This window comes from Anastrepha obliqua, chromosome 1, assembly GCF_027943255.1.
Source record: "Anastrepha obliqua isolate idAnaObli1 chromosome 1, idAnaObli1_1.0, whole genome shotgun sequence".
NCBI lineage: Eukaryota > Metazoa > Arthropoda > Insecta > Diptera > Tephritidae > Anastrepha > Anastrepha obliqua.
In genome coordinates, this window is record NC_072892.1 from 172,890,527 (window position 1) to 173,034,705 (window position 144,179).

A 144,179-nucleotide genomic window follows, 5' to 3' on the forward strand; every position below is an offset into this window, starting at 1 on the left:
TACGACTCCTATGAAAATGACGAAGACTCAGAATTTGGGAGAATACTCGTGTTCGCGACGCCTGAAAATTTAAGGCAATTATTCAGGAGCATATTGTGGTTTGCCGACGGAACATTTAAAACTGCGCCAAGTATATTTTTCCAAGTTTTCGCAATTCTCGGAGCAGTTACACAACCGGATTCAAGAGGAAAACCACAAACTATTGGTTTACCTTTTGTCTACGCATTATTAGAAAACAAAGAGCAGAAAGTATACGAAAAAGTATTCTCGGTTGTTTTGCAAGAGGCAGAACGTCTAGGTATCGATATTTCTCTTCCGATTAAAGTGATGACAGATTTTGAGTTGGCTATCATCAATGCTGTAAAAATCGTAATGGGCGAAGACAAGGCACGCTGCTGTTTTTTCCACCTCTGTCAAAACATGTACCGCCATATCCAAAGTGAAGGACTTCAGAAAATGTATTGCGATCCTGAAAATCGATCGGTCAAAGTAGCCACTCATATGATATGTGCCCTTGCTTTCGTCCCACATCAAAACATCGCCCGAGAATTCGAAACCTTAAAAAATGAAATACCGGAGGAAATGCGACCAATTTCAAAATACGTTGACGCTACGTACGTCCGAGGAAAACCTGAAAAAGGCCGACGTAAACAGGTGCATCCTCGCTATGCTCCAGATTTGTGGTGTCAATATGATGCAGTCATTCAACAAACTGCGAGAACGAATAATATATCCGAAGGATGGCACAACAGGCTTCAAGTTGTTATAGGGAAAGATCACCCCAGCTTCTACATTTTTCTTTCCGAGTTGCAGAAAGAGCAATCGGACACAGAAATAATGATGCGACAATTGCAATCAGGACAGCAAGTTAAGAAAAATAAAGATTCCAAGAGGTTGAAACATGAACAGAGAATATTTAACATTGTTTCGAAATATCACGAATATGTTGATAACAATGATATTGTCACATACTTGAAAACTCTAGGATACTATATTCGCATGTGATTGTATACATACAAATTCAGAAATAAACTGAAATCTTGTTTCAAATAATAAAAAATGTACTCGCCCATTCATTGCAAATGAATATGCGATATTTTACAGACGAACGATATTTTGGGAAAAATATTTTATGGGAAAATTTATTGGGAAATTTTTAGTTTGGGAAAAATGGCATTGGGAAAATTATTTTTTGGGAAAAAAAAATTTGGGAAAAAATATTTTATGGGAAAATTTATTGGGAAATTTTTAGTTTGGGAAAAATGGCATTGGGAAAATTATTTTTTGGGAAAAAAAAATTTGGGAAAAAATTTTTTTGGGAAAGTGATTTTGGGAAAATTGTACCCCAATCGTAGGTGGGCCATAACGTTCTGCTAATTTTGCATTTCGTCTGGACTTTCCACCTACAATCCGCGATTCGGAGGTATTTTTGGGATATTGCACTCTTGACTGCACCTAATGGTGTGAATACCGATTCTGCAAGAACGTTATTCATGGCAGATCCCCCTCCTGCCAGTTCATTTGCTTTTTCCTTACCTTCAATGTTCTGATGTCCCGGGACCCAGATTAAGGTAACTTTATGGTTTTCACTCAAGATGGTGAGGCTATTCCTGCTTTGTTCCACCACTTTAGAGGTTGTAGTAGCCGAACCCAGTGCATGGATTGCAGCTTGGCTATCCGAGAGAATAGCGATATTGCCCTTAAAAGAGAAATCTCTGATTAGTAGCCTACAGGCTTCCCCAATTGCCAGTACTTCCGCCTGGAAGACACTGCTGGTATTAGGGAGACGCACAGATTTCTCAATTTCAGCTCCAACACCGCAGCCCATTTTACTTCCATCCGTATAGACTGGAGTGTCGAAGTTGTTTAGAGAGAATCCCTTATTCCATTCTTCCTTAGATGGAAAGAGAGTGGCAAATTCCTATTGAATGTTACCGTCGGGACGATGTAGTCTGTCCTCACCGAGGTTAACTGAGTTTGTCGCAATAATAGACTAGCATGACCATAAGCTTTTTCTCTCCAGCGACGCACTTCATTTAACCTTTAATTTCATAATATGTAAGTCTATTGGAATAACGTGTGTCAGTACATTGAGAGCCTCTCTAGGACATGATCTGATTGCACCGACCGTTATTGCACAGACTGATCTTTGTATTCTGCCGAGTAATTTGGTATTGTACTCTCTCCCTAGAGCTTCCCACCAAACTACCGAGCCATACAATAAAATAGGTCGTAAAACCGTCTTATACAGCAATAATGTATGCTTAGGTTGACGACCCCATCTTCTTCCAAGCATACGTTTACAGGCATATAAAGCAATTTCTGCCTTCCTTACCCGTTCTTCAAAATTTAATTTCCAGCTTAGTTTGGAGTCCAGAATTACCCCTAAGTACTTTGCGCTTGGTGATAGTGAGAGAGTTTGTCCGTTAATATTTGGTAGGGTAAAAGTTGGTACCTTATATCTGGTGGTGAAAAGCATAAGCACAGCCTGTGCCCAAGAGTTAAGCTCGCCTAACGCCCCACTGATCGTATTAGGACACAGTCCTGACGCCATTAACACCACATCATCAGCGTACGCTACCGCTTTTACCCCACCTTTATTAAGTTTTGTTAAGACTTTGCTAACAACGCATAACCAGAGAAGTGGAGACAATACTCCCCCCTGTGGGGTGCCCCTGTGGACCTTCTTGGTTATGCTGATATTACCCATATTAGCTTTGATGATCCTGGTTTCTAGCGTAGAGATGACCCAATTACTGATGCAATCGTCCACCTCTAAGTCTATCAACGCCCGTTGGATGGCATCTGTACTAACATTGTTAAAGGTGCCTTCTATTTATATCCCAGAATGCCGCCATGGTATAATGTTTGTTCTCTAGAGAGCCCTCTATTGTTCGGATTACCTCGTGAAGCGCTGTCTCCGTAGATTTGCCTTTAGGTACGCATGTTGTGCAGTTGATATAACAGAGCTCTCCAAAAAGCTTCTGAGATATATAGCCAAAAGTCTTTCGTTGATTCATGTCCCCTCCTGCCTATTTTTGGAATGAAGACGACCTTGACTAGTTTTAACTATCTGGAATATGACCTAGGTTTAAACACGCTTTAAAAATTTTCTCTAGCCATGGTAGGATACAGTCCAAGGTTTCCTGTAACATCTTTGGAATGATCCCATCTGGACACGGAGATTTAAAACTTTCTTTTTTGTAATTATTTCTTTTGCAAGATGCTGTGGATTATATTGGCTCCGCCTGATACTTCCCCTCCCACTTTTGTGGACGCTGCACCCCGGGAAATGCGTGTTTAGCAGAAGTTCTAGCGATTCTTCTGTCGTAGCAGTCAAAGTACCATCTGGCTTCTTGACCCAAGAAGCCATTGAATGATCTTTGGACAGAACAAGGCTAAGCCTAGCAGAATCCCTGGGGGATTCGATTGACGAACAAAATTCGCTCCAGCTCCCTTTCTTGGCGGCCCTAATTGCCGCCTTCGTGTACTGTCTCCGACTCTCTTTGTACAATTACCAATTTTCTGTCGAGTAGCTGAGGTTAATGGTTTAGAAATCCCAAAAGTATTAATAAAATTCATAAAAAATAGTTTAAAACCACTTCAGTGTCGATTTATAACTATAAAAATGGAAAATTTGCAGTAAAAATTAATAAAATTTGGCGATCTTCTCAAGGTAACAAAACGTGACTATTTTAAGCAAGCCACCACAATTTTTTCCAACATCAGCATTATTACCTATGTTTTTAATTTTCATATGCAAGCAAAGGAGCAAAAAAAAAAACTTTCTTGCGTAAGGCACATTGAAGGGGCTAAAATAGCAAAAGCAATATGCAGGGTGCCCGGTGGAAGAATTCGGTTTTAAATTTAAAGTTTCTCAAGTACTAGGAAACAATTTCAGTGATCATCTGAGCACAAAATGAAAATATCGTTCGCCAGATTAATGACATCCCAACATTACTTCTCCGGCGAGCACTACGGAGTACGAAGGTCAGATTCCAAAACAAAATCCACTCTTGTCTTCTGCGTAATAGTTTTTGAAATAAACTTTTATCATTAGTAGTTCTTTTTTAATTTTGTTTTTAGTTGCTAATTCAGCCGTCGGACACCATGCATTTTAATAAAATTTCTACTTTAAGCCTACTGTTCATTTTGCAGGAGTAAAGCGCTGTAGCAGCATTCTTTACTTTATCCCGAACGTTCAGCTTCCAAGAAAGTTTCTTATCTAAGATTAAGTCAAGGTATCTAGCACAATCTTCGTTTGACAAAACCGTACCGTTTAATGTCGGCAGTCGGAAGGTAGGAATTTTATAGTTTCTTGCAAACAGTACTATGTTAGTTCTGTTTTGGTCGCGTTAAGACTTAAACCACTTGTTTTAGCCCAAGTAGCTACGCCTTTTACAGTACCCTAAATTAGACTATAGAGATTATCTGGAATTTTCCCTCTTAGTACTATAACAACATTCTCCTCTTCTCTAGATCTAACGACAACTCGTTGATCGTCAGATTCCACTGCAGAGGTCTCTTTAGATACCAAATAAATAGAAAAGAAATCAAATCAATAAAAAATCCGATTGTTTTACTACCACAACCTATTCAATGTGTGGTGGTCTTACCTTCAGAAAGTTAATTTTTATAATATTTCTATACTTCAGAATAATAAATATATAGCATAATAATTCGGAATTTTTTTTAATTTTAATCAAAGTTGCATATACAAGTATACAAAATCAAATATTTTCACTTTGAAACTCATTAACTCAAGGTTTTCAGGTATGGCGCAGACTAGTATGACAATGAGACTGTCACATAACAAAGACGTTTCAAGTGATCCACTCAATGTGACATTACTTTATACGTATATACATATACATATATGATTGACGCTTATACCCTTTTTGGGAGTTTAGCTGAGATCCTTCTCCAATTGGAAATGTGCGTATTGATGTTTTACTACAAATGGAGAGATCTACGGTTTTATGCCGCCTCTAAATGGCAGATGGTTTTTTATGAGAAGCTTTCTCATGGCAGACATACACTCGGAAGTTTGCCATTGTCTGCCGAGGACGACTTTGGACGTGACTGCACTCTATATAAAAAAGCAAAAACCCTGGAAAGCAATTGATTCAATAGTATGAATTTAGCATTTGTCACTGATGAGGTGCTTTTAAGAGGCATTGTAAGGTAGTAAAATGTGTGTTATCATTAAGACCTATAAAGCAATTGTAAACAGCACATTAATTTGACTTTTATTACTTTGAAAATTTTCTCCTTTCCTACTTGCATTGCGTTGTTAAAATCTCTTATGTAAATAGGGATTAGGAATATCTTAGTTTGCCACTTATACGTACAGTAAAACTTCCCACAACCGAACACTCACGGATTTGAAGAACAAAACTGAAAGAGAAATGAATAAGTAAAAAACTATTCCTTTGTGACGTATTTTCTACTGCTCTCTATTTTTATTCGATATAAACATTTTACAACACATACGACGACATAGACATAGCGCAACGAATAAAGATCCAGCGGCTTCATTGGCTGGATCATATCGTCCGAATGGATACAAACGCTTCGGTTCTGTAAGTATTTGATGCGGAAGCATCTGGGGGTAGCAGAGGAATAGGAAAAAAATCGATGCTATCGATAGTATTGTTCAAAATTTTTATTTAAAAAAATCAAAAACAAAAAGATTCAGTGAAAGGCTAAACATAAGAATTTATTCTATTGTGAGAGCCAAGGCACATTCATTAAAGGTGGTGATACTTTTACGTTTGATTATGAAAGAAAAGTATTAGAAATGTAGAAAATAAAGAATGAATTCGGCTGCCTTCAGTCTGGGCTGACAGCTACATGGACACGGCGAAAGAAAAAAACGAATCAGCTGATTTACCGATACCACCTTTAATAGATTCGCCTTGATGAGAGCCTACCAGACTGTTACTACAAAAGGTTTTTCTCACGCTTATTTGGATCAATCAAGAAATTCTCTATACTCAGAGCCGCCAACACCAATGAAAATCGAACCAAATGGGGATGTTCTTTGAAATTGTTTTGGCTTTAAATTCTATGAATTTTGTTTACCCATATAAATAGAACTTCTGCACCTCCAAATCTAATGTGAATGCCACCCATAGCAAGTGGATTTTCCACATTTCTGTGAGTACCACTTGGATACTATATTCCTCGTTGATTTGAATTCATTTTTTTATATCTATAGCTCGAAAAACGGGGAGTACATCCATAAGTTACAAGCCCAAGAAAGATCTCGGGAGCTCTACGGGTAAGATGATAAGAAGATACTCTATAACAGGAGGCCACTTCTAACCCGGAGAGCAAACGCCTTTTGCAGCCGCTCCCTGCGAGACAGACATTGCCAACTTCGGGAGGCCTTCAATTTTATATGTCAAATTAGTTCCCTCTCGTTAGCCCTGACCATGCCTCCAACGGGGACTGAGTACTTCTTTATTGTTGTTGTTGTAGGAGCATAGATTAGATTACATTAGATTTTCTATGAGGTTTGTACTTCGACCTCATGCTCTTGCGTGCCCTCTACTCATCACAGTACCTCATCCAGACCGAACATTAGATATCATAAAATCTCAGATTTCTAAAACCCTTTTACACCTGAAGCCCTATGTTCCATTCGGAATAAAAGGAATTTTTGATGATGATGATGTTGTTTACCCAAATTTTAGTTCCTAAGCAAAAGGCTTTCTACTATCGATAGTAGATAGAAACCATCCCAATTGAAGGCCTTTTTTGCGTGCGCTGCTAAACAATTATTTGTTAAATTAAAATCAAAGCAAAAAATCAAAAAATTGTCACTTACAATTCGTTCTAAAGATGCAACGTAGAATTTGGTTACTGCACTTTTGCCCGTTTTTGGAGGTGCATTCAAGTATAGGTTTCACTGTATTCCAAATATACACACATCCAACTATACATTCATACATTTAACTGACATTACTCATACGCCACCGATCTAATGAAATGATTCTGATGGCTCATAATTAAAAATAGTACATTTGTTTCATACCACCCACATGACACACAGAATTGTAAATATTTATTAAAAGCAAATGTCTCTAATCTTTTGTATTTTTACAAGTTGCATAAATTATGTGAAATGCACGGGAGGCTGAATTATCTCTCGAAGTGCATGCAAGCGAGCCAAGTTGAATGAGTTGATTTAAAATTCCGCAACTTCAATATTCATACATACATACATACATACGTACTTATTAAAAGTTACAAAGCTTGAAAATAATATATTTTTATGTTTCTCAAAATTGCTTAATGTGTAGCTAAGTAGGTTACTCGTATTGCTGGCAGATGCAGGTGCAATACTTGTCGCGCTAAACGCGAAGTGCATCCAACAAAACGCCGTACCTTCACATAAATGCCAACAATTGATATGCCATTGAATTTTTTTAGAATTCTCAAATTGTAGTTATTTGTTACAAAAATAAAATACAAAAAACGAAAAATTACTTACGAAACAGCTGAACGTTGCAACAGGGATAGGCCGTGTAGGAAAATTTGGTGATTTTATTTGCAATTCCTTTTTGATGTGCACTAAAAAGTCTTAGGAGAAAATTGTTTCTTCGTTTGCATATCTTCGATTCGATGGAGATCTATTCTCGAAACATTTCGGTATAGCCTTCAGAGCCGCCTTTGATTTTTCTATTATATCCTTTCGGCTGTTAAAACGCGTTCCCGTAGTGGTTTTTTGATTCGATCCAACAGAAAAAATACCTTTTTTGACTCATTGCTCCCCGTAAACGTGTCATAACGTCCAAATAAAATATGTTATTAACTGTCGGACCGTCAGGCAAAAATTCGTGGGGTACAAGACCGTTGTAATCTATTAAAAAACGTGAGCTTTGAGTTTTGACTCAAAACGACGTGGTTTTTTTGCACTTAGTTCGATCGGAGCTCACCACTAGGTTATATTAGGTTAAATCACTGCCCTTGCGAAGGGCCCTCTTGGACAAAAAATTAAACTTTGTCGGTTGTGATACCATACAGTGGGAAGGGAGGGGAACAAGAAAGAGGGAGGAACCAGACAGATCCAGGGCTTGGATTAGAAGATTTGAGGATGACGACCAACGAGTGGCGAATTATATATAAAGGTTGGTTAAATTTTAAAGGCCGCTCTTGAATGTGAACCATACCTAAACGTCAAGGTTTTTTCTGCATTTCATTTGACATTTTTCAATTTCAGACTAACTCAATTTGAACCATGGAAAGATACACAATCGAGCAACGCGTTAAAGTTATTCAGGCTTATTATGAAAACGGGCGTTAAAATCAACATGCTTATCGCGCACTTCATCTTCAGTGATGAGGCACATTTTCACCTCAGTGGATTCGTCAATAAGCAGAATTGCCGCATTTGGGCGAATGATAATCCAAGAGTGATTACCGAAAAGCCAATGCACCCACAAAAAGTGACTGTTTGGTGCGGTTTATGGGCCGGCGGCAACATTGGGCCGTATTTTTTCCAAAATGAGGCCGATCAGGCAGTTATTGTGAATAGTGTGGATGTGGACGATATGTGGTTTCAACAGGATGGTGCCACTTGTCACACAGCTAACGAAACAATGGCTCTTTTGTGCGAAAAATTTGATGGCCCAATAATCTCACGTCGCGGCGATATCAATTTGCCGCCAGGATAATGTGATTTGACACCGTTGGACTTCTTTTTTTGGGGTTATTTGAAAGAAAAGGTGTACGTCGATAAGCCAGCAACAATTCAAGAGCTAAAGGATGCGATAGTTCGGCACATTAACGGCATAGAACCTCAATTACGCCTCAGCGTCATCGAAAATTTGGACCATCGGATGGAGGTGTGCCGCCGAGGCCGCGGCGGCCATTTGCCCGAAGGGTAGCAATTTGATTCTTAATTGGCGCGATAACCGCTTACGCGATTTTGGCCGAGTTTAACAAAGCGCACCAGTTGTTTCTTTCTCGTGCTAACCGGCGCCAATTGGACACACCAAGTGAAGCCAAGTCCTTCGCCACCTGTTCTTTCTAACGCAGAGGAGGCCTTCCTCTTCCTCTGCTACCACCAGCTGGTACCGCATCGAATACTTTCAAAGCCGGAGCGTTTGTATCCATTCGGACGACATGACCCAGCCAACGTAGCCGCTGGATCTTTATTCGCTGCGCTATGTCTATGTCGTCGTAAAGCTCATACAACTCATCGTTCCATCGTCTGCGATATTCGCCGTTGCCAACGTACAAAGGTCCAAAAATCTTACGCAGAATCTTTCTCTCAAACACTGCAAGCGTCGCTGCATCGGATGTTGTCATCTTCCAAGCTTCTGCGCCATACGTTAGGACGGGCATAATGAGATTCTTGTAGAGTGTTAATTTTGTTCGCCGAGAGAGGACTTTTCTGCTCAGTTGCCTACGTAGTCCAAAGTAGCACTTGTTGGCAAGAGAGATTCTACGTTGGATTTCAAGGCTGACATTGTTATCGGTGTTAGTGCTGGTTCCTAAATAAACGAAGTCTTTTACTACCTTGAAATTATAACTGTCAACAGTGACGTGGGTGCCGATACGGGAGTGCGCCGACTGTTTGTTTGAAGACAGGAGGTACTTCGATTTGTCATCGTTCACCACTAGACCCAGTCGCTTTGCTTGGGGGATGGTTCCATGTGTAGAAGTCCACGCAAGTGGGGAAAGTTACTGATCGCCATTCACTTGGGAGTGGCCAGGACGATTCTTCTGATATGCTTCAATCAGCTCACAACGTCCGGGATTAGCCCACGTATCCTCTGGGCAGCTTCCGAACACCCGTTCGGGAGTGAGCTAACGTGAGAAGGCGAAGCATCCCAGCATAGCTGGTTGTGCGCTGGGTTTGGGACCCGCCACTTAAAAAGCCCCCCCAATGAAAACAGCAACAAATCCAGCTTATTGTATATGTAAAATGCCATAATTATTTCAATTAGTTGATTACAAAATGATTGAAAGATTGAAATTAATTCAGGAACGGTTTGAACAATTCGAAGACTTCACAGCTTAAGCACCCATAACTTAGACAACTTCATTAACTTTTCGAGGTACAGATATTTTGGCTGAACGATATTCGACCACCTCCGACGCACGATGCTTCAATTTCAATTTATGGTCTACCTATATCTTCCCTATTGTCTTAGCTTCTGCTACTTGACGCGTCTCTACTCTTTTGGCCACCTCTTTTGTACATCCGCGGGTTGCCAACTACACCTTGTTACATGCATGTATTTAAAATGATCGTAGGGTTGCCGCTACCAAACTGGATTGCATTTGCGCAATACTTCATTTTTCCTGCAGGGGATGTTTCTAGTAAATATATTAGTATGTTTTTTCATATATACACATGTTTGTGTGTGTGTGTGTGTTTGTAAAGAATTGTGTTGACGGGGAATTTCAAAGGAAACTGTTGCACATCAACCGACTTCACTTCAAATTGACAGCTTTGTATTTTTTGTTTGCTTCTTCATGATTTTATTTTATTTTGCCTTTGAAACGCATTGCAAATTAGAATTTTTGTTGCATTTAATTGTTAATTTAGACTTTCAAATTAGCGACGCTCGCCATTTGCCCTTGCTATGTTGCCAATGTTGCAAACGCGTGAAATTACAGAATGCACACACACCTCACGAACGCTTACAAGTCGTAAGGAGCGGCTTTTCCAACGCCACCCAGGTGTTTAGTTATCGACACCGCATGCGAAGTGCTGATTTATGGAATTTTCATTGGTAGCCTTAGTGGCTACAGTGAGGCTTGCCAGATGTTTCGGAAGCGGCGAACATTAATCCATACATGCATAATATATATAAAGGGCCTTTCAAAAGCCCGCCTGGATGTTGCTTTTAAATATTTACAAAATTTTACTCTTTCAAGTTTCACTATTTTTATTCAAAATTTTCTTTCGGGTTATGTAAAAAAAAAAACTTATAAGTATCGGTCCAGTTTAGGAATCGGAATAAATGATTGATCATTAAATGTTTTTGTGCAGCTTAAGCACATAAAATGATCCCATCCCTCATGGAACCATAATCCTACTATCTTTTTTTTCCTTGTTCACTCCTCTCGGGAGTATAGGGCCTCGTCAAGACTCTTCCATCGTACACGGTTCTGGGCTGTTGTTTTTGCACCGTCCCATGAGATGTCGGCATCTACTAGTTCGCGCAACATCGACCTTCTCCAAGCGTTTTCTGGTCAACCGCGACCTCTGCTGCCTTGCGGGTTCCAGTCCAGTGCCATTCTCGTAATGCTATATGGTAGTTTTCTCAATGTGTGACCTATCCATCGCTACTTTGCCTTTGGGTTTCTCGTTCGTTAATATCCACAGTGCATCGTTACTGATGGTGTTTGACCAGAATATTCTGCAGATGATGCGGATTCATTTGTTGAGGAAGGATTGTAGCCTCTGTGTGATGGTGTTAGAGACCAGCCAATATGACACTGTCTTTACACATGAGCCGAATATTCGTAGTTTAGTATGCCTGGAAATTTGCGAACTCCCCCATACTGTATGCATTCGCCCGAATGCCGCCCTTACTTCGTTTAGCCTGCAGTTGACATCTTCATCTGTTCCACCATCTGCCGTGATGATGCAGCCGAGGTAACAGAAGCTTTCGGCGAACTCCACCGGGCATCCGTCAACCAATATCTGCCTTGCGTTATTGTGGTAAATTCTTATAGCCTTGGTCTTGGCGATGTTGACCACCAGTCCGACAGTGCGTGCCAACGCGACTATTTTGTCCGCCTTCGCTTGCATGCCAGAGAGTTTGTGAGAGAGAAGGCAGATGTCATCTTCGGAATCCAGGTTCTCAAGATGTCTGGTGAAACGCCATACGATGCCTCCTTTGTGCAGGGTCAGTTGGCTCATGACATCATCAAGGGCGATGGTGAAGAGAAGGGGCGACAGGGGACAACCTTGCCTTAGACCTGCGTTGGTAGTGAATGGATCGCTGATATCGCCTTTGTGAAACACTGTCAACTCGTAGATCTCGTAGAGGGCTTTAATGAGCCGGATTATCTTGGCAGGAACTCTGTTTCTACTCAGTGCCAGCCATACTGCCTTTCGTTAAATAGTTTCGAATGCCTTCTTACAGTCTACGAACAGCATGTAGAGCGGGAAGCGCCACTCAACTGATTGTTAAACTATAATCGGAGGTGTGTTTGCTTGGTCAACACAGCTTCGGTGAGGGCGAAAACCAGCTTGCTGGTCTATTAAGGATCATGCTTTGCATGATCACAGCTACAATTTTGTAGATGGTCTTAAGTAGGGTTATTCCTCGCCAGTTGCCGCAGTCACGCAGATCGCCTTTCTTGGGCAGCTTCAAGATGATGCCTTTTGAGCAGGACGGAGGCAGCTTTTCATTGCTCCAGACGGCGGTGATGTGGGGATGAAGAATTTTCGCTGATGTTTGCGGATTTGTGTCATCCGTATGCCATCTTCGCTCGCAGCTTTGGTGAGCTTCAGCTTCTTATACTCTGTTATAATTTTTAAATTTCATGTAAATCACGCATTCAACTTTTCATTTAATTTTTCGCAAAGATTATCTGGGCCCTCCGCAAACGATTAAAGTGGCGATGAAGCTTTTGTATTTTCAATGGCATGTTCAAGCATTCACACATATACATATATATTTGTACACATACAAATACAAATACTTGTAAGCTACTACTGTTTTCGATTTCGCCACTTGGTGAATAAAATTCTTAGTTGCTTAAATCATTTCTGAAATAAGTAATTACGCTCCAAAGTGTTGATGCATTGTTTGCTCTATGATATGCCTCTACTTACTTTGATATTTAACTTTCGTCTTGAGTTTATTTGATTTAAATACTAGAACTTGAATGCAAATATTTTCGCAGCTGAGCGAAATAGAATAAACAGTTACTGCTTATCTGCATAATTTTTGGCGGCATGTGGTTTAAGGAATTATTTAATTATCATAATCAAGTATTTATCAAATTTTTACAAAATTTGAAGTGAATAATATAAATATTATATAAAAAATTGAATGGATTGGAAAAATGGTGTTTGAAACTCAGAATGATACACTGGTTGTACACAGCAGTAATTAGACCAATTCTCTACTATGGTATTGTAATATGGTGGAATGCCATTGAGAAGGACGTGAACATTAAAAGAGTTGACAAGGTCCAAATACTTGCATCTGTTCTTATCTGTTCTTATAAACTTCCTTCCGGTAGACCTGCAAGCAAGGTACATTGCGCGCAGTGCGGCAATAAGGCTGAGCACTTTAAGTAAGTGGTCAAACACAGACTATGGCCACTGTAAAATCTTGGGGCTTCCCGTTCAGGTGGACTATATATCCCGCTGATACTTGCCATTACAACGTTCACCATCCTCCTACCCTCGAGGGAAGAATTGGAACGGGACGTGATAAGACAGGGCGAGTCCATACATGAATACACAGATGGCTCAAAGCTCGAGGGCAGGGTGGGCAGAGGTGGCAATAATGAAAGCCGTGACACGGGTACAGTGTGATGCGATACCTGGAGATGATATCTACATTTTCACTGATAGCCAGGCGGCAATAAAATCCCTCACAAAACAATCGACAACCTCCAAGGTAGCCATGAAATGCCGCGCATCTCTTAACCAGCCTTCTGAGTCATTTCACCTAATGACAACATGGGCTGCTGGGCATTGTGACATTGAGGGGAACTACAAAGCCTATGAATTAGCGAAAATCGGTACCAAATTGACTGATGAGTACATAGACAGTGATAGGTATACCCTTACAAACATGTAAACTACGATACGACTGATAGATGGCGTAATGAAGCCACTTGCAAAATCGCCCGACAGCTGTGGCCTCGCAATGCTAAACGCACGGAACTTCTACTAAGAACTGATAAGCACAACCTTAACATACTGATTTTAGTTATAACGGGGCACTGCCTAATCGGTAGGCACGCCCAGAGAATGAGTGTGCAAACACATGACTTCTGCAGAAGTTGTCTAGACGAGGAAGAGAAGGAGACGATCTCACACCTTCCGCGTCAGTGTCCTGCTCTATCCAGACGTAGACTCGCCATTTTGGGTAGACAATCTTTTAATGAATCGGAAGATGTCGGATCTTATCAAATTTTTAAAAAGAACACACTGGTTTTAGGAAGGATAAGTGCAAGTTCCCCACACGACATCACAATGGGCCATGGGCCTGAGTGTGTTCCGCAGTGGACAACCGCTTCAACCTAACCTAACCTTAGTTGTAATACCATCATATAGCCTCTCCCTTGAGAGTTTGAGCGCACTCGATGATTTGCACCGTGTTGCTACAAATTTGCTTCCAAAGGACCTCATGCAAAAAAGGGACGGCGTTGATATCACCTAAAACATGATTTCCAAAGCTGAATCCGACCTAACATTCATGAAATGCATCATAACTGAAGACGAGACGTGGGTTTATGAGTAAAATACGCAATCCAGACATCAGAGGAGTGACAGGAATGCTCCAAATGAACCAAGACCAAAATAACCACGACGTTTCCAATGAAAAAATAAGGTTTTTATGGACTCCAACGGTGTTGTACACCACGAACTTTTTTTCTTTGTTCCCACGACAGTCGGACCAAGGACTGTCACTCCAGCAGGACTCCCCGTATATGTATGGGGAATGATTATGCTGCTACAACAACAACAACGAAACTTTTGCCATAATCTCAGACAGTTAAAAGACTATTCGGGCGTTTTGATACATTTATGTGAAGCAATTCGTCAAAAAGAAAAGATTTGTTGGAAAACAACTCGAGGATTTTGTTAACGCGTCCCGATAACGCACCGTCGCACAGTGCCATTATTATATATGAATTTTTGACCAACAACGAAACGAATATCATCCAACAGCCATAGAAGGTCTACTTGTCATTTTTTTCTGTTTGAACGAGTCAAAAAACCACAACGAAGATTGCGTCGCGTTTTAGCAGCCGAAAGGAAGCAATGAAAAAGCCGAAGAGGGCACTTTTTTGGCTCTACCGAAAATAGAGTTCCAGAAATATTTCGAGAGCTGGATCAAACGCTGGCATAGGTACGTTGCAGTGTATGGGGAGTACTTTGAAGGCGATAATATCACTTTTGAGAAATAAACTTGTAGAATTTTCTGAAAATATTCCGGGAACTTTTTGATCAAGAAGATATTCGAAATTTTTTTAATAACTTTTTGATAATACAATTTCTCTTTTAATTAACACTACTCATTCTCATTTTCTCGTTTGATTTAACCACCATTGTTGTCGCCCAGGTTGCGACTGGTTAACCAAAACAGCTGCTTTATCGTGTCTTATCGATTTTTTGTTATAAGCGGCTTACCGAATAGCAAAATCGTTAAAATTGTGGTTAACGAAAGATAGCAAAGCGAATATCGTTAAAATATGTTAATGTGAGTTCCACGACTCTCATCAAGCGATTACCACCTTTCCAAACACTTGTAAATTTTTCTGGGTAGTACAAAAGTGGAGGCGAAAACCTCTTCACAATGGCGCATATTTGATCTAAATTGGATAATACTAATCACTTTATACCACAGGTGCGTCGAGAACTACACTAACGGCAGCGCTTGAAAAAATACACAACCTTCCATCGACTGACATTGCGTCGGAATGTCTAGCAGCTAAATCTGCTGTAAGGTTCAGAGCAACGGGTGAATTTATCCGTAAAGCATTCGGTCATATCTCAATAGGCATGAGTTACAGGACCAAAACGGGCCATATAACACCGCAATGCAATTGGGTGAAGAAATTCCGAGCAACAATAGAAAAAGAGGGATGGAAAAGAGGAATGAACCCTAGCCCAAATATTATTAATATATTTACCAATGATTGACGGTTGGACGGAGGCAATGCTCTATTGCGCAGAGCTAGCCATCAGGCAGCCATTTAAGCTCCCCGACCACTGCAGTATCTTTCGAGCCGAAGTCTTTGCTGTAGGAAAGGCTGCGGATATAGCATTCGCGAAGACATCAAGCAACTCTAAAATAAATATATACGTTGACAGTGAAGCGACGATAAAAGGAATAAACTCATATGAAATTTCATCTAAAAATGTTCTAAAACGTAAGGACGCCATAGAGAGGCTAACCGCAGACAGACGGCTGCACATTTATTGGGTACCCGGACATAGGGCATTGTAGAAAACGAAATTGTAGATGAGATTGCCAAGAGCGCTGTATACAGGGCCCGACACTCGAAGTTTAACCAACTTCAGACCGCTCGCACAGCTGCACGTGCATCAGCTGTCTGTTAGGCGCATAATCTCACACCAAAGCAGTAACAAGTCAGACTTGAGAGAGCGAAGAAGTTGCTTCGCTTGACCGAAAGTGGTCAATTTCCGAACATTGTGTTTTTTGAGGAGAATATTTTTCAAATCGAGCAATTCGTAAACTTCCAAAACGATAGGATTTATTTGACCGACCGTTCATACGAGAATTTGAGTCATCGATTGGCCACCAGGCGGCAGCACCAGCCACAGGATGGCACAGATGGGGGCTCTCCAATCGTTTCCAGCGAGCCTGGCGTCAAGGTAAATGCGAAATATTATCGCGAAAGTATTCTGGAAGTTGCTTTGAAGCCGTGGGCCGGCATACATTTCGGTGGCAGACCATGGACGTTTCAACAGGACTCGGCACCGTCTCACAAAGCGCGAGTGAACCAGGGATGGTTAAAAAACCAATTGGTCCATATGATGGATTTCGGGCAGCCAAGTCAACCTAGTCTAGGTTAGGTTATAATTATAATTGTGTCAAAGTAAAGCGAAAACTGCTGCGAACTTTTCATTTGATCTATGTACGGGTGGGCCATATAGCGTTTGCTTTTTGAACCACCTATTTTTTTGAGAATGGTAACACAAATGACATGTCAAATGAGTTCGTAATATACTTAAAGGTTTGGCATTTACGAAATGGGACGCTATACGCTTGAACAAAATTGGGAAATATTGAAAACCTATTTCTTCTTCTTTTCTGATTTTCACATCGGTGGCTATGTCAATAAGCAAAATTGTTGGATTTGGGGCTCAGAAAATCCACACATTACTGTAGAGAAGCAAATGCTTCCACACCGACTCACTGTTTGGTGCGGTTTTTGGTCTGGTGGCATCATCGGGCCATTTTTTTCCGAAAATTAGCAAGGAGCCGGGGTTACAGTAAATTGTGAGCGTTGCCGTGACATGCTGAACGAGTTGTTTCCAAAAATTGAAAAGGATGACATGGACGACATTTGGTTTCAACTGGACGGTGTAGCTTATCACACTGCCAAAGTTACACTCGAACTTTTGGCTACCGTTTTTGAAAACCGAATAATCAGTCGAAATTCCGATATCAATTGGTCGCCTCGGAGCTGTGATTTAAGCCCGTTGGACTATTTTTTGTGCGGAGCCGTTAAGAACAAATGCTATGCGAACCATCCAGAGACGATTGATGCGAAGTTGCCATTCATGAAATTGGAGCCCAAACAATCGAAAATGTGCTTAAAAATTGGGTTGATCGAATGGCCTACTGTAAAGCCAGTCGTGGCAGTCATTTGAACGATATTAATTTTCATTCATAAGTGGCAATATTCAGTCTTCAAAATAAAAAAAAAAGTTTGAAAAAATATTGATTAGTTTTTTTTTTTTTATAGCCGATTCAAAAAGCAAATTTTACATGACCCACCCTACTTAAAAGCGCCTACCTCTGCCTTGTGGATAAAATGTTTACCTCAGTCATTTAAGGATGTTGCATACTTACATAAGAAATTATGAATTTCCACAAAGTTTGAATGAAATAAAATGCTATTATATTTTTTAATGAGTTCTTTTATTTCATTCGATTAGTACTAATTTATACCACTTCAATGAATTCTTCTTTGCAGTCTTAAAAATTTTTCTAAATATTAAAATTGTGTTTCTTTTTTTGGTTTTGTTTTTACACAAAGATAATAATGGTAAGTTTATGAAAATAAAACAACGAAATTAATATTAATTTAAAAATATTGACAAGCCATGTACACATTAATTAGTTCACTTACACAAATGCACACTAACCGTAATCTATAAGTGTACTCTATACTCATACTGTATACTCATAAGTACATACATACATATGTCATGTTGCTAACAATTATACATATTTTTAAATAGTCGCGTTTTTATAGCCATATATGCACATACATATGTACAGACTTTTGGAAAATAGGTCTATATGCGATTTTAAAATATAAATTTTATATAGCCTATTTAAAGGGAGGCATTTTGCAAGCGAAAAACTAGGGTATTTGACATTTTCTTTTGAAAAAAACAAAATTTAATGATTTCATCTAATTTAGTTTCTCACAATAATTCTTTATACAGCCCCTCGAAATTACTATGAGGGCGCCACAGTCTTGACTATTCACGTATTTGTTGCTTAGTTACAAATTGTATTTTATATAACCAAAACCATAATAATCCAAGTTTCAAACTTTGTACAAGATTTGTAAAAATTACAAAACTTTGTAATCAGTTTTTTAAAAAAAATTTGGGAACGCAGTTTTATAACCCATTAAATTTTAGTATATATAATGAAATGAAAGTTTGAAGTGGCTCACAATTTTCTCTGATTTTTGATCATTTTTTCTCCGAAGGTTCGCTCATTTACTCCATATAGTATAACGAACGCATGCCATTTTTTTACGGAGAAAATACGAAAGATCAGGGAAAAAAATTATCAAAAATCAACGAAAACTTTGAACGACTTGGAACTCAAACTTTGTTATACTAAAATTTAATCAGCTATAAAACTGCGTACCCAATTTATTTTTTTTAATTTTTTTTTTATTCTGTTTAAAAGTGTGTCGAATTTTTCTAAACCTTGTACAAAGTTTGGTACTTAGATTACTATGAATAATTTAGTAAATAAATAAAATAAAAAAATAGTTAAAACTTATCAATAAGTGGTGCATTTACAACAATTTTCGGGGGTGTAATATTTAGAATTAGAATGCATAGATAGAATAGATAACCAAATTAATGACTTGGCAAAAAAATGGGATCCCAAAACTAAAATACCTACTCTGAATTTTAGTGTGCTATGACAGTGGTTTTACTATTCAGTTTTTTAAACATAGTACTTTTCTTGAATGACAATCCATTGGATTGAAAATTTGTGTTTGAAAATTTCGATTTTATTAGTCGGTAGCTGGCATTTTCAGTGGCAAATACTGAAAGCGATTGTACTAAGTATATAACACATGAGCTGAAAAGTCCCGGACCTAACGCATAGATGGCACTACTTTTATTGCATTTACCTATTTTTCAGTTATTACTACTATTAAAAGGCCATTACGCGCTGCGACCAGAGCTGCTCTATTGTGAAAGGCCTATTTTTGTAACCCTAGAGTTTTAGGCTTTTTAAAAATTTTAGCACAATTTTAGGTTTGTTGTTAAAGATTGCATGGAGATACTACGATACCACCAAGGTGATCAAGTCTCTGTCTGCCCAACGCAGAACATTCACAAAGCACATGTTCTGAGCTTTCTATGTCCATTTCGCAAAAGCGGCAGACATTGGTCTCAGATAGACCAATATTATTTAGATGATACCTCAGGCTGCAGTGACTTGTAAGATATCCTGTTAAAAGACGCAGATCTACTCTGCTTAGTAGCTGTCAGCTATTCCTTTGTTGGGACTTAGAAATAGTTTGGCTTGACGCTGACCGGCACAGTTTAGCCAGTGTGCAGCAAATTTCCTTTCATCCCATTTCCTAAGGAATTCATTAATGTGGGTTTTTGTGAGTCCACAGAAAGGCTCAGGACCAGTAAGTTGCATATTTGCTCCTTGTTTTGCAAGGTCATCAGCCATTTCATTTCCCTCATGTCCTTCATGTCCCGGAATCCAGCCTAGTGTTACTATGTTGAGGTTTCCGAACGTGTTGAGAAGGTTTAGGCAATCATTTACCAATTTAGAGGTGATAGTTGTTGATAGAAGGGCTTTTAGAGCCGCTTGGCTATCTGAAAGTATGTAGATGTGAGTACCTCTCATTTTCCTGCAAAGGCATTCCCTCACACATATTTCAATGGCATGTATTTCTGCCTGAAATATGGTTAGGTAGAGTCCCATCGGAATCGATTTTTTGAATTTAGACCCATTGATTCCTGCCCCTGTTCTACCATTTTCCAATTTGGACCCATTAGTAAACCATAGCTGAGAGCCAGATTTGAAAATGATAGAATTAGTTCTCCAGTCTGTGCGTTCATTAATTATAACTCGGAAGTTCCTGAAGAGTTCAGTAAGTACTAACTTAAAAGGACAGCTGTTAAAATTCCATGATATTCTATTCAATAGTTCGTGGGTTATTGTGTTAAGAGTAACACTACTTTTGTTATTTTCAAAAAAATAGATCAAAGAGAATTTTGTGTTTTACTTTTACACTGCTTTTTGATGTAAAAAAATACCGCTCAAGCGAAGCAATGACTTGAAAAGTGTTATGGGGACTCCGCTCCATCAGAAACAATAATAAAACGATGGTTTGCTCACTTCAAACATGGTCGTTGAGACACCGATGATGCAGAACCCAGTGGACGTCCAATGAGTCGGTAAAACCAGGACACAAAAAAAATTCAGAAAATCGTTTTGAATGATCGAAAAGTGAAGTTGCGTGAGTTAGCTGACATCGTAAAGATATCAAAAGAACGAATTGGTTTCATATTGCATGAACATTTGTCTATGAGAAAGCTCTGTTCAAAATGGGTGCCGCGCTTGCTCACTGTGGACCAAAAACAAGAACGCATTAATGATTCTCAGTAGTGTAAAAACTACAAAAATTGAACTTCGATTTGCCCCCACATCCACCGTATTCGCCAAATTTTGCTCCCAGCGACTACTGCCTGTTCACAGATCCTATAAAAAATGCTCACCGGTAAGAAATTTCACTCGAATGAATAATGGCAAAAGATAAATCATTCCACAAAAGTGATATTGAAATTTGGATTGAAAAATGAATTGGACAAAAAACATGTTTTCTTTGTTAAGCTCGGGGCTTTTAAGCCCATGCGTTATATGTTCTATTAAAAGAAATTAATTAAAGAAAAAATGCATTTCAAATAATTAAAAAAAAAATGTATTAATACAATTTTGAAAATAAGCCTAAAAAGCTGTGAACCGGTCGATATGTATATCAGATCTGGGTTTTATTTCATTACTTTAACTCCTTTTTTTCTCAATGAGTTTTTAGGATCATCCTTTTGAAAGTTTTGGGGAAATTATTTAAATTGATTTTAAGTATTTTCAATTTATCAGGTTTTATTAACCTTCAGCGCAAGAAATCAGCAGCATTTAATAGAATCCCTCATACAAGGTGGCCCAAATTAATCACTCTAAAGGAAGATACATAATTTTTGAAAATGGCGTCGTACGTCAATCATATTGGACACTTGGACAAACAGACAAGCAATGGAGTGCATAAAGGTTAAAATGAAGATTTCCATCACTTATTATTTTTTATTTTTTAGTAAAGAAGTTATTCAACAACAAAATTGGATGATTAATTTTGCACCACCCTACGGCATTGTCAAATATCGTAAGAATCATTAACTCCTATAGATTAGTTATTTTTTTATAGCTGACGATCTTGTACATACATATTTTTCTCCGTGCAATGCTTGAATGCTTGAAGGGTAGAAAATACAGGCACCGTCAGCAAAAGAATTACTAAAAACAAATCGGACTTTTCAGCAAATTTAAACTTCTACTTATTACACTTGAATTAAATGAGTTATAAATTTGCATATCAGAAAAAAAAATTTCAAATATTGACTAAAAAGATCAAAATACTGATGAAAATTTCATAAATTTTTTTTAATTTTATACAAAGTTAAGAAGTTCAAATTTTGTGCCACATCCAAAGAACGAGTTATCAAAAGTTGTCATGGAACTACTCTCTTCTTTTATTTTTGTTTATTTCCATTGTTAAAACCCTTTAACTCATAACTGAAGGTTCTGCATAGCTGTCTACCTGGATATTGCAAAAGCTTTTGACAGGGTTTGGCATAAAGGACTACTACATAAGCTCAGCCAAATATTACCACGGAATCACTTCACCATTCTCAAAAGTTATCTGGAAAACCGACATTTTTTTATAAAGTTCGAAGACGAATGCTCAAGCATGATGCAAATGACAGCAGGTGTACCCCAAGGTAGTGTCCTAGGGCCTCTATTGTACCTGATATTTACAGCAGATATACCGATCCCAACCACAAAAAATTGCATGATAGCCACATTCGCGGATGACACGGTTTTAATGGCATCGGATAAAATAGAAAAAAAACGCGACTGACATTCTTCAACAAACAATAAATAACACCGTAACATGGTTCGATAATTGGGGAATAGAAGTCAACAAAGATAAAACGGTACAAGTAATATATACAAACAGAAAGCCTAAGAAACATAAATTAACAATAAAAAACAATGAAATAAAAATCCTTCCTAGTGCAAAGTACCTTGGCATAACTATAGATGAAAAACTAAATTGGAAACGACATATACAAAACAAACGAAATGAAATCAAAAACAAGTTCAGACAATTATATTGGCTGTTGGCTAAAAATTCAAAACTAAGCCTTAACAACAAAGTAGTGATATATAAATCTATAATCTCACCCATTTGGAAATATGGCATTGAAATCTGGGGCACAGCAAAAAAAACCTATATCAAAATAATTCAAAGGACGCATTCTAAAATACTTCGAACAATAACAAAAGTAGGCTGGTATATACAAAACGACGTGATCCACAGCGACCTCAATATCGACACAATAGATGACACAATTAGAAAATACAGCATCAAGCATATAAAACGACTAACAAATCATCAAAATGAACAAATGCGCAAACTACCACAATCGGAGAAAGCGGGAAAACGAAGATTAAAACGATTAACTCCAACAGAACTCACAATTTCACAAAGCAATAAAGAAAAACAAAAATAATAATAATAATAAATAATAATAATAATAATTAATAATAATAATAATTATAACACAGAAAATAATATAATGTATAATAGCATAATCTGAAGCAAAATTGAATGTTTATCTAGCATTGGTTAGAGAACAAAGAATTCCAATACTACTTTAAAAATAATTACTTATTGTTAAAATTTAACAGATTGTAATTTAAAAAGGGAAATAATAAAAAAAATAACTGAATAGAATAAACAAAAAACAGCAAACAAATTTTTTAGTGTGAAATGTCACTTTGACAACGAGTCTTAAAGTCTAAATTGTTTAATCGACATTTTACGAAATATCTACCAAGGCGAATCTATTAAAGGTGGTATCGGGAAATCAGCTGATTTATTTTTTTTTTCTTTCATCGTGTCAATGTGGCTGTCAGCCCAGAGTGAAACAAGGCGAATTCATTCTTTGTTTTCTACTTTGCCAATACTTTTCTTTGACAATCAAACGTACAACATATTGTTGTTTGTCTAGTGCCACCACCTTTAATGAATGCGCCTTGATATCTACCGATAAAATAAAGGATTTCTGTATTTCTAGATTGAATTTTTGAAGTATGTTTTTGTTTTTCCATTTTTATATTTGCCAAGCAATTCTATAAATAATATAGATAATTGTAATAGTTTTTCCCCCTTTTTCACTCCGCTCGGGAGCATAGGGCCTCGACGAGACATTTGTCTTGCGTTGGTTACGTTAAACTATTTGATTATTAGAGCTGTGAGAGTCATGCAGATGCATGTTGCATGCATATTTTGCATGTTTCGTCCATAAAAGTATATTTCGATTTAAAATGCATGTTTGCATATTTTTTGAGTCGTTTTAAGAAATTTAAATCATTTCTCTAACCAAAATATAAAGAAAAACAGTTCGCAGCTAAGCTTTCGTTTAAAGAACAGATCTATAACATTTTATGCACCCATCTGTTTCAAATTTTTTTATTTGCTTTCTCCAATGAGGCAACAAATTTGTTTATAAAAATGTGACTCGAAAATTTCCACGAAATCAGTTTGGCGCAATTATTGGTTACTATGATTTGTGAAGAGAATACAACGACAAGTGCTACGAGGGGTGCCTTTTATATGTCGGGATTAGAGAACAAAAGCAAATTTTAATCATCGAAAATCACTTTATTGTTTTTCAAAATATTCTCCATGAATATCTATACACTTTTGCATGCGTTTGAACCAATTGTCGAAGCACTTTTGCCACTCTGAATGAGGTACCTCCAAAATATGCATTCTGAATGCCGCAACCGCTTCTTCAGGTGTCGAAAAACGTTGACCTCTCAGTTTGTTTTTTACGTACGGGAATAAAAAGAAGTCATTCGGTGCCAAGTCAAGACTATACGGCGGATGACCTATTAATTCGATGTTTTGGGTGTTCAAAAATGCAGTTGTTTGAGCCGATGTGTGAGAGCTCGCATCGTCCTGGTGAAGAGTGGTCCGTCTTCGGCGAATGGTTTTCCTAATTTCTTGGAGACAACTGGCAAACAAATGGTTGGGTACCACTTAGAATGTACTGTTCTACGCTGTTCTAGTGGTACGGTTCCGACATGTCCAGTTTTTCCGAAAAAACAGGCGACCATTTGCTTGGAAGTGCTTCGTGCGCGGTCAGCTTTTGTTGGATTTTGCTCATCTTGAAACACCCATACAGTCGACTGCTGTTTACTTTCGGGCTCATACGCGTAAATCCATGATTCATCACCTGTCACGATGTCATAGACGTGTTTCGAAGCTCCGCTAATGCCTAAGATTGTCTCAATCTCACGATAAGTCACATGACGATCTTGCAATATCAGTTCGCGCACAGCATCAATGGTTTTCGGAACAACAACTGATTTTGGATGACCTTCACGAAATTCGTCTTGGAGTGAACTACGACCACGATTGAATTCACCATACCATCGATAAACACTGGTCCTTGATGGAGCTTTATCGCCAAAAAATGAATTAAGTTCATCCATGCAATGTCGCTGAGTTCATCCACGTCGAAAGTTGTAAAAAATAATCGCACGAAAATGTTCACGATTTAATTCCATTTTTGGACCGAGATGAATTTTTTAAGTTACTGTAAACAACACAAATAGCGCTGGTATTTCAAAACGTTCTGAGTACGTAAAAGCCAAAAAATGTCAAACTTTGCGATACAGCTGTCAGTTGCCAGATTGCAACACCAGGGTTGCCAAATCCCGACATATAAAAGGCACCCCTCGTATTCGTCACTTGTGTTAGTATGAAATGCATAGTAAACGCAGTAAGTTATTGCAGTAAGTTATTTCTTCTCAGTTATTGCATGGTATTTGAAGTAATCGGTTGATTGAAAATCGGGTTCAGATGACAAAATATAGAAAAGAAAGGCCGGGTGAATTTATTGTGCGTATGAAAAACCAATTTTCCAATGTTTTTCGGTCGGACAAATCAGTTTTATTTTGTTCACATTGCAATTGTTTGGTTTCTGCGAAAAACATATTTCAAGTCAAACAGCACATTGATTCAGTAAAGCACAAGGATGCTCAAGAAAGAAAAAAACAGAATTCTGAACGTGAAATGAGCCAATTGTTAATATCAAATTATCAACAAAAACATGGGCCAAATCTTTCGGAATTCAATATGGATTTATGTAAAACTTTAATCAAAGCCAACATTCCATTAAATAAAGTGTAGTACAATTCATAGAAAAATACACTTCACAATCAGTTCCAGATCAAAGTACACTTCGTCGTAATTATGTGCCACATTTGTATGAAAAATCGATTGAAAAATTGAGTTTAAAAGCTGATGGAAAACATATAAGGTTGTCCAAAAAGGCTTGAGGTATTTCCGCAAGCTTGTCTTTGCAAGCGCGTAGTTCTAGTTGTATTCGTCGCATCGGTTCACGCTAGAGCTTTTTGGAAAGCTCTTTTCACGTGCTAACACGTGTTTGATTAATTGTTGTTTGCTTTTAGTCGTTCGTGAGTTATAGCGTCGCAAACATGGAGCAAAATAAAGAGAAAATACGGCATATTTTACAGTACTACTACGATAAAGGCAAAAATGCATCTCATGCTGCCAATAAAATTTGTGCAGTTTATGGACCCGATACAGTTTCCATTTCCACCGCACAACGATGGTTTCAACGTTTTCGTTCTGGTGCAGGAAGATGCGCCACGGTCCGGAAGGCCTGTCGTCGAAAATTGCGATAAAATCGCTGAATTGATCGAAAGAGACCGGCATAGTAGCAGCCGTAGCATTGGCCAAGAGCTGGGCATGAGTCATCAAACCGTTATAAACCATTTGAAGAAGCTTGGATTCAAAAAGAAGCTCGGTGTATGGGTGCCACACGACTTGACGCAAGAAAACATTTTTGCCCGTATGGATGCATGCGAATCGCTTCTGAATTGCAACAAAATCGACCCGTTTTTGAAGCGGATGGTGACTGGCAATGAAAAGTGGGTCACTTACGACAACGTGAAGCGCAAAAGGTCGTGGTCGAAAAGAGGTGAAGCTGCCCAGACGGTGGCCAAGCCTGGATTGACGGTCAGGAAGGTTTTTCTGTGTGTTTGGTGGGATTGGCAGGGAATCATCCACTATGAGCTGCTCCCCTATGGCCAAGCGCTCAATTCGGACCTGTACTGCCAACAACTGGACCGCTTTGATCAACAGAGGCCGAATTGTCTTCCATCAGGACAACACCAGGCCACACACATCTTTGGTGACGCGCCAGAAGCTCCGGGAGCTCGGATGGGAGGTTCTTTTGCATCCACCGTATAGTCCGGATCTCGCACAAAGTGATTACCACCTATTTCTGTCCATGGCGAAGGAGCTTAGTAGTCGGAAGTTGTCCACAAGAGAGTCCTGTGAAAATTGGCTCTCCGAGTTTTTTGACAATAGGGAAGCGAGCTTCTATAAGAGGGGCATTATGAAGTTGGCATCTCGTTGGGACCTCGTCATTGAACAAAACGGCGCATATTTGACTTAAATCGCATTTTTATAACCAATTTTATGAACAATTGAAAATTCAATAAAAATACCGCAAGACTTTTTTGACAACCTTATATTTGGGTTACTCTGGATACTGAAAAAAGATCATTTGCGAATTTTGTTTTTGGCATATTGGATGATGAAAATGAGCGCGGAAAATCTTATTTGTTGAACGTTAAAGAATTAGACAAATGCAACGCTAACACGATCGCAACATTTTTTACTGAACCATTGTTTCTTTTATGGCCTAAAGGTAAGTCTTTACCGAAACACTCGAAAAACGACTCAATTTTGAATTTTTTTCTTTGCGTTTCTTTTGTATTGAAGGAATTCAATATGAAAATGTTATACTCGTTACTACCGATGCTGCTGCCTATATGATTTCGGCAATGAAGTCTCTTCAAGTTTTATACCCAAAACTGCTACACGTTACATGTTTTGCCCATGGATTGCATCGACTGGTAGAATTTATTCGTTCAGAGTTCCATGAAGTAAATTTGTTGATATCAAAAGTAAAGGCTACCTTCGTCAAAGTACGTTTTGCTATTTTTATCTATAGTTCAAATTCTTATATTGAAAAAACCATTAAATTCCTTCACAGTCAGCAGCTCGACGACAGCTGTTTGAGCAAGCAAATCCGAACATTCCACTGCCACTCGAAGCAATTGTCACTAGGTGAGAAACTGGCTACAAGCATGTGATTACTATGCTGACAAATTTGACGCTGTAAAATCGGTTGTTGATTATTTGAATGATGCAGATTCGGAATATATTCGAGATGCAAAAAAAACGTTTAGAGCTCCCAATATTCTACAAGATTTGGCATTCATAAAAGCTAGCTTCATGTTCATCGCAGACAAGATCAAAATATTAGAATCGAAAGGACTTGAATTGAAAAAGTGTATAGAGCTGTATGAAAAAGTCCATTCTATCTTAGGCACAACGACCGACGGCCGTTTTTTTTGAAGAAGTTCGAAGAAGTGTTATCTCGGAATGTTGGATATAGTTCTTTGCTTGAAATAGCAGTGGCACCATGTGAAATAACATTTTTTAAATTTGCTGTTGCTATATCGGTGGATGTAGAACGTTCCATCTCAACCTGCAAGTCAATTTTAACTGAAAAACGGCGGTGTTTCTCATTCGATAGTCTGAAACAACATCTTGTTTTGACTTGCAACAATGAATTACTGTAAGTATCTGGCTAACTAAAATAAAAATGTTCACTAGCCCAGGAGAAAAAACTACCTTTTTTGCATTTGCGGTATTTTTGAGAGATTTTCGAATATTATTTTGGGCTTTTTTTGCATGTTTTCATACATATTTTCGTGTATATTTTGTCTTTTTTTGCATTTTTTCGTGCATATTCCAGAGTTTTTCATGCATTTTTGCATGCATATTTTGGCCTTTTATTTTGCATGACTATCACAGCTCTATTGATTACTGACAGGGTAGGTAATTAGCCTGCCGCTACTACATAAAATTGTAATAATAAAAAATTTTAATAAAAATTTCTAAAACACAAATTCTTAGACTATAAAATTTTAGTTTGGGTTTGAGTTTAGGTTTAACAATAGAAAACTTCAAATACACTATTTTCTCATGTAAAAATACTTTTTCACCATGCTGTATATGAAAGGCAGAACTTATTTCTTCTTTGCCATTAAAACGATTAAATGAGCCAGAAAATGATTTAATAATTTACGCGAAAAAAAGAAAAATCATAGTTTTCAATATTCTGATTTTCAGGTTACTAAAAACAACTTTTTTTTTATATACGCATAACTCGCATAGAAGATAGATGAGATAAGATAAGAATAATATTTTAAATAATTTTGCAACATTTTTTACAAACAAAATTTATAAAAATTAACTTAAAGTTTTATATTCATAAATCATTTCAATTGCAGTGAAATTTCATATGCCTTTGCGGAGGCGTACTTTGCATCTCAAATGCTCATGTATGTACATATGTACATATGCACCAGATATACTTTTGTAGGTGTACATATGTATAAACAAAATTATTTTCAGAAGTTGCAATTCAACTTTATTTACCAGCCAACAGTATTAAATTCTCTATATAAAAATTCGTGGTATAGTCCGCGATTCCAATCGAATCGTGTTGCGATAACAAGAAAATAAGCCATGTCTTCTTTCCCCTTAAAGCAAAATGCGCCGATAAATATGCAATTGTTATAGTGATAAATTCTATTGGAAATCGTATGTTTGTTTGTATTGTTTTTATGCATCGGTACAGCGAGGATTTGCTTACAATGTCGAAATATTCTAAGTATGCAATTTAGTTTTCGAATAAAAAAGGAATCCTTTTCTATAATTGGACACGGAGATTTGATGAAATCGTTAACAATTACATACTTCTTCAATTTTAGATTTTTTTGCGTTGCTTATGATTTTTTTGTTTTGCTTTTTATTTTATTTATTTATTTATTATTTATTATTTATTTTTTATCTTTTTCCCTATTACTGAATAATGGAAAAATGTACACTGAAGAGATTGCTGACTGGAATTAACAATATACATATATCATCTTTAAAAAATGTATGTAAATGTGTATAGGTATATTGGAAAAATGTTCAAAAGTTTCTTGTTGGATTTTCAACTATATTTGCTCTGTTTTTGTTTTTTTCGTACTTTGAATTTGTTACTCCTTCATTCCATATCCGGTGCACTTATGTATGTAGTAAGTTTAAATTGTTAAAAAAAAACGCAATATTTTGAATTGAAGTTAATGCATAAGCAAATTATTCCGAAAATGGTGCGCTTTTCAAAAATCCAAACTTCTAGAACAAGCAATTCGAAGTTTAAATATTAACAATTTTATGAAATTTGATAGGACCACCTTAAATGGCAAGCCCACTTTATAAAAATGTATATAAGGTAGTGTTTTAATGAGTTGGTTTGTCTGTCATCTACATTTCTTAGTTCATATTTGACCAGCAACGCTTCTTTGGCTGAGCAATTTCATTTTTATATGGAGTTTCAACTATTGCACCTTTGAAGGTTTTCCATTTGTCTAGAAATGGCAAAATTTTTTTCTTTTATAAAAATACAGTTAAAATTCAAAATGGTTTCGAAAAAATACGTTTTGTTTTTGTTTTTGGTTCATTTAGTTTTAGTTTCTTGACCTACATGCATACATACATACATACTAATGTACATACATGTGTACGTGTATATGTGTGTGGGAGTGTGTGTGTGTGTGTGCTTATTTTGCGTGTATGTGTGTTTGCTGTTTAAAAGATTTATATTCGCTGAAAAATGTCTACTTATTACACGGGGTTTTTTTCGAGACTGGTCTGCATTGTATTTCTTTCTCTCCTCTATACAGTAAATACAAATTGTGAGTCCAAGAAGGCATTTTTTATTTATGGGTTACGATTATTCACAAAATCGTAATGACTTTTAGGAATTCACGCATACAAATGCATGTACATAAATTCAATTTTATTTTAATTAAAAAACAAAATTTTATTAATTGTGGATAACTCAAAATAACTGATTTTTATTTATGCAAGAACTTCAATGCAAATTGAGGTAATAAAAATAAATATTATAATAAAAATAAAAATAATAGCATTAATTTATCAATATAAATAATGGCAATTACTTTTAGTATTGTTGTTATTGCTATTATTGTGTGATTATTATATAAAAGCAACAACAAAATTATGAAATGAAGCATTTCACATTACTCGAGAACGACCGAACTTCATAAATATCCAGCAATAGATAGACAGTTCAAGAAGAAGGTAATTTTATAGAATAAAACATACTTTTTATAAAAAAAAATTTTAAGAAAAAAAAACAATTTTTTTTAAATTAATAAATATGACCATCAGCATTCAGCAACAGATATACAGTTCGAGAAGAAGGTAATTTTATAGAATAAAACATACTTTTTATAAAAAAAAATTTTAAGATAAAAAATATACATATATATTTTTTTAATTAATAAATATGAATGCCAGTTCGAGAAGAAGGTAATTTTGTAGGATAAAGCATACTTTTTATAAAAAAATGTTTAAGAAAAATAAATATATTTTTGAAATTACTAAAAGTATTTATTAAAAAAATATATTTTTCAATTAATAAATTTGAACATTAACATTCAGCAATGAATGGGCAGTTCGAGTAAAAGTAAAAGTTCGAGTAGTTTTATGAATAAAGCATAATTTTTATTAAAAAAAGAAAGAAAATAAATTCAAAAATATTAAAAAAAGATTAAAAAAAAAAATTTAAGAAAAAAAAATTAGGAAAAAACCTTTTTTTTAATATTTTTCAATTTTAAGAAACAAACAAAATTTATTTAATCTTTTAAAATTTTAACAAAATAATTTTTTTTAATTAATAATTATGACCACCAACATCTCGCAATGGATAGGCAGTTCGAGTAGAAGATAATATTATAGTATTATACAATAAAACATACTTTTGTAAAAAAAGTTTAGAAAAATTACTTGTTTTTAATTGTTAATAAATTTTAATTAAAAAAAAATTATATTTTCTTAATTAATAAATTTAACCACCAACATGCAGCAATGGGTAGCAATTCGAGGAGTTGATATGTATAAACAAAGCATACCTGTAATTAAAAACACAAAATTTAAGAAAAATTTTAAGATTATATATTATAAAAAAATATTAGAAATAAATTTTAAGAAAAAAAAATTTCAAAAAAAAAATTATATATTAAGAAAAAAATTAAAAAAAAAATTTTCTTAATATTTTTCAATTTTGAGAAAACAAATATTTTTTTTAATATTTTAAAATTTTAACAAAATAATTTTTTTTTTAATTAATATTTATGACCACAAATGGATAGGCAGTGCGAGTAGAAGATAATATTACAATATTATATTTAGAATAAAACATACTATTGTAAAAAAATTTTGAGAAAAAAAGAGGTTGTCTGTAAAGTCGGTTTATCGACGATAGTTTAACGTGACAACGTCATAAAAAAATATTGATGTAATGGTTGCCATTTTCAAAACAAAATTTTAATTTTATTTGTTTGATAGATATTTTGTATGGATATAGAGAAGGAGGTAAATGGAGTCGCTATGGAATAGATGAAGTTACATTTAGTCAAACGTGAAAAGTGACGAAACATTTATCAAATTCATGAAAGATATGTTCAATTTCTATTGTGCATCAGACGTTAATAAGTCCACTAAGAGGCCTTAGTGCCTTTTTCAAGACCCATTACACTCGAAACACCCTCTTTCATTTCTTACTTTTCCTATCATCGATCATCTCAAGACTCAAGTAGGAGAGAGCCAGATGTCGAACGTTGCCGAACGCGGGAGCCGATTGTGCTCTTTGTCGTTCGTTCCGCGCTTTCGCTTGCAGTTCAAGCAAGGTAACGGCGCATGAGCAAGATAACGACGAATGAGCAAGATAACGACGACTTTAACCTTTAACAAATTTTGATAAAAAAAATTAAAAAAAAACACTTTTTTAATTTAATAAATATGACCACCAACATGCAGCAATGGGTAGTAGTTCGAAGAGAAGATAGTTTCATGAAACAAAGCATAATTAAAAAAAAAATTGAAGAAAAAAAATTAAGAAAAAAAAATTTAAGAAATTTTTATTTTATTTTTTTTCTTATATTTTAAAATTTTAAGAAAAGGTATATTTCTTTAATCTCTTAAAATTTTAACAGAAGCACATTTTTCTTAGTTAGAAGTTAGGAAAAAAGTTAATTTTATGGAATAAAATGCAATTTTTATAAAAAAAATACTTTTTTTAATATTTTTGTGAAATATAATTAATAAAATTAATATTTTTGAGGAAAAAAATTTTTGTTATCACTTTTGAAAAACAGCTCTCCCAGACTTTTTTTATTTTTTTTTATCAATCTCTATTTTTTCAATTACTTCTTATTATACGTAAGCCTACAAATAACAAATTTTTAAAAGAATTGATGAAAATGTCCAAATGTCCAACAATTTCATGGAATCGCTTTACATCGAACCACTTTAGAGTGGATTGTCCTCACAAATTCGTGCAACAAGAACATAAGAAATGGGCAAGTAACTAAGTGCTACAGCGCTGCTCCTTTTTTCGGTTTCGATAAAACATCAGTTCCGTTTCGATTCCGCTTCAGCTAAAAATAAAAGGCCCCGGATTTTGACTTTAGATTTCTTAAAATTTTTTTCTTCAAAAATTCAAAAATCATTTCCTAGTGTGGTTCAAACCCAATTTCTTTTTTAAATACTTTGAACTTCGTCTTCGGCGAGAAAAGAGCCGAAATTTGACCTTACATTTTTTAATTTTTTTTGTTTCAAAAATTGTATCATTTCCTAATCTGGTATCAGCCCAACTTCTTTTTTAAATACTTTGAACTTCGCTTCTGCTTCGACAAAATTTCAAAGAATTTCAAAATTTATCGGTTTCGGTTCGGCTTCAACACAAAAGGAGTCGCACATTTCAATTAAGGGGTTACATACGTCCAGAATTTTCAACAAATCGATTTTTTTTACAGATTATTATTCTTTATAGTTTTAGGCGTATTTCTGTGGAAGTCCATTTTAAAAATTCCCCATAGATACAAAGTTATGTTAGAAAATGTAACTGGCCGACGAGTGTTTGATGCGCACCGTAGCGTTTGAGGCAGCGAAAATGCGCTTGAAAGTTTAAACTCGTTTTACTCAAAACTACTTTTTCCGGCACGCTCTGCATGATAACTCACACAGTTTTTAACATTTTTTGATGCGGTTTTTTTTTAATATTCGAAAGTATTTTCTCTATAGTCTGGCGAGCCGGATTTTTGATATTCTTATTAAAAAACTTTATAAACATAATTTAAGTTTTATGAAGTAAAACGCATACTTTTTTTAAAATGCCGTAATTTGCTAATTTATACATAACTACAACTTTATTTTATACGATTTTTTTTTTTACTTTTCGCAGATCCATCAACATTTCAAGGAAAAATGATGCAGACCGTGAAGCAACTTTTTTTCATTGTACTTGGGGTCACTTGATTTTTATATACTAATTTTTGTAAAGGAAAAGTAAATTAATTTTTTTATAAAGTTTGAGAACTAATAAAAAATGCTTACAATTTTTTATTTTTATTTCTATTGTTATACCTTCTAAAAACAGTTTTTTTAGCGCATTTTTGGCGCTGCGGACGTATGTAACCTCTTAATTTTTTTTCTTCAAAAATTTTATACATTTTTTAGTTCTTGTAAATTTCTTTACATACTAGTATCAGAATCCATATTTTTTTTAATTGCTTTGAAATATCATCTGCTCCGCCATCAAATGTGGCTAGTGAGCAATTATTCAGTGCTATAAGTCTGCCTATACTGATAGACAGTACCGCTAACAAGGTGCAGATGCTGATAAACAATTATTTTTATATCGGGTGTTTTGCAGCTGCATTAGAACGATCGATATAAGGTCTGTTCGTGAAGCAAATAATTTAAGACAATTGCTACAAATTATCAAGTTTAGGTGTTCATGCGTCCAAAACACTTGCAAAGTAGGGGAAAGTGAGAGAGCAGAATGGCATTTAATTTTGATAGGAAGTTGGAGATTTTTACTTGTAAGAATTTGCAAGTGAGAAAAGTAGCTGATCGCAAAGTAAAAATATAAGGTCTTTTCATACAAAAATTATCCAGTAACTTGCCAGTAACTTAATTTCCGAGAATTCTCTCTCAAAGAGAAAAATATCAAAAAAACAGTACATGAATGCAAGACAAGTAACAATTTGCAAGTTTTACCAGCAGCTGATTAAATTGTTGACAAGAAAAATCACAAAACTTAAAATTTGTTTCATTTGTAGCTCAAATCATATTAAATTTAAATAATAAAACAAATAAAATGCAAAATAACGATCTTCGGAATCACATGATTTCATTTTATCCACAATAATTTGTTCCATTTCATCATCGCTGTCAGATGACGATAATTCCATTAGCAATTGCAATTCGCAAATAGTAATTTGTGTATATTTTTACTTTGTAATCAGCTGCTTTTCTCACTTAACTTCTGCTCAAATATGAACGAGACGGTATCAGTAAAACGGTCTGCGGATGACATATGGCAAAAATTAATTTTTTGTTTTTTGGTAGGACTGTTATAAGCTTACATGGCAAATTTCAGCGTGATATGTCACATAGTTTGTTTTCTGTGCTACTGTAAACAAGTCAAGCTCGAGTGTCCAAAAAACAAAAAATTTATTTTTGCCATATGTCATCCGCGGACCGTTTTATTAATACCGTCTCGTTCATATTTGAGCAGAAGATACATGTAAAAATTTATCCAGTAAAAACTTGCATCTTCCACTCAAAATGAAATGTCATTTTGCTATCTCACTTTTCCCTACTCTGCAAGTGTTTTGGGTACATGAACACCGAAACATGACAATTTGTAAAGATTTTTACAAACTATTTGCTTCCTGAACAGACATATACACTAATTCGAATTTGCGAATTGAATCAAAGTTCTACAGTTAAAAAAAATTGTGATTAAAATGGAGAATGTAAGTAAATATATTTTAGGCAAAATTTATAAAAGGTTTTTGAAGTCATGTATTCAATAGGAAGCCGCAAATCATATAGAGGTAAGTACTTCTGAACCACAACCTCCAGTCACCGTTGCTGCAGTTATCGAAATAAAAAAATCGCAAGCACTCAAGGAAACTTTTGTGTTTTATGCTTTAACTCCTATTTTAAGCTCTTAACAGAAAACTCGATTTTACAATATAAAATTATTCAACTATAAGTATTAAAAAAATACTTTTTTGTGTTTGTTATTTTTTATAAGTTGTAACTACATAATGCGATTGGAACTTAAGCACCTTCTATAGTTTTTTCAGTATTTTTATTTAATTTTTTTTTTATTTAAATTATTTTATTTATTTGATTCTTTTTTTTTTAATTATTTGATTTATTTAAATTATTTTATTCATTTAAAATATTCGGTTCTGTATCGCTTCAGCTTCGGCTGAAATTGACCGAAGCTCCGTTCGGCCTCACAAATCGATGTTCGGTCGTTCTCGAACTAATTTTGCATTAAACCGTTTGAACCGGACTCAACACATATAACCTCTGATCGATTGCTTTGCCAACAATGATTCTTGAAATCGTTAATAAGAAAATATGTGTCTTAGAGCGCAAAATTATTTGAAATTGGGGGCACCGCAAAAAAGGCCTCACTTAAAAAATATGAACAGTGGCAAAATGGTTCCACGTTAAGAAGGTCGCATAGAACTATCGGATGGAAAAAAATAAACCAATATAAATAAAGAAACTGAAATGAACTCAAAAAATTCGTCAATGTATGAAAAGTTTCATGTGAAAATTAACTAAAACTCGAAGTCGTGCCTAAATAAAAAATAATAATAAAATAACATGTCAGTCACGAAGCAACAGTCGGGTATGAAGATTCAATGAGATTAAGAAGGAACTGCTGTTATAACAGACAAGAGTACATAAAGTACAAGCTACCGTAATAACGGACAGACAAGTAATGTGGGAAAAGTACAGTTGTTGTTAAAAAAATTAAGTGGAGTACCCTGGCATTTGAGGATTTTTATCCCGCTATTTAAATATTAGCACAAGAAAATAAAAGGAAAATGTTTGCCAAAATTAATTAATTTCCAAGCCGATGTCAAACAGAATAAAAACACTCGAAAAATCAGAGAAATTTCAATTAATAAATGAAAACGAAATACACTAAAAGAAATGTGTAACCAGCGATTTGAGATAAAAAGAATTTTACTCAATTCAAAATATAACACTAGAAATAAAAATAAGGAGCTGCCGTAGACAAGTACAAGTGTCGAAATACACTTTTAAGTCGGACTGTATAAACTCAAATAGTGATCACACAGACGGTAGAATACTCTGGCGTTTTCTGGATTTTCATCCCGCCATTTAAATAATAGTTCAAAAACAAAGCAAAATCACAAAAAAAGGAAGTGTGCAATCGCGTTATGCCAAAACCTAGAAAATTAAAAAATAAAAATTAATTTTAAATTCTACTATAAAATATAAAACCGAGGTGTTCAAACAAAATAAAAAACATTAAACAAAATTTTAATTCCTAATTTTAAACATAACATAGATAGACAGATAGATTTCCTACGAGGTTTGCACTTCGACCTCTTGGTTTTTTGTGCTCTCTGCTCATCACAGTATCTCATCCAGACCCAATTCCCTTTAAGATTACAAAATAAAAAATAAAAATATTCTAAAAGACAAAAAAAAGTATTCTAAAAAAAAATCTAAAAAACAAAAAAATATTCTAAAAAATTAAAAAAAAAAAAATATTCTAAAAAACAAAAACATAATATACTAAAAAAATATTCAAAAAAAAAGTGTTCTAAAACACAAAAAAAAATCGTAAAACAAAAAAAAAATAAAAAAAAATTTTCTACTCTACATATTTTCAAAAAAGATAAACGAGGAAGAGCATACCATTGCCATACGTCGTTTTTTGGGAGTGTTTTGCCTTTTATATTGATTTTAAGATAAAAAAATATTCTAAAAACAAAAAAAATATTCTAATAAACAACAAAAAAAAAAAAACAATATTCATAAAAAAACAAAAACAAAAAAAATATTTTGAAAATGATAAAAGATAAAATGAAAAACAATATTCATAAAAAAAAACAAAAAAAAAATATTTAAAAAAAGTATAAAAGATAAAATGAGTCGTTTTGTTTTTGGTTTTGTTTTGCCTTTTTTGTCTTTTGTTTCAATTTTAAGATTAAAAAAAAACAGTATTTAAAAATAAAACAAAATATTCTAAGAAATTAAAAAACAATTAAAAAAAATATTCTAAAAGACAAAAAACAAAAGCATTCTAAAAAACAAAAGTATTCTAAAAAAATATTCTAAGAACCAAAAAAAAAATGTTCTAAAAAACAAAAAAATATTCTAAAAAATGAGAAAAAAAATATTTTAAAAGCCAAGAACAAAAAAATTCTAAAAAACAAAAACATAATATACTAAAAAAATATTCTAAAACACAAAAAAAAATATTCTTAAAACAAAAAAAAATTTCTAAAACAAAATATTATTCTAAAAACCAAAACAAAAAAAAATATTCTAAAATAAAAACAAATATTCTTAAAACATAAAAAAAAAACAAAAAAATTTCTTTTCTATGCTCAGAGAAAGTAGGTAGGTAGGTAAGATGGCAAGAGTACCCCAGGTACACTACAAGTAGCACTTACGTGCCGTTTTGATACCATAAAGTGGACCACTACCTGTGAAAGGATTAAGGGAGGAGATAAAACCGTCTACAGCCATCCAGTGCTGTTGATGTAGCGGAGGAGAGAAAAGGGATCTAAGCTGAAGAATTTCATCAAGTCATCCCCAAAGGGGACGCTGAGGAATCTCAAGCGCCTAGCCGCCAAAGCCGGACATTTGCAGAGAAAGTGTTCCACAGTCTCTTTCTCTGCAGGATCCCCACAGCTTCTGCAATGGGGGTTGTACGGAATTCCAAGCTTCTCCGCATGAGTGCCGATCACCCAGTGGCCAGTGATCACCGCAATGAGTTTGGAAATTGAATGGCGGGGGATTCCCATCACCATAAGCGTTCTGTTAATATCGCATTGAGGCCATAGTGCTTTTGAAATGGCACACGATGAGACAGACCTCCATCTGTCTTGCGCTTTTCTTAGAAAGAAGTTGTGTAGTTTCCCTTTAACGACGGTCAAGGGGATACCGATGTCTGAGAAGAGGCAGCTGGATCCGGTTCTGCCGCCCCTTCCTGGCAAGCTCATCGGCAATTTCATTTCCCTCTATATTCCTGTGCCCAGGAACTCAGAGAAGAGAAACGAGAAAAAGGATATCATCGTCGTTGGTTTTTTTTTTGGGAGTTTTTTGTCTTTTGTATTAGTTTCAAGATTAAAAAAAATATTCTGAAAACAAAATATTCTTAAAAAAACATACGTACAATATATACTCGTATTCTAAAAACAACAAATATTTTAAATAGCAAAAAAAATATTCTACAAACAAGAAAAAAAAAAAAAAAAAATATTCTTAAAACAAAAAAATGTGTTGAAAGAAGTTAAATGAGGAAAAGCAGATCATCACTATTTGTCTTTTTTCTTTTGCTTCGGTTTTTTTAAAGTAAACTAAAAGTCATAGGCAACTAAATCAGATGAAAAAGTAACTAATATATTTTCCCCTTCACTATAAAAGTAATCCTACCTTTATTTCACTATAAAAGTAATCCTACCTTTATTTTTGAAGGATATGCATATAAACACTGCGAAAGTCGATAATTTATTTGGAAGTTATTTGGTAGGACAATTCATATTGAAATTAATATAGGTAATGCAGAATGCGTCTGTATTTACAAAAACGATGCCAACTCTGTTTTTTTATTTAACGGAGCCTCTAATATTCATATACGGCCGCAAAAGGAAGATCGCACAAAACGAAAGTAATCAACAAAAGATCGCTTAAACAAAAAAGTCGCATAAGCAAACAAATCTCATAAAAACCGCATGCAAAAAACCCACACAAAAACAGTTTCGGCTGTATGCATGATTCCCCTTTCACCGCGATCAGCTATTTTTCTTGCTGATTTTTTACTGTAAATATTCACACACTTTGCGCGCTCAGTTTCCACTCTTCTGATAAGTTGTTGCAGAGAACGTTAAATGTAACACATTAATGTTAATATCTCTCTTGTTGCATAGCAGACTTTATTAACATTAACGTTCTCTGTTGTTGTATAGCAGACTTTATTAACATTAACGTTCTCTGTTGTTGTATAGCAGACTTTATTAACATTAACATTCTCTGTTGTTGTTGTATAGGAGAATGCTAAGTGATGGGTTCTGTAACAGCTTATAAATTATAATTTATGATAATTATCAGTTCATACAAACACACGTGTGTGTGTACGAATTTACAACTTAGGTCCCACCACAAATGAACATAATATTGTATGTACAATTAATTATTTAGAAAATTCTATTAACTACAAGAAGATAAAGTAGTTCTTTTCCACAGCAATGGCTGCAATTAATAACGCATTGGTTATACGATAGCTCTGCTCTATTGTTGTGATGAAGTACTAATGTATTTTAATTTGAAATTCGTATCTAGCTACTTTTATTTTTATTTCGATTTGCAGTTATTAGTTGTCAAATATAGTAGTAAAAATATGTACTCACAGTTGAGGTTTGGTGCACGTAAAATTAAATAAAAGTGTTATATTATAAATACACAAAGATTAGTGTGTTGGTTCTTGTGTATGTGTGAGGCGTTTGTATGCATGTGTGTTGTTGTGTTATTAAGAGTTCGTATCGCGAGAAGCATTTTCAAGTTTCTATCTGATCTTAAATAATACGGCTACGTCTATATGTTTTACTTCTTGTATTACTTCTTTATGATAGTTTTTTTTATTATTTTTAGATTTTAAATCAAAAATACATATGAAATTTTTTTGTGTTTATATTTTACAGCATTTTTTCTGATTTTCTGATATTTAATATATAAAAAGAATCTGTCAATATCTTGGGCGTGCCTATAAAATTACAATTTAAACTTGCGCCTCGACAATTACATAATATTTGGTTTGACGCCTAGCACATACTTTTTGCCTTAAACATTCCGTCACGCTATGCCACACATAGTTTCAATGTACATTTGTATATTATACATACCTATGCATATGGCTGGTATGTCAATCGATAATACAATACATGGAAATAAGTATGGATATTATTAAACGTACATCCATTTAGTGAAAAAAAATGTATTCACATCTTAAAGCTTTTTAGCACCCAATTTCATTGGACCACTACTGCGTTGCGCACGTCGCGCCTCCAATTCACGTTGACGCTGCAACTTTTTCTCTTCTCGTTTTCGGCGTGCCTCATCCAGTTTGGGATTCCCTGAAAAATTCATTACACACCCACTTCAGCTAAAATTGTCTCTTCCTTTTTAAAATATCCCATTTTATTTACCCGTCAATGGTTCATCGACTGGCTCAAATTCGCCATCAGCCCAAGAATCGCTATTCCAATTGGCATTCGAATTCGTTGAGTTATTTATATGCGGCGGACTGACGTTGTTGCAATTCGTCAATACCGTTGTTGTTGTGGTCGTTTGAGTGATGGCTATATTTGTGAGCTCCTTTGGTCGTAAGTTAGGCGCTTGTTGATTATGACCTTTTGATGGCGAAGTCACCGTGTGGGTGTTTAGTTTCGACAGCGGCTCGATAAGTTCATTCAGTTGATGTTGCTGCAATTGCTGTTGGTGGGGACGCGTTGTTGGCGTGCCCAACGGCGCATGCGGCGAGTGCGGTGATTGTCTTGAGTGCGTTGGTTGTGATTGTTCCTCTTGTTCTTCTTCCTCTTCACCCTAGTATGCAAACAAAAAATTTTCTTGTACTATGATTTGTTGCGCAACCTTTAATTCGCCGCTGATAGCAACGCCGATTCTTGCGCACCTTGCTGTGCTACGCGTACTACTTACCGGCTCCTCTTCCAAACTGCCCCACTCCTCGTTATCCCAACCGTCGCGTACTTCATTGAGCGCATTCGCCGCATTCATTTGACCATTATTTGAGGTGCCAGCCATTGGACTACTGGGGTCCTGTGATGTCTAGCCGAAAGTAAGTTAATACATAATTAGTATCTATTCGCAAACAGTTTGCAGCTATGGTTGCTTACGTCCATTTCGCCCCAATTTTCGTTATCCCAATCGTTATTGCCGTAGTCCGAAGCAGACGCCGATGTATCGTTGCTCTCGTGCTCCAGCGATGTCATAGATGTAACGCTTGACGTCGTCGTCGACAAGCTACTACTCGAGGGTTGCTCTGGAAAATAGGATAACAATGTAGTGCAACGATGGTGCAAAAATAATCTGAACTACTTACCCAGAGATGCCGGTTTCGAAAGATTTCGCCCAGTTAGAGGTGGCCGCGGCCGTGAGGAATCGCTTTGGCTGCGATAAAATTTCGCAGTAACTGCTGTGACGGCCCAACCCGCCCACGTGGCAGCGGCGTTGCCGATCGACGGCGTAGCAGTGTGCACATCAGCTTCTGCAAATTTACAAACGAAGTGTAAATAAATCGTACAACTACGCATTTGAATAATGACTAACCCATTGTTTCTCGCAGACTTGGGTCTTCGGAGACTTTTTCTAATTTGCCCAGAAACCCACGTATCGTTTTGAAAGCAGGATCACGCACCGTCTTCTCGGGGTCAACGGAGAGCGAACACAAAGATGGGAGCACTCGATTTGCCACTTCACTAAGTAAAGCGAAACATTGATAACAGTTAAAAAAATGTATTCTCGTTGAAATATGCATGTGAAAGTACCTCAGCAGGAAGTATTGTTGTGTCGCAGCCAATGCAAGCACACCGGCCACCCGTGCTGGGGGAAAGGGATCACGCATCGCGCGTATAAAAGCGGAAACTAGCACGCGTTGCCGTACCTGTGGATGCAAGTGAGGCGCGATTTTGCCCAAGCACACTGTGGTGTTGGTGCGTATGCCACCCTGATCGTCGCGTGCTTGCAAACGCGCAAAATGCCGCAATACCTCGACGTTCAGGTTGTTGTAGTTAAGTTTCGGCGCTAAGTGGATAATGGACTAAAAATAAGGAAATTTGTGCTTAATTCTTGTTTTTGGGTATACAAAATCTCGCTCTCACCTTGACTGTTTGCTCACGTATAGTGGCGTTGGTATCCAAGAATCCATGCGCCACTTGCGGAAAGATTTGATCATTCACCACTTGCGGTTGCAGGTGCGCTATAAACAAATCTAATTGCTGTAGTAAGCGTGAACGCGTCACACGATCCGTGGAAGCGAATAGTTTCACCACACACGGCACAATACGTTTCTGGTATTCCGCTTCATCCAGTAATTTGCCAAGCTTAAACATGGGTGCCAGCACAGCCGAGCCTGCATCCCCATACTCGTATGCAGTTATTAGTTGCGGTAGTATTTTATGCCTATAGGGTTTTTCAAAACATATCCATGTCAGAACTTAGTTATTGCATTTGATTCGATTAAACACATACTTGCACACGTTGTCAGGAAAATTATCCAGATGTAAAGTTAAGCCGCTAAAAAATCGATTTTTCTCCGCCTTGTCTTTGATTTGTATCTCCTCGAGAAATAGCAGCGTATCCACAAGGTCGTTTTTGAAGAAACCACCCGGCTTGCGGCACCTGGTTATGATATCAGCTGGGTTGGGGCGATTCGAGGGCGATGCACCTACCAATTCGCAATATAGAGATTGCAAAGATTTTGGTATGTTATCAATGTCTTTCAAATTTGAGCGCGTTTTTAATGGCCCATTGAATGACTCCCACACTAAACAACCTAAACCCCACATGTCTACCGAGCTGAAAAGCAAGCGTAAGCATTTATAGAAAATTTCCGTTAATAATTCGCATACCATTTTGTAGCCGCTTTCAGTTTGCTCTGGTCGTTTTTCTCTGGCGGATCGTAGACTTCCAATGCCGGTGGCACTTTAAGTGGAGGCAAAGGATTTCCATCCGCAGGTGAGACGTATTCGAGACTGCCAAGTTTCCATTCGCCAGATGAATTCACAAATACGGACCACACGCACACATTGTTATGTCTAAGGTTACCGTCATTGTTCAGGAATGAAAGTGCACGCTGTATGCAAAGAAATTATATTTTATCTATATTTTTATATAAGTCATCATAATTTGTTAGCTTACTGTGATTTGAAAGACACCCCAAGCCAGATATAGATCCTTTTGCGGTCCATCAGATGCCAACTTATCGATGTGAGTGCCCAACGGTTCAACCGATTCGGTAGCCACATAAAGGGTTTTTTCAGTTTCTAACGAATCCAGGTACTGTAGAATACTCGGGTGCCTTAACGTTTTTAGCCGCTTCAACGCTGCCTTTGCCAACTCACATTTCGCATCCGAACCACTTCGTATATCATACACAAATACCGAGACTTCTTCTTGTGTGCCCTTACGTTTCGCTTTGTGCAATGTCCAAATGGAGCGTGACTCAAAGCCGGGCACCTGTTCACCAATGTCATAAGGAAAGTCTTTGCTTGAGTCGCGCGAGAAGAACGACCACATTTTCGATCGACGGCTGAATATTTTGTTGATGTTGTCGCGTACAGTGTGTCACACAAAAAAAAATGAAGAAGTTGGGAATAGCTCGCAGCTGCTGAGTAGCAAACGAAATATGTATTTAAACACAACTCCAAAGATATTTCATGCGAATTTTTAACGCTCAACGCGATTTTTTATGTGCCAGATGTCTGCTTGCAATGCCCGTTGAAAATTTTTTACTCGTTTCACCACCTTGCGAGCCTTAACAATAAACGGCAAAATTTGTTTCTTTACCAACACACACACACATACCACCCCACCGACACTTTTCCTGTGTCGTTTAATCAAATATGTCCAACAATTTTCCCTGCCACTTTTCACTGTTTGCCCACTTCTCGGAATGCCACTGCTCAGACTTATTTTTCTTTCACGTTCTGCTTTCGTTCTACACACAGCAACACGAATCTGCAGATCAGCAACAATTTTCCAACACACTTTCTAGCCAAGATCAGAAATTTTCGCAAATATTTCTAGTTTTACAATAACTCTAACTACTCCTTAATAATTTTTTCACAAATTTTATCTAGTCATTGGAAATTTTATGTGTATTTTAAGCACTTTAAACCAACTTTTAATTTTTCTCCTGACGTAGCGATATGATTTCAATTTCGTTTTAATATATTTTTACTGCAAAACTTATCTGTTGACGTTTCCTATTCGCAATTTACAGAGTTGCATTGTTTGAAGGTTCAATTGGAAAAATTCAGCGAGTAAATATTGCGCAATATATTTCACAGTCAACTTTTGTACCACGTAAACGCCAATTATTACTTTCTGTGTAATAATTATGCGGCAGTAACGAATGGAAAGTGCGGCAGTAACGAAATGAAAGATCACATGGCCAACTAACGTACTCTGGCCAACATAATCATTGATAAATTATTAAGGAAGGTTAATAATGGCTATCATCGGTACAACGCACCTATACGGGTACAAATGCTATGAACAAAGGCAGTTAGCACTGACACACAACAATAATTACGGTACATCATATGTAGCATATGTATGTGTGTAACTGATAAGAAACGTCAAAAGCAATGCATTTGACATTTACGCATCTGTTTTGATTAAATTTTCTCAATTGTTGTTCTTAACCAGCTGAGTTGTCGACTTTGAAAAAGTTTAATAGGATTCCATTCTATAAGAATGCAGAAATTTCAGGACTCTCGCGATCGCGGGGTCGAGGATGCAAGCACTATTTCGATGCGTATCTGCCAGGAGGGACACGCGAATGCGTTGGCATTAAATAAGGAATGTAACCAAATTGCTGTTGCGGGCAGAAGCCGTAAGTACAATCTGCTTGTTCCAATGCACAATATTTGTATTAAAATTACTTCTATTTTGTTAGTCTTAAAGGTCTTCGCGATTTATAGCGATGGCTTTACGGAAGTGTGTAACATGCGCGGTGGTAAAAATCAAAATCTTAGTTATTCGTCGAACGATGTGGCGTGGAGCTCATTGGACAGCAACATATTGGCCACAGCTGCAACGAACGGTGTAGTTTCGGTATGGGATCTTAGTCGCTTCGGTCAGAAGAAACAACTGCATGTTTATAATGAGCATGAGCGCACTGCACATACAGTTGCCTTCGACATTCACGATCCCCATATACTCGTGTCGGGTTCACAAGATGGTACCATCAAGCAATTCGATATACGCAACGAGAAATCATCATATACCTACTATAGTAATTCAGAGTCTGTGCGTGATGTTAAATTTAGTCCACATACGCAATATGTGATATCAGCGGTTTCAGAAAATGGTACCGTCCAATTGTGGGATTTGCGAAAGTACGAACAAAACTGTGCTATAATCATTTTGAGTTAATTGCTAATGCAATACATATTTTCAGAGGCGACAAAAGTATTTTGCAGTTTACAGCGCACAGTGGACCTATTTATACGTGTGACTGGCACCCGTCCAAAAACTGGCTGGCCACCGGCAGTCGCGATAAACAAATAAAAGTAAACATGCATTACGAATTTTTTCTACTGTTAACATACATTTAATACACTAAATTAAATCGTTGCAGGTTTGGAATATGGATGGAAAGGCCTCACTGGAGCACACTATACATACGATCGCAGTGGTGGGCAGAGTAAAATGGCGGCCAGATCGCACGTAAGAAATAACTATTTGTTAGCTGTAAATAATTGTATTTTAACTTATTTTATTTGCAAAATTCAGCTATCATATAGCCAGCTGCGCACTAGTAGTCGATTATAGCATCCATGTCTGGGATATACGTCGACCCTATATACCATTTGCTTCGTTCAATGATCACACAAATGTCACCACAGGTATCGCTTGGAAGGGTGACAATTCTCAGCTTTTACTTTCCACCAGCAAAGACTCGACTATTTATAGACACGCATTTAGGAATGCCGTGCGTCCAGCATTAAAAGCAAATGCGCAAGGTGCTAGTTTGGGATATCGCGGAGATATTTCTTTTGCGCGAAAAATCAAAGCTATTCATGCAGAGTCGGCTGCACAAAGCTCTAAAATGAATTCACTAACGTAAGTGGTATTTTTAGACGATATTCATACGTTTTATATATGTTTTTATTTAAAGAGTGGTTAAGTTTCAAGGGCCGGTGTTAATTTTGAATAAAAAAAAATTTTTTTAGGAAATTATTGTCATTTCTCTTTACTATGATAATATTGGTATGGCTCAATTACGTATGGAACAAAATATCGGCCAAGTGGCCGTCGCGACCTCGGCGGCACACCTCCATCCGATGGTCCAAATTTTCGATGACGCTGAGGCATAATTGAGGTGCTATGCCGTTAACGTGCCGAATTATCTCATCCTTTAGCTTTTGAATTGTTGCTGGCTTATCGACGTACACGCTTTCTTTCAAATAACCCCAAAGAAAGAAGTCCAACAGTGTCGACGTTTAGGTGTGGTTCACATTCAACATCAGTCCTTGAAATTTAACCACCCTTTATATCAGAAAACCATGTTTAAATGCTCGTAACTATTTTCCTTGCAGCAGTCGTCAACGTTCTACAAACACCGAAGAGCAATTTCATTTGGCACAGTCCGATGTGTGCCAGTTCTTTCTCAAACCATCGGTAAGTACAACAATAATAATAACTGTTATATGCACTTATTCCATCCGTTTCTTACTTCAGTACACCGGATATTCAGCTAAGGTGGAAGTTACGCATTTGAAAGAGCACGAATGCTTTATTGGCTGCGCGAAGGAGCTTATTTTAACTGGTAGGAAATTATCAGACATCTGTGAGCACAACGGTAGTGTAACAAAAAAATACGGCAAACACAATGCAAGTATTTCTTTATTTTTAACAATGATTATTTTTATTCACTTCACAAACAATTTCGCCACAGGCAACCACTTTATGGAATTTTATTAAGGTGCTGTATGGTACCAGCGAATTCAGTAAGCAAAAGTACGAGATACATCGCAACTCCTTTTCGAATCAGAAAAGTGTGCAATCCTCACGCCGCCCCACACAAATAACGAACGCGCACGAAGTGCTACAGTGGGATCGTAACGAACACAATGGCAATAGTAGCAACGATAACATAGTCGATGCGGACGTGCAACTGGATATCGACGCGTCTAGTGGTGTTGTTGGCGTCGGTGTGGGGAGCGGTAAACAAAATTATCCACCCTTCGGTTCTGTGATAATCTCCGAAACGCAAATACTTAATGAGATAACATTCGACAATTTTGATCTTTTACGTGAAGGTTTCATATACGTGGGACCACCAGACTTTTCCAAAGTGCATTCACATCAAGAAACACTATTACATCATGACGTGCAAGCGGCACGCCCTCAATTAGACTTAAAGGCTGAATGCAAAGAGATTTCACCGGTATGCGAATGTTAATTAAAAATGCATTTTTAAATAATCACATTTGAATTGCTTGTTTATTCACACACACAGCCACCCAATATGCCGAGTGTGCTAAAGGTGACAACGACGCCTGCCATTCCCATTTGGGAGCCACACCAATTCGTTGCCGAATCCATAATGCTGCAAGGCGATGTGGGCGATGTGCAAACTGCCATTTCAATACTCATCGCTATGGGTGAGGCGCGCAAACTACTACAAATCGATGACACACTAATTGTAAGTAAACTGCACGCAGCTTGTGGGCAAATAATACACGAAATGTTATTACACTTTAGGAGACGTGGTTCCAGGCATACATTGACCAGTTGCACCGCTACCAGCTCTGGAATGAGGCTTGCAAAGTGGTCAATCTTACGTGGCTGCGTTCAGTGCGCGAGCTGAATCAACAATCCACCTCAGTGCATACAAATTGCGGTGAATGTGGGCGTCCGTTGGGCGGCAGTGTGGGTTGGTACTGCCAAAAATGCAAATCGATGCAGTCGTCAAAATGTTGTGTTTGTGGTCTGATTGTGCGCGGTCTTTATGCCTGGTGCCAAGGCTGCTCGCACGGTGGTCACTTGGAACATATTATGGACTATTTCGCCAATCACTTTAAATGTCCGAAATGCGGGCACTTGTGTGAATATAATTAGATTGTTTCGTTTATAAAGTTTAGTTGCGTACGCTTAGGTTAAAAAAGTGTTGCTTGGAGTACTTACAAGTTCGTGAACATAAGCGAATCTCAAATTTATACAGTTTGTAAAATATATTTTTATATGCATCTACATAATAATATTTCAACAGCAGCAAAACTAAAAAAGGTTTAGCTATTTTCGATTTACAGTTAGCTATTTTATGAACGTACTTTTAAATGGTAATATGACTACTACCTTTTTGTGCCAGCCGCGTTTGCAAGTAAAAAATCAAAATCAAATCATACGGTTAAACTTAATATGCATTGTACGCATAAAGACGTATACTTAAAAAAGTATAAGTACAAGAAATACAAATAAAAATAAATTATTTTTTTATTGTATGCCTTAACTGATGTTATTGATAATTTTTTTTTTGTTTTAAATAAAAGCAATTGACATAAACATCAGTTGCAAGGCACCACCGCCTACCAGCACCGCCGCTCTACAAAGCGCTCCAGGTAATGATCATTAATGGAGTTAAGTATTTTTTTAATTTTTTTTACTATCGAACGCTTTGTCATTGAACCGAAATTTAAAATGTTTGCAACGAAAACAAGAACCTAGAACAAGAACCATAAAACGAATTTGTGTGAAAAACACTACCCCTTTAAACTACAACAGATTTGTTCCTCTTCTCATAAATTGACGTTGCATACATTTATAATTTCGATTTAGTGGCGCTACTGGTGGCTAATTGTCAGGAAGCAAAATCGAGGCTCACAGTTTGACTGGTGTTGTTGGCATCGCTACCAACTAGCGCTGTGTTATTGTGCCGCACTGCAGCTGGACCCTCATCATAGCGTATTGTCATTGAATTCGAATTTCCGGGAATGAGTACATAGCCTAGTGACTCGTAGAATTTAATCAGCTTATCCTTGCAGTCTAGTGACATTTTATAACAACCCAGTTGCTGAGCCAGCAGGCTGACAGTTACCACAATACTAAATGGCAAACAAGAAATAATGAAAGTAGAAGCCAAAAATTTAGAGCTAAGCGGATGAAATATTAGCTACTCACAGTTTACCCAACTGCTTGCCGCGGTAAGTATCATTGACAACCACATCTTCTAGTCGGCCACGCTGCAAATTGAGGAAGTAACAAAAAATTAGGAATTGTATGCCAGAATTGGTCTTTTAACTTACAATAGCACAATTGTGTATGAATTTTCGTTCGACAATAAGTGAAGCGGCCCCGATTATCTCATTTTTGCGCGTATCCTCGATCACAGTTACATAGTAATCGCCGCTGGCCTTCATCTGCGAGAAACGAGCTGAAGGAGAGAAGAAATTGAATGGTACTAAAACGCAGTAAAAATGTATGGAAAAACGTTTAAAGCGAATACAGTCGACTCTCGTTAATTCGAAATTCGAGGGACTCTTAAAATATTACGAATTATCGAGTGTTTGAAATATTAAATGGTTCGAACTTTTTGAAAAAAAAAAAAAAAAAAAAAAAAAAAAAAAAAAAAAAAACGCGTTATCAAGCGTTTTTTATTTAAAGGCTAATGTTTTACATATTTATAATGTGTATTAATTAATCTTTGAAAGAACTCATTTATACAGGGTTTGATTGAAAAGTAATGAGCCTTCCCGCGCGGAGCGTCTGCTAAGCGATCAACCGGTCCCAGTTCGCTGGCAACAGCGGTGCAGTCAACATCGCTTCGCGCGTGAAAGCTGTTTTAAAAGTATGTTAGGATTTTGCAGTGGCGAAAATGCAGCGATCGTTGGAGCAACGTTACTTGATCAAATTTTGCGTAAAGCTAAATAGTTTGTACCTCCAGGAAGCACTGTAAACGCGGCATTTTACATGGAAGTGCTCCTTCGGCTGAAAAACCGCGTCGCCCGGGTTCGGCCCGACCTCGTCAACAATTGGAACCTTCATCACGACAATGCGCCGGTGCACACCACCTTCCTCTGCACCTCTGCATTGGCCAAGATGGGGGTTCCGGTGCTTCCCCACCCTCCCTACAGCCCAGACCTGTCCCCTCCGGACTTCTTCTTGTTCCCGCGCCTGAAAAGAAAGCTGAAGGGGAGGCGTTTCGACTCCATCGAGGCGATCCAAAAAACTGTGATAGCCGAATTGAACGCAATTTCGGCGGATGAGTTTAAAAAATGGTATTATTGACGCTCAAGGGTCCTATGTATTTTGAAGAATATTAGTTGTATAAGCAAAAGGTTTAATAAAACTGCTTAAAAAAATAAGGCTCATTACTTTTCAACCAAACCCTGTATGGGTTTGCTTCGAAGCACATTACTAGTGCTCAGACTTTTCAATAACTTTTTTAAGAAGAAAAAGTGCCTGATATGTTGATTCAACAGTTTCGTTTTGTAGACAAAAGCTTTGTCAGTTATCGAATGAGGCTCTTGCTACCTTAACTGACACCTCTGCCAAAAGTTCTGATACATCATCTTCATCTTCATCGTTGCGCTTTTCATTCGTATCTAACGCAGATAAAATTTCGTCATCGGTTAGTGATCCTGAGACAGCAACATCTTCATCCACTTGAACATAGTCAGAAAAACTCATACTGTTGATGTCAACTACTGATATCATTGATGATTCTTCATCATCCATAATTATTTGCTTCTTCTTCTCAGCAATCGTCAAACATTTATACTTTTAGGACTCATATTTAATACAAATTTTTAACCTGCATACCAACGAAGCCGTGCGCCGAGTGCATAAAAATGTATGGACATAATTCGAAATATAAAGAGATTTTGTGGGGGGCTCGTGATAACTTTGAATTAATGAGAGGTTCGAAATATCGCAGGTTTGAATTAACGAGAGTCGACTATATTATGAAAACAAGCGTCGGCCAAGGACTGTCACTCCAGCAGCACTCCCCGCACATGTAATGGGAATGATTTTGCTGCTACAACAACAACAACAAAGCAAGTGTTGTACCCACGACAGTCGGTTCTACTTAACCGGAATGACCCGAATTTATACTCGTTTTCGGCCAAGGACTGTCACTTCAGCAGCACTCCCCGCACATGAATGAGGAATGTTTATGCTGCTACAACAACAAAACAAGTGCAATTTCATAAAACACGAATTTTTGATGGTTTTTGGTGCCAGTAAATAGATTATGTTAAATTTTCTATTTAAACAAAAATGGTTCGGCGCCTTCAATGCTGCTCAGTTTAGTGTTAGCTACTAAATGTTTATTTTAATATTTTATAATATTTTACATACTTAAAAATTGCGTGCGTGTCACATGTCCCACCTCGGTGAGTTGCGAGAGCAGTTTGAGGAAACCACGATCATAGTCACCGTCCTTTAGTGGACGCACCTTAAGCCAGTTTTCGCCAGGGTATGCAGCCGAAATGAATGGCTCGAATTTTGCCGGACTTTGATGGAAATTCAATTGCAGCAAAATGTTGGGATCGTAGAGGTAAGTTTCTTCCTGAAATGAAATCACTAAATTACTACCAAATTTTTAAAGTTTAAGGTTACATGTTTCAGAGAATATAAACAATTTTCATTTCATTTCAGCCTGACTGTACTACACCAGTAAATGTACTTAGGTATTTGTCTTATTTGTACTCTCAATCATCTTATCTGGTTGCTTTTTATCATAATGAATTCTCGACATTGCCACATGAAACATAATACACGCATTAATTTCCTAATAACTGTAGCCTGTAGAGTGTAGAGTGTCATACGTATGTATACTCCCATATGCATACATATGAGAGTATTATTTGCACATGTGTTTATTTTATTTTACTTAACTTTTTGAACAAACTAATTTGTTTATGTTTTATTAGTTTTAACTTAAGACAGTATTGTACCTTAATTTTCCGTTTTTTATATTTATTATTATGCTTTAAGCGAACTTTTACTCTGAGCATTCCATTGATATTTACTCCTACCTCACTCCAGCGCACCATTCTGTCGCAAACTCGTTTAAAACAGCTTCCGCAAAACTTTAAAAAATTATTTTTTCTTCGAAGTTAGCGAATTGCTTATTATTTTTTGTTTAATTTAGTTGAAGCTGCCAACGCAGCAAAGGGTGAAAGGCAAATGAAAGACTGTAGGTGACAAAATTGTTGTGGAATGTAAAAAATCATTTTATGTTGAGAATGAATATAACAGCGCCCAATAGTTTTCGCTGCTTGATTGGGATGAAAAGGTGAGTTGCGTTAAATCAGGTTTCATTTCCCGTTTTCGGTTTAATCGCACTACATTAAAGTTTTCCTGCTTGCACGCCTCTGTATGTGTGCGCTTTAGGTAAAAAAAAAACAGTATACTGTTAAATAGTTAAACCATATTGGTTGAACTTCTGAATGCCGACCGGCCATACTAGTATCAATTTCGCCTTAAGAAATGCAACCGGTTTTCACTCTTAAGCAGAGAACGAAGTCGAAAACAAAAAACACTTTGCTGTGGTATTCAAATATGACAATTAGTTGGCCCAACAGGTTGTCAACAGAAATGCAAGTGCTATGTGATGCTATCACTACAGCAACATTCTGTAATTTTATTGGAGTGTTGAATGCTGTTAGCACAACAGCAAGATGTTACATTAGGTGGCAATGTAAGGAAATTAGCAGCATTAACAAATAAAAGCAGTTGAGGTCAACCGTGATTAAACAATCAACAACAACCGTGTTTACAAACAGTCGGTTCTACGTTACCGAAACGACCCGGATTTATAACCGGCCAAAGACTGTCACTTCAGCAGCATTCCCCGTACATATGTACTATATGGGAAATGTTTATGCTGCTACAACAACATTGCTGCTACCGCGCTTACAAATTTATAGCACTTATTTGTTATAAAATAAGTTGTTTTTAACGAAAACTTTGTTCACACTCGCTTTGGGATGTACCCAAGCATAATAGAAAAATATCAACCTTGGTTGTTCTAAAATTCCAGCTTCATTTGAACTACACGGCAACGCACATCAACTGAATTTTGAAATCCACAATTTAAATGCGGCAACAAACCGTAAACAGCATTGTTGCAACAGAGTGTTCACCCCGGCTGCAGTTAAAATATCGATATTGCACTTTATTGATTTCGAAATCGCCTTCGTCTTTCCAAAGCTTTTAGCATCGTGCTTATAAATAATTTTCAAGGTTTGCGCAATTACTTTTACTTTCAAAGTCTTAAACTCGCTTTTGCCACTTGTTAAGGATACATTTTACAGAATTCGGTTTGCATACAAAGTGCATATGTGCGTCTGCATATATGTGATAACTTACCATGTTGACTCTTTTTGATTGTTCAGGATGCTGCTACGTCAAATATTCCACGTGGCCTTCACTTTATCACGACTAGAAAAAGTTACCACAAACAACCCACAATTGCCACGGAACAACTGAATGATTTATTTTTATATTGTTGAGCAAACATTTATCACACCTTTGCACAATTGAAAGCAATTCGAAAATTGAAAACAAGTCGCCGACAAATGAGAATTTTAATGTAATGCAAAAATTGAAAATGTAAACAAATAAACAGGGCTGCATTCAATGGCACGTAATATAACATATTACCGTTAAGTCGGGTTAATATTGTAACTTTTAGGGAATATTTATCACATAACGTTTATATCCGTCTTTGTATTTAAAATATCGATCTCTTTGCAAAATCATCGTATGTGCCAAAAACCAAATTTCTCTCGCCGCGTTTACTTTACTCTTTTGTGATTTAGCTTACAATATGAAATACACATTTTCCATAAGCTTGGATAATTAGCTAACAAAACTAAACGTTTTTCTTTGGAAAAATTTTAAATTTTTCGGGAAAATCCAATGTTTTGGTACATTGCATAATTTCGCTCACAACGTTTTTTAAATGGGCTAGCGGGAAATGGCGGTTGTTGTTGATGTTGTAGCAGTAACTTTGCCTTGTCAGTGTAGTGTAGTCAGCGGTCGTCTTTGTCTACCTCATCTAACGGTAGACCCAGGAAACTTGTTGTTTCGACAGGTTGGGTCCAGAGGGAGAGGGATGTTAGATGAGTGGGTTTCATGGGGCGTGAAAAGATGGTTAGTGTGGTGCCGGGTGCCTTCACATGCCGGACATATGTTTAGTATATCGGCGTCGAATCTGGATAGGTAGGAGTTTAACCTACTACAGTATCCAGAACGTAATTGTGCCAAGGCGGTCGTCGTAGCCGAATGCGTTGGTGTGTAGCTACCATTCTGAAGTGTATAGGTTCGAATCTCCGTGGGTGAAACGCCAAAATGATAGAAAAAGTTGTTTCTAATAGCGGTCGCACCTCGGCAGGCAATGGCAAATTTCCGAGTATATCTCTGCCATGAAAAAGCTGCTCATAAAAACCATCTGCCGTTCGCAGGCGTTATAAAAATATTGGTATATATAGGAATAACATCAAGGCGCAAACCACAAATAGGAGGGAGAGCACGGCCAAACGTTCAAAAAGGGTGTACGCGCTAATTAAATACAATATATACAGCGGTTAATAAGGAAATCGGCAATATGGACCACAAACGATACCTGACAATACCTAAACTTTGGTCCAAAGTCCTGAAAAGTTGAGAATTTAGAACAATTTCTAGTACTATCAACACACTGATCTCAAGAATAAAACACTTGATGACCGTCTATGGCTTAAGTACAACTGCCCTGAAGTACTTGAAACACCTCCACAATCTCCAGAAAGCAATGTAATTAAGCATATGTGGGCTCATTTGGAAGACCAACTGGAAAAGCATGTTATTAGGAACAAGACAGATCTAGAAGATGATAATAAAGAAGAGTGGGGGAAAATATACCCTTTAACATGCAAGAAGCTGGTCGAATACATGCCAAGATTACTGAATGCAGTGAGAAAAAATAAAGGTTGCCGACTAAATATTGATTATATTGTTTTTGAAGTGAAAACTTCTTTAGAATCGTTGGGAGTGATTTGAGACTCGATGAAACGAAAAAGCGACACTCTTGGCTACGAAGCGTTATATGTTGATATACGTATATGTGGCTGCGTACTGCTGAGCCACGCTAGTATAGTGAGTATTGTAGTATGTACACTACACTGCCTATTACTTGCTTTGGTGTTTAGTTCAAGCGTCATACGTATGTACGTTTGTATGTATGCTAGTACGTATGTGTGCGCGCCTGCGTATTACGGAGCCACGATGAGCGAGAAGGTATTATGTATACCTATACTACACTACCTAATACTTGCTTAGACCAAGCGTCCTACGAATGTTTGTGTGTATGTTAGTACGTCTGTGTAACATACGCGTTACGACGCTCATAATAGCAACCACGTGTGCTGTATTGCGTCCGTATTTTTATATTCGTAAATATTTTCATTTTTAAATATTTACCGCAATTATGCCGAAAAATAATGCAGAAAAGTGTCGTGAATATCGACAGAAAAAAAATCAATAAATAGCATCACGGAATTCATTCACGAAAATTTAATAAAGTATACACCAGAAGTATCGCGGATACTTAGAAAAGATTACGATAAAGTTCCAATGATTTTAAGTGGCGATTTTAACGTAAATTTTGCATTGGACACAGCGGTTCCTTCAATTGACTTTCTCAATACAACATTCAATTTAAAAATGTGTAACAATCGCACTGAATCGGAAACACGATCAAAAACAACCATTGACGCGGTATTTCAAAGATATGTTGACAACATCGAAACCAAAGCATTTGTATCATATTTTAGCTATCATAAGCCACTCGTATCATTTGTTGAAATTGAAAACATTGAGGATGAATAATAATAAAATGAAGAAAAAAAAATATGAACTTTATAGCAATATTATAATGAACCTATAATTATCTTGCTCCTAATGCTGCTTTCGTCTTATTCTCTCTCAGTTTGTTTTACGGAAGGTTTCACTTCTATCGCGTCTAACCGTTAGACTGGTGTTTTTTGTTTTTATTAATTCCCTTTAAATGCTGTGAATAAATATGAATAGGTACAAAAAAAAAGTCAAAGATAAATGAAGATTGCTATTGAATTAAATTTATTTTCAATGTCAAAATTCTTTTATTTTTTTGTCGAGACTAGTAACTACAGCACTCAGACAACATTAAGTCCATTGTACTGCACTCGGGTTTAAAACTCATACTTCTTCTCTTCTTAATTTGCGCGATAACCGCTTACGCGATTTAACAAAGCGTGTCAGTCGATTCTTTCTCATGCTAACCGGCGCCAGTTGGCCACACCAAGTGAAGCCAATTACTTCTCCACCTGATCTCTCCAACGCAGAGGAGGCCTTCCTACTCCTCTGCTACCATCAGCTGGTACCGCATCGAATACTTTCAGAGCCGGAGCGTTTCTAGCTCACACTGTGTGTACTAAATTCAAAAAAAAAAATTTTGTTTTTACTCCACTTTGGATAATTTCGACCACAAAAAAATTTGCACCGGTACATGTGATAAAATATAGATTAACACTTTGCCATAACTAAATATAGGGATTCCCGTTTAATTCATTGTACCAGGCAATGCGTTGTTGAATTTGAAATAAATTTGCTCCAAAAGTACAATTTCGAAAAAATGGCACATACGATAATTTTACGCAAAGAAGTCATTAATTGTATAACAAACAGAAACTTTATTGCAAATTTATCTAAATAAATTATGTAATAACATATAATTATTCCCTAGCATTGTATGTTGTTGTGTCCTTAGGTCGCTACAATGTATTTATCGGTTTTATACATTTCATAGGCAAATTCTTCCCGATGATCTGGGTCGTATTCCAATCCAACATAGTCGATTTCTAGTCTAAAAACACCATCCATATTGTTTTTCGCGGCCACTGAAAACCCGAAATGCGTAACATGATCTAAACGAATCGGGCCTTGTCGGTCTTGTATGCGTCCTTTCGATGATAGAAAGAACTTAGAAAAGGGGATCTGAAACGATGGACGAATGGACTTATGCAATTCTCAATAAATAAATATAAAGAGTACGCGCTTATTACCTTAACGAATTGCCAATGTGGCCCCCCACGCGTATATAGCACGTAATGATATACATCATTCCACATCAGATCGAAGTAGCCTTCGGTGTGAAGATTAATAAGATAACTACGTCCATCTCCACGTACTTTCATAACTAAGGTATTGTACTGTGTCCAGTCGTATGTTGACTCACGCTTGAAAGAGCGCTAAAGTGGAAAAATCTTAAGTTATATATGCATTTTTACAGTTATAATTACGTATTTTTATATAAAATATTTATTTAAAAACATTTCATTACCCGCACTCGTTTTGTGCGCATATTCGCATAGCCGGTTCGTTTCACAATACCATCCTTCACTTGCTCCGAGTTTACATTGCCATGGAAGAGTCCAGCACCAGCTGCGCTCAGTTCTAGCGACGCTGTACTTTTGCCCTCCCGATGATCAGCATCCGTCGTGACCACCCATTTGTCTAGCGCATTCTCCGCTTTGAAATTGAACACTACATCTATTTCGCCTGGCCGATATACTAATATCGGATCAGTCTCGAGCTTCTCTTTCATTTCTTCCTTCCATAATTTTATTTCTTCTTTTAGTTCACGAAGGCCTTCGACGATCAGTTCCTTCTTGGAAGGTAGTGGCAGTTGGGTTTTATAACCAGATTTCTTCTCTCGCTCCCAGAATGTTGCGCGGACTGCGCTTGTGTGTATGAAGTGGGGACTTTGAGCAAGATTTTGAAATTGAAGCGCCGATTGATATACGGAGCCGACTGCGCTACCAAGACAGCGGTGTGTACAGCGCAGTAGAACACTCATTTTCTCAGGTATCTGCTTTCCAAACAACACAACTTCGTCGAGAAAATTTTCTAAATACTCTGCATAACCACAGTCAATTTTCCTTCCCCCAAAATGTCAAAATCAGCTGCTGTAAAACGAACTAGAGGAATGCGAATGACAATTCAAAACAGTTTGCTAACAAAATAGACGCGAATTTTCCTGGAAAGCGCACGAAAAGAAATCGGCAATTGATATGCTAAATCAATGTGTGCAGAACCAGGTATTGCATTTATTAAGGTGGTGAGCAAAGTACATTAGATAATTAGAAGTTGAACAAGTCGGTGAAAATAGCAAAGCGATGACTCTGGATGTTGAGGGAAAATGTGCAGCACCAGGAGCCAGTGGTAGTAACTGGAGTTCGTTGTATTTCATTCTAGGCGCTGTTTTGATGCCGGTGGCGCTGCCTTTTGTCGTCTTCGAATGCTATTACCGCCTGAGAGTGAAAAAGTATCGCAATGAACTGGCAGGAAAGGTAATATATCCACGCTCTAGTTACCTATCATTGATGATATGTATGTATATGTATAAAACTAGAAATAAATATTTGTGTTTTTGCGCTGCCTTCAATAGGTTGTCTTAATAACAGGCGCAAGCTCTGGCTTGGGCGAAGCTTTGGCTCACACATTCTACAAATCTGGATGCAAAGTAATATTGGCTGCACGACGCGTGGAAGAATTGGAGCGCGTAAAACGGGACTTGTTAGCGTTAGATGCGGTAATTGATTTTTTTTTGCACTTGTAAGTTTGCTTCTAAATATTTTTCGTTCACCCTTTACAACAGAGCGCAGTGACATATCCACCGGTCGTCTTGCCATTGGATTTAGCCGAGTTAAAAGAAATACCAGACTTTGGACGAAACGCGCTTAGCGTATATAATAAAATCGACATACTTATCAACAATGGTGGTATTAGTGTGCGTGCAACCGCCATTTCTTCTGCTGTGGATGTTGATTTGAAAGTGATGGTAGTTAATTACTTCGGCTCAGTGGCTCTTACTAAAGGTAACCTATTTGAGGTAGTGTTTGTTGTTTTGCCACTTATGTGTGTGTGTATTTATATATAGCAATATTGCCTTCGATGTTGAAACAAAAGAATGGACATATTTGTTTCATAAGTTCCGTGCAAGGAAAATTTGCTTTGCCCTATCGCTCGGCGTATTCAGCTTCGAAACATGCCTTACAAGCATTTACCGACTCGTTGCGTTCCGAGATAGCTGACAAAGGTGTACAGGTGACATGCATTAGCCCGGGATATATTCGCACTCAACTGTCGGTGAATGCGCTTACAGGCAGTGGAAAAACTTATGGAAGTAAGGAAAAACAAATCATACAACAACATCTCGGTGTGACAACACATTTTTTTTCTGTTTTGTGTTTTTTAATTCCAGAAATGGATAAAACTACCGCTTCAGGTATGCTGCCGGAAAAAGTAGCCGATCGCATTTTAAATGCTATTGTTGCTCAAGAAAAGGATGTAATGATCTCAGATATGCAAGCAAAACTTGCATATTATGTGCGCTATTTATGCCCACCATTGTACTTTTGGATAATTAATAACCGCGCAAGGAAATTGGAAAGAGCAGAAGCTGCTGAACACAAGAAAGAGTAATGAATTTGAGCAGAAAGGAAACCTACATACGAGTATATTAACGCACCCGCAGTTAAAGCTCTTAATATTAGCCTACTTTTGCCTACCACAAAATATATGTATTTATTTGAAATCGATTTTAGTTGTTGAATGAATTAAAAAAAAATATTATGCCAGCAAGTCTTTGATAAAAATATTATTATTATTATTATTATTATTTAGTGACTGGTATGAATACCAGTACTAAAATTATGTTTGAGCATTGGCTGCAGAGGCCATCAGCTCTGTGTCGTCTGTGGGTGTCTGGATTATTTGTTATATTGTCATTTCGATAGTTTTAATGAATTTGCTTATTTTTTCGATGTTTGAATGACTGGGAATGGCGAGGATGTCGCTTATTTGTTCTGAGTTTAGTATTTCTTTTCTTGCGTTGGCGTGATTTGGTCATTTGTCGAGGATGTGGTCCGATGTTTGGTTTGTGTTGCAGGTTGTACAGATAGGGTGATTTTCTTTTTTTTGATAAAAATAATTTGCAACTTTATTCAATAAATTAAATAAAATATAACTGAAATTTGAATTATTGGTAAGCAGTTATGTAAAGCACTTGGGACTGGCCGTTAGCCCAGTATTTCAAGAGCTTAATTTTTCTTAAGAAACTAAATAAAAGCATTTCCCCGAAAACTAGATAAACATAAGTGAACTAAGTCGCATAAATGAAAAATAAAATATGTTTAACATCATTGAAAGCTTACCAACAAATTAATAGCAACACAACGATTTTGTCAACTCAGTTGTAATGAATCTTACAGCTAAAATTTTTGTTTTCTTGTTATGTTTATAAGGCGTTGCAGCCATGGCAGCAAAACTTTTCGTTTAATCTGGTATTTTTTGGTTTTGATCATAAAAAATTACGAGTATATACAAATATGTACAACTTCAACTGCCCGACAATGCCAATACTTCTACGAATCATGCGTTTTCTTTCTGATTATCTTAAATGTATTTTTGTTTAATATATAACTTAAAGCAGCGGCTACAGTTGTAGCACCAGTCAAATACCACAGCCCGTGCAGCATAGTATGATCTGCAATGAAAGAGTTCTCCCAATTAAGCAACGCATATTTCTAGCATTTAAAATCGATCTTACCGATATAATTCCATATAGGAGCACCTAAGCTTATGCCAATCGTTGATAATTGCACGCCAGTATTGACCTTACTAATAAATGTGGGCTCCAACTGTGCAGTCGCATATGTTGCATCAAAGTAGCGCGTGAAGGTTTTCTACAATGTAAAAATAACATTTAGTACGAATATTTTCACTTATGAAAAGAGAGTAACTGACTGGTGGTGGCAAGCTGATATAACGTATGACAAAACCAGCAGCAAGTAGGAAGACATCACGAAAGAGCACCGTGCCCGCCAGCCACCATGGCAGCAATTCGCCAAGACCCATTGATATGACTAACGATCCAATGAGTAGTTTATCTGCCATTGGATCTAGGAACGAACCCGCCTTACTCGCTTGATTAGGCCACCTTCTAGCGATCTGCCCATCCAACTTTAAATAGAAAATTTGTATGTATATTTTTATCTATTCATCTATGTATATAAAATTGCATTTGTGTTTACCAGATCTGTTACGCCAGCCACCACCAGTAATCCCATTGCTAGCCCATAATCCTGCTGCACTATGACATACCCAATATATGGTGACAAAATCGCTCTTCCTACAGTCAACAAATTCGGTATGGTCAATATATTTTCATGCTCAATGACCTCTTCCATTCTTTCACGTACGCGTTCTTGTACCTTGTCACGCGCTCCACGTATATCTTCCACCAGCACATTTTTGCGTTCTATAAAACTTTCGCGCTTCTTGTCTATCACATCTTGCAGTAGGTGTCGACCCTGCAACGTTCGCAAATGCAACGACTTCTTTTTGGCATCAGCATATTGACGTAACCTCGCTATATCCCAATTTCGGTGCTGGTTGAAGTCTAGAAACGAGATGCGTATGAAGCCAGTAGCGGCCGCATAACGATTCAAGCAATTGACACCATGCGCAGGCTGTCCGGCGGTACTTAGGCCGATTAGATCTGTTAGATTTTTACTTAGCCTATTGCGCGTGCATTGCACCTGGCGAAATATTGTGGCAGGTAGCATCTTATTGGATTTGGGATAGTATATTCGTTTGTTGCGTTACTGCAGGTTGTGTGCCAAAGTTGTTTGTGCAGCCAATTAGTAGACCCAACGTTGATTGCACTAATTGAAGACATATAAACATAAATAAATATTGCAACTGCTCACTAAATTGTTGGCGATTGCAAACAAATTTGCTTTTAGCAGCAATGTGACGTTGCGCCCGGCACGTACACTGACCACAGCCACACTGCTTATGATTGTGTGCGCTTACCATTGGTTAATGTTGCTTGGCGCTATTGCACGAATACAAAATTTCAAAAGGAAATTGTTTGATTTTTTGCGTGTTTCCTAATTTATCTGCTGTTACAAAACAAATAAACAAAAAATGCCGAAAACTTAGAGTTTTCGACAGCTCAACGGCACTGCCAATATTATCTATGCTGTCAATATGATATGGATGATAATCTTTATCTCCTTCATACAACCTTTCGCGATCTTTGCGTAATTCGACATTTCCTTTAATAGAATTCGCTACAGGGTTGCTTTGGATACAATTGCTTTTTCTTGCAGTTATGGACATGTATACCCATAACAACAGCAATGTATAATTAAAAAAAAAACCGATTATATTATGTATATAATAACGGAAGATTTTAGGTATTTTGATTAGATATACTGAAATGGCGTATATAAACAACAAAAATAGATGGTCGCGTCGTGAAAGCAAAAATTAAGCAAAATTAATACAAATGCCCAACATTTTATTGAAAACTGTGTGCTCATACAGTTTTATTTAAGGCGCATTCATTAAAGGTGGTGGCACTAGACCAACAATAAATAGGTTTTTTCAATAAGAGCGCTTCAACTTTTTTGAATAAAACACAAACGGTTTGACTTTTTTAACAATTTTTTGACGTGATAACGTCTTATAATTCGATTTAACAGGCTGCACGCACGACAAAATGTGTCGTTACCTTGCTCATTAGTGTTACCTTGCTCATTGCCGTTACCTTGCTCATATGTCGTTACCTTGCTCATTGCCGTTACCTTGAATTAACTGCAAGCGAAAGCGCGGAACGAACGACAAAGCAAACAAAGCAAACGAACGGCAACGTTCGACATCTTGCTCTCTCCTACTTAAGTGAGCGTATATATGTATGTATATGCGCATATGTACATATATAAATTCACGTATTTGTATTTGCATATGCCTTCTTATTGATTATTATTAATTTGATTTACTTGAAGAATTTAAAATAAAACCAAGTTTGTTAATAATACCTGTTGTTTTAATGTTATTATTATTTTTTACGTGATTATGTTATATGTTATGTTATGTTATGTTATGTTATGTTATGTTATGTCATGTTATGCTATTTTATGTTAAAGTATATTATGTTATGTTAATGTTAACTCATTCTCTATGGACTCTATGACTTCACATAACCCCAAAACGGGACGGCTTTTTAAATGGACCGTAAAATGGCCGTAATGCTCTTAAAGTAGCAGCAACAGAACGATTATTTTCATAAAAATTTGCACGATTTGCAATCGTTGCTCAAGTGTGTAGCGTTCCATGATGAAATGTATTCTAATGAAGTTTACAAATGACAAGCGAAAAATAAAATATATTGCGTCGTTCGCCTTCCCTATCGGAAAAAAGTTGAAGCGCACCTTTTAAAAGACCCTATATTTTGTACGTTTGATTATCAAAGAAAAGTACTGGCAATGTAGAAAAAAAAAATGAATTCGCCTTGCTTCATACTGGGCTGACAGCTACATGGACACGGCGAAAGAAAAAAAAACAAATCAGCTACCAACACAACCTTTTATAGATTCGCCTTGGTTTTATTTGAAATCATTTTTTTAGTCACAATAAACTGAAAAAAATTCGTTACATAACATAATAATAACAAAGTTATGGTAGGAAAGGCAAAAACAGTGTTGACAAAAGTATGCATACAATACAAAAATTATATATCTATACTAATATTATAAAGAGGAAAACTTTGTTTGTTTGTTTGTTTGGTTGTAATGAATAGGCTCAAAAACTACTGGACCGATTTTAAAAATTCTTTCACCATTCGAAAGCTACATCATCCACGAGTAACATGGATTATATTTTATTTTGGAAATAGGGCTCGAGATATAGGTCAAAACGTGGACCCGGGTAACCTTTGGATGTGTATGTACAATATGGGTATCAAATGGAAGCTGTTGGTGAATGCTTTAGTCCAGAGTATTTTTCATGCCGCTCCGTGACTAGGGTCTCGAGATAGGGACCAAAACGTTGACCCTAGAATGTGTTTGTACAATATGGATATCAAATTGAAGCTGTTGGTGAATGCTTTAGTACAGAGTATTTTTCATGCCGCTCCGTGACTGGGGTCTCGAGATATAGGTCAAAACGTGGACCCGGGTAACCTTTGGTTGTGTATGTACAATATGTACAATTGTGTATGTTGATAAGTGCTTTAATACCTATTGATGACTAGGGTCTCGAAATATATGCAAAACGTGGACCCGCCGTGTCTTTGCTCCGAATTAAACCAAACTTACGCACATTGTTAAGTAAGTATTGAAAATGGGTTTCGTAAAGTTTGGTTGTAATTCGGAGCACTGGCAACGGGTACAGCGTTCTTTTGAACCAGCCATAATGTCGCTTACTTTTTTAACGCTTGGGGCGGAACTGAACTGTCAAATTGACAGTGTGAGTTACAATGTGTCAATATTTCTTTCTGATTTGGATGCCATAAGGAAAAAGCGTAAGTGCAACATGTAAAAATTGTTTGTCAATTTTTTTGGAGTGGATTTTGGAAGAGTGAATAATTTCTTACGAAATTTGAGAATTTAATGTGAAATCCGAATGTTCAAATGAAATTATGTGTTCGTGGAAAAAAATTTTTTTTTCGTTTTTTTTTTGAAAAATATAAATGGATAATGGTTAAAAAAGCTCCAATGCTTAATAAAACATATAAATTGAAACGAAAAATTCATGGATTATCAGGAAAAAAGACAATTGTTTTTTAGTTATTCATATGCGTTGATATGAAATTTAAAAACAATCTTCTTTTTTCCCGATTTTCAATTTATATTTTATATTTACTCAAAAACAAATAGAAAAACAAAAAATATTGTTTATGCCAAAGCGCTTGAATAAAGAATAAAGAAATAAATAATATGAAAATCATATATTTTCTGTTCTAAACCATATATATTCTATTTTAGTGTGCCCAGCGAAGGGGGCCGGGTTTGCTAGTATACATATAACGAAGCTTTTTCATGGCAGAAATACACTCGGAGGCTTGCCATTGCCTGCCGAGGGGCGACCGCTATTAGAAAAATGTTTTTTTTTATTAATTTTGGTTTCACCAAGATTCGAAACAACGATCTCTCTGTGAATTCCGAATGGAAATCACGCAAATCACGCAATACAAAAATTAATTTACTTTATTTGGCAAACTTTACTCAAACCTAGAAACTGTTATTTTTAGATATTTAGTTGGCCCACATCAGATTCGCCGATGTAAACAAGGTTAGGTTGCTGAAATAACAGTTTTTGAAAAGGTAAAGCCGACCATTCTGATACTTCAAAACCACCTCCACAGTGGGGCCGTTTTATATCCTGCCACAGAGCATAATAGAATGCTTTGCAAGCCTTTTCTGTTGCCATGGTAATACAGAGGCTACATTGGTAAACAAACTATCGACAGCCAACCAATGGCATTCATCGAGAGTCAATGAGAAAATCTGGTTTTTACCTTAAGCTCTTTCATGGCAGAAATATATTCCAAGATTTGTCATTGCCTACGGTGGGCGACGGCTGTTGTCTGTGGAAAAATACTTTCTCTATCAAAAACAAATCTGTTCTGCGGTATTCCTGGATATATCGCAAGCTTTTGATAAAGTATGGCATGAGGGACTAATCCATAAACTTCAAGCAGTTCTACCAATCCAGTACTTAAACATTTTAAAATCCTACTTAACGAGCAGATACTTTAGAATAAAGCAAGCAGATGTCTATTCAGAACTGAAAGATATTAATGCAGGTGTCCCGCAAGGCAGTGTACTCGGGCCAGTTTTGTATCTCTTGTATACTAACGATATAGGGTAGAAGGGGGAGGCTTCGACAGGTTAAGAAACAATACTGTTTTTAGAGAAACTGGAGTACAAAGCAGTTATTTTCTTTCATAATTATTGATTTTATGCATGTTTGTGCCACTCTCAATTTGTCGTTACTTTTCTTATTTAATTTTTTTTTCAACCTTTTAATCAAAAAACTATCACGGGAATATTTGACGAAACCTCCCACTTTCAGGGAGGCTTCGTCAGCCTTATGGGAGCCTTCGACAGGCTTCGACACTTATAAAACATATAAGTAAAATATGAATTTTAAGTAGAATTTTTGGAAAATATATTCCGTATAATAAAAATTTCAAACTAGTTTGCATATTATGGGTTTTATATTTCAATTCAAAAATACATCTTATCCATTAGCACTATTATAACATTTAATTCAATGCAATTCACTAATTTCAATTCATAAAGACATTTTATCCATTAAAATTACTTATAACATTACATACTTTAACGCACATCTAAATTCGAAAAGTCGTAGTCAAAAATAAATTTGATGTGCGCCCGTGAAGTTCCTGGGGGATGTTCAGGTGTTGGCAAAGTACGCAATATGTCCTGCTTTGAAACCAAGCTTTTGTCTTCAATAAGGGATTCATAAAATAGTTGTGTTTTGAGTTGCCGTCTAAGAAATTTAACTATGCACGTAGTAATTCCCACTTCTACGAGTACACCAATTTAAAAGAAATCGGCTTTGTCTATGAATTTAACCAGTACAAATTTGTTTTCCTCAATTTGCATTTCGTTCTCCACACATAGTTGCTCCTTCATAGGATCTTTGCCCTCAATATGAATTTCTTTAGCAACCTCCAATGCCGTTTCCTCGTTGCTGAGATCCTCACCAAAGTCAAATGAGTATCAGCCAAGCTATAGGAAGTGTTTTCACTAGATGGTGAGGAACTTATTCTTCGGTGTTTCTTAGCTTTTGGATTTCGCAATGTTTTGACTTTCTTACACAATTTCTAATTTCTAACTGAAATTTATCAATGCTTTGCTGTTTCAATTCCTCTAAGCGTAACTTTTCTGGAGAATCCGTATAAATTCTCGACTTTCCTTGGTTTTTGGGTAAGATTTTCTTCTTCCTCAATACGGGAATTAGACGGATAACTTCTGGAGAAAAACAATTCGGTTCAGATGACGGCCTCTGAATATTCTCGGACGACAAGCATTCGATTTGGTGAGTTTCAGCGGCACTATCAGAGTTTAATTCGATTTCGGAGTGGGAAAAGTCTGACTGAGGAAAGATTAATGAATTGTAGGGAAAGATCCCAATGGTTGAAAGTCCTTTTACAATGTTTTCGGGAGAAAAAGCTCTCAAAAATGGATTTTTTGTGAGCTCTGCGATATGTAAAATGTATATTTTCTTTCCAGGATTATTTACCCTAAAATCGTTAAAGGATTGTTTACAATATTTTTTGAAAGGTCCAAAAACTGATACATCCATTGGATGAAGTTTATGTGAGGTATGTGATGGAAAAGAAACTAGACATATTCCGTTATCGCGACTATAAATGATGCGGTCTAGGCTGCAGTGCGAAACATGATTGTTCATTAAAAGCAGTATAGGATCGTCGATAGTGCAGCGAGAGTAACCTCTAATATGGATAAGCACATCTACGAAGAGCTCTGAGTTCATCCATCCATTCTTCGATAAAAGTGCTTTTGACCCTGGCACTGAGCCATTAAGAAAATGCGGCTTCGATAATTTGTCGAAACCTCCCAAAAAACGTTGTCAAATCCTCCCTCGTGCACTTGTTTCAAGTTTCCGCTTAAAACTCTATTTGCTTATGTTTCTTAAAACATCATCAAAAACACCAAATTATACTTCTAATATAATATTGTTTGGCAAAAAACGAAACCTATACGTCGTAATTTGCATTTTTTACACACTAATACTTGCACGCACTTGTTTACATGTACACTTACCAAAAATAAAAAAAATTGATCTATTCACCACCGCGTTCAAGCAATCACTGATCAATTCATATGCATGCATCGAATTCAACTTCGCCGTTGATCATTCTTGAAATGAAAGAAATAGCAGTTATAATGCGAGCCAAATTTGAAAATGTCGAAGCCTCCCCCTTCTACCCTACCCACATGCAGCAATACAACAACTGCAACATTTGCCGATGATACTGCAGTATTAGCAACTGATGAAAAACACTTAGAAGCAATTCAGAAGTTACAAGCATCAGTAAATGCAATTCAAAATTGGACCAAAAAATGGCGTGTCAAGTTAAACGAAACCAAGTCTGTGCATGTTGACTTCACTAATAGAAATATGAATTAATGCAAATACGGCAAAAATATCTAGGAATGACCTTAGATGCTAAGCTGAGATGGAAAGCACATGTCAAGAAAAAAACGAGGAGCTAATTCTTAAATACAAGAAAATGTATTGGCTGTTAGGCCGACATTCTAAACTCTCTATTTATAACAAAATACTTTTATACAACCAAATACTGAAACCAGTGTGGTCATATGGCATACAGCTCTGGCGCTGCACCAGTGAAAGCAACAAAAACATCATTCAACGATTCCAAAATAAAGTATTACGCGACATCGTTAGAGCGCCGTGGTACATTCGTAATTGCAATCTACATAAGGAACTTAATATAGACACCATTACGGATATCATAAAAAAATTCGCAAATAAATATAAAGAGAGACTTTAGCAGCACATCAATGATGAAGCAGCCAAACTACTTGTAACTGATGACCTCACGAGAAGATTAAAAAGGACGAAACCCATGCGGTTCTCTTTTCATAAAATTTTGTCTTTACTTGAGATGTTTTAATTTAATTAAATATATGTGAAATGAATTGCTTATTAGTTTTGTTAACTAGATTGGAATAGTAATAAAAAAAAAAAAACTTAAAAAGGTATACAGAATATCCTATCTGAACGGGAGCAATGCGATCTTGCACCACGGACAAACTCTCTCACTATCACCCAGCGCAAAGTACTTAGGGGTATTTCTGGACTCCAAACTAAGTTGGAAATTAAATGTTGAAGAACGGGTAAGGAAGGCAGCAATTGCTTTATATGGCTGTAAAAGTATGCTTGGCAGAAGATGGGGTCTTCAACCTAAGCATACATTATGGCTGAATTAGGCGGTTATACGACCTATTTTATCGTATAGTTCGGTAGTTTGGTGGACAACTCTAGGGAGAGAGTACAATACCAAATTACAATACCAATAACGGTCGGTGCAAACAGATCATGTCCTAGAGAGGCTCTTAATGAACTGACACGCTGGAGAGAAAAAACTTGGTCATACTAGTCTATTATTGCGACAAACTCAGTTAACCTCGCTGAGGACTGACTACATCGTCCCGACGGTAACTTTCAAGAGGAATTTTGCCACTCTCTTTCCATCTAAGGAAGAATGGAATAAACAACTTCGACACTACAGTCAATACAGATGGCAGTAAAATGGATTGTGGTGTTGGAGCTGGTATATATTCTCATATACTTGGAATTGAAAAATCTGTGCGTCTCCCTAATACCAGCAGTGTCTTCTAGGCGGAAGTACTGGCAATTGGGGAAGCCTTTAAAGTGGGGGAGCAAAGCAGGAATAGCCTCACCACCTTGAGTGAAAACCATAAAGTGACCTTAACCTTCTAACCGTTTAGACCGTCTGTAGACGGTCAATAATTGTTTGCCAACAACTACGCCTTAAATATTATTTTAGAATAAAAAAAAAAAATACCAGTCTAACGGTTAGACTTGATAGAAGTGAAACCTTCCGTAAAACAAACTGAGAGAGAATAAGACGAAAGCAGCATTAGGAGCGGGATAATTATAGGTTCATTATAATATTGCTATAAAGTTCATATTTTATTTTCTTCATTTTATCATTATTCATCCTCAATGTTTTCAATTTCAACAAATGATACGAGTGGCTTATGATAGATAAAATATGATACAAATGCTTTGGTTTCGATGTTGTCAAAAAAAATACCCAAACGGACCGAAGAAACAGACTTACAAATTTCTTCCGTTTTCGTCTACTTGTATTCATATAAAAATTTATGTCTCTTCCCACCAAAGCTAAATGTATTAGTATATTTCTTCTTGTATTTATTCAAGGCTGAAATCCCGGCGGTACTGCAATACCGGGTCAACCCGTGGCAGAGGTGGAGAGCAAGCCCCTAAAACACTCCGCCCATTTCCAAAAATCAGTTTAACATTTGTTGTCCTCCGATGGAGGATCTATCAGATGTTAAGCTGATAGGAACAGATACCACACTACCTACTTCAATAGATTTTCTAATAAACCTTTTGAGAATTTACACGCTCACTAAAATTAATGTACGAAATATTTATACCGATTCACTTAAACTGACTTTCAGTATCTAAACCAAAAAACTTTTTTCAATAAATAATAATAAATGTCCTACAATGCAAATTTCAAAAAAAAAAAATTCCATTTTCGTCTACATGTATTCATATAAAAATTTATGGCTCTTCCCACCAAAGCTTAATGTATTAGTATATTTTTTCTTGTATTTATTCAAAGCCGAAATCCCGGCGGTACTGCAATACCGGGTCAACCCGTGGCAGAGAAGGAGCAAGCCCCTAAAACACTTCGCCCATTTCCAAAAATCAGTTTAACATTTGTTGTCCTCCGATGGAGGATCTACCAGATGTTAAGCTGATAAGAACAGATATCACACTACCTAGTCAATACATTTTAAATAATAAACCTAATAAAACTTTTGAGAATTACACGCTCACAAAAATTATTTATATCAACATACAATATAACGCTTCGTAACTAAATAACTTTTAGGCCAGCGACGACAACATGGCGCGGTAGCCGAGCGACTAGCAATGTGAGCTTCCGATCCAAAATCCTTGGTTCGAATCACAAAAAAAAAATAAAAGTTATTTTTATTTAGTTCGTCGCTACTTTTATATCAACATATAATATAACGCTTCGTAGCCAAGTTGGTCGCTTTTTTCGTTTCACTTTTCCTCAAATCACTCCCAACGATTCTAAAGAAGTTTTCACTTCAAAAAACCGTTACTCCGCACTGTTGTGAGTATGCTTTTTATGAAGTGAAGCTAACAATCTCAGTTTTCTCTCTATTTTGAACGCACACGCTAGTGGAGTGCCGCAGGTCAGTGTGATAAGTGAAATAAATTATTTTGAAAACTGGTGAAGTTACGATTCGAAAGAAATTGCAATTTTTACTTATGCTGATGCTTTAAAATTTTATGGTAAGCTTAAAATAATATATATTTTGATAATTTACCATGTCCCTTTGAGTAAGCCGAAGGTTATATGTATTATTCTAGCATTTTCTGATGACCGTCTGTAGACGGTCATAACGGTTAATGCGAAATTTTACATATTCATACCAAATATGACTTTCATTTATATATTGGCTATTTTGTAACGTATTTTTTCAAGTAATGAACAAAATGAGAAAATGAAAGTCGTCTACGATGTCGGATGAGGAGATAGAAGCATATATGATGTCAGTTGATGAGCAACTCAACGATGATGGCTTCGATAGTGACGACGATATTTCTGACCCTGACTTTCAACCTGATGATTTCATTGAGGAGAGTACCGAGGAGAGTACCGCTAGGGCAATATTGGAGTGCTTAGATGAAATGGAGCAAGCTAACACAAGCTCTGCATTTTTGAATGCTTTGGATTTGTCTTTGAATGTCAGCTCTGTTGAACAAGGTATATCTGAAAACTCTGTACTTTCCTTTACATTGAATTTCGATTTAATTTTTAAGAGAAACTAGCCCCTACCACCTCGGCAGCAACACCTTTTAAACCATCAAAGCGACCACGATCTCCACTTCCTGTGATTGAAACCGAGGGACCTTTGTCAACTCCATCTAACGGAGGATTTAGCTTCAAAAATGTGGGGGAAATCGATATCAGATCGAAAGAATTTCAAAAAATTTGTTGGAAGAAAAAGTCATTACAACTTCACGTTAACGACATCGCATTTCGAGGCAATACATCTTTGCCAGCATTTAATAATAATTTAGAAACGCCATTCCAATTCTTCAAATACTTTTTTTCTTCAGAAATTGTCGACCTAATTGTTATGGAAACAAATCGTTCTGCACATGAGGAAAATTTCAATACTTCGTTTTCAGCTACAGAAGCAGACATTCACAAATTTGTAGGAATTTTGTTGTATATGTCACTGTACCGATATCCAAACATGGAAAGCTACTGGAGCAAAAACGCATTTGAGCCAATACGAAAAGCAATGTCTTGCAAGCAGTTTGAAAATATAAAGCGTTACTTATAATTTGCTGACAAAGAGCAACACGCTGAAAGAGGAACTGCTTGGTTATGATCGATTGTATCGTATCAGACGTATTGCGGAACGGTTTAATGAAAGGTTTGACTCTGTGCCAAAAACAGCACGCCTTTGTGTTGACGAACAAATGTGTGCAACTAAAACTAAGCATCATCTACGTCAATATATGCCGAATAAGCCACACAAGTGGGGTATAAAATTGTTTGTTTTATGCGATACTTCGGGATATGCGTATAGGTTTGAAGTATCTATCGGAGCGAGCGATAACACTGTTTTGCCAGGAGAACCGGACCCCTCGGTCCCACAGCAAAATTAGTAGTTCGCCTAAGCCAATCGATCCCTGAATTTCAAAATCACATTTTGTATTTTGACAATTTTTATACCTCACTGCCTCGTTTAGTTTATCTGCGTGCAAAAGGAATTTTTTCTTTGGGAACTATTCGCTCTAATCGAATTCCAAACTCAAAGTTGCTAAGTGAGAAAGACGAAGAATATTCAGTTTCAAGCAGGGGATATTCCGTTGAGTATGTTGGTGCAGCATATGGTGTGGACATTTCAACAGTGACATGGAAGGATAACAGAGCAGTTCGACTTCCATCGACATATGTAGGGGTGATGCCGTGTTTGAAGACCAGCCCCACAGCAGTCTCAACGAAATTACCACGTTACGATCGTAAAAAAAATCGTATATCGAAGTAGACTGCCCACAAATAATAAAAGATTACAATACCCACATGGGAGGCGTGGATTTGATGGATGGACTGATGGGACGATACCACATCCGACTTAAGACACGCAACCCAATGAACCGAATATTTTACCATTTCCTCGATATGGCCGTAACAAATGCATATATGCTCTACCATCGCGTCAATCCAAGCGATAAAATTAATCTTCCAGATTTCCGCAAGAAAATCGCTTGTGGGAGACCATCAACAACCTCCTGTCAGCCAAGTACAAGCCAGGGAAAAAGGTGTGTCAGACCTATAGATGACATCAGATTTGATAACACTGGACACATTCCCGCTATGTTTGATAAATCAGGAAAAAGGAGATGCAAATATTGCAAACAGTCCGATACTCAAATATATTGCTCGAAATGTGAGATAAACTTGTGTTTGACGCCTAACAAAAATTGCTTCAAGGAATTCCACTCGAAATAAATTTCATTAATAATCTTTTAATATGATTTGTATTTTAAACCATTGCAATGTACTATATTTTAACTTTAATTGAATTATTAAAATACATTGCTTACCAGATTTCATATTTGATTTGTTTTGTCTCAAAGCGTTTTGACCGTCTACAGACGGTCAAACTTTTTTCCTCTCTAATTTCCTCATTTCGGGAATTTTATTGATCTGCAGTATTACAACATTATTCAGACTGCTAAATTCACTGGAAAATGAAATTCGTATGCATTTTAAATCGTTATTTAAAAAAAACGGTTAGAGGGTTAAATTGGGTCCCGGGACACCGGAACATAGAAGGTAAAGAAAAAGCCGATGAACTGGCAAGAGGGGGATCTGCCATGAATAACGTTTTTGCAGTACCGGTATTCACACCATTAGGTGCAGTCAAGAATGCAATTTTCCTAAAATACCTTCGAATCGCAGATTGTAGATGGAGAGACCAGACGAGAATCTCGAACAACTGTCTGGCCTAGACGGCAACAACCTAATAAGGTTCTTAAACCGCACAGACTGGAATAGTCATGCTGTAAATAACCGTTAAACAAGTTGGTAACGAGGATGTGGCAACAAAATGGTGCGGAAGCGCTAGTTGGATTCTGGAAGAATCACCACTTTAACCAACCAACGATGACTTTAACCACTGGACTCATTCCACTATATCTTGCAGCCAGAGAGCCAGCAATCAGTGCAACTCTAAGGCTTCATAATCTATTTCATCTCAAAGAAGGCAAACTTACAGCACATGTAAGGATTCTGGGTTCAATCCTGAATCGATTTTTTTTTGCATGCTATTGTAGTAAAACATTTCAAAAATACCGTGTTAAAATTTTAAGTCAATCCGAGCAAAACTTTTAAAGTTATAGAGCAAAAACCGAGCCGCCTCAAACATCTGCCGAGACGCAGCAGTTGCGCGCGTAGTCCGTTACAAACTTTAAACGCGGTTTTCTCGAACCTTTTTTTTTAAAGTGCGTAGTCATTGGCATTTGAAAACTACTCAACCGATCCTTTTGAAATTTTGCACACATATTTTACATATAAAAAACCTCCTCCCAACGTTTTTTTTTCGCCATTTTTTTTTATATTAAGGTGGTTTTACACCTACAAAATGGCGGCATTTTTTCGTCAAAAATCACTTTTTACTTCAAACGACTACCAAATGGCTGAAAATGAAAATAAATCGTTAAAATAAACGTGAGGGGGGAAGTTTAACTCATACTTTAACTAAATTATTCGATTTTTTTGATTTCAGATGATTCTACGCTGAGATATGCTGACTACTGCAAAATGTATTTTTGAAAAGACGTCTACGTAAATGTGCTCTCATTCGCTCATTTTGCAATATTTTTACATGAAAATCTTATCAAATATTCTTGAAATGTTACTTTATAATATGCAACAACTTTTATTAAACTGACTTGAACCGTTTCGCTACAATAAATTCATGAAAAAAGTGTTTTTTTTTAGCGTTTATCCCTTTTGAGCACAGGTGTTTGTAATTAAATTTAATATTTTCTCAGCAGCTGCCCTGCTTTACTTCCTCTTCAGCTTCGCACTTCCAATTAGGGGGGGGGGGGGGGGGGGGGGGGTCACAAAATCGAAATTTTTTTTCTTCACTCATCTTATAGTAAATCATTTCAAGAATGTTGTGTCAAAATTTTAAGTGGATCGGAGCAGAACTCTCAAAGTTATAGCCTTTGTAGGCACTCTACCTCGAATGCGGAGCATCGATAGATGCTTGGCAATTCCCAAGGGCTCGGCTGTCGGCGTCATTTTTTCAAACGCGTTTTGCATTACGTCATACTTTAACTGAAAAATTCGACTTTTTTAGTTTCAGATGATTCTACGATGAATGCCGATTGGCACCGCAGAGCACCTCTCGAAAAACATATCTCCAAAAAAACTCTGTCATGGGCTTATTTGTCAATATTTTATTATTAATATTTTTTTAAAACTTATTGAAAAGATGTACAATAACATGCAACTGATTTTATTAAAGTATCTTAAGCCATATTTCTGTAAAAATTCAAAACAAAGTGTTTTTTTTTAGCGCTAAACCCTACCCCCCCCTTGATAGGTAGAAGGTTTTACATTAGTTTTATTATTAGTCACACGCGAAAGTAAACAATTCTCCGGAATTTCGTTTTTGTTTATTAAACAATATCGTAAACGCGCATACACATACAGATACATTTACGTATATAAGTATTACTATAAAAATTGCCGATGTGCCGATGTGTGTATGTACCCATGTAGGTGTGGATGCTCCATAAGTGAGTCCGTAATTAAAATCTTGTACTTAAAATTTGTTCTGATAACCTCTGGCTATTTCCGAATTCAATTCGAATGGTACAGCTACTTTCTAGACTTTTGTGTGTTGGTAAATCAACAAAAAATGAATCAAAACAGTCGCACTTTCTAAGCGCGAAGTGCAAAACGTTTTTCAACATCAGTCTGAAATCGGTAGTCGTAAGGAAAATGTATTTAGCCAAACAGCAGCTTTGGCTTCATTTGCCGGCCTTAGTTTTACTAATTTACTTTAATTCCTATGTCAAATTTGCGACCGCGGCGCGATCCATCTATCCCGACTTTCATACGGACGTGGCGCGCGAAGTTTTACGCCTTTCTAAATCTGCAGAAATGCGCAATTATATGCAGCCCCAAGTGGATGCATGTGTTGATTTTTACCGTTACTCGTGTGGCAACTGGCCCAAAATCAATCCGGCACGTTTTTCGGATGGCAAGACCGGCCTCTTTAATGTGCTGAAGAAGGCCTACAATCGGCGTGTGGTGCGTTTGATGCGCGAACCCAAACGCACCAACGAATCGGAAATGGATCGACGAGTGAAGTACTTTTTTGAGTCGTGCATGAATAAGGCAGAATTACGCAAAAATTATCGCCAGAAATTGCTTGCCGTGTTGGAGGAATTTGGTGGCATGCCAGCGTTGAAGGGCGCCCATTGGAAGGCAGACAAATTCGATTGGCTAGAAGTGGTTGCACTTATTCTACGCAAATATGGCAAGCAGATAATTATTGGTGCAGATATACTCGCCGACCTGAGCAATAATGAAGCGAATCGCTTGTATTTGGGTCAATTGGATAAGTTGGTGACGTCACGTGCCACCGATTACTATGTGGCCTTGGCATTAGCCCGACAAATGGAAATGCAGGAGGTGCTGGGCATGAGTATAGAATTGGCATCGAAGACAGCAACAGAAATTGTTGAGTTTGAAAAGCGAATTGCGGCGGGCAAGTTGGATGCCAACAGGGGCTTGGGCATGGAGGATAAAACACAATTGACGCTCTTGGAAGTAATGACGGAGAATTATAAGCCCACGCTTAACTTCACACACTTTGTCAACGTTTGGTTGGGCCATCCTTATGTGTTGCCAGTTTATGTGTATGTCGAACAATATTTGGATAATTTGCGCAAAGTTATCGAGGATACGCCCAAAGAGGTAGTGGCCAATTATATTATGTGGGAGCTATTGCAGGATTTTCGTATGGAAGCGAATAACTCAAATGAGAAACATCAAAATCGTTGTGTGGAGCGCACAAAACGCTTCTTCGTTAAATACTTAGATTACATGACATATCAACAGTTAGCGGCGCATAACCAGCACATGAATACTGAAATGCAAAGTCTATGGCTGGAACTGAAAGAAGCTTTTAGTGAATTACTGCAATCGGAGAGCAGCGACTGGATGTCCGAAGCAACACGTGACAAAGCGCTAGAAAAGTTATCTGCCATGTCGATGGAGATCAATTCATATGAACGCGAAAATTTCGAAGAACTTTACGGGGACTTGGTCATTGGTACGAATGAATACTTTGATAACGTCATCAATATATTAGAGGTACGCGGGCGCAACTACCGTCTACGTTTGCTCGAACCACCTAAGCTGGACGAGGGAGAAACTCTTAGTTTCACACCTGCCTATGCGGCTGAATATAACAAAGTACTCATACCAGTCGCTTTTATGCAGCCGCTCTTTCTTTGGGACAACGCCTATCCCGTTACTCTAAAGTACTCCACCATTGGCTTCATATTGGCGCACGAAATGGCGCACGGCTTTGATGCTATCATACGTAAATACGATGCCAGAGGTAATCTGAATAACTGGTGGGATCGCAACTCCACCGAAGAGTTTGTCCAGCGCAAGGAGTGCTTTAAGCAACAGTATAGTGAATACCGTTACAACGGGCGCAAATTGCCGAAAACGAATGCACAAGATGAGAATATTGCCGACAATGTTGGTGTACGCATTGCCTATGGCGCGTTCCAGAAATGGTTGCTACAGCAGAGTAATAACGCCACACAGCTACGGACAGAGTCGCTACCTAATATGGATTTCACGCCACGCCAATTGTTCTTTGTGAGTCTGGCGCAAGTATGGTGTACCGATGTGAATCCCAATTGGCGTCAAATTATTATCGAAACTGATGTGCATGCGCCCGAGGAGGTGCGCGTGGTTGCAATGTTGTCGAATTTCGAGCAATTCGCTTTGGAGTTCGAATGCCGCTGGGGCGCACGAATGCACCCGATACGGAAATGTGTAATCTATTAAATCGCACTAACACATCATGGTTGGCTTTAGACCCTGCCATTTTCATAAAATGTACATACAGTGACTGACACGTCTCAACGGGTACATGCAACGTCGACTTTCAAAACAATCAATCATATAGAAAAATTTATCAAATTAAAGGAAATATTTTCTACTTTAATCTTGTAACCCAAAAAAGTAACAATAAATCAGTTCATAGAGCAAAAATTCGAAAAAAACTCAATACATACAAAAATCGTTCAACACAACTAATCGGATATGTCTTTGGTTAGTATTTATTAATTGTGGGTTCGAATCCCACGTAAAGCACGGTCCTCGCATGGTCCTCGCACTTTTCCAAACTTACCTACTTTCCTAGTTTCTAACAAAAACAAAAAAAAAAAAAAATTATTCCACAACCCCAAAACTTTATCCTTTCCATCCTTACCCCCGCACAATAGTCAGCGCATTATTTGCATTGCGGCTGCTAAAACAAGCAAAAAAAGAAAGAAAAAGACACAATGACACATTGCATCAGTAGCGTCAGCAAGAGAAAGCGGACGACCGCGGTAATAGCGCAGACACACCAAATTTAGCGTAGTCTTCAACCATCTGTGCGATCCTTCAGGCCGAAAAATGTGAAACACAGATGGCGCTCCAATCAGTAAGAAGGCGTTGTTCCTAAGCAACGACAGGTGGGCATTCCCACTATTTAGGACTGGTAGCGGCAGGCTAATCACCTACCCTGTCAGAAATCAAAACAGATTAATGAAACCAACGCAAGACTGAGTCTTGTCGAGGCCCTATGCTCCCGAGAGAAGTGAACAGGGGAAGAAATGTATTAATATTTCGACGCATATCCTTAGGCAAAAATAACCGCTGATGCTTTCCATTTCAATTCAACCGGGCTATTCGGGTCATGTTCTTCGATTTCGATGTAACTTAAATATGTTGCTCTCTGGTCAAAATAATGAGACACGTATTTTTTTGTTCGCCCGAAAAATTTTTTTTTCAAGATTTATCGGCAATTTTGTTTTTTGCTCCAAATCGATTTTTTTTAATTATAAAAGAATTTTTTTTTTAAATGCTCATAACTTAGTCAAAAATGAACCGATTTTAATAATTTTGGGTTCAAAATGATCACATTACTTAAACAATTGCAAGAACGTAGTTGAAAATTTTTTATTTTGGAAAAACAAAAAAGATTCGAAATTTTTTCGAAATTCAATTTTTCAAAAAGTGTTTTTTTTTTAACCTTTTCCACCTCAAACTTCAATTGAGCTGAATGCCCAGTAGCTAAAATGAGTTGTTTTTGAGTAATGAATTTTTGAGTAAAAAAACTGTTTCGCACTTTTTGTTTTTTGCAAAATAAAAAATCTTCAACTACTTTTTTGCAATTGTTTCTACATGAAATCGCTCATGCAAGTAATGACGATCATTTTGAACCTAGAATAATTGAAATGGGTTCATTTTTGACTAAGTCATGAGCATTTAAAAAAAAATTTCTTATATAATTAAAAAAAATCGATTTTAAGCCGAAAAACAAAATTGCCGATAAATCTTGAAAAAATTTTTTTCGGGCGAACAAAAAAATAGGGGTCTTATTATTTTGACCAGAGAGCGACATATTTGAGTTACATCGAAATCGAAGAACATGACCCGAATAGCCCGGTTGAATTGAAATGGAAAGCACCCGCTTCTAGTCACTTTGGTATAAAGTTGACAAGATTTTGGCAAAATTCAGGTGGCAACTGCATTCCACTCTTCCAAAATAGATGCTCTGAGCCTCCTCAATTTTGGATAAAGCCTTTGGTGTACTTTTCGACCCGCTTCATGCCACTCCCGTGCTCAATTATATTGAGATCTGGGGATTGCGAAGGCATATGAAATACATAAGGACAATTATCTATCAAAAAGCTTGCGAAATCTTAGGTTCATTATCTTGGTAATCTAAATCTAGGACATGACTACTTTATATTTTGCTTTAATATGTCAATATATAGAATACGACCCCAAATAGCTTGCACAAAATGGAAATTGCCCGTTCCTTTAGTCGATACACATCCTTAAACCTTTACCGATCCACTACCATTCTCGGGATAAGGGATGCTTGCAGGTTAATTAGAAACCATCCATAATAACTATCGGAAGTATACCTATAATTTTTCAGTTAGACAAGCAGCCATCTTAGCTTTAAAGTCACCTATAACGAACTTAAAAATCGACAGACAATGCAAAGCGGAACTTAAGGCATTAGAGCGCATGGCAGACAACACTCCCATCTGGGTACCTGGCCATAAGAACATAGAAGGAAATGAGAAAGCTGATGAACTGGCAAGACAGGAGGCATCCTATAATGAATCCGAAGCACTAGAAATAGGCTGACCCCAAGAGTGGGCAAACGGCAGATTTTCTCGCTATTCTAGAAGCCTGCCGTTGACAGAAGGACTAGCACCAATACCTGCAAAAAAACTAAATAAACGTGGCCCAATTTCAACAAATGTAGAACTGACTGACGAGTTGTTAAGAAAGCCACGAGCAAACATATTCAAAATTACGTCAACAATAACCGGCCACTGGCCTTTGGGAGACAATGCCAGGAAAATGGGGTGGCCGTACAGCGATATACCTATGTATGCAGAAGCTGCAATTAAGAAGAATCTAAAGAAACAGCATTTCACTACCTGTGTGACTGCCCAAGTCGGAGTGCTCTACGACATAGAATGTTGGGCGAATTCTCAATGGCCAACTTGATTTATAGTCAAACCAACAGATTCATAGTCAAATCAAGATGGTTCGACTAATAAAAAGCAGCGGTTCTTCAAGTGGTGTATTAAAATGGAATTTTTGTGCTAGTTGGCTTTGGGCCAGACCACACTTTCACCAACACCTCTACAACCATGATCAAGTGTTGCTCTGGTATGTTTTGGCAAAAGAGCTTCCTTGAAACGTCATCATACAAAACGACGCTCCTCAGATCCTTGCAAGTTGAATTTGCTTTCAGCAGCGAAAAGAACATGGAATGTGAACAAAGCAATGCATTTAAATTACTACCAGTCTATGCCAGAATAAAATAACCGGTTTTTTCTTGTAACTTCAAGATATATTTCGTTCTGCTTTTTACTGCGTAATAGTCCCACTCAAGGGCTACGATGCCAGTGCTAACTCAGGTTAGAGTCGTTCGAAACTTTTCCGCAACCAAACAAAAATGAGTGAAAAGTATGCGAAGCGTCTCGAGGCGGTATTTTTATGCACGCATTCGAAAGGGCCGAAATTATCTTACGCCGCGGCTGCAAAAGTAATTAAAATATCAAAAAAGTTTGTTCTGATGTGGAATCAGCGGTATAAAGTATACAAAAATGTTGATGACTTTTCCGAGCGCGGCTTGAAGTAAGTCACGACACAAAAGCTGGATAAAGTGATCGTCCAACTTTTTCAGCGGATTCCTTCTTTGTGACTACGCCAAGCACGATCAGTTCTTGCTAAAAAGGGAATAGATGTGAGTATCAACACCATCTAACGTCGACTTAGAGAGGGGAACATATCCTACCGTCCATCATCATCAAAGCCACTGCTCTCAGAAAAACACATTGAAAAACAACAAAACAAGAAAATGGCGTCACAGTAATGGACTAGCCTTCCCAGTCTCCAGATGCTAACCTCATTTAAAATGTGTGGGGATTTATGAAAACGCATCTTTCCGGAAAACCAGTCCACGATTTAAAGCAACGAAGCAAACGAAGTACCTCCTGTCTTCAAACAAACAGTCGGCGCACTCGCGTATCGGCACCCACCTCACTGTTGACAGTTATAATTTTGAGGTTGTAAAAGACTTCGTGTATTTAGGAACCAGCATTAACACCAATAACAATGTCAGCCTTGAAATCCAACGCAGAATCGTCGACTGCGTTAAACTCGGCCAAAATCGCGTAAGCGGTTATCGCGCCAATTAAGAAGAAGAAGTGGTTTTGATGATGTGGGACGGTAGGATATGTTCGCCTCCTTCAGTCGACGTTCGATGGTGTTGATACATACATCTATTCCCTTTATTCACAAAGAAAGGTCCCGCTTAAAAAGTTGGTCTATCACTTTATCCTGCTTTTGTGTCGTCACTCGCTTCAAGCCGCGCCCTCGGAAAAGATATCAATATTTTTGTACACCTTATGATTCCACATTATAACAAACTTTTTTGATTTTTTAATCACTTTTGGGGTGCTGCGTGCATAAAAATACCGCCTCGAGACGCTTCGCTTACTTCTCACTAATTTTTGCTTGTTTGTGTTTACGGGAAAGTTTCAATTGACACTAACCTGAGTTAGCACTGGCCCCTGAGTGGGACTATTATGCAGCAAAAGAGCAGAACGAAATACATCTTGAAGTTACAAGAAAAAACCCGGTTCTTTTCTTCTAACACAGACTGTTAATGGATTTGCGAACTCCAGCCTTTTTTCTATACTTCTCGGATATGAATGGCTACTGCTCTACCATGTAAATCGAAGCTTGTGAGGGTATGACGAATCGTTTCTGTTGAAGCTTCCTTCTCTTTTTTTCCGTTTTCTTTTTCTTTTTCTAATTTACTTTTTATGCTTTCCGATGGAAAAAATGGATCCTTTTCAATAATTCGTCATACTTATCGGCCTCGAACTTTTTGCAATTTTCCGGTTAGATGTGTGGAACGTTTTTTGTATGTTTTGAGATTTTTTTTCAAATTTTTGGTCTGTGAATTGATTTATTGTTACTTATTTAGTAGTAGAAGTAGAAAATATTTCTGTATTAAATTTATTTTTATTTATTATTATATTATATTTATTTATTTATTATTAAATTTAAAAATTAATTTTTCTGTTATGATTGAATGGTTTCATATTCGACTTTGCATGTGTCCGTTTACACGAGAGAGTCACTGTACATATACCTATATGCGTCTAGAACTTACAAGTAATTATAAAAGTTTGGTTTGATGAATAAATTAAATACTTAATCTGTTGTGTGCTGCTTTGCGGAAGTGATGATAATACGTGTGTATGTGTGTATGTATATTACTTGAATCAACAAGTTCAATGCCATGATTCACATTAAGTATAAAACGCGTGTGTGTTACATATTAATTAAATACTGTAAGTATTCACGCCCTATTATCAAATGGAAGTAATAACAAATAATAACAACGAAAATTAAAAAAACAAATCAAGGAATATAAATTTAGTTTAGGTTAACTTCGTCTGGGATCTGGTCTTCAGAGTTGGCAAGTGATTAAGCAGAGGTGTAGGTTTTAACTTTTACTCCAACTACTAGCATTTCAGCCACCTCTGGGAGCGTTACAAAGTAAGTAGTTGGTTTCTGTGTTGAAGGAGCAAACGAATCATTAGTTTGGCAGTCTTAGTAGATATTAATATGTATGCTCTAAAAGGTGTCTGCCTTTAATGTCTTTGCTATGCCTAGTTCAGTTCTGAAGTAGCTGGGAAAAGATGTCTGTAGATGCCGATCATTTATCAGCACATCGATCCAATCACACTTTGCTACTCATTTGCGCCCCAACACGATAGTCCTGAGTGATTGGTGGGAACATCTCGTCTCGTTGGCGATCTCGGTACCCGCACAGCATAGGGTGTGTGAGAAATAGTCTATTCAATATTTTGCTTATAAAGGGTGTTTTTTTTAGAGGTTAGGTTTTCAAGATGAAATAAAACGTATATAATTTAATGTTATGGCCAAGAATTTAGCTTTATTATAAAGATAAGGGTTTGCCATTATGTTTTAAAAATGATTTCGGGCAAGTGGCCGCCGCGGCTGGCTCGAATAAATTCCAGCCGAGAGGCCCAATTTTCGACCACTTTTTGCATCAATTGGGGCCGTATGTCAGCAATAACGCGCCGAATATTCTCTTCCAAGACGTCAATCGTCTCGGGCTTATCTGCGTAGACAAGCGACTTCACATAGCCCCACAAGAAATAGTCCAGCGGTGTTATATCGCACGATCTTGGAGGCCACGCCACAGGTCCACGGCGCGAGATAATGCGCTCACCAAAAGTTTCCTTCAATAAATCGATTGCTGCGTTGGCTGTATGGCATGTAGCGCCGACTTGTTGGAACCAAAGGTCGTCCACATCAACATCGTCCAATTCAGGCACGAAAAAGTCATTAATCATGGCTCTATAGCGCTCTCCATTGACTGTAACATTATGGCCGGCTTCATTTTTAAAGAAATATGGACCAATGATTCCCTCTGCCCATAGAGCACACCAAACAGTGACTTTTTGAGGATGTAACGGCGTCTCAGCAATGGCTTGTGGATTATGTTCACTCCAAATGCGACAATTTTGCTTATTGACATACCCATTCAACCAAAAGTGAGCTTCATCGCTGAACAAAATTTTCTTCGATGCGTCGCGCGAACCGAACCATTATTTTCGTAATAAATTTGCACGATTTGCAAACGTTGTTCAGGTGTAAGTCTATTCATTATGAAATGGCAAACCAAACTGAGCATAAATCAAGTGACAGCTGTCAAAAAGACCATCTACGAAAAAAGTAGTGCCAACTTGAAAACCTAACCTCTAAAAAAACACCCTTTAGCATCACTGTGTAGTTGACGGGATTTTAGCTTCTCAAATACAATTTTATAGCCCAGTCCCCAAGGTTTGCTATTTAGATCCCTTCGAAGTTCTTACGATTTTGCCTCTTTCCTAGCGATGATTGCACCTTTTGGGATTGCCTGATACCATCAGCTCACCGACTCTACTTCTCTGTTTCACCTGGCTCGATGTACCTTCTTCTATTACGAAAACAGGTTTGTCTGAGCACTGCGATTTCCATTCTCCCGCAGTGCACAGGGCGTCTTCTTGAGCATAGCCTCGCATGGGGCACCGATGCGTCACAACGCAATGCGATGCATCATGACGCTTGCAAGGGAGTCAGCGTCACTCCTTGTGTGCAGCATGGAATTTGCTTCATGCCATGTTCAATTTGCGAGTGCCCTTTGTTTTTGCTGTTGGAGCAGCGTCAGTTCTCGCAGTGATCCGGAAAGTGATATACTGGTGGTCACTTCCAGTATATTCTTCCAGAACTTCCTACGTCTTGATTACCCCAGCCAGGATTTTAGTCACGTTAGTCACGAGGGTGATAATCGGACAGATATGTTCACATCCCAGTCGCCTGAAAGTAGTGACGTTGCCTGTGTTTGTCACTGCAAACCCCAGTCTGGCAGCCATGTCTAGTAGGTGCCTTCCCCGTGTGTTCGCAGTAAGAGCGCTCCACTCGATAGCTTTGAGGTGTCCAGTTACGATGAAGGTGCCAGATCCGTGCTGTGTGACAGCGACTGCACTGCCACTTGGTTAATTTGCGGTTATTAGTCAAATTTCCTTCCACTTTATTGAAGTTGTCATGAGTTTTCGATGTCGACGGCCTACAACTATGTTTCTTATCCTCGATGGACTCACGATCTCTTCTGAGGCGTTCATGCGATCCGTAAAAGGCTGTTTTCTTTAGAGTATAATGTACCGAAATAGTTTTCCAACATTTCTACTATTTTCGCACCATTGAATCCACTTTCCAAGCAAAATTTAATAGAAACTCGTTGTTGCAAATTCAAATCCATTTTTAAAGCTGTAGAAAATCGAAAACACGTCCATAGGCAGATTTACGAAAGGTGGAATAACTTTTGCAAATTTCGGTTTGTAGGAATTTTAATCACAGATATGGCAAAAGAAAAACCGAACTCAAATCAGTTGACTTAGGGCGTCACCTGGTGGTTGTTCCGAGAACTCTTTTATCAAGATGGTGTAGTGGATTTTCTGACTGCAAAAAAATCTTCATCTGACTTTATCCGATTATTTAAATTTTGCCGAAATCAAAAAAAGAAAAAAATTTAACCCGCCCTAATGTACATACTTAGATCACAGACATATATAGTATATATGTGCATTTGAAGTATGTGCATGTTTGGAAAGTGTTACTTATATGTAATAGCACACACATACATATGTGTTGTCATAATGATTTTCAAAAGGGAGATCAATCAAAATCGTTAGCGCGCCTATACTTATGAAACATTCTGTATGTATGAATACATGTGTAAGTATATGGACGTATGTATATGTGATATTCATATTACAGCTCTCGATTTTATTCGCACATTTTCGAGCAGCCCGGGTGTATGAGTAACGAGTAGTCGTCGCACACCTGTTCGATGCTCATTACTCGAAAATTTCCTAACTTGAGCTCGAGTATTCAAATTTCCCTAGAATTCACAATTAGAACTGTCAAAAATATAGAACTCAGCTGTTTCGAAGTTCGAATTTCTTACTGTCAATATTTTGGGGGAAAATCTTCTGCCCGAGAGCTTAGAATTCGAAAATTTTATTCTCGAGAAAAAATAAATCAGTTCGAATACAACTCCCCGGGAATATCTGTAATTGGGCTGACGAGATTTTTTCGAGAGATATAATCTGATCAAAATTTAGAATGAGGAATGAAAGCATAGACCTTCAAATTTTTGTAATAGGATAACGTTCAAGACAGCATCGACAACTTTTGAAAAATCTGTATAGAATAACGTCTAACTTCTAATTATTATGAGGGCATTTAGTACTGTACCCTCTTCATGGATTCAGTTTATGTATTTTATTGAGTTTTCCTTGAGCTCGCTGTCAACGTCGCATATTCCCTTAGTTTTGTGAGGTGACGTCAAAAATAGCCTGCTTAAATATAAAGTGCCGGACAAAAGTATAGGCACAATTTTTCATTACTTTTCCATTTCTAACACTTTGTGTATAGCTGGCAACTCTTTTTTACAAAACATATGTTCTAATATACTGTTACTTAAATTTTAGTAGTTTTGTGCGCAAGATCCATGATTCAATTATAGAAGGTTAGGTAAGTAGTGACAGCGCTTTGACACTCCCTTATTTTAGGGCTGCATTTACGAAGGATGGGAAAAAGGGAAAAATGGGTTCCCCTTCTTGCCCAAAGGTAGTAAAAAAGTACGTAAAGTAACTAATTAGTCCTGTAATAAGAGAAAAACAAGTATATTGGTTATTTAATCTACATTAAAACAAAACGACAGAAAAATTATAGTTTTTTCTTTAAACAAATGTAATATTTATTTAGAATATTTTCTATGTTTATCTACCAACACAAGAGCACGCAGAACTATGGTTTGTTCCTTAAGTATGTGTTTTAAGTTAGTTCGTAGTTTTAAAATAAACATTAGTATATTTTTTATTACAAGTTTAGCAGTTTATAGTTTAAAGTTCGTTTACCTTAATACACTTGACCCTAATATTAGTAAGTGTTGGGAAAATGTATTCATATGGTCTAAAACAAATATTTCATATATTGCTAATATAATTCATAAATTTACGTAAATCAAATGCAATGAGAAAAATTGCGGAAAGTGGTTCGTATGGGTGTTGGAACTTGCGTTGAACTTGCGCAGAAACCGAAAACCTGTAAACCAGAAGTCTTAAAAATTGTTAACTTCAAATACATATAAAACTACGACTTACGTCCTTTGTAGACGGAAAGTGCGAAGATTTGATCGCAGATCTACGTACAGCGTACTGTTCTAGACCCGGTACGGTATCGGCGGAGCCAGCCAGTTCGGAAACCAAGTCGACTTCAGAGGCACCAGCAGCAGACACATAATGATCGTCACCATCACCACAGCACGCTCAATGTCATCCATGAAATTGTCCGAAGAACCACATACATATGGCAATGCTAGTAAACAAAATAAGCTTTTGTGTAACTTTATTAAAAAGAAAACGACGCACAGAAGTCATCTATACGTAAATGTACGTTTCATAACTGTTTTCACACACTTTTATTCCTGAAATAAATACTGACTTTTAGCATCTTTTATATGTTTTATTATGCACTGATATTTACCTGGGCTCCTATTTTCTTAATGATTTGTTAAGTTTTTTTATTCGTTGGTACATGCGCATTTTGAAAAAAAGTTTTTTTATGTCCATGCTAGCACTTATGTGTGAAGATAGGTTTAAAATTTGCTCCAAATAATTTGGAATATTTGAAATTTGGTCGCCATTCAAATTACGAAATACAGATTCCATCTGTTTTATTAAATTTAGGAATGTTGTTACTGGCTTTGTTAAAGCACCCCTTGATAATTCGTCGATCCATGTAAACGTAGGCTCATTGGAAACATATTCCGTTAAGCCTAGTTTACGTACGATATTGCCTGCTATATATTCTAAGGCGTCTTCGTGCAAGCCATTAAAATTTTCTTCTTGTCCTACTTCATTAGGAAATGCCAGCTCAGTGGAAAACAAAAATTCCTCAGAAACCACCTGATCATCAGTAAGGAAAGTCTTTAAGCGTTCCGTTGAAACGTCATTGAGGCGAAGCCACTCGGTTTCATCCTTCTGTACGTTTCCACGAGAAGCAAAGCTTTCCGTATTACGAGCTATAATTAAATCATGTTGATAAATACATTTATGTCAAACATTTACTATATATTATGCTTAAATATTACCTAGCAAATATTTCCGCAATCTATATTTAAATTGAAGTGGACTTTGGTTGCCGAACATACCCCCTTTCGCTCGCATCGCTCCAAAGAAGTGCTCAATAATATCTTGATTTAATCGGTATGTCAAGATGTACTCCATGCCATACCTTTCCTGAACATAGCGATGTAAACCTTTGAGCGAATTATTGTTCATCAGGATTCCCTTTTGAAAGGGTAAAAGTGATTGGCGTCCAAAGGCCCTTGTATTTCTCACACATACGTCAACTTTGTCGATGAATTCGTTTTGATTTAACAAATCCATCCCAAACGGTTTTTTCGTTGGCACTGATTGGATTGTTGTAAACTTCGAATTAAAAATATCGAACCAGTCGTTGACAATTTCCACGAACTCCGCTGTTTCTGCAGCGTTATATATCTCATGACCTAGCGAATAAACCCGTCGTATTGCGCTTGCAGTGCTGTGTGAGAACAATTGGGCAGCCAATTTCACCTTTTGACGCCCAGCATGATGAACTGTGAGATGTTTCTCACTAAGTTTGTGAGCTATGGAAGCGTCTGACACCGACGTTAAGGTGAGCAACTGAGCAATGGTTCTTGAAGTCAGCAGTTTGCCTTTATACAAATATTCAGTGTCGAGGAAGTGATTTCTAAGCAGTTTAAGTAAGTGCGGAACGTCCGCAAACACAAATATTTTTCCATCCACTGCTGGATTTGAAAACCACGTTTGCTCTAAGAAAAAATATTATAATATATGTATATGGTTACAAAACGAAACGGAAAATTTTCAAAACAAGTTCACATACCACTCGACACTTTCAACTCCTTCCACAAGGACTGATTTCCTGCTCCCATATCCGACACAATACCGACCACTGTAAACCCAGACTCTTGAATTTTCATGATCAGGTTCTCCAAAATTGCCTTTGTCATTTTGCAGTCGTATGCACAGAAAACCGGCTGCTTCCATGAAGACTTAAGTCCACGTACAATGGCTAATTGCACATAGTTGCACGGTTTGCGAATAGTGTCGCTTGACTGGTCGTATTCATATACGGATTGCACTTTCATTTCGTCGAAGCACATTATGCAGAGTTTATCTGCGACGGGTATGCCACTCGCGGCTCGCATAACATTCAAGGAGAAATTTAGTACTCCATCATCAATATTCAACTTTTGCAACCATTTTCGAATCGTGGATTCGCAAGGGTACGGAAAACCATTTTTACACAAGTGGACATAGGCCCTTGGCCCAGCTGCGTGAAGAGCAATCGCGGAGGAAATGTCTTGCCATGACCAGTGGACGTTCTTTTGCGGATCTACAATTTTTCTGATTTGTCCCTCCGTAAAAATTAATGATAAGTTTGCTTTAAGTTTTTCGAACTCTTTGATTCGCTTTCGCAATTCTTCAATTTGCATTTGAAAATCTGCCACACGACAATCTTCATAAGACCTAAAGCAAAAGATTAGCTTCAAGAGCTTTTTATTATATAATTGATATTTACTCGGTTTGGGTCGAGGCATCGACAAATTTGGAAGCAGTCACTTGAGTTTCATCCCATTCAGATAGGGTTTCCACTGCTATCGGTAACGCATCTCCTGATAACCTAACCCTTTTTGCATCTGAACCAGATGTATAGTCCATAGGTGAAAAATGCAAAGAGCAAATTTTCGAATATGGGTTTAAATCGACGCCGCACGATTTCGACCACATTTTTCTTTTTATTACGTTCGTTGGAACGTGGAACATCTTGATTGCTTCTTGAGTCCATGTTTTATGACACAAGGCGCAACTTGCTTTTGACATAACCTTATTTAAATATTTCAACCAAAAGTTAAAATTGTTGGAATTTATATTTTTAATTAAATGATGTAAGAAAAAATACTTATAATGCGCATCGAGTTTTCTATTTCATTTCATGTTTTATTAGTCTTTCTATACTGACTACAAAATCTTAATGCATAATCTTATTTAAATATTAATATTAATTAATTAATTAATGCATAATCTTATTTAAATATTAATATTAATTAATTAATTAATTCATAATCTTATTTAAATATTTTTAATTGAATGTGTTCTTGCGCGAATTATTAACAAAAAAATACATATAATAAAGGGTTTTCCTCTTTAAACTGATATAAACATCCGATCATTTACATTAAAAATAGCATTTTTCTTTGAATATCAAAATAACACCTCCTATTGGAAAACCCTTTATAATTGTTCTCCAAAAAATATTAGAAATAGATAACTTGCAAATACAATGTTATAACTTACGTATATATACAGGAAAACGATGTTGGAATTCTATAATGGTTATTATGAAATACTGCACTTGCGCGTATATGAACACCTGCAAATAAAAGCTTTTAAAACCAATTTATTTACGATTTACGAATTTACTTACTTGAATGTTTCCAATTAAATAAACGGTTTTTAACGAATATGAATAAAGCAACGTGTCAAAAATGGAAACAGTGTTGCCGACCAAATAATTTGCACCAAAAGTTTAGTTTTTACTACAATTCAAACATTTTTTTGTGAAATAGGTACTTTTTTTTGTAAAGAAGCAACACGTTTTCAAATAAGGGAGCCGATTTGTCAAGAGGGAGCGAGAAAGCTGCTAACTTACCTAACCTTCTATAATTGAATCATGCGTCCAAACAATGAGTCCAAATGGAAAGGAAACCCAATAATCACAGCGTAAAATAATAATGTAGTCCATGGCAAAGAAGTCCATGCCAAAATAGTTGGACGAGTACTGCATCAGGCTGGGTACAAAGCATGTGGCCAGGCGAAAGCTACCAACCAAAAGAAAAAGATGGCATATGGGCATTTCCACAGAAATGTCAACCGAAGCCAAAAAATTCAAAGTCTATAAAATTATGTTGTCTATACTAATATTATAAAGAGGAAAACTTTGTTTGTTTGTTTGTTTGTTTGTAACGAATAGGCTCAAAAACTACTGGACCGATTTTAAAAATTCTTTCACCATTCGAAAACTACATTATCCACGAGTAACATGGATTACATTTTATTTTGGAAAAAAATAGGGTTCCGTAAGATATTTGGATTTTTCGGACACAAACTGAAAAAAATCTTATATATAAAATAAAGTCAACTTTTTGTGTGTGTTCGCTAACCGGCCGTGTCTGCACCGAATTAAACCAAACTTACACGCATTGTTAAGAAGGTATTGAAGATGGTTTCCGTATAGTTTGGATACCTATTGGTGGATAGGGCTCGAGATATAGGTCAAAACGTGGACCCGGCTAACCTTCGGACGTGTATGTACAATATGGGTATCAAATTGAAGCTGCTGGTGAATGCCTTAGTACAGAGTATTTTTCATGCCGCTACGTGACTGGGGTCTCGAGATATAGGTCAAAACGTGGACCCGGGTAACCTTCGGTTGTGTATGTACAATATGGGTATCAAATGAAAGCTGTTGATAAGTGCTTTAATACGGGGTAATTTTCATACCTATTGATGACTAAAAAAAAATAAATAAATAAATAATTGGCGCGTACACTTCTGTTAGGTGTTTGGCCGAGCTCCTCCTCCTATTTGTGGTGTGCGTCTTGGTGTTATTCCACAAATGGAGGGACCTACAGTTTCAAGCCGACTCCGAACGGCAGATATTTTTATGAGGAGCTTTTTCATGGCAGAAATACACTCGGAGGTTTGCCATTGCCTGCCGAGGGTCGACCGCTATTAGAAAAATGTTTTTATTAATTTTGCTTTCACCGAGATTCGAACCAACGACCTTTCAGTGAATTCCGAATGGTGATCACGCACCAACCCATTCGGCTACGGCGGCCGTCCCTATTGATGACTAGGGTCTCGAAATATATGCCAAAACGTGGACCCGCCGTGTCTTTGCACCGAATTAAACCAAACTTACACACATTGTTAAGTAAGTATTGAAAATGGGTTTCGTAAAGTTTGGTTGTAATTCGGAGCAGTGGCAACGGGTACAGCGTTCTTTTCAGCCAGCCATAATGTCGCTTACTTTTTTAACGCTTGGGGCGGAACTGAACTGTCAAATTGACAGTGTGAGTTACAATGTGTCAATATTTCTTTCTGATTTGGATGCCATAAGGAAAAAACGTAAGTGCAACAAGTAAAAATTGTTTGTGAATTTTTTTGGAGTGGATTTTGGAACAGTGAAAAATTTCTTACGAAATTTGAGAATTTAATGTGAAATCCGAATGAAATTATGTGTTCGTGGAAAAAAAATTTTTTTTCGTTTTTTTTTTGTTTTGAAAAATATAAATGGATAATGGTTAAAAAAGCTCGAATGCTTAATAAAACATATAAATTGAAACGAAAAATTCATGGATGATCAGGAAAAAAGACGATTGTTTATTCATATGCGTTGATTTGAAATTTAAAAACAATCTTCTTTTTTCCTGATTTTCAATTTATATTTTATAATATATTTACTCAAAAACAAATAGAAAAACAAAAAATATTGTTTATGCCAAAGCGCTTGAATAAAGAATAAAGAAATAAATAATATGAAAACCATATATTTTCTGTTCTAAACCATATCTATTCTATTTTAGTGTGCCCAGCGAAGGGGGCCGGGTTTGCTAGTTTTAAAATATTTTTATAGGGAATCTATCAAATGTAACTGATGTAAACAAATTTTACATTTGTACAAACCACATTTTGAAATATTCGAATGCAAAGTCGAACCAGTGCAAAAGTTCCGTTTTAAACATTTCTGTTGCATGTTTTGTTTTGATTAATGATCTTGATAAGATATATTATGCCGTGACATTTGCTTTTTTAAATCTCGGTTTATATATAAAGAATGTAAGAAAAATGTAAAAGGAACGATGCGATTGCCAATTACGGTAAATTTTTTCTTTGATTTACCGTATAACTCGATGTCGCGTGCGACATTGAAAAAGAACATTTGTTATCAGTGAGTCGAAGGTATTTGTACAATTTGCATCAAATATTAGTAGCAAATAGATATTTTTATTGCTAATTAAATAAACAAAACTTTGCTGGAAAATAATCAGCGCTTTGCTCTTTTTACTTATTTAAAGCTTGTAGCGTGCGACATCGTAAGTGTAAAATGTACAGAAATAGGGCGAATTGTAAACGGTGGAGAGAAAGGTTAAAGGATGATGAAACAAAATTACAAAACTATAAATTAAGAAACAAGGAAAGAATGCGGAAAGGTAGACAGACGTGGAGAGCACTGGCTGAAGGCAAAGAAGATATAATTCAAGAAAAACGGAAATATATATTAATATAATCGCATACGACAACGAAAGAGGCGCCAAAAACTCTTAGAAAATGGAATGTCATATGCACGTCAAAGCCAAAACGCATCTTACGAATGTAGACAAACCTTGGCGAAAGCTGTTAAAAAAGTGGAGAAAGCGATGCCAAAAGACATGCACAGAAGGCTAAAAGTTCTTGAAGTCCTGGTAAAAAAATATAAGCAGTTTGAAGAAAAGAAAAACGTTAACCAATCCAGCAGAACCGTACCAGAAAGCCTAATTAATGCCATCAATGCTTTTTATCAGAATGATAATATTAGTGTGCAAGCTTCGGGAAAGAAAGACGCCATTATAATTGAAGGCAAATTAGTAGCTAAGCGCTTTATGTTAATGACTAGTAATGCCAGTTCTCACGGAAAGGGAGCCGTTGATGGAGTTGGAGCCGTCATTAAAAGAAAAGTGTGGCAAATAATAAAATCTAAAAAAAATAAAATCACAAATGGAATTAAAATGTATTTTATGCCATCTGCTCAAATTGCAAATTTGTCTCTTCATTATAAGTTGGACGAAAAATGGAAGGAAGTGAAAAATATTCCAGGTATATCCCAGTTGCATTCGTTTTGTTGCGATCGCCAACAGTTAGAAGCAGCTAGGACTGCATATTCCATTAAAAAAACTTTATTTGACGTTAGTAATACTATTCTCAGTTAAGTTAGTCTCCGTTCTTTGTTTTTACATAGTATATAAGATTAATATACTTATTTTGGTTTTTCTTTATTGAAGATATTTTGTTAAGTTTATAATTTTGGTTGTGAAAATAAATATATTGACTATATTAAAAATCATTTATAATCATCTTTTGCATGTCTAATTACATAAAAAGTAAAAAAATAAACATAAAAAGTAGGATGGAACAAAATATCGCAAGCGACATGTCGCGTGCGACAGTGATTAAAATTAAATAAAAAATAAACTACTTAATATTTTTGAATAAAATAAAAAGCATTATTAAGATACATCAATGCATAACATTTAAAAATTAGTCGCATTAATATATTTCTTCAGGTTTCGCTGAAAAAAGTGTTTGATTTTTTTGCTTTGAAAGCGACTTCTGTTTTTGTCGCATGCGAATGGCTTGATTTTTTGTAATTATCTTGAAAACGAACAATTTCCCAAAATCAACCTTAGCACCAATCATAGTGCTAATCAAGTGCTATAGCTTTCGCCTTTTGTCAAAATAAAATAATGTTTTGGTATATGTTTTTTTTCACTTTGAATGCGTACGAATGTCGCATTCGACATAGGAGAAATGCCCATATGCAAAACAATTTGAAAACCAGCTTCTTAGCTACTGGGACAATATATTGTTTTCAGATGAAAGCAAATTTAATATTTTTCATTCAGACGGCCGCATAACTGTGTGGCGGAAGCGTAACAGAGCTCACGCTGCAAAAAATCTAGCACCAAATGTGAAGTACGGTGGTGGAGCATTAATGGTTTGGGGTTGCATGTCTGCTGCAGGTGTGGGGGAGCATTTATTTATTGAAAGAAAATCTCAAAAAAAGTGCAGATTAGTTGAATCTACCAAGCTCCTTCACATTGCAGCATGACAATGACCCTAAGCACACGGCACATGTTCTGCTGCACCACCCACAGTCTCCGGACCTCAATCCTATTGAACCCTTGTGAGAGGAATTGGAATGACGAGTCAGAAAATGTGCGATTTCTACTAAGCCTGAATTGGAAGCAGCATTAAAAGAAGAATAGCTTAATATTGGCGAAGAATTTACGAAAAAATTAGTGCACTCAACGCCGAATAGATTGAAAGCCGTATTAAAACAAAAAGGCCTTCCAATGTAGTACTAATTTTAAGTATATCTTTAAATTTTAAGCATATAAAAGAACTGTGCCTATAGGTACTTTGGCCAGCAAATATTGCTGTAGTTTTACTTTTATTTTAATTTATGGTTTAAGCGCTGTGAATTTTCAAAAATTAAGACTTGATTATGAAATTTATGAGTATGCGTAATTTATGTGTCATAAACAGTTTCTATTATTGTTGATTTGAAAAACTTGATTTTCATTCCATTGTCGTTATTGTGCCTATACTTATGTCCGTCACTGTATTTATACACCCTTTTTGGTTGTTTGGCCTAGCTTCTCCTCCTTTTGGCATATGTCTTGATGTTGTTCTACAAATGAAGGAACCTACAGCTTTGAATCGGCTTCGACCGGCAGATGTTGTTTTATGAGGAGCTTTTTCATGGCAGAAATAAATTCGGAGGCTTGCCATTGTCTGCCGAGGGGCGGCCGCTATTATAAAACACTGTTTCAATCATTTTCGGGTTTCGTTTACGGAGAGTCGAATCTACGCATTTCGGAGTGGTAATCACACACCACATTCTACTACGGCGGCCGCCTGTTAGGTTTTTTACTGCAGGGTTATTCATGTTTTCATAATTAAGGCTCACTTAAAATTTCTCAAAGCTGTAATAATAATTCCATTTATTATTTTTCTAATTAAAAACTGAGTCATTACATAGCGTAAAAAGATAGAGTCCTCAGTGTACTACTTTCTTGTGTATTTTTAATTTTAAGATACCCCTTTGAGGTGAACTACGTAGATGAATTCCAGCAGGGTTTAATCAATGTTATTGTTTTTCCATCCTATTACCCTAATATATTTTACAATTTATATATAATATATACGTAATTTGTATACGAGAATTATGAGAATTATGGTTCATATTACATTTTACTCTTATAATTTCAAGTACATTTCACTTATCCCCTTCATATTCTACTTACAATCAACACAAAGCCAGATAATCCTCTGTCGCAGCTGAGCTTGCACGATTACACACCGCCTATGAGTGCCTCACAGCGATAACTAAGTGACCTACCACCAAACTATCTCCACACAACGAGATAAGACACAAAACTGTGCACGATGCTCTATACTCAGCAGCTTTGAATGGTGGCCTTAGTTTCGATTTAACGTACACTGCCGTTGGTTGAAAGCAGCCGTTGAGCTGAGTGTCGGAAGAAAATGTTTCAAAACAGTTGTACACAAATAAAGTGCCTCTTTACATTTACATTCTTACTTATATTACAACAGTTTAGTTGCGATGGCGCACCCTTGGAGAACACCACTGCAGTGCCGAAAGATGATTTGAACACAGAGTGGGCAAAGCAAATTGCACGACAAGCCAAAGCTGCAGAAATTCATGTAATGCTCAAACCTGAAGTGAATCCATGTGTGGACTTCTATCAATACGCTTGCGGCAATTGGCACCGCAATCACCCCGCACAACTGCTCAATCACATAATGACCGATCGGTTTCAATTGATCGCAACCGCTTTCGATCGTCGTCTCGAGCGAATACTCAAAGAGCCGCGCGATGATAATGCGCTCGAAGTGAAAGTGAAGAACTTCTACCACGCCTGTGAGCTGGTGAAGAAAGATGATGTGCGCTATAGGGTGGCACTACAACATGCCTATCAGGAATTCGGGAAAATGCCAATGTTGGACGGAGAGGACTGGAAGGAGCAGGAGTTCAATTGGTGGGAGTTGGTGGCGAAGATACAACACAAATATGGCAAACAAGTCATACTCGCTGTGGACATCATGGCAGACATAGCAAACAATACAGGGAACAAGGTATACATTGGACCACCGGATTTCTCGATTAGCAGTAATACGAAAATTTTTAGTCTACTCCACGAGCTAACCACTGTAGAGCACATGAAGCGCTTCTTTGGCGTGGACGACGCGAAAGCAAAGACAATCGCCAAGGAACTAATTAATTTTGAGCACGCATTGGTACATGGCGGCTCCGATTCGCGGCTGGGACTTACACTACACGACTTGCTTGCGCTTAAGCCCGTCGACAAGTTGCGTGAAATTTACAATGATAGCTTGGATTTGCAGAAGTTTTTAGAGTTGGCATTGGGTGTTGATCAGGTGCCGGAAACAGTTTACATTTACGATGAAAAATATTTGCTCAGCATAGTGCAAATCGTGGCAGAGACCCCCCCGCATGTGATTGCTAACTACATCATTTGGCAAATGTTGCAGGAGTATCTGGTCGATGTGCAGAAAGGCGACGTGGCTAATTGGTGCATTGAACGTACAAAGACATATTTTGGCAAATATGTGGATTATATGGTTTACCAGCGTTACAAAGATCCAGCTGTGGAAAAGGAGGTGTTCGATGTATGGGAAGAAGTGCGTGAGACATTCCGCACAGAGCTGCAGGGCAACAAACTCGATTGGATTGCGAACTCAACGCGTGTGTACGCGTTGGAAAAGTTGGATGCCATGCAATTGTACATCAACTCCTATGAGTCGGAAAACTTCACCGCCGAATATGCAGATGTGCAAATTAAACGCAACAACTATGTCGAGAATGTGCAACAAATTTTGCAAATGGAGAGTCGTAAGAAATTGCAACGTCTACACGGCCCCGTCATGCCACTGGAAGCGCCCGAAGTGCTTTCGTTTACACCGGCCTACAATATACTCGAGAATAATATTAAAATCCCTGTTGCTTTGCTACAGCCGCGCCACTTTTGGGGCCCACACTACCCGCAAGCACTCAAGTATGCCACACTCGGCTATCTGATTGCGCACGAAATGGTGCATGGCTTCGACGACGATGGCCGCAACTACGACAAGGCGGGCAACTTGCATAGCTGGTGGGATGAAAAGTCGACATACCAATTTGAGGAGCGTCGCAAATGCTTCCAGGCGCAATATCATAATTACCGTTATAGCGGTCACCAGCTGCCGAACGATGTATCACAAGCGGAGAATATCGCCGACAATGCGGGTGTGAAATTGGCTTATGAAGCTTATCAACGTTGGCTGCATGCACAGCGTGCCGCCAATGCGACGAATATTGAAGGGCGTGAAACATTTGCACAGTTGAATTTCGACAATCAACAATTGTTCTTCGTGGGCTTCGCGCAGTTGTGGTGTGACGATGTGCAATCCTTTTTCCGCTCAGCTGTGGCCGCATCCGATTCGCATGCACCGAGCATGTATCGCGTAATTGGACCATTGTCGAATTTCCAAGAATTTTCGTGGGTATTCAAGTGTAGCCAGGATGCGCCGATGGATCCGGAATTCAAGTGTGCCATCTACTAGGAAATAAATGGGGAAGAGAAGGCGTTGAAAGAAAAAGCGTTGCACGTATAGCTGAACTATTTGTAAATACTTTACGCTAAGTATATATGAAATGTACATTAGGGTGGGTCAATTGTGTTTCGATATTGTTCCTAGCAGATTGGGATTTTGCATGCAATTGTAAGAAAGAACACTAGAGCATAGCTCTAAAACCCATTTCGACCTCGCTCAAATTTTGAAAGAAGTTTTTTAATAAATCTTTTTTTACATTTTTTTTTTAATTTTTATTTTTGTATTGTTTTTTTTAATATTATTTTTTATAAATTTTTTAGAAGCGTTGTATATATTAGCAAAAGTAAGCGAGCAGCCGCGGTAATAGCGCAGACACACCACTTTAGCGAAGTCCTCAACCATCTGTGTGATCCTTCTGCCAGAAAAATGTGAAACACAGATGGCGCTCTAAACAGTTAGAAAGCGTTGTTCCTAAGCAACGACAGGTGGGCATTCCCACTACTTAGGGTTGATAGCGGCAGCCTAACCATCTACTCTGTCAGAAATCAAAACAGATTAATGAAACCAACGCAAGATTGAGTCTTGTCGAGGCCCTATGCTCCCAAGAGGAGTAAACAAGGAAAAAAAACATCTGTGCCTTTAATTAATATGAAGATTAATATTAACCAAAGTATTATGAAGGTTATTTTTTTTAATACAAATGTCCATGCAAATGACTGTAATACAAATGTCCGACATTTGTCGGTGCAAAGAATTTCTTCTTCTTTCTTCTTCATCTTTATTGCAAGACTAGGTCCTGCTTCTTCAACAAAAAAAAAAAAAACAATTACAATATTTTTCTTTTAAATAAAAACATAATTATTGCATCATCCGGATTGGGATTCAGACGTCCAACACTCGTGCCAACGCTTTGGTTTTCCTGGAGGTCGTGGTCTTTCAAGTCCACTTTTCATCACAATCTTTACCAGCAGAAGTAAAATTTGAATTATAATGGCTTTCAATTCATATTTTGTTTATTTTATATTTATTTTATTTATTTTTTATTTTCTTTCTCTTTTTTATTATTACTTTTAACTTTTTTTATTTTTTATTTTTTATTTCATTTATTTTTTTTTTTTAATTAATTGAATTTTTGTATATTTTCATAAAACCAAAATCGTCTCCCATTCTCTTTACATGTTGGTTCCATGCTTTCCTTCTCTTGCGGCTCGATTTTACTGCGACAGTGATTTCGTACATCTCTCCTATCTCCTCGTTCCGTCTGCCCAAGAGTATTATAAAACTGAGTAGACTTCAAATCAGGACCTTAGTAGGGGCCCTCACAGGACATTGTCTTATAGGAAATCATGCAAGGAGATTAGGCGTTTATACGCATGATTTTTGTCGTAGCTGCAGAAATGAGGAGTAGTTGGAAACAATTCAACACCTTTTTTGCACATGCCCAGCTCTAGCCAGAAGCAGAAACCGATTTTTAAAATCCTACTTCTTAACGAATATAGATAATTTATACACTTTAGGTATCAACAACCTTTTACGCTTTGTCAAAAGCTCAGGATGGTTCAATATGGAAAGGGAAATATAGTCCAGCCCTCGCGGCTCACAACGGGCCCATTTCGTGGTCTAAGTGGCATCGTTGTCTCTATGTGCGATGCGGCTGCCAAACCTAACCTAACCTAACCTACGCATGCCTTATATATGCGAACATCCCTCCTTATACGAAATATTTGTTTTTATATGGTATTTATTTTTGAAAGACACCAAGAATGGCAAAGGCAAGGTAAATTATATGAAAATTGCAATAGGAAAAAGTCCGGTATGTACTCTTTTTTCCTAAGTAAATCAAACTAAAACTACAAAACAAAAAAAAAAAATAATAATAATAATCCAGAAATAACTAAAATTTACATTATTAAAAAAAATATTTAACATTTTTTTCTAATCTTTATTTTTTTTAATTGTTAATTTTGTTTTTAGGTCTTTTTTACTTTCAACAGGAGTTGTATACTTTCTATTATTCACCTTCATTGCCTTAACTCCCTCTCAATTTTTAAAGTTTCCCTAATCAATGTGAATTTTTGTTGTTTTGTTTCAATTTAATATTTGATACCTCTTAGTTTATCACTCGGTATTTGTGGGCTTATATAAAAATACGAGCAGTTAATCTATGCCTGAACTGGAGCTCGAGCCTCTCCTAAAATTCGCGAACAGTACGTGCATCTTGAGTGATTCATATTTTCACTAAATAGGACTCTGATCTGGTATCGCTATGGGCCAAAATGGTCTCTGCGTGGCTTCGGTCAGCCAGTATAACCTAACCTAACCTGCTGTCAGTTAGTTGTACTTATAATCTACATTTCTGTAATAAATTCAGTAAATTCCGCCACCACAAGAAATTCATGTCCCCAATACTAGCAACGCAAAACCTGAAATTCTTCTCAATCTGCAAGTTAAGATAATTGTTGGTGCTAAAGTCTATTTTTGGTTTTAATAGTAAAAAATACTTGCAACATACTTGACAATTTTAAAATACTTTTCTAAGCTCTATGAGTCCCTATGTTCCATTCGGAACAAAAGTAATGGACGCTGATGATTATAAGCTATTTCCTAAAGCTGTAATGGTTCAAGTTCTAGCACAAAATAATACATATTTATAGTACGTTGACATATTCGTTCATTTATTTGTGCCCTATAAGAATGATTTTCTTCATTTTCAATTCTCACTTAAATGCATTTAATTTTACACTCTTACAACTTCCGTCTGTCTCGTTTTGAGCTTTCGTACTTTTGTGGATAGAAAATAAATCAGAAAGAAATAAAATAAAAAGTCCACCCAAAAAAATGTCACATTCAGCAAAAAGCAGAAAGGCAAAAGTGTGTAAGTAGCAAAATTCAAAAAATAAACTTACAGCGAAGCCTTGACCTTTGGTGGTTACGATGTGCACTATGGCAACTCAACCCGTACTTGGTGAGCAAGGCACAAAATACGCTCAATGCAGTGGCACTAAACACACCAGTCTTATATTTGCTCGTAGGTATGTGTAAGTGCTAATGCATGTCCGCATATGCATACTGATGTATGAGCCAGCCAATCAAAATGCATCGAAATACTCTCAAAGAAGACCTTAACTTTAGCTAAATTGACACTAAAATAGTGCTAACTTTCTTAGGCAAGCTATCAAAATTTTTTTCCTGAATGAATTTTTTGTGGCAGAGAAAAAACTGCCGGCGATTGCAAAAACTCGATTAGGAAATATTTTGATGAAACAAATTAATGAGGTGAAAAGCCCTTTATGTCCCAATGCGGGATGCTAGCAATAATCGCTCAGTCGTTTCGGAGTTTAGCCGCTACAGATGGACAGACAAAAAATTTAAAGACGCTGGTTTGGGTGTTAGTTACACGGGATCAACCAAATGAGTTTAAAAACCAGTTTATTTCAAAATTACAGGCAGAAAATTTAAATTATTTGGCGGGCAGGAGCAGGAATAGTGGGGCCTAGAGCAGAAAAATTACTAACACTAAGAACTGGTACAACGATTTTCCATGCGGAGCTCTTCGCCGTAAAGGAAACAGTGAAAATCATATCCAAAAGAGGGTTCGAGAATGTAAAAATTAAAATACTTTCGGACAGCAAATCGGTTCTCAAAGCCTTGATAAGCTTCACATTCAAGTCAAAAGTCCTAATAGAGTGTAAAAATGCACTCAACAAACTGGCCACTCATAATTAGGTCTCACTGATTTGGGTACCAGAACATGAGGGACATGAAGGAAACGAGAAGGCAGACTCTTATGCCAAAAAAAGGGGCAGAAGGTCTTTTTATTGGACCAAATAAATAAAAATAATATAAAACAGGAAACCAAAAAATGGATCCAAACTAAAATCAGGGAATACTGGAACGGCACCAGCGGCCTTAATCGCTCCAAAAAGTTTTTGAACTTCAATGCCAACAGAACAAAATCTGCTCTAACCCTAGGTGAAAAAGGCATCAGATTACTCTGTGGAGCACTTACAGGTCACTTTGCCTGTAAGAAACACTTTCACACAATTGGATTATCTAGTACAAGATTATGCAGGTTCTGTTGTAATGAAGAGGAGTCTATGGAACACGAATCACCAATTGTGAGGCATTAGGTCACAGGAGACACAGAATCCTGGGCTCGTACCTGCTAGAGGAGGAAGACCTACATTTGCTCCCTCCTAAGGAGCTGGTTCGATTACTCGGTATACTAAATAATTATAATTAAGTAATTAGGGGCGCACAATAGATCAATCTGGTCGCTGTGCATAAAGGCCTTAGCCTAACCCGTACAACCATTATCATTACCAAGCATAGTAAACAAGAAACGACAGTTTCACATTTGAGCTAAGTGAGGTTAGATACTCCTCTAATAAAAGTTCACAGAGGTACCTATATTGCGTTATGACCCCCGAAATAGTTTGATCTTTTGGTAAATAAAATCACACTCTCCAATAAATGCGAGTTTAAACTGTCTTTTAAGAAATGTTGCCTCAGAAATCTCAAGCGCATCCTCGAAAGTGCGGGGCATTCGTACAGGAAGGGCTGAAAGAAACTCTTTTATTTATTTATTCGTGCCTTCTTCGCCTTTACAGCTTCGATTACAGAAATCGTTACGAGGTGCACCAAACCTGGGGACTAGGTTTGAAAAAGGTCCGTGAAACATACGTCTTTCAGTTAAGGGAGCCTCAACAGTCTAAGTGCTCTTCGCCAAAGTCGGTGCGAGATGTCTAGATTATATATATAATTGGCACGTACACCCTTTTTGGGTGTTTGGCCGCGCTCCTCCTCGTATTTGTGGTGTGCGCCTTGATGTTGTTCCACAAATGAAGGGACCTACAGTTTCAAGCCGACTCCGAATGGCAGATATTTTTGTGAGGAGCTTTTTCATGGCAGAAATACACTCGGAGGTTTGCCATTGCCTGCCAAGGTGCGACCGCTATTAGAAAAATGTTTTTCTTAATTTTGGTGTTTTCACCGAGATTCGAACCGACGTTCTCTCTGTGAATTCCGAATGGTAGTCGCGCACCAACCCATTCGGTTACGGCAGCCGCTAGAATAGTTCACTTCTTTTTAAGGCGCTTTAGACTCCTCCTCAACTTGTGAGATCAGGAGTATTAGAGATGCTTTCACGTGGGAAACTCGATTCATACAGCTCTCGCTCAGATCATTGCTTCGCTCACTCGTCTGTTGGAACACCAGTGTGTCCCAAGAGCAAGGCAGATTAACCACGTGCTGTCGAAGGCTCCTACAATTACCTGCGACATTCATGGACCCATATCGACATAGTTGCTAACGATCCAAGGATCTTGTGTGGACTGTTTTCGACGATGCATTCTTTTTTGGCTAATCTGCAGTTTCTAGGCGGCCATCGCAGCCGAATGTGCGTGATTACTATTGTGTAGGGTCTGAATTCAACACCATAAAAATTGTTTGTTTAATAGCGGTCGAGCCTCCACAGACAAGGGCAAACCTTCGAGTGTATTTCTGTCACAAAAAGACTCCACCTAAAACTTCATCTGCAATTCTGCAGCGGGCATAAAGATGCACACCACAAATTGAAGGAGGTTCCTGGATAATAGAAAAAGTAGTCACATGTCTGCCCCACCCATGATTTAATAAACGATGGTTTCAACAAAATTAGTAGTCTCATAATAAACTTATATGCAGACACGTGCTGCCGATTTCCACATGAAGGACAAATAAGCGCCACGATCTCTGCAACTTTCTTTAACATTGTCCTTGACATCGTCTTAGGTCAGGTTCTGGTTAATCAGAGTGACATTACACGCGGTCTTTGGGGATCTTTAAATGACATCGATTACGCCGATGACATTTGCATCCTTGCGCACCGCTACGACGATGGCACAAGAATTGAAATCAATACCGATACTAGCATCCAATGTGGGACTCAACACCAACGTCTCCAAAACTAAGGTTATGCGCATAAATACAAACAACACCCGCCCATTCCTAGTAAGCTCAAAAGACATATAGAGGAAGTTCAAAGTTCCTACTAACATGGATGTACAGGGTTTGATTGAAAGTAATGAGCCTTATTTTTTTAAGCAGTTTTATTAAACCTTTTGGCTTATACAACTAATATTCTTCAAAATAGGACCCTTGAGCGTCAGTACACCGCTGGTAGCGGTTCTTCCACTGCAGGAAACATTTTTTAAACTCATCCGCCGGAATCGCGTTTAATTCGGCTGTCACAGTTTTTTGGATCGCCTCGATGGAGTCGAAACGCCTCCCCTTCAGCTTTCTTTTCAGGCGCGGGAACAAGAAAAAGTCCGGAGGGGACAAGTCTGGGCTGTAGGGAAGGTGGGGAAGCGTTTACAGCGCTTCCTGGAGGTACAAACTCCTTGTAGGCGATGCTTCGAGAGTCGAAAAAGATTGATCGAGTAACGTCGCTCCAACGATCGCTGCATTTTCGCCACTGCAAAATCCTAACACACTTTTAAAACGGCTTTCACGCGCGAAGCGATGTTGACTGCACCGCTGTTGCCAGCGAACTGGGACCGGTTTCTAGTGGAAGGGAAAGGTCCAACGATCATTTTCCCCCACCAGCCGATTCGGTTGATCGCTTGGCAGACGCTCCGCGCGGGAAGGCTAATTACTTTTCAATCAAACCCTGTATCGACACCCATACTACTTTTAGCTTTGCCCGTTGTATTACTGGAGATTGAATTTTGTTGTTTTTATCGTACAGGATATTAATATCACTTTTGTGGAATGATTTATCTTTTGCCTCAAATTGCGCCTTAGTTTCAGCGATGACCTCTTCATTCGAGCGAAATTTCTTGCCGATGTGCATTTTTGTTTTGGGTCTGCAAACAGGCAATAGTGGCAGGGAGCCAAATCTGGCGAATACGGTGGATGTGGGAGCAATTCGAAGTTTAATTTATGTAGTTTTGTCATTGTTTTGGTTGACTTTTGATCAACAGTGAGCAAACGCGGCACCGACTTGAACAGAGCTTTTTCATAGTCAAATGCTCATGTAATATAAAGCTTATTCTTTCTGTTGATATCTTTACAATGCCAGTTAACTAACGCAACTTTACTTTTCGACCATTCAAAACGATTTTGTGGATCTTTTTTAATGTTTTCTGGTGTTTCGCCTCATTTAGACGTCCACTGCGGTGTGTTTTGAAAATAACAAAGGTAGCATCACTCGTAGCACAATAACTCAGGAACTAATCAATAGAATATCATAAAATTTTAACAGCTGTCTTTTTAAGGTTAGTACTAACTGAAAAAGGGTGAATGCAATAAAAGTAGTGCTATCTATGTATGTGTTAAGCCCGGGAGTTTTCAGCCCATTGCTGCATGTAGTTGTCTGTTCCAATTGTTTGCCAAAAGCTGTTTTTTCGTTTAGCTTCCCATATGGTTGCGTGACTGCAGCAACAACAACTACTATTTCTGCTAAACAGATATATGTATGTATGTACTTATACATATGCATCTAAAACTCGCTTACATATCATAGATGCAGATGGGTGTGTTTCGTTGTATGTCGAAATACTCGCAATCGACAAGCTCGTACATGCAGCGGTTGTGCGTGTATGTATGTATGAGCAATATACGTAACAGTTACACTCTGCAAAAACATTGAACTGAACTGACAATATTGTTGCTCAGTTTACTGTAGTTTTTGCTGTTGCCCTCACCTTCGTATACTTACTTGGAGTGCAGTGGGACTTAAAAAGCCAGTCTTGGATGCTGCGAGTGTTACTGCAAAGAAATATTGGAAACATTTGGGAAGTGCAAAGTATATTTGCAAAAGTGAAAGTCTTTAAAGTAATATGAAGAGTTAGTTGTTGAGAGTGGAGGTTTGAATATTCTCTGCGGGCATTCAATTGCTGCAATGTTGACGAACACGGAAGCTGTTTGAATTGTGAGCAATTTCAATAGTTCGGTGAATTTAAGTGCAGGGTGTGCATGGGTTGTAAAAAAAAACTGTCAATATGTCGCTAACAAAATTGTAGTAAAACTGTCATAGTCCTGACAATATCTCTTGTGATGACCACTTGTTTTGATCAATGCAAAATACCTTGCCCGGAATGCACTTCACTTGAGTTGAAGCAGTATCAAAAATAAATAAAGAAAAAGATAATAAAATAATAATAAAAAACATGAATAAAAATAATTATGACAAAAAAATTAAAAAGTAAATATTATAAATAATAATAATAATCAAATTCAACATAATAAAATATAATAATAATAACCAAATTAAAAAAAAATAAAAATTAGAATATTAATCAAATAAAAAAAAAACATTTTCAATAATAATGAATACAATAAAAAGTAAAACAAAGCACACCAAATTATAAAAAAAAATTAAAAGAGTAAAAAAAAAAAACAAAATAAGTAAAAAAATTTTAAAATTAAAAAAATGCATTAAAATAAAAAATTTAAAAAAATATATTTATAAATATAATATTGGGTATGGGAATAAGTTTTCGCCCTTTCTTAGCCAAAGTTACGATTTATTTAAATTGTTAAATAATACATGATATTATGTGAAGTATGTGCCCCGGAGGTCTACGTTCCTTAGGGATCGGACGGCTAAGCTGAGCTCTAAGCTACCGGGGGGGTCGGCAGGTTGCGGATCGCCGGAAGGCCTGCAGTAGCAGGGTAGTTGCGAATAAGTTTTTAACGAATAAGCAATCCCCGACAGGGAGCGGCTGAAACAGAGGGCGCGGTACAAAAGCTAGCTAGTCCAATGAAGTCTCAGTGACAAAGGCGAATAGACACCGCCCTTCAATAACTATGTGTCCCCTTCATCATGCGTGGGCATGGTGAACATACAAAAACCCAGAAGCGTCTGACTCACAGTGAGCGGCTTTCTGGTCAGCGTCTGTTCTCCTAGTTGGAGCGGCTGTATTCACACCATCACACACGGAGTGTGATGTAACAAGCGGAAATGGCAACGAAACGGATATAGATTTTGACAAACGAATTGGATTAGAACACTTTGGGCTGACGGATACAACAGTCTGTTACCTTAGTACACAGGAGTGAAATCCTGTAGAAACGGCTCTCAGGTTAATGTTGTAGACCGCCTCCGTCCTGTTAAACCCGTGGCGGGTCTTCAAGTACGTTCAAAGCTACGTCGCCATTAAGTTGGCGGTACAGGCTCAGATGAGAAATTCCTGACTTATGCCATCCTGGCTCTGAACGCAACAGCTCATAAGGCTTTGCGTCAACCCTTGCGCGGCCTCCCTGCATAGCATAGATAACCGCGGGGATAACACGGCAACTGTACATCGAGCGGAGATAGCGGCTTGAAGCGGGGACCCAAATACGATGAATACAAAAACTCAACAGACAATTAAGCAAATGATGTCAATACAGCAAAGTAGATCACCTGGATACGAAGGCCTGGAAGCTTTCCGAAGGAAAAGCAAGATCCAACATTCGCCCCCACGGACTTTTGGGGAAAAAAGCAGACCCAACGAGAGGGCTGACGTCTTTCTGACACCGTCCTTACCTGAAGCAAGTGAACGACAAGCGCTTGACACTCCCACAGGTGAACAAGGCCTACATCCCGGAAAAAACTCACCGAAACAGGAGTTTATAGCGAAGATGAGGATAGGTGAAGAAGAAGCTCTCGCGAAGTGCCGCCTCACTCTTAAGAAAATGAAGCTGGCAATGCAGAAACAGAAAAATATAAGCAGCGATGTAAAGTGCGGAGTATCCGAGTTAGACGAGCTCTTCGACATTATCGAAAGTCTACGACGAAATTGGACAAAAGCGGAAGAAGAGGCCGAGAAATCAAGGGCGGCGAAACCACCAGAAGCACAAACTGCGACAAGCGACCGACGGTCCTACGTGCCAAGAAATTTGACATGGATAGAGATGATCAATATACATACATCCATCCTACCTGAGTAGAAGATGAGCCGATAGCGTGATGCTGGCTCCAAAATTGGCGACCCTGGACGCAGGGGGAGTAGAAAAGGCTTCTTTCTGAACAGAACGCCTACTTGGATCTCCTCTGCCTACGATGAAATACTACCGGAGTCCCGGGGCAGAGGAAACATCCGGGAAGGAATGGGGAGGGATTGTTTTAGTGGCTACACCATTCGACGCAGTAGACGACGGCTACTGTAAGTGCGAAGGCATTTTGAACCCTACCTCACCGCCAAAAAAAAAAAAAAAAAAAAAATGTGAAGTATGTGCCATTCGAATCTATAATAAAAAAAAAATAATAAGTTAAAAAATAAAAAAAATTTAATAAAAAAATAGATAAAGAAAAAGGTAATAAAATAATAATAACGAAATAAATGAAAATAAATAAAATATAAAAATTATAAAATTAAAGAAAAATAAAAGAAAATAATACAAACAATAAAAAATAAATTATAAAAAAATTAAAAAATTCAAAAAATATTACAAAAAATAAATAAAAAAAATTTAAAATTAAAATAAAATGCATAAAAATAAAAAATATAAAAAGAAAATTAAAAAAATATAAAATATATATAAAGGGTGATTTTTTAGCTATTATTTTTTTAAACAGTTGGTTTAAACAGCTGACGCACGTTTCGTGTTTTGTTTTACTCTCAAACATCTTCAGTTTGGCCTAACATTTAACCATGAATCGTCTTACAAACGAACAACACTTGCAAATCATTGAATTTTATTATAAAAATGCGTGTTCTGTTAAGAAAGATTATCGCGCGCTTCTTCCATTTTATGGTCAGTTTAATCGACCCACTGAAGCGGCTATTCGAGCTATTGTGACTAAATTTGAAACCAAATTTACATTATTGGACATCAAACCACCAACACGCTGACGTGGAGTGCGAACTGAAGAAAATATCGCAGCTGTATCGGCCAGTGTTAATGATGACCATCAATTATCAATTAGTCGCTGTTCGCAGCATTGGGCCTCTGTTACGCAACAACGTGGAAAACGAGCTTGACTTGCATGACATCTGGTTTCAGCAAGACGGTGCCACATGCCACACAGCACGCGTAACAATGGACTTGTTGAGAGGCGAGTTCGGTGAACATTTTATTTCACGTTCGGGACCTGTCAATTGGCCACCCAGATGGTGCGTTATAACGCCTTTAGATTATTTTTTGTGGGGCTATGTTAAAGCTCATGTCCATTCAGACAAGCCTGCTTCAATTAACGCATTGGAAGACAACATTAAAGCATTTATACATATGTGAGATACCGGCCGAAACATTGGAAAGAGTATGCCAAAATTGGACTAAGCGGATGGACCATTTGAAGCGCAGTCGCGGTCAACATTTGCATGAAATAATCTTCAAACACTAAATTATATGGACTGTACTATCGATTTAAATAAAAATTTCATGCATTTTTCTGAATTTTACGTGTGTTTTTTTGAAAAACTTTCCTATAGCTCTTAAAAAATCACCCTTTACACTATCAACAATAATTTCCATAGGCATAAAAACACCAATAATGAAAACAACCAAACTATTATGTAAACAAACGATTATAAGCATAATAAAATAAGTATGTAAACAATGCAGAAAATCGCTGCCGGATATTCAAAAGTTAGCTTAAAAATGATAAAACTTTGAAAAAAAATACTGTTTTTTTACTGCTTTGGTCTCACATTTCGCTAGAAAGTAAGCAATGTAAACGTTCGCGAATAAAGTAGTGAATGCCAATGGTAAACGAAATCATCTAGAGACGATTTGTTCGTCTGGCCTTTCGTTCGCAATAGACAATGAAGCTGTGAGTGCCATGTCGCATGTTTTTTGTATGACACTTAACACCTTTTGAAGTGTCACGTGTCATGAAAAAATACGACACAGGTGGCTTTACCTTTACATGATTTTTTTGTCATACTTTTAGTGAAGATTTCTGTTAAATTTTCATATGCAAGATATAAAAAGCTGTTGTAAAATTCAAAATAAGCAATAAAGCAGATCGGTAATTGCTCATAAAACAATATATGTATGTATGTACTATATGCCTATGCATACTACTTTCCTACTGGTTGCTAACCAACAGTGTACTCTCGCTTAAGCGGACACCTAAGGGACTGACAAATTTGTCCGCTTATCAGAAAATTATAAAAAGTGCTTAATAGATGTATGCTTAAGCAATTTTATTTCCAAAACAAGAATATTGATACATACATACATATGTACATATATGACAAAAAAAGGATGTAAGTCAAATGTTTTTCAAAAATTAAAAAACAAGATTTATTATAAAAGATATACAAATTGATTTAAACAAGTCAGAAATTTCAGCTTGGCGAGTTTTTCCTTTAATTTCAATATATCGAAGATGTATTTGAAGATCAGTAAGTAAATAGCTCAGCACCCTTAAGGTCGTTGTAGTTTAGAGAAAATTTAGTTTTCTTATAGCTACATAAGCCTCTTTATAAGAAGTTAACTTGTCGTCAATCTCGTTTTCTATTTCATCTTCAGACGAGATGGCCAACGATTCTTGGGAAACAGTTAACCCTTCAGTTTTGATATTTTCCAAATTTTCATCATTAATGAATATTTCATTATATAAATTAAGATAGTCTTCCATGTGAAAATGAATTTCGCTCTCAACTCGATTAATAACGTTTGTGAACTAACCAAGTGCTGAAAGCGGAAGATCATCCTCTGCAGTCCAACCACTATCGTTATTGGGCGTATCTGTTTTCCCAAACCCTTAGGGTCGTCTACCAATTCGTTGTAAACGCATCTAGTATTGACAATAGCGGCTTGAAATAGTAAATCAATTGCTATCTTCTTATACCAAGTTAAACTATTACGTTAAGGAGAATGGAAAGATGCAAGTTGAATTGTTTTCATTGCAAAAGCTGCTAGAAATTCACATACCCATCCAAAAGACTTAAGACCGATATCCCTTTCTTCTTTCCTATTGAAAACTTTGGAGAGGTTGATAGAATTTGACTTAAGCCTTACTATAGATAGAAATCTTATCTCTATGTCATAACATGCCTACACGAAAGGGAAATCGGTAGAGATAGCTCTACATAACCTTATTTACATGGCAGAGAGCTCACTGCACAAAGAGGAATTTACTTTAGCCGCTTTCCTTGATATTGAAGGAGCCTTTAACAATGTCGAAGTGGGGCAATTACTGCAGCACTCACTGATCTTGGGGTAGAACCGGGCTTGGTAGGCTTCATTGGCAAAATGCTAAATAGCAGAATCATTGAAGCGAGTGGAGTTGTAAATAAACTTCTGTTAATACTGGAATCGGTGGGCTGTAAGGTGATAGCTTATGCCGATGACGTTGTTATCGCTGTCTCTGGTAAATTTGTATCTACATTAAGAGACCTATTACAAAATGCTCTAGACATACTTTCTAGGTGGGCAGAAAAGTGTGGTCTAGGAGTCAACCCAGACAAAACACAACTCATATTGTTTACGAGGAAGCACAGAATCCCTCAGCTAAGTCCAATTATGCTTAAGCGGGAAGCTCTTGTGATTTCGGAAGAAACCAAGTACTTGGGACTAAACATAGATAGGAAACTGACTTGGAAGTCAAACATCTTAGAAAGAGTCAGGAAGGCGAACCTAGCTTTTTATGCCTGTAAGAGAGCTTTAGGCAAGACCTGGGGAATAAAACCTAAGGTTGCTCATTGGCTTTACACTGCTGTCGTCAGACCCATTCTTCTATATGGAAATGTTGTCTGGTGGTGTGCTATGCAGAAAAAAACCTATTCTAAATTATTGAATAAGGTGCTGAGATCAGCGGAATTAGCAATATGTGGCATCATGAAAATCACGCCATCCCTGGCTTTGGACATCATGCTACATCTGCCACCCCTAGACCTCTTCTGCAATTACTCAGCGGCCTGCTCCGCTTTAAGGCTCAAAGCGAGCTCACAATGGAGAACTGTCACACATGGACATTCAACCATTTTAGACTCCTACACGGATGACTGTGACAGTGATTATCACCCTCCCATTCTTTGCTTCGAAAGGAATTTCCTAATGAAAATCCCTTCTAGACTGGAATGGCTTGAAGAAGATCCAACACCCAACACACCCGTTAAGATCTACACGGACGGATCCAAAATGGACACCGGTGTAGAATCAGGGTTATTCTGCGAAGAGCTTTCTATTAGTGAAATAAACGCTATTCATGGATCCTTAAAATGTTTAAAGATAAACAGAATATTATCAACGGATATCTGCATTCTATCAGACAGCCAAGCTGCCCTATGAGTCCTGGATGCATTCCAAACAACATCGAGGAGTGTCTTACGTTGTCGCCAATCTCTAAATGAGATGGCCAAGCAATATCGTATAATCTTAAGCTGGGTTCCACAGAGATATACCACGGGACTGTTGAGCAGACCAACTTGCAAGAGAAGGTACCTGTATGCCAGACATAAGTAATTTTATGGAGATACCTCTCACAACTTGTAAGCTTCTCATTAAGGACGCACTAATCAATTCTGCAAATCAGAGATGGCCAAGGCTAAATGTACGTTTGTCCAAGAGTATTATAAAACTGAGTAGACTTCAAATCAAGACCTTAGTAGGGGCCCTCACAGGACATTGTCTCATAGGAAATCATGCAAAGAGATTAGGTGTTTACACGCATGATTTCTTTCGTAGCTGCAAAAATGAGGAGGAATTGGAAACAATTCAACACCTTTTTTGCACATGCCCGGCTCTAGCCAGAAGCAGGAACCGATTTTTAAAATCCTACTTCTTAACGAATATAGATAATGTATACACTTTAGGTATCAACAACCTTTTACGCTTTGTCAAAAGCTCAGGATGGTTCAATATGGAAAGGGAAATATAGTCCAGCCCCCGCGGCTCACAACGGGCCCATTTCGTGGTCTAAGTGGCATCGTTGTCTCTATGTGCGATGCGGCTGCCAAACCTAACCTAACGTAGGCATTGAGATTCACGTATGCATACAATAAGAAACTACGTATGTATGTGTATTTATGTTTTTACTTGATTAAAAACAAGTTCTTTGTATTTAGGGGATTCCGTTCTATAAGCAACTGCTGTACGAGTAGGGTAGAGAGTAAACGTGAAAACAATGTTTGTACGATGTCCGGTTATGGGGAATTAAAATATCCTTTGCGTTGTGAAAACAAGTGTCCGCGTCCTGTTATGAGGGGGTGGCCCGCTCAAGAGCGAATATTTTTCAGAAAACCCTTAAGAATTTCTTAGTACTGAAAAAACTGTCTGTTTTTGGGAGATGTCCGTTTAAGAGAGGCGTCCGTTAAGAGAGAGTACACTGTATTTTCTTTGTATGTTTTGCCAAATCCACTTGGCACATACTGTGTTAAACATGGGGATCGAACATAGGCAATAATTTCAGCACAAATAAAAATGAAGTAGTTAATGACGAGAAATTCTGCTTCGCTCATCATTTTGTTGTACGCTTGTCACAACCAAAATGTAAAAAAAAAAATATATATATATTTTACTACTGCGTCTTGTCCATTTGTCTGCGAGCTACCAAATGGCAAAATAACAAAAAGCAACAAATGTGACATAGTAAACATCAAATTCCTTTTTATTAATTTACCTATTCCCTTAACATTTGAAGTGCTTACAAATTATCACTGCATTTAAAGTACTACATGCAAGTAGTGTATAAGTATGTGTGTATGTAGGTATGTATTGTATGTACAGTGGCCAGTATACTATAGCTGAGTGTGTGATAATTTTTTTTGAATATTGAAAATATTTTTCGAGTCACATTTTGTTATTATTTTTTGTTTGTTATTTCTTTGTTTTTTTTTGTATTTTTTTAATATTTTTCATATAAATCAAACTTTTTAACTTTTTACAAAAAGTAAAAATATAAATCAAACTTTTCAACTTTTTACAAGAAAATTTCATCTAAATTTTCAACTTTTTAATTTGGATCTTTTAGAAAAATGTCCAGATGTATTGGTATAATATCAGGAGAATTTCATTGTACTGAAACCCGCAAGGGAGCAGAGCTCGTGGTCGGACAAAGATCACTTGGCGAATGTCGATGTTGCGCAAACTAGCAAAGATGTCAACATCAGATGGGACGCCGCAAAAACAACAGCCCAGAACCGTGTACGAAGGAAGAGTCTTGTCGAGGTCCTCTGTTCCCGAGCGAAATGAGCAAGGATGTAAAAAAAAAAATTAGTATAATAAAATGCAAGTTTTAAGCGGCGTCGATTTTAAATATATTTTTCTTGGTGACACAAGCGCAATTTATAAAGACTGGAGTTGATGCTTTTTTAATTTTTTTGTTTTTTGCAAATGCTCTTGCGCATTTTCTTCCTCAAGAAACTCATTTTTATATGGAATAAAGAGCAAAACTCCAAGAATATTCTTGGCATGAAAAAGCTCCTCATAAAAATCTATTTGCCGCTCGGAGTCGGCTTAAAACTGTAAGTCCTTCCATTTATAGAACAACATCAAGACGCACCCCACAAATAGGAGCAGGAGCTTGGCCAAACACCTAACAGAAGTGCGCGCGCCAATTATTTATTTATTTAATTTTTTAAATGCAAAATGCCATCAGAACAAAAAACTACTAAAAATCCAAGTGATTTTTTCGCCGCTTAAAATTTGCACGTATTTTACTAAAATTTCATCACCCATTTTTCTGGAAACCCGAAAGTTTTTTAAAAATTCATGTTAATAAGCTGAGAATTTAGATGAAAATTTGAAAAATTTTGAAAAAATTTGGCATGGGGTTTGGCTAAAGAGTAAACAATATTTAAAAAAATTTGAAAAAAAACACGAAAAACATTTTAAATATTAAAAAAATCATCATGTACTCAGTTATGCTTGCAACCAGTATGCACAAGGCGACGCAAAATTAATCGCCCTATCGGACGATATAAAGGGTGGTTAAATTCCAAGGGCCAATGTTGAATGTAAACCACACCTAAACGTCAAGTTTTTTCTGCATTTTATTTGACATTTTTCAATTTCAGTCTAACTCAATTTGAACCATGGAAAGATACATAGTCGAGCAACGCGTTAAAGTTATTCAGGCTTATTATGAAAACGGGCGTTCAAACCAAAATGCATACCGCGCACTTTTCGAAGAAACTCATCTTCAGTGATGAGGCACTATTTCACCTCAGTGGATTCGTCAATAAGCAGAATTGCCGCAATTGGGCGATTGATAATCCAAGAGTGATTGCCGAAAAACCAATGCACCCACAAAGAGTGACTGTGTGGTGCGATTTATGGGCCGGCGGCATCATTGGGCCGTATTTTTTCCAAAATGAGGCCGGTCAGGCCGTTATTGTGAATAGTGTGGATGTGGACGATATGTGGTTTCAACAGGACGGTGCCACTTGTCACACAGCTAACGAAACAATGGCTCTTTTGCGCGGCAAATTTGATGGCCGAATAATCTCACGTCGCGGCGATGTCAATTGGCCGCCAAGATAATGTGATTTGACACCGCTGAACTTCTTTCTTTGAGGTTATTTGAAAGAAAAGGGGTACGTCGACGGCATAGAGCCTCAATTATGCCTCAGTGTCATCGAAAATTTGGACTATCGGATGGAGGTGTGCCGCCGAGGCCGCAACGGGTATTTGACCGATATTTTGTTCCATACGTAATTCAGCCTTACCAATATTATCATAATAAAGAGAAATTACAATAATTTTCTAAAAAAATTGTATTTTATTCAAAATTAACACCGGCCCTTAAAACTTAACCACCCTTAATAATTTTTACAAATGGAGTCGTATATCAATCGAATTTGACACTTAAGAACAAGACAGCTGCAGCTTACAAACAGACGATCGAAATCAAATCAAAATAAAGATTTCCATCACTCAAAATCATTTCTTTTTATTTACTAAAAAGGTTATTCAAAAACAAATTGGATGATTAATTTTGCGCCACCCTGTACATACATACATATGTTCGCATGTATGTCGCTCGTTCTCCGCATATACTCAGGCACTTAAGTGCAGCCAGCGTGTGAATGCATTTTTAATAAATTTTACACTTCTGCTTTGGATTCATTGAAGTACCACTGGCGCACTGAAACTCCTCGGCGAAAGTCGGGAAATTCGCCAAAGAGCCAATCACACGAAATTTCGCCGGCGCATGTGTGCTTAGCAAAGAAACTTTGTCCCTATAGAAGGCGTCAACATCATTACACCAATACTGAGCAAAAGCGAGAAAAAATAGCTGATGATTTGTTAAGCTCAAATTTGGTAGTGTTTCCAACGCCAACAGCTGCTCGCGCTCTCCGCTTGTGGTCTCGTTCAGGCCTGTGAGCCACTTCTGGTAAGCCTTGTAGGCCAGTTGTATGCCACCATTGTCGGCGATATTTTCTGCTTGCAGTTCGCTTTGTGGCAGATATTTGCCATTGTAGCGATAGAGCGAATATTGACGTTTGAAACACTTTTTGCGCTCCGCAAAAGCTTCTGTTGAATTGTTGTCCCACCACGATTGTTCATTGCCGGTAGCATCGAAGTTGCGGCCCACATCGTCAAAGCCATGTATGAGCTCATGCGCCACCAAATAACCGAGCGTGCCAAATTTAAGCGCATTCGGATAATAGTCGGACCAGAGAAAGTAGGGCTGTAGCAGCATAACGGGAATCCTTATTAAATTCTCTTTGGTGCTGTAGGTGGGCGAGAATGAGAGCGCGGTGGGCATTTCCAGTGGTTCGCTTGTGTGTCGAAACGCGGTCCAAGAGTGTTTGGTTTTGTGAGCGAGCACTTTGTTCAAATTTCCGATGTAGTCCGTTTGGCTAAGCGTCAAATTGGCGAATTCCTCTGTGAATTCTGATATTTCATGTGAGTTGATGTCTAATCGCATGGCGTCTAACTTATCTAGTGCCACTTTTCGTGTTATTGCCGACATCCAATTTAAGCTATCAGTTTCCAGTTCTTCTTTGAAAATCTCTTTGATTTTCAGCCAGATGCCGTTAATATCCGCTATTGTTTTCTCATTGTTGTATTTGCGGAAGATGATGTTGTCCAGCACTTTGGAGAAATATAATTTTGTTTTGTCCAAGCACAGCTTCTCCTTGACGCCATTCGTTGCGTTATAATCGAGAAAGAATGTTTTAAGTAATTGGTACAAGATATAGTTTGCTACTTGCGCTTTGGGTATCTCTTTGAGCATCTGCACCAGATTCCTTTGGTATTCCACATGATATTCGTAGAAGGTCTCATTGAATTCTTGCCCCAAACTGATGTTCAAATACGCACGCACATCTATGACGCCCTCATATACCGCTTGCATTTCGTCGACAGTTCTCAGCACAGCCATGGATTTTAGCGTTTTACCCAAATGCTTGTCCAGCATGCCATCGGCCAATCTCGATTCGAAATAAAGAATTTCACGCGCCGTCTGCTTTGCCACCGCTTCGTTAATACCCAAATAGCGCTGCAAATCTTGCTCTATCTCCTTTTCATATTTGTCGCGATACCATTTTGTTGCCGGACTTTTGTACATGGCTCTACTTTGTAACGCCAACGCTGGCTGACCAATGAATAATTTATGCACACTGTTATTCACAAAGTCCTCTCGCATACTCAGCTGCAGTATTACATCCAGTCCGTATTTATTTTGTATGCGGCCAATTGTCACCGACCAATCGAATTCGCTGGCCTCCCATGTGCCTTCCGGCATGAGCGCTGGCATCTGTCCAAACTCTTCAGCAATCTCCCATAACTCCAATTTGTAGCGTTCATTCGGCTTGCCCACGAACTGCCGACAAGCGCCAAAGAAAGTCTTCACCTTCGCTGTAACTTCATCGTCGTTCTTTTGTGGCACCTCCAACAACACTTTCAACTGTTTTTGATTGTAGGTGCTAAGTAGCAAGGCGAAAAAGTTTGTCTCCAACACATTATGCACATCTGTCGGATTGATTTTTTCCCAAGTGCCACAGGCATACTTAAAGAAGTCGTCACACGCGTCCGCCTCCGCTTGCATGTAGTTGCGCATTTCAGCCGATTTGGCCTGACGCATTACATCACGCACATAGTCGGTGTTGTTGGCTTGCGAGATTTTTTGCTCATGCAATTGCACTTGCGGCACTGAAGCCAACTGCGTTTCGTACGCGCCCAACAGTAGTAGCATCCAGAAAAACCACAGTGAAAATGCTCTGCGTGCACTTGCGAAAGGCATTTCCGTTGTAAACCGCTTTGGTGGTGTTTTTCGCCGGTTAAATGAAAACTTATCGATCGGTTGCTAGCTTAGTCATGTGGCACGCACGACTTGTGAAATCTTACTGCCGAGCGCAACGTAATACAGTTGCGGATGTTTCATTCAATAAACTATAAAGCCACTTGGCCATTGGCGCTTTACAAAAAGTTCAGAATGTTATCGCCTCGCAGCAGCGATCAGCGTAAGTAGAGTAGAGTGTTGATAGCGAGAGACCAACCGAGCTGAGATCACAGAAATTTGTGGCGCTAATAAATAGTATAAGTAGTTTATTCTCTTTAAATTGCGTTTTAATATATAGTAGATAATCCTACTGCCATGCACAGTGAAAAATAATGTTTAACTTCGAGCATTATTTCTACGTACGCTTATACCACTTGTATGTTTAGAAAAGTTTTATTTTTGTTTTATTTTTTATTTTATTTTTTATTTTTTATTTTTTTTTTATTTTTTATTTTATTTTTTGTTTTATTTTATTTTATTTTATTTTATTTTATTTTATTTTATTTTATTTTATTTTATTTTATTTTATTTTATTTTATTTTATTTTATTTTATTTTATTTTATTTTATTTTATTTTATTTTATTTTATTTTATTTTATTTTATTTTATTTTATTTTATTTTATTTTATTTTATTTTATTTTATTTTATTTTATTTTATTTTATTTTATTTTATTTTATTTTATTTTATTTTATTTTATTTTATTTTATTTTATTTTATTTTGTTTTATTACTTTTTTTTTTGTTCAAACATCTCATTCTTTGGGAGGCACTTACACTACTTGGCGGCAGCTTAGCTGCAAGTCAGATGTTTACACTGTTTTAATAAGTTTTTCACTATCGTACTCTTAATTAGAATAGAACTAAGAAGTACAGGTGTGAATATTGTAGCAATAAATATATACTAATTTAATACTAATCTATCATAGATGAGGTTGCTTCTCCAATTTGAGCTTCTTGAGGTTTTTCGTCAGATTTACGTTAACGACTCCGTGGGCCGATATGATCAGTGGCAATATAAAGACCTTTCTGAGTTTCCACTGCCGCTTGATGTCAATCGCCAAATCGGAGTATTTGCTGATTTTCTCTGTGTACGTTTTATGGATACTTTTGTTCAGTGAGACGCCAATGTCTATGACAAACGCAGTATTGTCTTTTTTATTTACCACAAATATGTCAGGTCTATTATGAGTTCTTGTGGTATTCGTAAGGATTGTTCTGTCATAATAGAGAAACATGTCCTTATCTTCATGCAGTGGTTCTGGAACATATCTGTAATAGGGTGTCTTCTCACGGTGTATAAGTTTTGCAACATCGTTGTACCGTTTAAGGTAGAATGAGCTTGTTAATAGCGTACACCTGGCTAAAATATGGTTTAGAGTTTCGCCGTGGTCACCACATCTACGACATATGTCTGCCGGAGCATTGGGCTCTCTGATGACGTACTTTACATAATTTCGCGTGGGTACTACTTCATCCTGCATAGCAAATATAGCATTTTCTGTTTCCGCGAAAATTCCTTTATTGATTAACCATAAGTGCGGCAGTTTCGCGTCGACATGGGTTCTTTTCAATTCGTTGTTATATACGCCATGTATGGGCATTCGTGACCATTGTTCAACTTTGTCCATTTTTGTTGTAGTGTTCCTGCTGTTAAACACGTGCATCATTCTAAGAGGTGTAAATTTATCATCAGCTGCACTGACGGCATGGTGAAGTGCAGAGTTTACGGCCTTTCCATGGAAGTAATTTCTAAGTTTCAGGATCAGTTTGTCGTGCAGTGCTCCCACGTTAATTACACCTCTACCTTCTTCTTTCCTAGGCAGTGTAAATCTCAATACAGAGCTTTTAGGATGATGGCATTTATGTTTAGTCATTATTGTCCGCATCATGCGTTCCAAGTTGTTTAGTTCAGTTGTTGACCATTTTACTATGCCAAAACTATACGAAATTACAGGTATTGCAAATGAGTTGATAGCTCTGATTTGGTTAATGCCATTCAGGTTTGTTTTGCAAAGTACGTGGAGGCGTCTTTTGTACTCGGCTATAAGCGTTTACCTCATGTGCATTGTTTCAACATTGTTGTTTTGTAATACACGAAGGTACTTATAAACTTCGCCTTTTTCCATTTCCTTATTGTTTGCTGTGGTGTTGTCATCTGCACCCGGTTTAACATTTATGGCTTTGCCCTTTGCAATTTTCATTTTTCGGACATTTATTTTCTGTTTTTCTATTTTATTTCATTTTATTTTATTTTATTTTATTTTATTTTATTGTATTTTATTTTATTTTATTTTATTTTATTTTATTTTATTTTATTTTATTTTATTTTATTTTATTTTATTTTATTTTATTTTATTTTAATCTATTTTATTTTATTTTATTTTATTTTATTTTATTTTATTTTATTTTATTTTATTTTATTTTATTTTATTTTATTTTATTTTATTTTATTTTATTTTATTTTATTTTATTTTATTTTATTTTATTTTATTTTATTTTATTTTATTTTATTTTATTTTATTTTATTTTATTTTATTTTTGAAGCAGTATTTCCGCGCAGAGAAAGAAAAAGTCGTGTCGATGCAATTCACGTTTTTATTCTAACTAACGTTTTACACTTTTGTCATCGCCTACTATCTAACGTATAACTGTACAAGTATAAAACTTCATGTAAGTGAAGTACAAGAGAGTAGGATTGGTTTGCAGAGTTGTATTTAGAATTCAACAAACGCCCCTTCAAACCAAGCCTGTACATTTAAAAATTCAAGTTTACATTTCAATATTCATTAAGTTACAATTCTCAATATGCTTCTGCTTCCCCAACGCTTTGGTAAGTATGTCGGCTGCATTCTCATTTGTCGGAACATACTCGACCTCAATTTGTCCGCATTCGTGTTTCTCCCGTATATAATGATATCGAATGTCGATGTGTTTGCTTCGTTTCTGCACCATGGGATTTTTCACCATAAATTGCGCACTCTGGTTGTCACACAAAATCAAAGTAGGGCCTCTTGTATATTCCAGGTAACCCAACTCATTCAACAGACCACGAAGAAAAACTATTTCTTTAGTACCTTGGCATAATGCTATGTACTCAGCTTCCATCGAACTTAACGCAACCACAGACTGCTTTCGCGACTCCCAAGCTATTGCTCCACCAGCCATTGTAACAAAATAACCTGTATAGGACTTCCTGTCCAAGCTGTCGCTACCCCAGTCAGCGTCTGTGAAACATACAAAATTCTCAAAATTAGCAGAAAAAGTTAATTTACCATAAGGGGTTTTCTTCAAATATCGAAGAACGTATTTTGCCGCCTGCATGTGCTCTGTATGCGGATGTGAGTTATATTGAGATAACTTTGACACCACATGCGCGATATCCGGACGAGATATGACAGCCAGATACATCAGCCCGCCAATAAGACTTTGGTAGTCCTTCGCCTTCAAGTTACTGCACTGCTTGTCACATTTATGAAGCACCGTGCCTGGAGCCCATGGAGTTGCCGCTGGTTTACAATCTTCCATGCCCCATTGTTGAAGAAGTTGCTCGACATATAGCTTCTGATGTATAGTGATGTCACCTCGATCACCATCCCGTTCAACTTCCATCCCCAAATAAAATGATATCTGCCCGCGATCGACCGCTTCAATGTATTGATTCAACGCTTCTATTATACTCCGCATCTCATGCTTGTTTGAGCATGCCAAGATCATATCGTCTACGTAGAGAGCAATAATGCTAACATTCGCATTACCACGACGAATATAAACCGATGGGTCCGACTTGCACCTTACGAATCCCATCTTCAGCAATATTTGCGTAACTTTCCGGTTCCATTCTCGACCGGCTTGCTTCAGGCCATATAAAGCCTTTTTAAGTCTGCATACCTTATTAGCATTTTTCGAATCTCCAAACATGGGTGGTTGACACATATAAACCGTCTCCTCCAAATCGCCGTTCAAGTATGCAGCAACAATGTCTATGTGATTAACCAGCAATTTGTGTTTCGCTGCCAATGCCAAAATTAGGCGAATTGTTGAATGACGTACCACCGGAGCAAATGTTTCGCAGTAATCCACGTTGTATTTTTGTGCGCAACCCATCGCAACTAGCCTCGCCTTAAACTTCTCAATTGAGCCATCCGGATTACGTTTTATTGCGAAAACCCATTTACAGCCGATAACATTTTTATGAGCTGGTCGATCCACCAAGTCCCATGTTGCGTTCCGCACCAACGATTCATACTCTACTCTCATTGCCTCTTTCCACCTGTCAGCATCTTTAGAGTTTAGCGCCTCACTAACCGTGTTCGGATTTTCAATAACGGAGTTCAGCATCTCCGGACCAGCCTCTGTACAATAGACTTTTCTCGGCCTTCCTACACCTCCTGTACGCACCATTTTTGGCCTTCCTCGCTTTCTCTTGTTATTGTTTACAGCAACAGCCTCCTCGTAATCAGACTCAGTCTCAGCTCTTTCATGTTCTTCACGCTCGCTGCCTTCGTCTTCACGCTCGTCACGTCTGTCTTCGCTTACTAACGCTTCTTCAGCGCTACTTGGTTTTGCTTGAAGTTCAATAAAAAATGGTTCTTCATTGACAGCACTGTCCCTTAAATTTAATTCAAATGAATTCTCAAAAAATATGACATCACGTGCAATTGTGATTTGATTCGTTTGTAAGTTAATTAATCGATAACCTTTTGTGGTTGGGTGATAGCCAACAAACTTTAGCTTAACCCCCTTCGGCAAAAACTTACTACCGCGTGGTCTTGGCCCCTTTTGCAGAACCACTGCATCACAACCAAACGTACGGAAATGTGCAACCGATGGTTTCCGCCCATGCCATTTCTCGTAAGGTGTAACTGCACCTAAAACTTTCGTAGGACACCTGTTTCTAATATATACCGCCGTGCTTACCGCTTCAGCCCACAATGATTGTGGCATTTTAGAAGAGCTTAATAAGCATCGCGCCATTTCCCCCAAAGTTCTGTTGGCTCTTTCAGCCACACCGTTTTGCTGAGGGCTGTACGGCACAGTGGTTTGATGCCGAATGCCTTTTTCTCGTAACCAATTTTTAAACTGAGAGTTGACGAATTCTCTCCCATTGTCACTACGAATTGTTTTTATTTTGCGGCCAGTCTGCTTCTCCGCGGTCGCAGCAAAAATTTTAAACATTTCGAATGCTTCGGACTTTCTTTTTAAAAAATACACTGCATTATATCGCGAGTAATCATCTATGAATGATATAAAATACGATGCACCGCCAACCGAATTCACACCCATAGGCCCGCACAAGTCCGTATGTACAAGTTCTAATACATTTTTTGTATAAATGCCGCTATATTTCACATAAGGCTTACTATGGATTTTGCATACCGCGCACGTAAAGCATTCAATGTTTTTTGAAATTTTAAAGTTCAAACCATTTACCATCTTCATTCTTGAAAGTTTATTTAAATCATTTGTATTTATGTGACCAAACCGCTTATGCCAATCACTCGCGTCATCACTAACCCCATTTACACAGTCCGCACTTTTGCTCACTAAAACGTTAGCAACATATATGCCATTTTCCAATGCACCAGTAAGAATTGTTTTTTTGTTTTTGTTTTGCATTATGGCATTATTTTCTGTAAATGTGATGACATTTCCACTCTCTGCAGCTTTAGCGATTGAAAAAAAATTGGAATGTAGATCAGGTACATACCAAACGTCTCTCAAATTAACAGTTGTGTACTTTGTTTTCAGATTAACCGTGCCCTTTCCGCGTGCATAAACGCAAGCACCTGAAGCTAAAACTATTCTATGTTTTACACAAACAAGAGAACTAAACAATTTAGCATCTTTGCACATGTGAGACGTTGCGCCACTGTCGATTATCCAAGTCTCTCTTAAATTCTCCTCTTTCTCTACTAACGACCAAGCTTTTTCATCTACGAGTGAATTATTAGATTGAAAACTGCACTGAGAACGTATATGACCTCTCCGTCCACACTTAAAGCACTTTATATTGTTGTTGTTGTACCTGCTGGAAGTTGTGCTTTCGTTCGCTGTTTCATTTTCCTTTTGTCTTGTTCTGCTGCTGTTACCGCTGCCAGCGCCTCTGCCGCTACCTACACCAATCTCACTCCTTACGCCTCTGCCGACGCTGCTTTTATTCCGAAAAATTCCAACGCGCCTTTTCGATTCGTTTGCAGAAAAAGCCGTTTCTGCGCTACTGCATTTGTCGCCGTGCCTTTGCTCCTCTTCCAGAATCTTCGCGACGAGATTATCCAATTTCGGCAATGCGTCCCTGCTCTCGATTGCCACCACAAAATTCTCCATTTCGTCTGGTAATGAGCAAAGCAACAAAATTGACAAAAAGTCGTCCTCCATGGATATGCCAACTTCTTTTAAGTCATCTACAATACAGCAAAACTCCTTCAATTGAGCTGAAAACTTCTCACTGCTTCTGAATTGAAATCGGATCAGTTTTTTAAATAGGTTAACTTTCCTACACGCTGTATCTGCCTTGTAGAGCGCGTTCAACGTGTCCCATGCACTTTTTGCTGTGGTACAGTTTTTAATATGTATCAGTTCACTTGGCTTGACGCTCAACGTTATAGTAGCGAGAGCCTTCCTGTCGCATACTATCCAGTTGGTCTTTCCAGGCTCCTCCTCCGGACACTTATCCACTACTGCACTCCACAAATCTAGAGTAATCAGTAAACTCTTTAATTGAATACACCAAGTGGTATAATTTTCCCCACTTAATTTTTCGATGTTGGCTAAAGCGTTAGCCATTTTACCGCGACTATTGCTTTTAACACCGGATAAGCAAATCAACCGAATTATTAGAACTTCTATTTATGTATGTTGACCGTGAACTTAGAAACCCAAATCGATATCTGGGCCCATAACCATTTGAAGCAGTATTTCCGCGCAGAGAAAGAAAAAGTCGTGTCGATGCAATTCACGTTTTTATTCTAACTAACGTTTTACACTTTTGTCATCGCCTACTATCTAACGTATAACTGTACAAGTATAAAACTTCATGTAAGTGAAGTACAAGAGAGTAGGATTGGTTTGCAGAGTTGTATTTAGAATTCAACAATTTTATTTTATTTTATTTTATTTTATTTTATTTTATTTTATTTTATTTTATTTTATTTTATTTTATTTTATTTTATTTTATTTTATTTTATTTTATTTTATTTTATTTTATTTAATTTAATTTAATTTAATTTAATTTAATTTAATTTAATTTAATTTAATTTAATTTAATTTAATTTAATTTAATTTAATTTAATTTAATTTAATTTAATTTAATTTAATTTAATTTAATTTAATTTAATTTAATTTAATTTAATTTAATTTAATTTAATTTAATTTAATTTAATTTAATTTAATTTAATTTAATTTAATTTAATTTAATTTAATTTAATTTAATTTAATTTAATTTAATTTAATTTAATTTAATTTAATTTAATTTAATTTAATTTAATTTAATTTAATTTAATTTAATTTAATTTAATTTAATTTAATTTAATTTAATTTAATTTAATTTAATTTAATTTAATTTAATTTAATTTAATTTAATTTAATTTAATTTAATTTAATTTAATTTAATTTAATTTAATTTAATTTAATTTAATTTAATTTAATTTAATTTAATTTAATTTAATTTAATTTAATTTAATTTAATTTAATTTAATTTAATTTAATTTAATTTAATTTAATTTAATTTAATTTAATTTAATTTAATTTAATTTAATTTAATTTAATTTAATTTAATTTAATTTAATTTAATTTAATTTAATTTAATTTAATTTAATTTAATTTAATTTAATTTAATTTAATTTAATTTAATTTAATTTAATTTAATTTAATTTAATTTAATTTAATTTAATTTAATTTAATTTAATTTAATTTAATTTAATTTAATTTAATTTAATTTAATTTAATTTAATTTAATTTAATTTAATTTAATTTAATTTAATTTAATTTAATTTAATTTAATTTAATTTAATTTAATTTAATTTAATTTAATTTAATTTAATTTAATTTAATTTAATTTAATTTAATTTAATTTAATTTAATTTAATTTAATTTAATTTAATTTAATTTAATTTAATTTAATTTAATTTAATTTAATTTAATTTAATTTAATTTAATTTAATTTAATTTAATTTAATTTAATTTAATTTAATTTAATTTAATTTAATTTAATTTAATTTTTTTTTTATTTATTGCATCCCAATAAAGGAGTGATTTACATTAATTGGCGACAGCTTTGCTGCAAGCCAATAATTTATAACAGACACAAAATATTACAATTAAATATATATATAAATATTATATAAAATAGTTAACAAATTTACAAATAAGAAAAACATTTACTGTAAAAAGTTTCGGACTATATGACAAGAATTGAGTAAAGCTGCTTTCTGCATGTCGAAAATTAAAGATCCCTAAATCTCGTAGGGAAAAACGTGGCTGCCGCCTCGGCGCTTAGACTCAAAAGTATGGCGCTATGGAAAGAACGGCGGTTTGGCCACGCCTGTATTTTGCACACTCTGAACAGTCACAAACAAGAAATATACTATTCTACTCCTAGACTTACCTTCGACAAGCTCTTCAAAATAAGTATACCGTTAAGAAGGGAGTGGCAAACACCAAGGCCATGGAGAAGGGGGGAATTTAATTTTTATACAGATGGCTAGACAATAAAGTTGGCTAAGGAGTATTTTCGAAAGAATTAGGACTGCAACTATCCGTTCGACTACCAGATTACAGCAGCTTCTACCAGGCAGAGGTTCTAGCTATAAAAGAAGTGGCTACATACCTAAATTTGCATGCCGTAACAAAACCGACTATAAACATATTCTCGGATAGCCAAGCGGCTATTAAATCAATGAATGCGGCTATACTAAGACCAAAGGTTGTACAGGAATGCCGAGCAGCCCTAAATGATGTTAGCGTCGTATTCAAGGTCAGCCTTATTTGGGTTCCGGGACACAGAGATATTGAGGGAAACTGTAAAGCTGATGAGTTAGCCAGAAAAGGTACTGCTCTTCAAGTGCTCAGTGATAAAAGTACCATTGGAATACCTTTGGCCACGAGTAAATTAATAGTAAAAAACAACATTATCCAAGAGGCCAATAGGTCATGGGAAGAAGAAGATACATGCGTAACAGCCAGGCTACTATGGCCGCAAATAAACAAGAAAAGAACAAAGGAATTGCCTAGCCTCTCAAGAGAAGATATCTTGAAGGTCGTGATTTGTGTCACCTGCCACTGACTATTTGGAAGGCATTCCTTGATACTAGGAGTATTCTCCAATGAATATTGTAGAAGCTGCAGAGATGAGGAGGAGGAAGAAATTGTCCAGCCTTAGCTAAAATCAGAGCAGGTTGTCTAGGTAAAAACTTTTTCAATTCTCTTACAGAACTATCTGGTGCGGGGATTAGACCAACCCTGCGCTTCATAAGAGCTTCAAAATGGTTTCACGAAAGCAAATAAACATGGTTCCCGTGTCGCACAGTGGTATCACAACGGACCTGTGAGGTCTAAGTGAGTTGGTCATATGGACCGACTGCCACCATAACCTAACCTAACCTAACCGTGGGCTGAGATGATAATTGGTAGTATATATACCTTCAGTGGAAGCTAACTGGCGTTTGACATCAATCCCTAAGTCAGAGTATTTGGATATTTTTTCTGCATATTTTTTTTGCATGTCTTTGTTCAGAGGAATAGCAATATTAATTATGTAACCACTCGTTTGAGATTTATCGATCAGGAAAATGTCTGGCCTATTGTGGTTTCTTGTTGCGTTTATTAAATTTGTTTGGTCATAATTTTATTTTATTACTTTATTCCATCTTAATTTCTTTTATTTTAATTTAACTTATTTTAATTTAATTTACTTTATTTTTTTTGAAGTGAAACTTCTTTTGTCTCGAAAGATGAAACGCTGTGAGGAGTAAAACCATAGCGTTTCATCGATATGTGACGCTACGCCAGCGCCATCTGTTAAAAGCGTGGCGTGGATGAAACGCTGTGAGGAGTAAAACTACGCTAAACTACGTAAAACTCACGCTATGCCAGCGCCATCTGTTAAAAGACTGGCGTGGCGTGTCGTCGTGAATGTAATGCGGTCGTTTATTATTGCATTCTTATCGAATGTAATTTGTAAATATGACATTTGATTGACGGCCGCCGTAGCCGAGTGGGTTGGTGCGTGATCACCATTCGGAATTCACAGAGAGGTCGTTGGTTCGAATCTCGGTGAAAGCAAAATTAATGAAAACATTTTTCTAATAGCGGTCGCCCCTCGGCAGGCAATGGCAAACCTCCGAGTGTATTTCTGCCATGAAAAAAATCTGCTCATAAACATATCATAAAACAAAATGAAATAAATGTATAAAAAAAAAAAAAAAAAATTTTCTTGTGATTCGAACCAAGGATTTCGGATCGGAAGCCCACATTGCTAGCCGCTGGGCTATCGCGCTGTGCTGTCGCCGCAAAATAATGTATCATAAATCTGTTTACCATACCAAAGACCATACACTTTGCGAACGCATTTCGGTGGAAACAGTTGACAGTTATCCCAAACACAATATTATTAGTAACGCGAGACGCGTCATAGAGTGTGTGTGTAGTTTTGAGCAAATATTACAAACATATTTTGTTTTGTTGATTGATTTCTGTTAAATATGGCATCAAATCAACAAAAACGGAAACCGAAAACAGGTGCTGAACGGCAACGTGAGTATTTGGAGCGTAAAAAATTAAGAGCTACTGTTGAACACCGTGACAGGGAATCCTCCGGTTGTACGATAAGTGATAATTTGTAGTACCAACAACAAGATGCGGAACTACCATTGATGCAGTATTTCATCGATACCTTGATAGATTAGAATGTAGATCATTTTTTACGTATTTCAGTTACCATAAAGCCCTTGTTTCATTTTTGGAAAACGAATCCAATAATGATAATGACAATGCCGAGAACCAAATGTAATTGAGTACAATAAATTCATTTCTTTTTATATTAAAATAAATAAATAATTCTGTTTAATAAAATTCCATTCCATGCTTTCCATGACTTCTGCATGCATTATATTGAAATAATAGTTAAATTATTGATTTGTTGATAAAAGAAGTTTCACTTCAATCGTGCGGGTTCCGTGAACTACCACACACTTTCTTTTTTATTATATTTTATTTTGTTTTGTTTTATTTTATTTATTTTTTTTATTGCATCCCAAAAAAGGAGTGTTTTACATTAATTGGCGACAGCTTAGCTGCAAACCAATAATTTATAACAGGTACAAAGATTACAATTAAATTAATGTCTATAAATATTATATAAAATATTTAACAATTTTACAAACAAGAAAAACGTTTACTGTAAAAAGTTTCGGACTATATGACAAGAATTGACTAAAGCTGCTTTCTGCATGTCGAAAATTAAAGATTCAGGGAGCTGAAGAGTTTTCACGTTGTCTGCTAAGTTTTTATGCACTAGTCCGTGGGCTGAGATGATAATTGGTAGTATGTGCACCTTCCTTAGCTTCCACTGGCGTTTGACATCAATGCCTAAGTCAGAGTATTTGGATATTTTTTTGCATATATTTTTTGCATGTCTTTGTTCAGAGGAACAGCAATATCAATTATATAACCACTCGTTTGAGATTTATCAATAAGGAAAATATCTGGCCTATTGTGGTCTCTTGTGGCATTTGTTAAAATTGTTCGATCATAATATAGAAGGTAGTTGGAGTCTTCTTGAACAGGTTCTGGGTGTATCTGAAGTACGGTATTTTGCTTGGATTGAAGTTGTACATCTGCGTCAGTTTTAGATGGATTATTTTCGCGATGTCGTTATGTCGCTTCAGGTACATAGAGTTTGCCAGTGTGGTGCATCCCGCTAGCACGTGGTCTAATGTCTCACTTCGACTATTGCATCTTCGACATCTGTCTGCAGCGGCATTTGGATCTCGCATTACGTATTTAATGTAATTTCTCGTTGGAATCACACCATCTTGTATGGCGAAAATGGTACCCTCCGTTTCGGCAAATATCGACCTGTTGGTAAGCCATAAGTGCGACAATTTTTGGTCGACATGTGGGCTCAGCAAGTCTTTTCGATATACGCCGTGGACAGCCATTTCAGACCATCTTTGGATTTTTTCATCTATTGTGGTTGCGTTCTTGATTTCGTAGGACTGATTCAACCGAAGTGGGGTGTAATTATCATCCGCAGTACTTGCAGCCTTGTGCAGATCGGATTGGGAGCACTTATGTTGGAAGTATGCTCTTATGTTTAAGATAAGTTTGTCATGCAGTGCTCCAACATCAATCTGTCCCCTGCCGCCCGCTTTTCTAGGTAGCATCATTCGAACGACAGAGCTTTTTGGATGACGTGACTTGTATTTAGTCATAATTGTACGTATTATTCGTTGTAGATTTTCTATTTCAGTAGATGACCATTTTACAATGAATTACCGGGACGACAAATGAATTAATAGCGTGGATTTGGTTTTTCCCATTAAGTTGGGTTTTACAGACAGCGTGAAGGCGCCTTTTAAATTCTGCTATTAGATTTTTCCTCATTTGCATCGTATTTATGCTGCTGCTTTGCATAACTCCAAGATACTTGTATACCTCTCCTGGCTCCATTTCTGTTATGTCGAGTCCGCTAATTTCCGCAGTTACATGTCGAGAAACCACTTTACCTTTAACTATTGTGCTCTTTCGGCATTTATCAAGTCTAATAGGCATTTTAATGTCATTGGAGAAGGTTTCGACACATCTCCAATGCTTATCTAGATGTTTGGAATTGCTGGCGTAGAGTTTCAAATCATCTACGTAAAAAAGATGTCTCAGTCGGAATCTTCCAGACTGGCCGTGTTTTAATACAAACCCATGTCCCGTCTCATTCAGGATGTGACTTAAAGGGTTCATGCTGAGAACAAACCAGAGCGGACTCAACGAGTCACCTTGAAAGATGCCATTTCGAATGTATATTTCGGTTGTGTATTGAGAGCTTTCCGGGCCAGGTATTTTTATTCTTGTCCTCCAACGTTGCATACATTTTTCTAAAAAGAGTATGATATTGGAATTGAAGTTGTAAATACGAAGGACTTCAATATGCCAGGAGTGTGGAACCGAATCGAATGCTTTCATCCAGTCAATATAAGCTGCATAGAGGCTTCTGTTCTTCTGTTTAGATTGCCCAAGGACAACTTGATCTATAATCAGTTGCTCTTTACAACCTTGTGATGCGCGTATACATCCTTTCTGCTCTTCTGCAATCAGATAATGTGTTTCTATATGCTCATAAAAGATGTTAGTTATGCACGACGTAAGTATTTTGTAAATAACTGGCAGACAGGTGATGGGCCTGAATTTTGAAGGGTCGTTGATTTCATCACATTTTGGAATCATATATGTTGTACCAAGCGTTGCGAAATTTAGCAATTCTTCTTCGCCGGTTATTATCTTGGTGAAGAGGGCTGCAAGTTTGTCGTGTATACATGTCAGCTTTTTGAACCAGTAAGCGTGCAAGTTGTCGCAGCCTGGAGTTTTCCAATTGTGGAGCCTTCGAGCAACTTTCGCAACCTCTTCAGGTGTTACGGCTGAGAAACCAAGTATTGGAATACTAGAGTGTTTTTCCTTCACTTCTGCTATCCACCTTGCCGAGGTGTTGTATTGCTGAGGTTTGGACCATATAGACGACCAGTATGATCAAATTCATCCGTTGATGCCTGTCGCGTCTGCTTGAGCGTATCGAGCGTACGCTTGGGCATTTCTTCATTATTTTCGAACTTCGAGTGAGTATTAAAGTTTTTACATATTTTGAGGACTTGGCGTTTCAATCGTCCGGAGGTGTTTCCACCTACCAATGCTGTTATTTCTCCTATTTTTCGGCGGTGCTCTTCAATGTTCTTATCGAGTCTTATCAACCACTTCGGTTTATTACTCTTGTCAGTTGATCTGGAGTGTTTTGGCTTCTGATTGTGTTGATTGTTCTCAAAATGTTTGTTATAGTACGGGATCCGGCTGCAGATTTGGTGTAGTCATCGAGTACATGCTGAAATCCACATTTTTACCCACATTTATGATTAGGAGAATAAAAATTCACCAAGTTGCCAGTAGAAATGTGGCCGCAAGTATTTTTAATTAATTTATTGTTAATTGATTTTGCGGGAAAAATTTCACTAACCAAGTTTTGAGATAAAATATCGTTCGGTTTACTGCAATAGGTGTAAAGACTTGAAAAAACCGTAGTTGCCGTTGCGCGCTTGGCCGCACCTCTCCGCAGCCAGGTATAAACAGGTATGATTTCGATATATTTATACATCCATAACGTATATTGATCTGTTATAGATCAAAATATAGCTAATTTTTTTCTCATTATTATGATATATGGCAACCTAATTAAATCTGGCCGCAAATTAGGGTTGCCAGCAGTTAAAGATGGGAAAAATTGAAGGTTGAGTGAGAGGAAGCTAGCGCGTAACATCACTAGTCTAACAAGGATAGCGACATTTTAAGGCTATTGCGCATTCGTCAGATGCTGGTGTTCTCAATCACCAGTTCAAACAATAGCAAGATCGACCAAAGAAATAAGTACTCCAAAAGAATAATCATTCTTTCAAAACTACAAATTTTATAAATACAACAAAAAATTAATATTGATCAAAAGTAAAGCCAAGGGGGGGGGGGGGGGGTTGAGTCTCCCAAGAACCATGTAGGTTTTAAGAAACCATTTGATACCAGCCAACCATTATTTTCCGCGCTGAACTTGATACAATTTGGCTCAGTAGCATTTAGCAAGTGGAGAGTGTGCTGTGTGATTCTGCAAACAAATCCTCCAATAATGACGGCAATTCTGATATTTGCAGCGATGAAAGTGATAGCAGCGATGATAGTATAAATGAAAGCTCCGATGATTCAGATTTTTAAAAATAAGTCACGGAATTACAAGATATATTTTTTTAATTTTCCATATACTAGAATGTTTAATCTATATGTACCAAATAATTGATTTCTTGAATAAAATCAAAAATTATTTCATACAGTACTTGCACAATAGAATTTTTAACTTCCCGTTAAAAAAATTAAAAATGTGGATGTGTGGATGTGTGTGTGGGTCAACCTCTTTTCTAATTTTTTTTTTACATAGTAACCTTGGCTTTACTTTTGATCAATATTAATTTTTTGTTGTATTTATAAAATTTGTAGTTTTGAAAGAATGATTATTCTTTTGGAGTACTTATTTCTTTGGTCGATCTTGCTATTTTTTGAACTGGTGATTGAGAACACCAGCATCTGACGAATGCGCAATAGCCTTAAAATGTCGCTATCCTTGTTAGACTAGTGATGTTACGCGCTAGCTTCCTCTCACTCAACCTTCAATTTTTCCCATCTTTAACTGCTGGCAACCCTAATTTGCGGCCAGATTTAACTAGGTTGCCATATATCATAATAATGAGAAAAAAATTAGCTATATTTTGATCTATAACAGATCAATATACGTTATGGATGTATAAATATATCGAAATCATACCTGTTTATACCTGGCTGCGGAGAGGTGCGGCCAAGCGCGCAACGGCAACTACGGTTTTTTCAAGTCTTTACACCTATTGCAGTAAACCGAACGATATTTTATCTCAAAACTTGGTTAGTGAAATTTTTCCCGCAAAATCAATTAACAATAAATTAATTAAAAATACTTGCGGCCACATTTCTACTGGCAACTTGGTGAATTTTTATTCTCCTAATCATAAATGTGGGTAAAAATGTGGATTTCAGCATGTACTCGATGACTACACCAAATCTGCAGCCGGATCTTAGACTATTAGTGATTATTTCAGATATAGTTTTAGCAACGCAGTATATGACTATTATAAGTTCTTCGAGACTAATCTCTTCGTTCAGTGTTTCCGGTAATACAACAGCGTTGTAATAGTCAACTAATTTTCCGAGTTTTCTAGAGGTGTTTTAGTTTCGGCAAGTGCGGCAGACTCATCACAGGCATTCCCCTATATTTCGCATAATTTTCTTGAAAACTATTATATGCACTTTCAAAATCTATTGACTCTGCATTGTCGTTGACGGGCTCAATAATTAAAGGGACATTCCCTTCGTTCTCTGCATCCATACTACCATCCTGTGGTGTGTTGTTTGTTTGCTCAGGGCTTGCTGGGGCTCCAGAGTTGCTACCGAGCTCTCTCGCCACTTCCTGGGTAATTTCTTCTCTTCTTGCTTCTGTGATGTAATCATGTCTGCGTATCGCTCTTAATTGATCAGACAAGTTTTGCTCTGACACGTTCATTTGCGGATATTTTTCTACAAACTTTTCACGTAAACGTTTTCGGAAAAGGGTTCTGTGTGTTTCTAATTTAGTGATCTGTAGGTATGTGCGTAATAAGAATTCGTTAATTTCTGATGTCCATTTTTTACGCTGTCTAGTTGCTACAACTGGGCTGGTCGCTGCATGCGATGCTTGTGAATCAGTTCCCGGCTGCAAAAGGTCTTGTCTATTATCCCCAGAGTAGTTGTTTGTATCTGGAGTATGATCAGTCTGGGGCCGAGCTGGACCACATTCCAGAAGTGTATGATTAGAATTAAGATTAAGGTTATCCGAGGCTTCATTTATTCTTCTCATTTTTTATAATGGTTCCATTTTATACCTGCTGGCAGGTGCGTTAACAGCCGCTTCTTACCTGAAGTACAGACGCCGACCGGAGAGCCGCCCAATCTGGTTCAGTCGCTGCCGGGTTTAGATTTCCAGTTTTTGGTCCGCGAGCGGTATTTTATTTCCCGCCTACCCTGTATATCTACAGAGCGTTCCCCTATCCGCCACCCGGGGACGCGTCCGATGGGAGAACGGATTGAAAACTCCACACGGATTATTTTATTTTATTTTATTTTATTTTATTTTATTTTATTTTATTTTATTTTATTTTATTTTATTTTATTTTATTTTATTTTATTTTATTTTATTTTATTTTATTTTATTTTACTTTATTTTATTTTATAGTAAATATTCTTCCAGTTTAAATGAAAATCTATTAGTGGAAAGAATGCAATATATAGCATGTAAAAAATTAAAATTTTTTTAATTTTGCATTTATTTTCGTATTCAGTTTTTCAGCAATAAACTTAAATCCCAGCAGATACCCAAAGAACTTCTACTAAATAAATAAAAATAAAAATTAAAAATTATGAAAAAAGTTTCCGGTGATTTTTAATGGGTCTCAATGTTGGGTCTCATATTCTTCCGAAATTCGTTTTATGTAAAAACTCATTTTTTGAAGTGAAACTTCTTTTGTCTCGAAAGATGAAACGCTGTGAGGAGTAAAACCATAGCGTTTCATCGATATGTGACGCTACGCCAGCGCCATCTGTTAAAAGCGTGGCGTGGATGAAACGCTGTGAGGAGTAAAACTACGCTAAACTACGTAAAACTCACGCTATGCCAGCGCCATCTGTTAAAAGACTGGCGTGGCGTGTCGTCGTGAATGTAATGCGGTCGTTTATTATTGCATTCTTATCGAATGTAATTTGTAAATATGACATTTGATTGACGGCCGCCGTAGCCGAGTGGGTTGGTGCGTGATCACCATTCGGAATTCACAGAGAGGTCGTTGGTTCGAATCTCGGTGAAAGCAAAATTAATGAAAACATTTTTCTAATAGCGGTCGCCCCTCGGCAGGCAATGGCAAACCTCCGAGTGTATTTCTGCCATGAAAAAAATCTGCTCATAAACATATCATAAAACAAAATGAAATAAATGTATAAAAAAAAAAAAAAAAAAATTTTCTTGTGATTCGAACCAAGGATTTCGGATCGGAAGCCCACATTGCTAGCCGCTGGGCTATCGCGCTGTGCTGTCGCCGCAAAATAATGTATCATAAATCTGTTTACCATACCAAAGACCATACACTTTGCGAACGCATTTCGGTGGAAACAGTTGACAGTTATCCCAAACACAAAATTATTAGTAACGCGAGACGCGTCATAGAGTGTGTGTGTAGTTTTGAGCAAATCTTACAAACATATTTTGTTTTGTTGATTGATTTCTGTTAAATATGGCATCAAATCAACAAAAACGGAAACCGAAAACAGGTGCTGAACGGCAACGTGAGTATTTGGAGCGTAAAAAATTAAGAGCTACTGTTGAACACCGTGACAGGGAATCCTCCGGTTGTACGATAAGTGATAATTTGTAGTACCAACAACAAGATGCGGAACTACCATTGATGCAGTATTTCATCGATACCTTGATAGATTAGAATGTAGATCATTTTTTACGTATTTCAGTTACCATAAAGCCCTTGTTTCATTTTTGGAAAACGAATCCAATAATGATAATGACAATGCCGAGAACCAAATGTAATTGAGTACAATAAATTCATTTCTTTTTATATTAAAATAAATAAATAATTCTGTTTAATAAAATTCCATTCCATGCTTTCCATGACTTCTGCATGCATTATATTGAAATAATAGTTAAATTATTGATTTGTTGATAAAAGAAGTTTCACTTCAATCGTGCGGGTTCCGTGAACTACCACACACTTTCTTTTTTTTATAATTGTGCATTCATTTTCGTATTCAGTTTTTCAGCAATAAACTCAAATCCCAGCAGATACTTAAAGAACTACTACCAAATAAATAAAAATAATAAATTATGAAAAAGCTTTTTCCTATTTCTAATGGGTCTCATTGTTACAATGCTCATTTATGGGTTAAAGTAATGTAAGCAAGCTTTTGACAAATTAGCTTTGAATTAATAAGTTTGTCGTCAGTACTCAACACACATTGTTTCATTCACTTGCTTAGTGCAACTTGACTGGCAATTTGAACAACATTAGACTTTTCTTTTATTCGAAAGCAGTTTGAGATTGGTTTGTATTTTGTTTGCATATGTATGTACTTGTGTTGTTGTATGTGTATATGTAAATGTCATATTTCGAAATGAACTTTTTTTAGAACTTTTACGACTTGTTGTCGTAAACACTTTCGTTCACATGCATAAATATTTATTGGCGATGTACGAAAGTGACTTAACCGGTTTTCTGATGTTTGATTTGCTTGTACTCGTAATTATATACCGACATATATTCGTGCTTGGAGAATTCTCATTACTGTAAGCCAAAAACAAAAAAAAAATATTAATAATAAATTTAAACAAATTTCGTAGTAGCTCATTAAAAATACAAGTGAATCACACTTATTGAATTATTACTTAGGGGCCATGATTCAATTATTAAAGGTTTGCTCACTAGTGACATTCGATTTTTGACACTCCTTACAAAAGATTGTATTTAAGAAGGTGCATAAAAAGGAAAAAATTAAATCCTTTTTGGTAAAAATGGTAGCAAAATAGTATTTTGTTACTTAAATGGAAAGAAACTGCGAACGGTTTAAAAAATACATTTTAATTAATATTTGAATGTAAATAATGGTATAGATAGAAGTGATTAGCGGAAATTGCCAAGTCTAATATTAAAACAAGAAATTATTTCACATAATCCAAGATTTTATTTTGTGAATTAATTTTTAAATTTAAAACCAATCACGAAGTTTCGCCAATATGAAACTATTTTGTTAAAAATAAATAAATAATTGGCACGTACAATTCTGTTAGATGTTTCGCCGAGATCCTCCTCCTATTTGTAGCGCGCGTTCCACAATTGGAAGGCCCTACAGTTTTAAGCTGATTCCGGTAGATGGTTTTTTATGAGAAGCTCTTTCATACTGGTACTGTGCTTTTCTAAGCCTTCTCTGGACACTTCATCCATCCATAGGAAGGTGGGCTCATTGGAAACAAGTTCTGCCATCTTTTTTATAATGAGGCCTGCAATGTAATCGACTGCGTCGGGACTATGCAATTGTTCTCCCTGCCGTAACTCTTTAGCAAACGCTAGCTCTTTGCAAAACATGAGTTCCGTTTAAATCACCACATCATAAGAAATAAAGCTTTGTAAATTCTCCATCTCGATCTCGGATTGCGTCAAATACTCTATCATGTCCTGACTTAAGCGGGATGTATTCCATGTCATACTATCATAATCCTGAACATACCAATGAAAACTCTTGAGCGAGTTGTTGCTCGTAAGCAGTCCATTTTGAAAATGAAATGTTTTTTCTACAAATTTTACTTTTCCTCCACTTTTAGTCAAAGTTTCTAGAGCTAGCAACCCAGTGTCTTGCTAAGGGAGCCGATTTGTCAAGAGGGAATGAGAAAGCTGCTTACTGAGCAAACCTTTTATTATTGAATCATGCTTAGGGGCTGCCCATATCTGGCTGTCAAACACAAAAAATTTTAATTTAAGTCCTACAACGTATGTACATGAAAACAAAACTGAAATCTATACTAATATTATAAAGAGGAAAACTTTGTTTGTTTGTTTGTTTGGTTGTAAGGAATAGGCTCAAAAACTACTGGACCGATTTTAAAAATTCTTTCACCATTCGAAAGCTACATCATCCACGAGTAACATGGATTATATTTTATTTTGGAAATAGGGCTCGAGATATAGGTCAAAACGTGGACCCGGGTAACCTTCGGATGTGTATGTACAATATGGGTATCAAATTGAAGCTGTTGGTGAATGCTTTAGTACAGAGTATTTTTCATGCCACTCCGTGACTGGGGTCTCGAGATATAGGTCAAAACGTGGACCCGGGTAACCTTTGGTTGTGTATGTACAATATGGGTATCAAATTGAAGCTGTTGGTGAATGCTTTAGTACAGAGTATTTTTCATGCCACTCCGTGACTGGGGTCTCGAGATATAGGTCAAAACGTGGACCCGGGTAACCTTTGGTTGTGTATGTACCATATGGGTATCAAATTGAAGCTGTTGGTGAATGCCTTAGTACAGAGTATTTTTCATGCCGCTCCGTGACTGGGGTCTCGAGATATAGGTCAAAACGTGGACCCGGGTAACCTTTGGTTGTGTATGTACAATATGGGTATCAAATGAAAGCTGTTGATAAGTGCTTTAATACGGGGTAATTTTCATACCTATTGATGACTAGGGTCTCGAAATATATGCCAAAACGTGGACCCGCCGTGTCTTTGAACCGAATTAAACCAAACTTACGCACATTGTTAAGTAAGTATTGAAAATGGGTTTTGTAAAGTTTGGTTGTAATTCGGAGCAGTGACAACGGGTACAGCGTTCTTTTGAGCCAGCCATAATGTCGCTTACTTTTTTGACGCTTGGGGCGGAACTGAACTGTCAAATTGACAGTGTGAGTTACAATGTGTCAATATTTCTTTCTGATTTGGATGCCATAAGGAAAAAACGTAAGTGCAACATGTAAAAATTGTTTGTGAATTTTTTTGGAGTGGATTTTGGAACAGTGAATAATTTCTTACGAAATTTGAGAATTTAATGTGAAATCCGAATGAAATTATGTGTTCGTGTAAAAAAATTTTTTTTTTCGTTTTTTGTTTTTTTTGAAAAATATAAATGGATAATGGTTAAAAAAGCTCGAATGCTTAATAAAACATATAAATTGAAACGAAAAATTCATGGATTATCAGGAAAAAAGACGATTGTTTATTCATATGCGTTGATTTGAAATTTAAAAACAATCTTCTTTTTTCCTGATTTTCAATTTATATTTTATATTTACTCAAAAACAAATAGAAAAACAAAAAATATTGTTTATGCCAAAGCGCTTGAATAAAGAATAAAGAAATAAATAATATGAAAATCATATATTTTCTGTTCTAAACCATATCTATTCTATTTTAGTGTGCCCAGCGAAGGGGGCCGGGTTTGCTAGTATAATATATACAGCCATGAACAGAGAAATAGCACACTTCTAATATTAAAATGTTTATTACAGTAATGTTTTTATACACAGGCGTAGATCAATTATTTGGTCATGTGTTGTTAGTCATATCAATACACTCTTGATCCCGTTTGAAATTTACCGTTATCTGTTCGTCTTTTTTTTTTAATCACGTATATTGCACATTCACCTTGGACAAAGAAATAGCACGTTTTCAGTTTTGTTTCTGCATTCATTCTTAAATCAAATATTAATCAGTCAATTTGTTGGAGTATTTTGTGTATTTTGTGCAAGTGATAAAATAAAACAATTTTTGAAATATGGATCGAGGAGTACATTGCACTTGTGAAAAAAGAAAATTTATTTGGAATCTTTTTGAAAAAGGCACCAACAAATCGAAAATTGCCGAATTACTAGATTGTTCTAGAAAAATCGGTGCATAGTGCTATTAAATTGATCCAAGCAGACAAAAGTTTTTTGCAAAACAAAAAATAAGAAAGCCACCGCCACGTAAAACCACGCCAAGATTAGATAAAATTATTGTACGGAAATGTAAGGCCGATCCTTTCAAGTCGTCAAATGCCATAACGATGGAAATTAATGAAGAGCACAACCTTGATGTATCCAGTAGACTGGTTAGAAGGCGTTTGCATGAAGCCAATTTGTATGGAAGAACCAGCAGGAAGAAACCACTTCTTACAAAAAAAAAAAATATCAAAGCGCGGTTGACATTTGCAAAGCTGCATCAAAGTAAGGATGTAAATTTTTGGAAAAAAGTACTATGGAGCGATGAAACTAAGATTAATAGGATCGGACCTGATGGAAAATCATTCGTTCATCGCCCAAAAAACCAAGCGTACAACTCAAGGTACACTAAGAAAACAGTTAAGCATGGTGGAGGAAGTGTTAAGGCTTGGGGTGCGTTTTCGTGGTATGGCGTTGGTCCATTGGTGCGAATTAATGGCAAAATGGACAAACACATTTATTTAGATATACTTAAAAGTACAATGGAGCCATTTGCTTTTGAAAATATGCCTGTAAATTTGATATTCATGCAGGATAATGATTCTAAACATTCATTAAAGGTGGTGAAAGAGTGGTTCAATAAAGAACGTGTAGTTTTGAGTTGGCCGGCTCAAAGCCCCGATATTAATCCTATAGAAAACCTTTGGAATGATATAAAGGTTGAGATCGGGGGACAAAATTTCAAAAATGCCGATGAATTATGGGAAGGAATCAAAAAAGAGTGGAATTCGATACAGGTGAGCAGATGCAGGACATTAGTGGAGAGTATGTCCCGAAGATGTGATGCAACTATAAAAAGTTGTGGCCATTCAACTAAATATTGATTGAATCTGATGCGATTCTACACATTTTTTAATTAAAATTTCAATATAATTACAGCGAGTGCTATTTCGGGGTCCAGCTGATATAATGGCATTGCAACAATAATGATTAGAAAGGAATAAGCGGACGGACAAACATTTGCTTTTGGAAATTCAATTTTATGTTATAAATAAATTGATTGTTTTTGCAAAGAATAAAATGTTATTTATATGTTCTATAGTGAAGAAAATGAAGTTAGAGGCGAAGTTAGTCTTGTGTGCTATTTCTCTGTCCATGGCTGTATATATATTATATAATTGGCGTGTACACCCTTTTTGGGTGTTTGGCCGAGCTTCTTCTCCCATTTGTGGTGTGCGTCTTGATGTTCTTCCACAAATGAAGAGTCCTACAGTTTCAAGCCGACTCCGAACGGCAGATATTTTTATGAGGAGCTTTTTCATGGCAGAAATACTTACACTTGGAGGTTTGCCATTGCCTGCCGAAGGGCGACCGCTATTAGAAAAATATTTTTCTTAATTTTGGTGTTTTCACCGAGATTCGAACCCACGTTCTCTCTGTGAATGCCGAACGGTAGTCACGCACCAACCCATTCCGCTACGGCGGCCGCTTAAACTTTACATACCCCCACCAATAAAAATCCAAAGTTGTGATGGCATACGAACTTGGTGGCCAATCCACTGGTCCGAGACGAGAGAGAAATTGCTCACCGATACGACAACGCAGCATATCCATTGTTTCCTGTTGGAACCAAAAGGTGTGGAGATCACGGGCTTCAATTTCCGGCATCAAAAAGTCGTTTGACGTTGGCGCGATCGCGTTCGGGATTCACTGTAACATTAGCGCCAACCTCGTCTTTGATGAAATATGGGCCGATGATTTATCCAGCCCATAAGCACCACGCACGGACCAAACGGTTGTTTTCAATCGATCTAATGGCAGTTCTTGAATTGCTTATGGCAATTTTACGGCGAGAAATTGTCCTATCCATTAGGCCAAAAATATATCTCATCGCAAATTTAGTTGATCTAAGTGCGCGATAATAGAATTTTCCGATTTGTAAACGTTGGTGAGGTGTAAATCTTTCCATGATGAAATGTCAATGAATACTGAGACAAATTATGTATTTAGTTCGACAGTAGCCACGCGTAATCTGTCGAAAAAAAACCTCATTGGAAAAAGTACCTCCAATCTGAGCAATTCAGATTTCCATAATTTCAGTTTCAGTAATCCATAATTTTAAGATGAGTAGGAGACTAGCCTTCTGCATCCGAGTGTGAGTTTGGGGCTGCCAGCTTTGTCACCAGGCTGTACAGGCGGAGGAACTTCTTCCTCGCTGATAGGACCGCCTTGACTCGGTCGACTGAGCCTTGTTTGCAAAGCCAGTAGGTACCGCGTCTAGAACAGTGATTGAAGGTGGTTTTTGGTGACGAGTGGTTGGGTTGTGAGCATCATTTTCCCATTAACTCCCATTGAGAAAAATAATTCAATGAAATTCTGTTGCAATTTTACTGCCCAATTTAGCACCCTTGGAGTATCTACAGTTAAGTCATCTCAAAAATATAGTTTGTGGGATTAAGCCAAAAACAATTGAAGTTTTTAAAGGAAACGCGTGGCACAAAAAGGAAAAGATAGAGCTGCATTATGCCTAAATTTTAACCAAAATTTCACCAAAAGAGTCGATATTTATAAGTTTGCGTGGGGAAGGGATTTGGAA

The 144,179-nt window shown here is 37.0% G+C and overlaps 8 protein-coding genes, 1 non-coding gene and 1 pseudogene across 14 annotated transcripts; 3 read left to right on the forward strand and 7 right to left on the reverse strand.

Annotated features, from left to right (window-relative positions):
* Positions 1-40,401: 40,401 nt before the first annotated feature.
* Positions 40,402-44,796, reverse strand: LOC129241218 (N-terminal kinase-like protein). Of its 2 annotated transcripts, none has more exons than XM_054877453.1 (11): positions 43,666-44,796; positions 43,377-43,600; positions 42,997-43,323; positions 42,627-42,927; positions 42,294-42,565; positions 42,076-42,224; positions 41,849-42,013; positions 41,643-41,788; positions 41,446-41,565; positions 40,935-41,331; positions 40,402-40,862 (listed from the first exon to the last, which is right to left on the reverse strand). In XM_054877453.1, the coding sequence occupies exons 1-11, from the start codon at positions 44,041-44,043 to the stop codon at positions 40,735-40,737; spliced, it is 2,607 nt and encodes an 868-aa protein (XP_054733428.1). In that variant the 5' UTR covers positions 44,044-44,796; the 3' UTR covers positions 40,402-40,734. The 2 variants fall into 2 exon arrangements, with proteins under 2 accessions (XP_054733428.1, XP_054733420.1); XM_054877445.1 differs by having other exon boundaries at positions 41,446-41,574; positions 43,666-44,795.
* Positions 44,797-44,929: 133 nt separating this feature from the next.
* Positions 44,930-48,988, forward strand: LOC129241235 (GATOR complex protein WDR24). 2 transcript variants are annotated; one of them, XM_054877464.1, is made up of 11 exons: positions 44,930-45,062; positions 45,178-45,364; positions 45,428-45,869; positions 45,932-46,043; positions 46,112-46,200; positions 46,267-46,596; positions 47,073-47,154; positions 47,215-47,367; positions 47,432-47,923; positions 47,996-48,181; positions 48,241-48,988. In XM_054877464.1, exons 2-11 carry the CDS (start codon positions 45,226-45,228, stop codon positions 48,595-48,597), a joined length of 2,382 nt encoding a protein of 793 aa, XP_054733439.1. In that variant the 5' UTR covers positions 44,930-45,062; positions 45,178-45,225; the 3' UTR covers positions 48,598-48,988. The 2 variants fall into 2 exon arrangements, with proteins under 2 accessions (XP_054733439.1, XP_054733447.1); XM_054877472.1 differs by having other exon boundaries at positions 47,076-47,154.
* LOC129241248 (probable glucosamine 6-phosphate N-acetyltransferase) lies at positions 48,692-54,071 on the reverse strand. 3 transcript variants are annotated; one of them, XM_054877504.1, is made up of 6 exons: positions 53,854-54,071; positions 51,838-52,048; positions 49,782-49,909; positions 49,657-49,718; positions 49,361-49,580; positions 48,692-48,834 (listed from the first exon to the last, which is right to left on the reverse strand). In XM_054877504.1, exons 1-6 carry the CDS (start codon positions 53,854-53,856, stop codon positions 48,793-48,795), a joined length of 666 nt encoding a protein of 221 aa, XP_054733479.1. In that variant the 5' UTR covers positions 53,857-54,071; the 3' UTR covers positions 48,692-48,792. The 3 variants fall into 3 exon arrangements, with proteins under 3 accessions (XP_054733479.1, XP_054733461.1, XP_054733470.1); XM_054877486.1 differs by lacking the exon at positions 53,854-54,071 and adding an exon at positions 52,437-52,674; XM_054877495.1 differs by lacking the exon at positions 53,854-54,071 and adding an exon at positions 52,518-52,672.
* Positions 54,072-57,173: 3,102 nt separating this feature from the next.
* LOC129241277 (complex I intermediate-associated protein 30, mitochondrial) lies at positions 57,174-58,467 on the reverse strand. Its single transcript, XM_054877527.1, has 3 exons — positions 57,848-58,467; positions 57,570-57,755; positions 57,174-57,501 (listed from the first exon to the last, which is right to left on the reverse strand). The coding sequence occupies exons 1-3, from the start codon at positions 58,361-58,363 to the stop codon at positions 57,271-57,273; spliced, it is 933 nt and encodes a 310-aa protein (XP_054733502.1). The 5' UTR covers positions 58,364-58,467; the 3' UTR covers positions 57,174-57,270.
* A 58-nt stretch (positions 58,468-58,525) lies between these two features.
* On the forward strand, positions 58,526-60,099 carry LOC129241267 (dehydrogenase/reductase SDR family protein 7-like). The gene is made up of 5 exons (XM_054877515.1): positions 58,526-58,856; positions 58,955-59,098; positions 59,165-59,384; positions 59,447-59,692; positions 59,771-60,099. Exons 1-5 carry the CDS (start codon positions 58,683-58,685, stop codon positions 59,989-59,991), a joined length of 1,005 nt encoding a protein of 334 aa, XP_054733490.1. The 5' UTR covers positions 58,526-58,682; the 3' UTR covers positions 59,992-60,099.
* Positions 60,100-60,487: 388 nt separating this feature from the next.
* Positions 60,488-62,562, reverse strand: LOC129241285 (probable cardiolipin synthase (CMP-forming)). 2 transcript variants are annotated; one of them, XM_054877538.1, is made up of 5 exons: positions 62,386-62,562; positions 61,602-62,234; positions 61,315-61,530; positions 61,118-61,253; positions 60,488-61,054 (listed from the first exon to the last, which is right to left on the reverse strand). In XM_054877538.1, the coding sequence occupies exons 2-5, from the start codon at positions 62,133-62,135 to the stop codon at positions 60,933-60,935; spliced, it is 1,008 nt and encodes a 335-aa protein (XP_054733513.1). In that variant the 5' UTR covers positions 62,136-62,234; positions 62,386-62,562; the 3' UTR covers positions 60,488-60,932. The 2 variants fall into 2 exon arrangements, with proteins under 2 accessions (XP_054733513.1, XP_054733520.1); XM_054877545.1 differs by having other exon boundaries at positions 62,346-62,562.
* Positions 62,563-70,335: 7,773 nt separating this feature from the next.
* LOC129236653 (U2 spliceosomal RNA) lies at positions 70,336-70,523 on the reverse strand (annotated as a pseudogene).
* Positions 70,524-70,764: 241 nt separating this feature from the next.
* LOC129236664 (U2 spliceosomal RNA) lies at positions 70,765-70,957 on the reverse strand. Its single transcript, XR_008581706.1, has one exon. It is a non-coding gene; the product is annotated as a U2 spliceosomal RNA (small nuclear RNA).
* A 5,217-nt stretch (positions 70,958-76,174) lies between these two features.
* On the forward strand, positions 76,175-99,431 carry LOC129238624 (uncharacterized). Its single transcript, XM_054873710.1, has 2 exons — positions 76,175-78,305; positions 97,055-99,431. The coding sequence occupies exons 1-2, from the start codon at positions 76,220-76,222 to the stop codon at positions 99,169-99,171; spliced, it is 4,203 nt and encodes a 1,400-aa protein (XP_054729685.1). The 5' UTR covers positions 76,175-76,219; the 3' UTR covers positions 99,172-99,431.
* A 16,451-nt stretch (positions 99,432-115,882) lies between these two features.
* On the reverse strand, positions 115,883-119,421 carry LOC129241303 (neprilysin-4-like). Its single transcript, XM_054877557.1, has one exon. The coding sequence runs from the start codon at positions 119,267-119,269 to the stop codon at positions 117,116-117,118; it is 2,154 nt and encodes a 717-aa protein (XP_054733532.1). The 5' UTR covers positions 119,270-119,421; the 3' UTR covers positions 115,883-117,115.
* Between the last annotated feature and the right edge of the window lie 24,758 nt (positions 119,422-144,179).

Coding starts and splice junctions, on each gene's coding strand:
- LOC129241218 (XM_054877445.1), bottom strand. CDS start 44,043: ATGTGGTCGTTCTTCTCGCGCGACTCAAGCAAAGACTTTCCTTATGAC. Junction 42,225..42,293: donor CAACAATACTTCCTGCTGAG/GTACTTTCACAT, acceptor CGCTTTACTTAG/TGAAGTGGCAAATCGAGTGC. Junction 41,789..41,848: donor TTCGAAACCGGCATCTCTGG/GTAAGTAGTTCA, acceptor CCTATTTTCCAG/AGCAACCCTCGAGTAGTAGC.
- LOC129241235 (XM_054877464.1), top strand. CDS start 45,226: ATGCAGAAATTTCAGGACTCTCGCGATCGCGGGGTCGAGGATGCAAGC. Junction 46,044..46,111: donor GTCGCGATAAACAAATAAAA/GTAAACATGCAT, acceptor AAATCGTTGCAG/GTTTGGAATATGGATGGAAA. Junction 48,182..48,240: donor AAATCGATGACACACTAATT/GTAAGTAAACTG, acceptor ATTACACTTTAG/GAGACGTGGTTCCAGGCATA.
- LOC129241248 (XM_054877486.1), bottom strand. CDS start 52,535: ATGGTGCGCTGGAGTGAGGTAGGAGTAAATATCAATGGAATGCTCAGA. Junction 52,049..52,436: donor ATAAAAAACGGAAAATTAAG/GTACAATACTGT, acceptor ATTTCATTTCAG/GAAGAAACTTACCTCTACGA. Junction 48,835..49,360: donor CCAACAACACCAGTCAAACT/GTGAGCCTCGAT, acceptor TGGCACAAAAAG/GTAGTAGTCATATTACCATT.
- LOC129241277 (XM_054877527.1), bottom strand. CDS start 58,363: ATGAGTGTTCTACTGCGCTGTACACACCGCTGTCTTGGTAGCGCAGTC. Junction 57,756..57,847: donor TGCGCACAAAACGAGTGCGG/GTAATGAAATGT, acceptor TTTCCACTTTAG/CGCTCTTTCAAGCGTGAGTC. Junction 57,502..57,569: donor CACATTGGCAATTCGTTAAG/GTAATAAGCGCG, acceptor CCATCGTTTCAG/ATCCCCTTTTCTAAGTTCTT.
- LOC129241267 (XM_054877515.1), top strand. CDS start 58,683: ATGACTCTGGATGTTGAGGGAAAATGTGCAGCACCAGGAGCCAGTGGT. Junction 58,857..58,954: donor GCAATGAACTGGCAGGAAAG/GTAATATATCCA, acceptor TGCCTTCAATAG/GTTGTCTTAATAACAGGCGC. Junction 59,693..59,770: donor CAGTGGAAAAACTTATGGAA/GTAAGGAAAAAC, acceptor TTTTAATTCCAG/AAATGGATAAAACTACCGCT.
- LOC129241285 (XM_054877538.1), bottom strand. CDS start 62,135: ATGCTACCTGCCACAATATTTCGCCAGGTGCAATGCACGCGCAATAGG. Junction 61,254..61,314: donor ATATCAGCTTGCCACCACCA/GTCAGTTACTCT, acceptor TTTACATTGTAG/AAAACCTTCACGCGCTACTT. Junction 61,055..61,117: donor TCCTATATGGAATTATATCG/GTAAGATCGATT, acceptor CTTTCATTGCAG/ATCATACTATGCTGCACGGG.
- LOC129238624 (XM_054873710.1), top strand. CDS start 76,220: ATGTATTTAGCCAAACAGCAGCTTTGGCTTCATTTGCCGGCCTTAGTT. Junction 78,306..97,054: donor GATACGGAAATGTGTAATCT/ATTAAATCGCAC, acceptor GCAGCCGTTGAG/CTGAGTGTCGGAAGAAAATG.
- LOC129241303 (XM_054877557.1), bottom strand. CDS start 119,269: ATGCCTTTCGCAAGTGCACGCAGAGCATTTTCACTGTGGTTTTTCTGG.